Source organism: Pelobates fuscus, chromosome 2 (genome assembly GCF_036172605.1).
Source record: "Pelobates fuscus isolate aPelFus1 chromosome 2, aPelFus1.pri, whole genome shotgun sequence".
Classification (NCBI taxonomy): domain Eukaryota; kingdom Metazoa; phylum Chordata; class Amphibia; order Anura; family Pelobatidae; genus Pelobates; species Pelobates fuscus.
The window spans coordinates 4,216,533-4,353,050 of record NC_086318.1 but is presented as its reverse complement, the minus strand read 5'-3'; the positions used below and the strand labels follow the sequence as shown (position 1 = coordinate 4,353,050).

Genomic DNA, 136,518 nt, shown 5'->3' with positions numbered 1-136,518 from the left:
TTTTTGTAGATAAGAAGGACGGCACACTACGGCCTTGCATTGATTATCGGGGCTTGAATAAGATAACGATCAGAAATGCTTATCCTATTCCCCTGATTACTGAGCTATTTGATCGCCTGAAAGGCTCCAAGATTTTTACCAAGTTAGATCTGAGGGGAGCTTATAACTTGGTGAGAATTCAGCAGGGTGATGAATGGAAAATGTCAATACCCGATATGGCCACTATGAGTATACGGTAATGCCCTTCGGACTTTGCAATGCTCCTGCTGTATTCCAGGACTTAATTAATGAGGTTCTTAGGGAATTTCAACATGAATGTGTTATAGTTTATTTGGATGATATACTAATACACTCTAGAGAGCCTGAGATTCACCACAAACAAGTCAGAAGGGTATTGCATAAGCTTCTACAACATGGTTTGTACTGCAAATTGGAGAAGTGTAGCTTTGACCAATCTCAGATAAATTTTCTTGGTTACGTTATTTCTGGAGAGGGGTTTAAGATGGACCCGGTTAAACTCCAATCAATCTTAGATTGGCCATTGCCCAAGGGACTCAAGGCCATTCAGAGGTTTATCGGATTCTCAAATTACTATAGGCGCTTCATTAAGGGGTACTCGTCTATTATTGCTCCTATTACCAACATGACTAGACAGGGTGCTGATACTAAGACCTGGTCTCCGGAGGCGCTTGTTGCTTTCAGTACTCTCAAGGAACAGTTTGCCTCAGCACCGATATTAGTTCATCCTGACACATCTTTGCCGTTTTTACTCGAGGTAGACGCCTCAGAGACAGGTGTAGCGCTATCCTGTCCCAAAGGCTAGGTTTGAATAAACCGCTGCACCCATGTGGTTTCTTTTCCAGGAAATTGTCTGGGCCTGAGAGCAGATATGATATTGGTGACAGGGAACTATTAGCGGTCATTATGGCTTTAAAGGAGTGGAGACATTTGTTGGAAGGGACTTTACACCCGGTTACTATTTTGACGGATCACAAGAATTTGTCATATATAGGGGAAGCCAAACGCTTATCCGCCAGGCAGGCTCGTTGGTCTTTGTTCCTTACTCATTTCAACTACGTGCTCACTTATAGACCTGGTTCTAAGAACTCTAAGGCCGATGCATTGTCCCGCCAACATGAACCTTCTACTATGTCTGATATGGTTTTTTCTTCTATAGTTCCCAAGTGTAATATTATTGCCAGCACTAGCATCAAGATTCACTCTCCGTTGCTGGATGAGATCAAGAAGTTACAGCATCTGGCACCCGGACTTATTCCTGGGGATCGGTACTTCGTTCCTCCTAAACTCCAACTGGAACTAATGCAGTGTTTTCATAACAGTAAATTTGCCGGACACCCTGGCATACGCAAGTCATGTTCTCTGATTTCTAAAGATTTCTGGTGGCCTTCGTTACGTAAGGATGTAAAAGACTTCGTTGGGGCATGTGATGTCTGTATGAGGACTAAACAACCTCATACGCTTCCATGTGGGCTTTTGCACCCCCTAGAAATTCCCGAGAAACCATGGTCTTGTTTGGCTATGGACTTCATTGTTGATTTGCCTGTTTCTAAGAAACATACTGTTATCCTCACAGTGATTGACAGGTTTACTAAAATGGCTCATTTTGTACCTCTGCCTAAATTGCCCTCTTCTCCCGAATTGGCTGAGATTTTCGCGAGGGAGATTTTTCGTTTACATGGTATTCCTTCTGAAATTGTTTCTGATAGAGGGTTTGTTTCCCGGTTTAGGAGGTCCTTCTGTTCTCAACTTGGCATCAAATTAAATTTTTCCTCTGCCTATCATCCTCAGTCCAACGGAGCTGCCGAACGCACCAACCAAAAGGTTGAACAGTTTTTGCGCTGTTTTGTTTCTGAACACCAGGACGATTGGGTCGGTCTGATTCCTTGGGCGGAGTTTGCGCACAACAACCTTGTTTGCGATTCTACTCGTTCTAGCCCCTTTTTCATGAATTATGTCTTCCATCTTTCCGTTCTTCCGTCGGTCTCCCCCTCCCAAGGGATACCGTCGGTTGATGTTCATGTTGCCAATCTGAGAAAGTTGTGGGATCAGACTCGACGAATTCTTCTTCATAATTCCACGGTGTCCAAACGACACGCTGAAAAAAGCAGACGGGTGGCTCCAGTGTTCTCCCCGGGTGATAGGGTATGGTTGAGTACCAGAAACATCCGCTTGAAGGTTCCTTCCATGAAATTTGCTCCTCGTTACATAGGCCCTTACAGGGTTCTGTCTCGTATAAACCCGGTTGCGTATCGTCTGGCTCTTCCGCCTGCCCTGCGCATCCCGAACTCCTTTCATGTTTCCTTATTGAAACCTTTGGTGTGTAACAGATTTTCCTCCGCTGTGTCCTCCCCTCGTTCTGTCCAGGTTGAGGGTCAGGAGGAGTATGAGATCAAGTCCATTCTCGATTCTCGAATTTCTCGGGGGAGGGTGCAATATCTTGTTGACTGGAAAGGTTATGGTTCTGAGGAAAGGTCTTGGGTGGTCCAGGAAGATGTGCATGCTCCTCGCCTCCTCAGGGCTTTTCATGCTCGTTTTCCGTCTCGCCCCGGTTCCTTCCGCCCGGTGGGCGTTTCTGAGAGGGGGGGTACTGTCAGGGTACCTGAAGTCTCTACCTCGGAGGAGGTTTGACTTTCCAGCGGCCGTCCTCTCAGGGGGGCTGATTCACCCAATCCTCACAGCTCTCATAGCCGTTCACACGCCGGCCGCGATAGCCCCGCTTCCTTTTATGACGCGGCGCTCAGGAGCCGACGTCATGACGGCAATCACATCCCGACCTGTCAATCTAGTTCTGAACAACGAATCAGGGCTCAGCAAGGGCGGAGTCATCAATTAAAGAACCAAGGTATAAAAGAGGGATGTGTGTAATGGTTCATTGCCCTGTCGTGGTTCTAGCTTGTCTGGTCCCTCAGTGCTCTTATTACTATTGTCTATTTGGTTTTGACTCGGCTTGTACTTTCGTTCCTGTTTATCTCTCGTGTCCTTTGACCTCGGTTCGTCTCTCGCTTACCTGTTCTCTCGTTCCCTCGACCTCGGCTTGTCTCTGACCATTCTTTGCTTTCTCCTTACGTTAGTCCGGCCATTCTAAGGTCCGGTATACGTACCTATCTCCTGTTTGTATTCTGCGTGTTGGATCCCTGTCCCGATCCTGACAGGAGGAAGGACGACACCTTTAGCTCCCTGTAACACACACTGCCGCTGGGGAGGAAGGACTGCACCTTCGGCTCGGAAAGCCAGTACCTGGGTCTTGGTGTGGGGCGTGGGCCAGTTGGCCACGGCCTCGACATTGGCTGGTTACGGTCGCTGTTTCCCACACCCTACCCGGTGTCCCAAATACTGGACTTCGGCCATGCCAAAGTGGCACTTTTCTGGTTTCAGAGTTAGGCCTGCGGCCCTAATCTGGTCCAGTACGGCATGTTGCAAATTGTGACAAACTGCCATTTGCCACTGGGCATTGGAGAGGACTTATCGCTAGCCTCCTGCCCTGCGACTATGGCCCTGGAATGTATTGCCCTGTAAGAATTACATTTGGGCATGATGGATTTTTGAATGCGGTTCCTGGCCCTTTAAATGCTTTGGAGCAGGGTTACACTTTTAAACTGACACTTCGAATGCAGTCGAAGTGGTGAAGTCGTCGAAGTGGCCACCATTCGACAAAGGAACACATGGCGGCGGCCATTTTAACTTGTTCGAACACGGTCAGAGGTGTGTGCAGCCAAATCTATGGAACTGTTTGCGGCTACCCAATTGCACGAACACCACTGACCGTACCTTCTTCAACACCGTCGCTGGAGACTAAGTCCCGTTCGAAGATTCGAACGCTCGTTCGAATGGGACTTAGTCATTTTCTCGGTGTAAAATAGACCGACCGCACAGCCCAAATCCATGGAACTGTTTTGGGCATGAAAATGTGCTTGCGGTCGGTCATAAAGGACTTATACCTATCTCCCGAACGGCTGAACGGATTCGAATGATTTTTGGGTATGTTTGTATTTGGAATGTGCTGGTTAATAATATGTAACTGTTATTAATATTGGATGCATGGTTTTAGAGTTATGAAAGTTGGGTAAAAAGTATGTTTAAACTGTACGGATAATTGGGTTACCTCTCAGGCTAAGGGGAGGGAATCTGTGGGATGTAACCATTGTGTGATTGGGTAATGTATAATTGTATGTGGGCGTCTCCCTTGCAGGGGAGAATTGCATAAAAGCAGAGTGTGTGTAATTAAACCAGAGTTCTTCTTGACCCTCAACACGTAGTCTTGTCTCGTGATTGGAGGGGACAGCTATATTCATACTGGGGAATGGGGATTGCTATGCGCTGCATATTCCCTTGAGCTTTAATCACTTAGCTCTTTTGAGAGCTTGATCCTGTTATGCTCTCCTTGGAGGAGAGGTCTTTCCCACACGGTCCTGAATGCTGGAGGTTCATACAGGGTGGAAGGAAGACGGCGCGGCTCCAGTTAAGCTACGGCGGTTGTGGAGTCTGCGGTGGTTGTGGTGTCGTCTGCAGTGCTTGGAGTCCTCAGGAAGCGCTAGGAGCATCCGTCAACGGAAGGTGTCCATTACACAAATGTTCCCCCCCAGGTCTCGCTATAGATCGCAATGTCATCCAGGTACGCACATGCAAAGTCCTGGAAGCCTATCCACCAAGCGTTGGAAGGTGGCGGGGGCATTCTTCATCCCGAATGGCATGACCTTGAATTGGTACAGGCCAAACGGGGTGACGAATGCCGACTTGGGGATGGCCTCCTTGGCCAGGGGGATCTGCCAGTATCCCTTGCACAAATCAATAGCAGTCAGATATCGTCCCCTGGCAATGCAATCTAATAGTTTGTCCACTCGGGGCATTGGGTAAACATCCATCACTGTCCGGTCATTGAGTCGTCTATAGTCCACACAGAACCGGGTGGTTCTGTCCTTTTTGGGAACTAAAACGACTGTCGAGGCCCAGGGACTGTCTGATGGTTCTATGACTCCTAGCCTAAGCATCTCCTGTATTTCTTTTCTCATTTCCTCCTTAACTGCCTCAGGGATTCTGCCCATGCAAGGGAGACACCCACATAATTAACACAACAACCAATAAAACATAAGGTACATCCCACACATCTCCTCCCCTCAGATAAGCGTGTAACCCAATTAACAGAAACACATTTTTCCCTAAGTTTTGGATGTACCCCAAATTCCTGGGGTACATGCATAAATCCGGTGTCCCCAGATAGCCCTATTCTGGGGGGGGGGGGGCAACATATAAAAAAAATCAGCTCATTCGGTTCAGTGGTTCGGGAGATATGGGACTTTAAAGTTTTGACCGACCGCACAGGCAAAGTAGCCGAAAATAGTTCCATGAATTTTGGCCTTGCGGTCGGTCTTTGTTCGTGTGTTAAAAGTCACAAAAAGGCTTGCCATCCGTGCGTAACTCGACGTTCGCTAGAATCCCCATAGTCTATTAAGTCTTTCTACCGAACGGCAGGGTGTTCAGTAGTTTTGGCACAAAGTTCCGGTGTTATGGAGGTCTCAGCGGTGTTTGCCTAGTCGAGTGTCCAATTTTAGTTCCAGACACTCGACGGCAAAACACCGCTGTTCGGGAGTTAAGATGGCCGCGAACACGTGTAAAAGTCCCGAAATGGCGGCCACCCAGGAACTGAAACAACGCGTTCGTGTGTTTCCCATTGAAGCTGAATGTGCCGATCAGTGAGGTAAATAACCACTTAATTAAACAGCAGGGTGGTCCGGCGTTCGGTAGTTTATATTCGTATAGGGAATACGTTAAAAGTCCCGAACTGCTGTATAGCAATATCCACACGAAAACAGGTAAGGATCTTCAATTTGTTACACTGTGTATTTTCCTACCTGTGATAATTATATTGACCCCTTGTGTAAGGTAATTGTATCACAGGCAGTGGGAAGGATTTTGTGTGGGAGTGTCTGAGTGTATTGTACGTGTTTATTGGTTGTTCTTCAAAACCCTGTGGGCAGTACTATGTTTGTAGAATGTGAATAATGGGCCACTACACCCTCAATTTGGAGTGCCGTCTCTTTATGGGGGAATCTGCTACAAGGGATTGCTATGCTTGTCATACTCCCTTGCTAAATCACTACTAAGCTCTTGTAAGAGCTTGTTCCTACGGTGGTTATGGTGTCGGCTGGAGTGCTTGGAGCCCTCAGGAAGCGCTAGGAGCATCCTTCAACGGAGGTACCCAGTCGGGGTGCCCGTCGATCCGTTACAGGCACTTTGGCAACTTTGGCACTTTGGGACTTCTCTTGCAACCGCTTGGTAGATAACTCCCTAATTCCCACGGTATTAGGGAGTTATCTACCAAAAGGCTGAAAGACCTAAATTGGTCTTTCAGCCAAATTTACTAATACTAAGTAAAAATAATTTACTAATACTAATTTTAATACTAATTTTGCCCCTACTCGCTATACCGTGAGTAGGGGCATGTCTATTAAACAGTGAGCAGCCGTTGGGTCCCCCCCTCCTTTTAAACTAAGGGGGGACCTATTGCCCCCACCCCTGAGCGGCGGGTGTGGCAAAAGCAGCCACTTTAAACTGTATTTTCTTAAATGTGTGTATACCGTTTTAAGAACCAAGTGTATGTATGTATAATGTATTTCATGCGAACAATAGCGTTCGTATGCTGGCAGCATGAAAGCCACCAGCATTCATACAATAGTTTCACGAACAGTGAATTTCAACACTGTTCGTGAAACGAACAAACTACCGAAGGGAGACCACCACAGGAGGTCGTGTGGCTCCCATTAAGGATTGCAACATTCAGGGTGGCCGCCGTTCGGCAACCGACCACGCGGCAGTCAGCCATCTTGGATCATTTGTTAGCCCAGCGGTATTTGGTCGTCGAGCGCCTGGAACTAAAATCGGCTACTCGACGGCACGAATACCGATGGACTTCCAAGCCATTTGGGAGCCCCGGTCCTTCGGTAAAGTGGTTCCCTAAAGTCAATCGGTAGTTTGAAGGTAACTTAAACGTACTGTGTGTTTCGTGCGGCGTTCGGTTATTTATGCTGGGATCTGAGCGGTACTTTCACGAAATGTGCGCTCAGACCCCTACTATCTACCGAACGTCCATTCGTTTAAATATAACGAATATTGCACAAGTTATGTGTTTTAATGTAAAATGTCATTTCTGCTGCACGGAGGGATAATTAACTGTATATTCTAGTGGGAGTATCCCTCTCGTACAGCAGTGCATCATAGGAGAAATTTCCAGGTTGTTAAGTTCCCCATGTAGTCCCCTACTGTACGACCCCTGTAATGTCAGTAGGGAAACCCCTTGCATGGGGAATCCCATAAATACTGTGGCCTGTGATTAAAAGCTCAGTTGACTCCCAGCCTATGTGTCGACTAGTTCTTGGGAAGGAAGGATTCTTACAACGCTACCGGGATTATTGTATGCTATACTTATTTGCCTGGATTATTTTATGCTGTTCCTGTTACCCAGCGGAGATACTGTGGATTATACTACCTCTCCGCTACAGCGGGTGGGGACCCTTAAGTAAAAAAAAGGGGGGAGGACCTATTGTCCTCCCCACCGGCCCCCACCCCTGAGCGGCGGGTGGGAGCCCTAAACTAGAATAAGGGGGGGGACCTAATGTCCCACCCCTTGGCCCCCACCCCTGAGCGGTGGGTGGGGGCCCTAAATAAAAATTGTGGGGGGGCACCTAATGTCCTCCCCCCTGGCCCCCACCCCTGAGCGGCGGGTGGGGGCCCTAAATACAAATTGGGGATGGGGGGGGACCTATTGTCCCACTCTGCGTAATTTGACTTATAACACTCTGATTGGTGGATTAAGTAACCAATCAGAGTGTTATGAGTCAAATTACACAGCGTGGGAAAATTCCAAATAACTTTTCCACGCTGTGTAAAATGACACAGAGCACTCTGATTGGTGGATTTCAAACCAACCAGAGTGCTGTGACAGGTAAATGTAGAAACTTACCTGTCAGTCTCTTCATTTACCTGTCAGAGCACTCTGATTGGATGGCTTAAACCCACCAATCAGAGTGCTTTGAGCCTAATTGCAGGGAGGGTCAAGGCTTTATAAGCCTTCCCCCGCCCTGCAGAGCTCAGTCTGCGCCAGTTGATTATTGCCAGTTGATAAAGCCCTGTGTGGCGAAACGTGTTTTGGCATATTTTATATATATATTTTATTTGTACTAATAAAGGAATATTGGCTTTTTCACCATACATTTGCCATATACCTTTTATTCTATTTTTTACCTTTAATTTAAAAAACATTTTTTTTTTTAAATTATACGTTATACGTCAACCTGGTTATACGTCATTTTGGAGCCGACAATTGTTCAAAGAATCCTAGGTGGGGATCAAACCACCCACGCCATCAAAGTGAGCAGTATATCTTGCTCATTTAAATGTGAGTACGTCCTTTACTTTTAAGTTTTATTTTTATTCTATATACAGTGAGCACTATATTTTATCTCTCTTTTACATCGAGGAACTACCTACATCTATGTCCCGCCAGTGGGGGGTAAAATGCCACTGAATGCTGATTACACTTGAGCAAGTATATGCTCTTGCATAGGTGAGTAATATACCTCCCCTACATCTACTTTATTTTATATATTTTTTTATACAGTGAGCAATATATTTTATCTCTCTTTTACTTCGAGGAACTACTTACATCTATGTCCCGCCAGTGGGGGGTAAAACGCCACTGAACGCTGATTACACTCGAGCTAGTATATGCTCCTGCATAGGTGAGTGAAATACCTCCCCCTACATCCACTCTATTTTATCTACGTCTATACAGCCTGCACTATTGGAGTCTATTTGTCTTTTTATTTACATGATCATCATTGAGTCAAGACTACCTACACCATAGAAGACTCAGCCTTCCATCTACTACAGTATCAAGTCTCCATCAGCCTATTGGAATCCACTATATATTGGGACTATTACGCACACATTTATATTTATTTTATTCTATGTGTATATATATGAGAGTAAACTACATATTTATTTCTCTTTTTATTGGATTATTTTAGTATAGCGCGACCTATTATTCTGTTTTTGCCACATTCTTCCTTGAGGACATTAGAGGGAACCTCATACCCATAGGTTGCAGCTTTCTTTCTGTTTCTTTTCCTTTAGACCACCCAGCGCTGATCCTTGAAACCCTTTTTCTGCGCAGAGCCCTCGCCTGGTGAAGATGGAGTTTTTGTTTTTTTGTGCTCTGGGGTTTTTTTTTTATTGCGTCGGTTATTATGGATTTTTATTTGCCCTTTTTTGGGGCTGAAAAAAGATTTTAGAAGAAAGAGAACCACAAATGGTAAGTTTATTTTTATTTTTACAGGTACTTAGTTAAAGGTCCCCCCTCATTATTTTTAGGGTGAGGGGGGTATGTAGGGGTTCATTTCTTTGGGGGAAGGAGTGACTAGGGGTTTGGGGACCACTAGTCACCTGGGGGGAGTAAATTTGTATTTAGGGCCCCCACCCACCACTCAGGGGTGGGAGCCAGGGGGGCCTTATTCTAGTTTAGAGCCCCCACCCACCGCGCAGGGGTGGGGGCCAAGGGGGAGAACATTAGGTCCACCCCTTATTCTAGTTTAGGTCCCCCCTTATTCTAGTTTAGTGCCCCCACCCACCGCGCAGGGGTGGGGGCAAGGGGGAGGACATTAGGCCCCACCCCACAATTTTTATTTAGTGCCCCCACCCGCCGCTTGGGGATGGGGGCCGGTGGGGAGGACAATAGGTCCTCCCCCCTTTGTTTACTTTAGGGCCCCCACCCGCCGCTCAGGGGTGGGGGCCGGGGCGGCAATAGGTCCCCCCCCTTTAGTTTAAAAGCCCCCACTTGCACGTCACCACAGGCTGCTCACTGTTTAATAGACATGCCCCTACTCACTGTATAGCGAGTAGGGGCATAATTTACCAATACTAAGTAATCTTAACTTAGTATTAGTAAATTTGGCTGAAAGACCAATTTAGGTCTTTCAACCTTTTAGTAGATAGCTCCCTAATACTGTGGGAATTAGGGAGTTATCTACTTATTCATTCCTGTCATTAAACTGACTGGCCAAGTAACTTACATTTTATATGAATGTATGTTACTTGATTGTTGTAAGTGTTGCAAACGCTTACAGCTGAATCCTGGCTGTTTGTATACTTTTTATTTAAAAAATTGTGTACAGTGTAACATTCTTCTTCTTTCACTGGGTAAGTATATTAGTACTTAGGCAATACTGTGCTTCGGAACTTCGGCACTTTGACACTTCGGCAACTTCAGCAATTCGGCACTTCGGACATTCAGAAGCACCCGAATGTCCGAATTACCCGAAATTCGACCAAATTTTTATTCGGACCGAAACGAATTGCACATGTCTACAAACCAATAATAACACATTTACAATGTAAGGCACTCCCTCACACAATCCCTCCCCTCTGCTTGGGAGATGATTGGATCAGTAACTGTAGAAAACGGTGTTTTTTTTTGTTCTGTGCTTGAAGATAACTGAAATAGAATTAGTACAAAGTCCCAAAAGTACCCCAAAACACATGATATCCCCACAAATGTCACATCCCCTGATAGCCCTGATGTGGGCAACCAACATATCCAAAAATCACCCAGATCAGTTCAGGGTTTCAGAAATTATATGGCAGTCATTTATTTGACCGACCGCAGGCATGGTCCCATGCCCAAAACAGTTCCAGAGAATCCGGGCTTGTGGTCGGTCTAGTTTGGTAGTATGAAAACGAACAAACTACAGAACAGAGTTAACAGTCTTACCCTGGAGCTTGTTCCCTTTGAATGATCTCACCGAACAGTGTCCTTCTAAGTTGAATAGAATCGAATGCCGGTCGATGATGTAAGTCCAGCTGTGTTCGGAAGTTTCTGTATCCGATTTTAGTTCCATGAGATTCATGCCCAAATACCGCTGCCTGTGTTTATGCGAACAAGATGGCCGCTACCTTGTGGTTGTCAATAGGAATTGCTGCCACCCAAACTAACAATTAAAACACTGTGGTGAGAAACAATCCAAGTTGTTAATAGGTGTTAACAAGCTCCAGGGTCTCTGGTTCGTTCGGTAATTAGAAATGCTGCTTCGAAAGTTCGAAGTGTGGCCATATAAGTCCAAACAGGCACACACAGAGACTTTAACATTATATTTCACCAGGTCCATAGTCTGTGGGCAGGAGGCTGGCAAGCAGGCTCCTCCAGGAGCTTGTGGCAAACTCCTGTAAAAAAGGGGAGTTTGTCACAGAGCCATTTCCTCTGCAGAGTCATCTCCCCTATCAGAGCCATCTCCCCCCATCCCCCTCAGATCCATTTCTCCCCTTAAGAGCCATTTCCTGCTCAGAGCCATCCCTCCCCCATCAGAGCCCATTCGAAGACATTCTTTGGGCGCCAGCGACGGAGGCTCTTGGTTACCTCCCTTTGTTGACACAATGTGGGAAATTAATAAAATTATAAAGCTAACAGAAAATATGGAAGAATGCTGAGAGCTGAATAATCACTATGGAAACCAAAAGAATGTCCCTGATAATTCCAGTGGTCTCCATGGTGATTACTCCGTTAGTGTCCCCTAATAGTTTAATGTGGTGTTTGCAAATCGTAGCTCGATGACTGATGTTATTCCTTCATTATACACTCACTGAGGGATCATTTTCTGTGAAGTAACCGTCTGTGACATGTTTATTTTTATAATTGGTTTAATAAACCTTTAAAACTTGTTATGGAGGTGCAGAGCGTGTTATGAAGGACACTCCACCCCGGTGATTACACAGAGCATCTCATTACCTGCTCGCTCACAAAGCTGGAATGCTGTGAATAAGATGTTCACTCACTCTCTGTAAATCGGAGTGACAATGATGGGAGTATATAAACCTAGCAGCATAGCCCAGCACAGAACATTACTAACCCATCTACGTACAGCGAGGGCCGCAGCGGACAGAACACCAACAACCGTCTACGTACAGCGAGGGCCGCAGCGGACAGAACACCAACAACCGTCTACGTACAGCGAGGGCCGCAGCAGACAGAGCACGAACAACCATCTACGTACAGCGAGGGTCTCAGCGGACAGAGCACGAACAACCATCTACGTACAGCGAGGGCCGCAGCAGACAGAGCACGAACAACCATCTACGTACAGCGAGGGCTGCAGCGGACAGAACACTAACAACCGTCTACAGTCAGACCATGAATACTGCAAACAGCAAGACTAGCTCCAACCTGTGGCTCCTGGCTGCATGTTTGATCCTGAGCCTGCAGGGGGCAGGTGAGAGAGGGGCATGCCATGTGCTGGGCCCTGCAGAGATGAGAGTGATAGGATTGGGTCACACAAATAATGGGGTATGCAGGAAGGGGAGGTAAGAGAGGGTTAATGGAAGAGGAGGGGTAGATACCGGTTAGAGGGGTAATAAGGGAATATTAGAGGGGGCAGATACAGGTAGAGATGGGGGAGGGGGTAGGTACAGGTTAGAGAGGTAATAAGGGAATATTAAACTTGGGACAAGGGGTTGAATCAGGTTGCATGATTTACAAGCTGACGTTTCGGGTAATTTTGGCAGGCCTTCCATGGTTCTGTATAATAAAATCTGAAATAGTATCAGATCGATCAAAGACCCCTCAACACACAATGTAGATCTGGGGGTTCAGATAAGAATCCAGGAAGTGTAGGCAATTATCCTTCAAATAATGGCTTCTGGGGGTCTCTAATAATGCAAACCTGTTTATAACCATTTATTACATACGGTAATAGAAAAGCTTTTCTTTATTTATTTTGTATATTTGCTATAAGTGTTGGCATGCTGGTTTAAAAAAAAAAACTGTAAAGTGATGAATGTCCCTTTAACTAATTCTAAGATGTTATTGTGTATGAAATAACTTGGTATTAAATGGAATCAGGTGAGTGCCTGGCCATATCTGTTAGTAACTATCATGCTTAAACACAGTAAAGGAGTTTAAGCATGCGTGGGATAGGCATAAGGCTATCCTAACTATAAGATAATGCCAGGGACTAATGAAAGTATTTAGAAAACTGGGCAGACTAGATGGGCCGAATGGTTCTTATCTGCCGTCACATTCTATGTTTCTATGTTTCTATTTTAAATACACTCTCTCTCTCTCTCTCTTTGTGTGCGGAGATTCAGGGAATTAATTAGCGCTAGCATGTGTTTCTAATTAATAGTCATATAAGATAAAGCTAAAAGCGTTTCCTTATTAACTTCTAGACCGCAGGGGTAGGCAACCTTTGGCACTCCAGATGTTGTGGACTACATCCCCCATAATGCTCTTACACCCATAATGCTGACAAAGCATCATGGGAGGTGTAGTCCAAAACATCTGGAGTGCCAAAGGTTGCCTATGCCTGTGAGAGCATCAATAGTTACGTTAATCAATTTTAAATTCTAAAAGGGACACTATAGTCACCAAAACAATTTTATCTTAATGAAGCAGATTTGGTGTATAGATCAATGAAGGGGATTTGGTGAATAGATCAATGAAGCAGATTTGGTGTATAGATCAATGAAGGGGATTTGGTGTATAGATCAATGAAGGAGATTTGATGTATAGATCAATGAAGGGGATTTGATGTATAGATCAATGAAGGAGATTTGGTGTATAGATCAATGAAGGGGATTTGGTGTATAGATCAATGAAGGAGATTTGATGTATAGATCAATGAAGGGGATTTGATGTATAGATCAATGAAGGAGATTTGGTGTATAGATCAATGAAGGAGATTTGGTGTATAGATCAATGAAGGGGATTTGGTGTATAGATCAATGAAGGAGATTTGGTGTATAGATCAATGAAGGGGATTTGGTGTATAGATCAATGAAGGAGATTTGGTGTATAGATCAATGAAGCAGATTTGGTGTATAGATCAATGAAGGAGATTTGGTGTATAGATCAATGAAGGGGATTTGGTGTATAGATCAATGAAGGAGATTTGGTGTATAGATCAATGAAGGGGATTTGGTGTATAGATCAATGAAGGGGATTTGGTGTATAGATCAATGAAGGGGATTTGGTGTATAGATCAATGAAGGGGATTTGGTGTATAGATCAATGAAGGGGATTTGGTGTATAGATCAATGAAGGGGATTTGGTGTATAGATCAATGAAGGGGATTTGGTGTATAGATCAATGAAGGGGATTTGGTGTATAGATCCATGAAGGAGATTTGGTGTATAGATCAATGAAGGGGATTTGGTGTATAGATCAATGAAGGGGATTTGGTGTATAGATCAATGAAGGAGATTTGGTGTATAGATCAATGAAGGGGATTTGGTGTATAGATCAATGAAGGAGATTTGGTGTATAGATCAATGAAGGAGATTTGGTGTATAGATCAATGAAGGGGATTTGGTGTATAGATCAATGAAGGGGATTTGGTGTATAGATCAATGAAGGAGATTTGATGTATAGATCAATGAAGGAGATTTGGTGTATAGATCAATGAAGGGGATTTGGTGTATAGATCAATGAAGGAGATTTGGTGTATAGATCAATGAAGGAGATTTGGTGTATAGATCAATGAAGGGGATTTGGTGTATAGATCAATGAAGGGGATTTGGTGTATAGATCAATGAAGGAGATTTGATGTATAGATCAATGAAGGGGATTTGGTGTATAGATCAATGAAGGGGATTTGGTGTATAGATCAATGAAGGGGATTTGGTGTATAGATCAATGAAGGGGATTTGGTGTATAGATCAATGAAGGAGATTTGGTGTATAGATCAATGAAGGGGATTTGGTGTATAGATCAATGAAGGGGATTTGGTGTATAGATCAATGAAGGGGATTTGATGTATAGATCAATGAAGGGGATTTGGTGTATAGATCAATGAAGGGGATTTGATGTATAGATCAATGAAGGAGATTTGGTGTATAGATCAATGAAGGGGATTTGGTGTATAGATCAATGAAGGAGATTTGGTGTATAGATCAATGAAGGAGATTTGGTGTATAGATCATTCCCCTGCAATTTCACTGCTCAATTCACTGTCATTTAGGAGTTAAATCACTTTGTTTCTGTTTATGCAGCCCTAGCCACACCTCCCCTGGCTATGATTGACAGAGCCTGCATGAAAAAAACAAAACTGGTTTCACTTTCAAACAGATGTAACTTACTTTAAAAGTGTTCATCTCCTGCTCTGAACATTTAACTTTAATTACATACAGGAGGTTCCTGCAACATACAGCAGGGTCTGGCAAGCTATTAACAGAGCAGGCGATAAGACATTCTAAATCAAACAGAATTTGTGATAAAGAAAGTGTAAACATTAAATGTCTCTTTACAGGAAGTGTTTATGGAAGGCTGTGCAAGTCACATGCAGGGAGGTGTGACTAGGGTTCATAAACAAAGGGATTTAACTCCTAAATGGCAGAGGATTGAGCAGTGAGGCTTTGGGGGCATGATCTATACACCAAAACTGCTTCATTAAGATAAAGTTGTTCAGGTGACTATAGTGTCCCTTTAATTATGTTCTCCTTGATCACACATTATTTAAAGGATCACTATAGTGTCAGGAAAACAAACTCGTTTTCCTGACAATATATAACCCTTAGGTCCCCCCCAACCTCAGGGTCCCCCTCCCGCTGGGCTGAAGGGGTTAAACCCGTCGAACCACTTACCTTAATCCAGCGCCGGGCTCCCTCGGCACTGGTGACCTCTCCTCCCCCGCCGACATCAGCTCCCGAGTGGTGCGGCAAGAGCCGGGCGCGCATTCAAGCAGTCCATAGGAAAGAGTTTCTCAATGCTTTCCTATGGACGTTCTGCACACTGGATGAAAATTTCGCATCCAGCGTCGCAAAAGCTCCTCGAGCGGCTGTCAGGAAGACCGCCACTAAAGATTGGATTAACCCGGCTATGTAAACATTGCAGTTATTCTGAAACTGAAGGGTTAAAACCTGAGGGACCTGGCACCCAGACCACTTCATTGAGCTAACTTTAGTGTCCCTTTAATTTAATATTGCAGACTGTCCTAAAACCTGATCAGCAAATTAACTTTAATTTCATCAGGTCTCACTGTGAATGTCACATGATAATTAAACCATTGCGCCTACTCTAGGGGCTGGGACATCATATTCCAACATTGAGAGTGTCTGCAGTTTCCTCACAGTCTAGAGAATCATCAAAACATCAAGCGCTAAATGTATCGGGTATGATTTACAGTCGCTCTTCCTTATTGTCTTAACGAATATCTATATCAGTCATACATACGTCCCAAGTGTCCCTATTTAGGAAGGACAGTCCCTATTTTGGTCCCAATTCCCTCTGTCCCTCTTTTCTAGGAGCTCCATATTATTGGTGTATCTGAGTGTATAACAGAGCTCCACAGTAATAATACTCCCAGTATTGTGTATGACAGAGCTCCCCAGCAATAATACTCCCAGTAATGTGTCTGAGTGTATAGCAGAGCTCCACAGTAATAATACTCCCAGTAATGTGTGAGTGTATAACAGAGCTCCACAGCAATAATACTCCCAGTAATGTGTCTGAGTGTATAACAGAGCTCCACAGCAATAATACTCCCAGTAATGTGTCTGAGTGTATAACAGAGCTCCACAGCAATAATACTCCCAGTAATGTGTCTGAGTGTATAACAGAGCTCCACAGCAATAACACTCCCAGTAATGTGTCTGAGTGTATAACAGAGCTCCACAGCAATAATACTCCCAGTAATGTGTCTGAGTGTATAACAGAGCTCCACAGCAATAATACTCCCAGTAATGTGTCTGAGTGTATAACAGAGCTCCACAGCAATAACACTCCCAGTAATGTGTCTGAGTGTATAACAGAGCTCCACAGCAATAATACTCCCAGTAATGTGTCTGAGTGTATAACAGAGCTCCACAGTAATAATACTCCCAGTAATGTGTCTGAGTGTATAACAGAGCTCCACAGCAATAATACTCCCAGTAATGTGTCTGAGTGTATAACAGAGCTCCAAAGCAATAATACTCCCAGTAATGTGTCTGAGTGTATAACAGAGCTCCACAGTAATAATACTCCCAGTAATGTGTCTGAGTGTATAACAGAGCTCCACAGCAATAATACTCCCAGTAATGTGACTGAGGGTATAACAGAGCTCCACAGTAATAATACTCCCAGTAATGTGTCTGGGTGTATAACAGAGCTCCACAGCAATAATACTCCCAGTAATCTGTCTGAGTGTATAACAGAGCTCCACAGCAATAATGCTCCCAGTAATGTGTCTGAGTGTGTAACAGAGCTCCACGGCAATAATACTCCCAGTAATGTGTCTGAGTGTATAACAGAGCTCCACAGTAATAATACTCCCAGTAATGTGTCTGAGTGTATAACAAAGCTCCACAGTAATAATACTCCCAGTAATGTGTCTGAGTGTATAACAAAGCTCCACAGTAATAATACTCCCAGTAATGTGTCTGAGTGTATAACAGAGCTCCACAGCAATAATGCTCCCAGTAATGTGTCAGAGTGTGTAACAGAGCTCCACAGTAATAATACTCCCAGTAATGTGTCTGAGTGTATAACAGAGCTCCCCAGCAATAATACTCCCAGTAATGTGTCTGAGTGTATAACAGAGCTCCACAGTAATAATACTCCCAGTAATGTGTCTGAGTGTATAACAGAGCTCCACAGCAATAATACTCCCAGTAATGTGTCTGAGTGTATAACAGAGCTCCACAGTAATAATACTCCCAGTAATGTGTCTGAGTGTATAACAGAGCTCCACAGCAATAATACTCCCAGTAATGTGTCTGAGTGTATAACAGAGCTCCACAGCAATAATACTCCCAGTAATGTGTCTGAGTGTATAACAGAGCTCCACAGCAATAATACTCCCAGTAATGTGTCTGAGTGTATAACAGAGCTCCACAGCAATAACACTCCCAGTAATGTGTCTGAGTGTATAACAGAGCTCCACAGCAATAATACTCCCAGTAATGTGTCTGTGTGTATAACATAGCCCCACAGCAATAATACTCCCAGTAATGTGTCTGAGTGTATAACAGAGCCCCACAGCAATAATACTCCCAGTAATGTGTCTGAGTGTATAACAGAGCCCCACAGCAATAATACTCCCAGTAATGTGTCTGAGTGTATAACAGAGCTCCACAGCAATAATACTGCCAGTAATGTGTCTGAGTGTATAACAGAGCCCCACAGCAATAATACTCCCAGTAATGTGTCTGAGTGTATAACAGAGCTCCACAGCAATAACACTCCCAGTAATGTGTCTGAGTGTATAACAGAGCTCCACAGCAATAATACTCCCAGTAATGTGTCTGTGTGTATAACATAGCCCCACAGCAATAATACTCCCAGTAATGTGTCTGAGTGTATAACAGAGCCCCACAGCAATAATACTCCCAGTAATGTGTCTGAGTGTATAACAGAGCTCCACAGCAATAATACTGCCAGTAATGTGTCTGAGTGTATAACAGAGCTCCCCAGCAATAATACTCCCAGTAATGTGTCTGAGTGTATAACAGAGCTCCACAGCAATAATACTCCCAGTAATGTGTCTGAGTGTATAACAGAGCTCCACAGTAATAATACTCCCAGTAATGTGTCTGAGTGTATAACAGAGCTCCACAGCAGTAATACTCCCAGTAATGTGTCTGAGTGTATAACAGAGCTCCACAGTAATAATACTCCCAGTAATGTGTCTGAGTGTATAACAGAGCTCCACAGCAATACTACTCCCAGTAATGTGTCTGTGTGTATAACATAGCCCCACAGCAATAATACTCCCAGTAATGTGTCTGAGTGTATAACAGAGCCCCACCGCAATAATACTCCCAGTAATGTGTCTGAGTGTATAACAGAGCCCCACCGCAATAATACTCCCAGTAATGTGTCTGAGTGTATAACAGAGCCCCACAGCAATAATACTCCCAGTAATGTGTCTGAGTGTATAACAGAGCTCCACAGTAATAATACTCCCAGTAATGTGTCTGAGTGTATAACAGAGCTCCACAGTAATAATACTCCCAGTAATGTGTGTGAGTGTATAACAGAGCTCCACAGTAATAATACTCCCAGTAATGTATCTGAGTGTATAACAGAGCTCCACAGCAATAATACTCCCAGTAATGTGTCTGAGTGTATAACAGAGCTCCACAGTAATAATACTCCCAGTAATGTGTCTGAGTGTATAACAGAGCTCCACAGCAGTAATACTCCCAGTAATGTGTCTGAGTGTATAACAGAGCTCCACAGCAGTAATACTCCCAGTAATGTGTCTGAGTGTATAACAGAGCTCCACAGTAATAATACTCCCAGTAATGTGTCTGAGTGTATAACAGAGCTCCACAGTAATAATACTCCCAGTAATGTGTCTGAGTGTATAACATAGCTCCACAGCAATAATACTCCCAGTAATGTGTCTGAGTGTATAACAGAGCTCCACAGCAGTAATACTCCCAGTAATGTGTCTGAGTGTATAACAGAGCTCCACAGTAATAATACTCCCAGTAATGTGTCTGAGTGTATAACAGAGCTCCACAGTAATAATACTCCCAGTAATGTGTCTGTGTATCACAGAGCTCCGCAGTAATAATACTCCCAGTAATGTGTCTGAGTGTATAACAGAGCTCCACAGCAATAATACTCCCAGTAATGTGTCTGAGTGTATAACAGAGCTCCACAGTAATAATACTCCCAGTAATGTGTCTGAGTGTATAACAGAGCTCCACAGCAGTAATACGCCCTCAATCCCTCTGTTACTGTGTCACTATACCCCACTCCCTCTAACATGTAACCTCACTGAGCAGGGCCCCCAATCCCTCTGTTACTGTGTCACTATACCCCACTCCCTCTAACATGTAAACTCACTGAGCAGGGCCTTCAATCCCTCTGTTACTGTGTCACTATACCCCACTCCCTCTAACATGTAAACTCACTGAGCAGGGCCCTCAATCCCTCTGTTACTGTGTCACTATACCCCACTCCCTCTAACATGTAAACTCACTGAGCAGGGCCCTCAATCCCTCTGTTACTGTGTCACTATACCCCACTCCCTCTAACATGTAACCTCACTGAGCAGGCCCTCAATCCCTCTGTTACTGTCACTATACCCCACTCCCTCTAGCATGTAAACTCACTGAGCAGGGCCCTCAATCCCTCTGTTACTGTGTCACTATACCCCACTCCCTCTAACATGTAAACTCACTGAGCAGGACCCTCAATCCCTCTGTTACTGTGTCACTATACCCCACTCCCTCTAACATATAAACTCACTGAGCAAGGCCCTCAATCCCTCTGTTACTGTCACTATACCCCACTCCCTCCAACATGTAAACTCACTGAGCAGGGCCCTCAATCCCTCTGTTACTGTGTCACTATACCCCACTCCCTCTAACGTGTAAACTCACTGAGCAGGCCCTCAATCCCTCTGTTACTGTCACTATACCCCACTCCCTCTAGCATGTAAACTCACTGAGCAGGGCCCTCAATCCCTCTGTTACTGTGTCACTATACCCCACTCCCTCTAACATGTAAACTCACTGAGCAGGCCCTCAATCCCTCTGTTACTGTCACTATACCCCACTCCCTCTAGCATGTAAACTCACTGAGCAGGGCCCTCAATCCCTCTGTTACTGTGTCACTATACCCCACTCCTTCTAGCATGTAAACTCACTGAGCAGGCCCTCAATCCCTCTGTTACTGTCACTATACCCCACTCCCTCTAGCATGTAAACTCACTGAGCAGGGCCCTCAATCCCTCTGTTACTGTGTCACTATACCCCACTCCTTCTAGCATGTAAACTCACTGAGCAGGCCCTCAATCCCTCTGTTACTGTCACTATACCCCACTCCCTCTAGCATGTAAACTCACTGAGCAGGGCCCTCAATCCCTCTGTTACTGTGTCACTATACCCCACTCCCTCTAACATGTAAACTCACTAAACAAGGGCCTCAATCCCTCTGTTACTGTGCCACTATACCCCACTCCCTCAAACATGTAAACTCACTGAGCAGGTCCTCAATCCCTCTGTTACTGTGTCACTATACCCCACTCCCTCTAACATGTAAACTCACTGAGCAGGCCCTCAATCCCTCTGTTACTGTGTCACTATACCCCACTCCCTCTAACATGTAAACTCACTGAGCAGGGCCCTCAATCTCTCTGTTACTGTCACTATACCCCACTCCCTCAAACATGTAAACCCACTGAGCAGGTCCTCAATCCCTCTGTTACTGTGTCACTATACCCCACTCCCTCTAACATTTAAACTCACTGAGCAGGGCCTCAATCCCTCTGTTACTGTGTCACTATACCCCACTCCCTCTAACATGTAAACTCACTGAGCAGGGCCCTCAATCTCTCTGTTACTGTCACTATACCCCACACCCTCTAACATGTGACCTCACTGAGCAGGCCCTCAAGCCCTCTGTTACTGTCACTATACCCCACTCCCTCTAACATGTAAACTCACTGAGCAGGGCCCTCAATCCATCTGTTACTGTGTCACTATACCCCACTCCTTCTAACATGTAAACTCAATGAGCAGGCCCTCAATCCCTCTGTTACTGTGTCACTATACCCCACTCCCTCTAACATGTAAACTCACTGAGCAGGCCCTCAATCCATCTGTTCCTGTGTCATTATACGCCACTCCCTCTAACATGTAAACTCACTGAGCAGGGCCCTCAATCCCTCTGTTACTGTGTCACTATACCCCACTCCCTCTAATATGTAAACTCACTGAGCAGGCCCTCAAGCCCTCTGTTACTGTCACTATACCCCACTCCCTCTAACATGCAAACTCACTGAGCAGGTCCTCAATCCCTCTGTTACTGTGCCACCATACCCCACTCCCACTAACATGTAAACTCACTGAGCAGGGCCTCAATCCCTCTGTTACTGTGTCACTATATCCCACTCCCTCTAACATGTAACCTCACTGAGCAGGGCCCTCAATCCCTCTGTTACTGTCACTATACCCCACTCCCTCTAACATGTAAACTCACTGAGCAGGCCCTCAATCCCTCTCTTACTGTGTCACTATACCCCACTCCCTCTAACATGTAAACTCACTGAGCAGGCCCTTAATCCCTCTGTTACTGTGTCACTATACCCCACTCCCTCTAGCATGTAAACTCACTGAGCAGGCCCTCAATCCCTCTGTTACTGTGTCACTATACCCCACTATGATGTAAATGTGGACATGACTGGTGTAGAGGATATAAAATTAAATTAACATTTTTTTTGAAACACCAAGATAGAAATATTGTGAGACTTTTTCCATCAACAAAACCAAAATACAAAAATCAATACCTGGTTCATTTTAAGGAATATTTTAACCCCTTAACGCCGTTACGACAGGCTATGCCGTCACGCTTTAAGTGGGCTTTAAAGCCGTTGTGACGGCATAGCACGCCGTAACGGCTTTGAGCCCTGGAGCGCCCGGTATACTTACCTTACCGGCGCTCCGCTTCGGGAGGACTGCCTCACAGCCCAGGCAGCCCTCCCCGGCAAGTGAGGCCCCCGGGTGCCATGTGATCGCTCTCAAAGAGCGATCACATGGCCCCCTATAGCTGGCAGTGGATCTGCCAGCAGGGGGACTGTCTAAAATATCAGACAGTCCCCCTGCTGGTAGGTAGTGTAAAAAAAAAAATATTAGACAGGTTATAAAATAAATTAAATGTATATATATATATATATATATATATATATATATATCATATATGTATATATATTATATATATGTATATTATATATATTTAACGTCATACATAGTGTATTTTAATACTATTAGTATATATATTAGTATTAAAATACACTTAGAATGACGTTACATATATAAATACAATAAAATAATAAAATTAATAAATAAAATATTTTAACAAAATTTAATATAAATTATATATACATATGTAATTTCATTCTAACTGTATTTTGTTATTAATATATATATATATATATATATATATATATATATATATATATATTGGTAACAAAATACACTTAGAATGACAATCTATATATAAAATGCAAATAACCGCAAATATATATATAAATACATATAATTACATAAAAGATTACATTAGTATACACGTAGAATTTAAATACCTATAAATGCATATATATTAAAATTCTACGTGTATATTTAAGTAATCTTTTAACATAATTAGGTGATTTGATTAATTAAAATTTGATTGACATACCTGACAACACAGGGAGAAAGTGCTGAGAATTTAATTCGCAAGCACTATATTTGACCCTGTAACTCTCCAAGACAACATAAAACCTGTACATGGGGGGTACTGTTTTACTCGGGAGACTTCGCTGAACTCAAATATTAGTGTTTCAAATTGGTAAATTGTATTACAACGATGATATTTTAAGTAAAAGTGACGTTTTTTTGCAATTTTTACAAACAAACTGCACTTTTATGGACTATATTATTGTTGTAATATGTTTTACTGTTTTAAAACACTAATATTTGTGTTTAGTGAAGTCTCCCGAGAATAACAGTACCCCCCGTGTACAGGTTTCATGGTGTTTTGCAAAGTTAGAGAGTCACATATAAGGCTTGCATTTCATTTTTTTGACATTGAAATTTGCTAGATTGGTTATGTTGCCTTTGAGAGTGTATGGTAGCCCAGGAATGAGAATTACCCCCATGATGGCATACCATTTGCAAAAGTAAACAACCCAAGGTATTGCAAATGGGGTATGTCCAGTCTTTCTTAGTAGCCACTTAGTCACAAACACTGGCCAAATATTCGTTTTTTGCTTTTTTAACACAAAAACAAATATGAACGCTAACTTTGGCCAGTGTTTGTGAAGTGGCTACTAAAAAAGACTAAACATACCCCACTTTCAATACCTTTGGTTGTCTACTTTTTCAAATGGTATGCCATTATGGGGGTAATTATCATTCCTGGGCTACCACACCGTCTCAAAGGTAACATTACTAATCTGGCAAATTTCAATTTGAAAATGGAACGTTCTATATTTGACCCTGTAACTTTCCAAAACACCATAAAACCTGTTAATGGGGGGTACTGTTGTACTCGTGAGACATCGCTGATTACAAATATGTGCATTTTTGTGCAGTAAAAACAGTATTATGACATTCACAGCTAAAATGTCAGAGGGAAATACAAATTAAAAAAAAAATAAAAATCTTATTTTCTCATTTTTTTTACTTTTATTCATAATAAATGATGTTCCATATATGAATAGTTAATGATAGATTAAAGCCCTGTTTCTCCTGAACAAAATGATATATAATAAGTGTGGGTGCATTTAATATGAAAGAGGTGAACTACGGGTGAACAGACATATAGCGCAAATTCCAGTTTTTGTTTAGTTTTGATCAGAACGTGCACTATTGACTCCGTCCTGAAGGGGTTAAATAATACACCTGATTGCATGTCTGCACCCCTGGCCAAGTCACACCTCGTGGAAGCAGCGTTTGCATTTATTACAGCAGTCTTTATGGAAGTCGATTCTCTTGGAGAGGGTCTCCCGTGTCTCCCGCTCATTCCGCAGGTTTTCCATGGGTTTCCGGGCTGGGTACTGACTGGGCTGCACCAAGACCTTGACATGACTGAGTGCTTTGGGTCATTGTCACGTCGATGTGAAATTCATTATAATTTGCTGCAGTTCATTGACATTTGCAGTTTGTTTTGTATTCCTAGTTACATATTTTTGCACACAAGGGGTTAACTATTACAAGTCTGTTAAAATTAATATGATTTTAAGGACTACTGCATAAAAATCACGTTTTAAATCAAACAAGACCAAGAAAAAGCAGAGCATCGCTCAGCAGATAAAGGGTGAAAGGATTGTTTCCTGAAATTCCCTTCGTTTTGTCTGCTATTGACTTTTTCAGTCCTTCGTCCATAATCTAACCTGTTATTGTTTAATCTGTTTCAGATGCCCAAACCAATTCAACCATTGGTAAGTTAAATGGCACCCCCGCTGCGGTGAGAATCAGATTCCTCTCCCTACACTGCACTAGCCGTTACTGGAAGGAGACTCCACGTTCCCACCATACTTCCAGTGTACAATCCACATCTGTCAGAATTCCCACAGTTAATGTTTGGGGGGTACACCGTGGAGTTTAAGGCTAAAATAGCCACAGTGGAGAAATTAAATTAAATCTTAAGTTTACTTTGACTTCCACTTTAGTGAAGAGCCTGAGGGATTAAATTTGGCCTCGTAGAGGGGAACCCGTTATTCTTTATGTTAAAGACGTTCAGTCTGATACGATTTAGTCATATTCTCCCTTCCAGCTGTAAATATTATGGAGTAAAGGCAGGTTTTGGTCATTTTCAGAAATGCTGAGAATTTTAAATTCAGTTTCCCAGGATTATTCACGAACGTTTGAATTCAAAGTGAATTTCAAATCCAAGTTGAAATAGCCGGCCTGGAACAATTCTCCAAGTCATCTCGGCTCCCAGTTCCGTTAGCTTGGCTTTCAGTTTGAATTTAACCTGAGACTGTGATGACCTGGTCACATGATGGACGCGGATCACATTACTCCTTCTCTGATTACAGGTGTCCCAGGATGGGGAGTGGCGCTCCTCGTTATGACTTCGCTCATCCTGTCCTACCTCCTAATGTGCATGTTCTGCCTGGTAAGCCTCACCCAAGCATCCCGCACACTACACCTTCCCTCTGTTTGCAGACACCATATATTATTACTGTGAGATGATACAGTTACATGCTGCAGGAAGGGGAGATTCAATATTAAAGCCCACAGGCCATCCCCTGTGACGCAGTTATAGGGTATAGATCACGACCCTGCAGTCTCACTGCTCAATACTCTGCCATCTAGGAGTTAAATCACTTTGTTTATACAGCCCTGGTCACTCCTACTGCATGTGACTTACGCAGCCTTCCTAAACACTTCCTGTAAAGAGTCATCTAATGTTTACACTTCCTTTATTGCAAATTCTGTTTAATTTAGAATTTCCCATCGCCTGCTAGACCATGCATGAATCTCCAGTATATAATTAAAGTTCACTTGATCGAGCAGGAAATAGAATATTTTAAAGTAAATTACATCTGACTAAAATTGAAACCATTTTTACACGTAGAGTATGTCAGTCACAGCCAGGGGAGGTGTGCATAAACCGAAATAAAAGTGATTTAACTCCTAAATGGTTGAGAATTGAGCAGTCAGACAGCAGAGGCCTGATTGAGACACCAAAACTACTTCATTAAGCTAAAGTTGTTTTGGTGACAATATCCCTTTAAAATTTGCAAAATGCTTTTACTAATTCATGAAAACCGCAGTGGAAAGCAGTGAACTAAACTCTGCAGGTGCTTTATCCAAATACTATCAAAATAAACTCCACCGAAAATAAATAAAATGCAGCAGAAAAGGCAATAGCTTGCGCTTCCTAGGAATGCAGTCTCATTTGTTTAAACGTCACGATGATATTTTTAATGTGTCTCGTTCCAGCCCATGCTAAGCAAGCACCACGGAGGCGGACAGTCTGGACATTGCAGCTAATCAGATCCTGCTGGAGCACAGCGGTAACAAGGCAGTGGAGTGTGTTAAAAGCGGTTTAATAAAATGCATTTATTCACACAGTTTGCGAGTTTGTTTTTATATAATGCAGAATATGGTAAGCAGGCACCGGTGCCAGCCAAATTGTGGGTCTCACTGATTTTCAGAAACAGGTTTTAGAATGACCTACCAATTGCAGAGGCAGGATTTAATGTGGAAGGTGGTAGGCACCAAAGATGCTCGTCCAGTGATAACCGGTGGAAGGGTGTGAGATGTAAAGGGTGATATCTGAACGGTAGGTATTTCCCTCCCATTATCTCCAGTGATAACCGGTGGAAGGGTGTGAGATGTAAAGGGTGATATCTGAACGGTAGATATTTCCCTCCCATTATCTCCAGTGATAACCGGTGGAAGGGTGTGAGATGTAAAGGGTGATATCTGAACGGTAGGTATTTCCCTCCCATTATCTCCAGTGATAACCGGTGGAAGGGTGTGAGATGTAAAGGGTGATATCTGAACGGTAGGTATTTCCCTCCCATTATCTCCAGTGATAACCGGTGGAAGGGTGTGAGATGTAAAGGGTGATATCTGAACGGTAGATATTTCCCTCCCATTATCTCCAGTGATAACCGGTGGAAGGGTGTGAGATGTAAAGGGTGATATCTGAACGGTAGATATTTCCCTCCCATTATCTCCAGTGATAACCGGTGGAAGGGTGTGAGATGTAAAGGGTGATATCTGAACGGTAGGTATTTCCCTCCCATTATCTCCAGTGATAACCGGTGGAAGGGTGTGAGATGTAAAGGGTGATATCTGAACGGTAGATACTTCCCTCCCATTATCTCCAGTGATACAGACTTCCTAAAGCCAAGAATTCATTCTGACCACATGGAAGGATCTGGGGATCATTGGATATAACAGGGCAGCACTTGGACTCACTGATAATATCTAGATAAAAGGAATGGCTGCTCTCAGTGGTCTAGCTTTGCATTTTTGTCCAGTTAACCAAAAGGCCAGCATATCACAGCAAGACCAGAGTCCAGCAATATCACATGGAGATTCAGACAGGTTTTATGGGGTGCATTTCATTTATTTAGAAAAATTTCACATAAGCATGACCTACACATTGACATCAAAAACCCAGCAGCATTTCTTTCTTCTCAGTCCTTCGTTCCTCTACCAGCATCTAATTAAATAAAGCAGCAAGAAGCAAGGCATGATCCAATATAAACCAGAAAGAAACTGAGCCCACCAATTACTAAGGGACTCCTCATCCCTATCTGGTTAAACTAAGCCTTCTCAACTGTGACTCCACCCACAAGGAATGTAAAGACCAATCACACTTATTGAATGAGAGTGAAAATGCTGAACTGTGACTCCACCCCTGAAGACCCCTATCGGATTACAGTGAGAGGACCAAGTTGTGACCCAACCCATGAGGACTGTAAAGACCCTTCCATTATTTGATAGTAGTGAGATGACTGACCTTACCAATAGAGACTGAAATTCAATTCAGACCTATGTAGTTACAAGTGAGAACCGAGCAGATTGTGACCCTGCCAACAAATAGTGCAAAGACTTATCTGGTTGGCTTTGATGCCAAGCGCAAAGCCTATAAATAGGCTACCCCTATGCAATTATACAGCTTCAAACCTAAAATACCCTCCTCCTACCAGGGTACAGGGAATGCTCTGCACCACTAGGAGGTGGTGTATTTGCAGTCCTCATTGGTTTAGAAACAAGCTGGTTACAGGAAAACCTTGCGATGACTGCAGCTTCACCAGCAGATATTAACTCATGAAGGAAAATCCCATCAGATCCACTAACCGGGGTCACAGATGGCTCCAAACTTGCTCTTAGAAAACTTATTTTAGAAAAGGATTATATGAACGATCAGCATTTGTGACAGTTTTAAACTTCCAGATGATAGTTTAAGGTGAAGTTAAAATGATTTTGTAAATAACCATAGAAACGGGGTAATATTCATAGAAAAGTGTCTTCAGCGCTTGGCCCACTGGTGATCTCCTCCTCTGGTTAATCTCACCACCAAACCAGTGCAGCTCAATGTAGAGTCTCTGCAAGCCACCCACACCTGGTTAAGAAATCTCCTCTGAATCCAACATGCAGGAAGTGTATTGCTGTCAACAATGAACCTTCAGAATGGAAAGGAGGTGGGCCCCTAACCTAGGTAACAATAAGAGTGAATCCCCAATAACAGTCATGTGAAACATCCAATTTATAGGGAGAATAGTCAGGGCGGATGGTAATCGTACAGTTAGGATGGATCGGGCTGTTGAATACATTAGCCATTGCTTTTGTTCAGGGTAAAATAACAGATGGAGATAGTACAGTCAGGATGGGCAGAGAGTAGCTGGGACACTCCTTGGTGATATAACAAGGATCCTTTTTCGTGCACAGTACTACTCGGTTAGCAAAGAGGGGAGGATTCCAAAAAAGAATGATTGAGCGATTTATCTCTTAATTTGCAGCTCTAACCCCTACTAGTGCATGGAGTGGTTTGGTCCAGTTCATGGATTGCTTGAGATGTCCATACTCAGTATTTGCCAAGCACTGTGGCCAAGAGAGCCATTCGGACGAACATGCCATTTTCAGCTTGGCGAAAGTATGCGGCACGGGGGTCTGAATCTACTTCCAAACTGAGGAAAGAGAAATGCATGATTAACACGCTCCTACTCACCACCCTATATAATGTCAATTCCCACACTCAAGACACATTTTCCATCCACCCCAGCCTGTCCCCTTAACCCAGTCTAGCATTTCTTCACCTGTGCCGCCGATTCTAAACCTACTCATGCTGCATCCTCCCCCATGACACATTTTCCATATCTCCCATGTCGTCGCGATCTTTTTACCAATCTGCCATCTCCACCTCGTCCTATTCTTTACCTTTTCTCAACATTCATCCCTTTCGAAGTTCTCCCTTTTTGTCTCCTTACCTGATCTCATTGACACGTGGCATTGGATGCATGACCACCATCTTCTTCTTAGCCCTGGTCATAATATGCGGTGTGAGGATAAACTGCCCAAAACACTGAGAAGGGAACATAGGATAATTACAGATGGGAAGATCGACGAACTACAAAACAACTTCTATTTTATCAAGAAAACTTTCTAAATGAGTTTTCAACAACATGTGCTATAAACAACTAACAAAACGACAAACTACTTAAAGCAGGCTTGGCCAACCTGCGGCCCCACTGATGTTGCAGAACTACAACTCTCATGATTCTTTCAATGAAACAGATAGCCAGGGAATCATGGGAGATGAAATTCAGCAACATCTGGGGGGCCGCAGCTTGGGCAGCCCTGACTTAAAGGAACATCCAAAATGTAGTAAAATCTTACCTTTATTCCAGTCTGCAGCTGCTGGTTCTGCCCCTAATATGTCTGCTTGGCTGACATCAGAAGTGTTCTGAGCCATTCACAATGTTTTCACATAGGAAAGCATTGGATTGGCCAAGACTGTCAAGGAGGCAGAGCCAGCACAAACCAAACAGTCCTGGCCTATCAGCATCTCCTCATAGAGATACATTGACTCAATGGCAGTCACACTGTGCAGCACTGCCCCAGGAAGCACCTCTAGCAGCCATCTGAGTGGTGGCCAGTGGAGGTATCCCTAGACTGTAATGTAAACACAGCATTTTCTCTGCAAAAAGCCTGAAAGGAAGGATTATACTCAGAACAAACAAAGTAAGCTGCAGTTCTGATGACTATAGCGTCCCTTTAAGCTCACTTTGCAGCCTGCAAGGTGACTACTCCAGCTCCCCACACCTCCAATAATACACACTACCTGAGTAGCATGCTCACTGCAGCTCGCCACACCTCCTATAACCCACACTACCTGAGCAGCACGCTCACTGCAGCTCCTCACACCTCCTATAACCCACACTACCTGAGCAGCAGGATCACTGCAGCTCCCCACACCTCCAATAACCCACACTACCTGAGCAGCATGCTGACTGCAGCTCCCCACACCTCCTATAACACACACTACCTGAGCAGCACACTCACTGCAGCTCCCCACACCTCCTATAACACACACTACCTGAGCAGCACGCTCACTGCAGCTCCCCACACCTCCTATAGCACACACTACCTGAGCAGCACACTCACTGCAGCTCCCCACACCTCCTATAACACACACTACCTGAGCAGCACTCACTGCAGCTCCCCACACCTGCTATAACACACACTACCTGAGCAGCATGCTGACTGCAGCTCCCACACCTCCTATAGCACACACTACCTGAGCAGCACACTCACTGCAGCTCCCCACACCTCCTATAACACACACTACCTGAGCAGCACTCACTGCAGCTCCCCACACCTCCTATAACATACACTACCTGAGGAGCACACTCACTGCAGCTCCCCACACCTCCTGTAATCCACACTACCTGAGCAGCACACTCACTGCAGCTCCCCACACCTCCTATAACACACACTACCTGAGCAGCACACTCCCACAGGGGATCTCAATATATTCCTCCTGTGAATAAACAGGAAATACTTCCTTATGTTACCCCAGAGATGGTGAGACCAATAAAATCTCTAAAATATGCGATTAAATATATAAAGAGATCCACTGTGGCAAACGTAGCCAGTTCTGGTGAATATTTCGTTAACTGTTGCTATGCTTGTTTTATATGCAGTGTGTAGCAGTCGTCTGAATATTATATCAGTTATGTATTTTTATGTAAAACTGTATGTTTTGCTGTACGGAGAGGTAATGTGATTGACAGTACATTCTTGCACAATTATCTCTCCTGTACAGCAAGGCATGCTGGGAAACAGCCTTGCGGGCTAAGTTCCCCACACAGTCCTCTGTAGTAAAACCCCTGCAATGTCATTCAGGAAACCCCTTGCATGGGGTCTTGCATAAATACGGTGACCGTGGAATAAAATGACAGTTGGCTCCCAGACTGTGTGTCGTCTAGTCTTCGGGGAAGGGGGATTATTATTACGCTGCCTGCGTTTTACCTGCTTTATCCTGACTACCAGCGGAGATACCGTGATTATACTGCTACATCCGCTAAATACATATTAAAACACAACTAAACAGAGCGATAATGCGACTGTCACTATGTGGATCCATCGTAATACAAGCCCCCTGTGGATATTTACGTTTTCATACTCCTCCTGGGACTCGAAGCGCTCCTTCTGTATCCGAGTCATATACACCACATCAGTATCGGGCAGGGCCTCCTCAATGCTGTCAAACTCTTCCTGTATGAGTGAGAAAGACACGTTAGAGCCCCAGCAGCGGGGGAGACACGTTAGAGCCCCAGCAGCGGGGGAGACACGTTAGAGCCCCAGCAGCGGGGGAGACACGTTAGAGCCCCAGCAGCGGGGGAGACACGTTAGAGCCCCAGCAGCGGGGGAGACACGTTAGAGCCCCAGCAGCGGGGGAGACACGTTAGAGCCCCAGCAGCGGGGGAGACACGTTAGAGCCCCAGCAGCGGGGGAGACACGTTAGAGCCCCAGCAGCGGGGGAGACACGTTAGAGCCCCAGCAGCGGGGGAGACACGTTAGAGCCCCAGCAGCGGGGGAGACACGTTAGAGCCCCAGCAGCGGGGGAGACACGTTAGAGCCCCAGCAGCGGGGGAGACACGTTAGAGCCCCAGCAGCGGGGGAGACACGTTAGAGCCCCAGCAGCGGGGGAGACACGTTAGAGCCCCAGCAGCGGGGGAGACACGTTAGAGCCCCAGCAGCGGGGGAGACACGTTAGAGCCCCAGCAGCGGGGGAGACACGTTAGAGCCCCAGCAGCGGGGGAGACACGTTAGAGCCCCAGCAGCGGGGGAGACACGTTAGAGCCCCAGCAGCGGGGGAGACACGTTAGAGCCCCAGCAGCGGGGGAGACACGTTAGAGCCCCAGCAGCGGGGGAGACACGTTAGAGCCCCAGCAGCGGGGGAGACACGTTAGAGCCCCAGCAGCGGGGGAGACACGTTAGAGCCCCAGCAGCGGGGGAGACACGTTAGAGCCCCAGCAGCGGGGGAGACACGTTAGAGCCCCAGCAGCGGGGGAGACACGTTAGAGCCCCAGCAGCGGGGGAGACACGTTAGAGCCCCAGCAGCGGGGGAGACACGTTAGAGCCCCAGCAGCGGGGGAGACACGTTAGAGCCCCAGCAGCGGGGGAGACACGTTAGAGCCCCAGCAGCGGGGGAGACACGTTAGAGCCCCAGCAGCGGGGGAGACACGTTAGAGCCCCAGCAGCGGGGGAGACACGTTAGAGCCCCAGCAGCGGGGGAGACACGTTAGAGCCCCAGCAGCGGGGGAGACACGTTAGAGCCCCAGCAGCGGGGGAGACACGTTAGAGCCCCAGCAGCGGGGGAGACACGTTAGAGCCCCAGCAGCGGGGGAGACACGTTAGAGCCCCAGCAGCGGGGGAGACACGTTAGAGCCCCAGCAGCGGGGGAGACACGTTAGAGCCCCAGCAGCGGGGGAGACACGTTAGAGCCCCAGCAGCGGGGGAGACACGTTAGAGCCCCAGCAGCGGGGGAGACACGTTAGAGCCCCAGCAGCGGGGGAGACACGTTAGAGCCCCAGCAGCGGGGGAGACACGTTAGAGCCCCAGCAGCGGGGGAGACACGTTAGAGCCCCAGCAGCGGGGGAGACACGTTAGAGCCCCAGCAGCGGGGGAGACACGTTAGAGCCCCAGCAGCGGGGGAGACACGTTAGAGCCCCAGCAGCGGGGGAGACACGTTAGAGCCCCAGCAGCGGGGGAGACACGTTAGAGCCCCAGCAGCGGGGGAGACACGTTAGAGCCCCAGCAGCGGGGGAGACACGTTAGAGCCCCAGCAGCGGGGGAGACACGTTAGAGCCCCAGCAGCGGGGGAGACACGTTAGAGCCCCAGCAGCGGGGGAGACAAGGCGCGCACGTTACACGACGTGGCAGTGGAAGGGGTTTCTTACCTGTTTAATTCCTTTAGAAGCCACAAAGTGTATGATCTTTGAGGGCATCCGCAGGCTGCGCGGGGTAACATATCGCAGGTTGACACGGTACTGAGTCAAAAGGCAGGCAAGGGAGTGAACTGTGCGGCCGTGTTTTAAATCCCCAACCATCGTTATCTGGATAAAGAAGATTAAAGTTAATCTCCCCTGTAGAATTTATTGCCCTACTCACTCCCCATAACATGGCTTCCCAGTCTATCCCAGAGACCACCAGCCGTGGAACTAATGTTGGGAGAAATTAGAGAGACCTCCAGGCTGCAGTCAGCAGAAACTACCTTCTGCTTAACAAGTTCACTTACCGTCATTCCATTGACTGTTCCCAACTCTTCTCTGATGGTGAAGATATCGAGCAAAGCCTGTGTGGGGTGCTCACCAACACCATCCCCAGCATTAATCACCGGTTTCCGGCAATGTTTGGCTGCCAGCTGATAAGTCAAACACAACAAGTTACAGTTTAATGACGATGGGCACGATTTACTAAGGAGACTAGACTGAAAGGACAAGTAGATTCATTCCGTCACAGAGTTAGAAAGGCCTGGTAACATCCGTCCTGGATTACACAAACTCCATCCCCGAGGGAACGTGGCTGGAGAGAGTGACAGTCTGATCATCGGCACTTTCTGTCAAACATTTTATTACACAAGAGCTTAGAACGAGTCAGGCCAATAACAGTCATACCTCCACAGCACCAGGTTGTGGGTGCCTCAGTACCAGCACATCGGCGTAGCAGCTCATGGTCTGCACCGAGTCCGTCAGGGATTCTCCTTTCTGAGAAGACGATGTGGACTCTGAAAAAGAGATGACCGAACCCCCAAGGCGTTGCATGGCCGCTGCAAAGGAACTGCTGGTCCGTGTGCTGGCCTCAAAGAACATAGAGGCCATTACCTTCCCCTAAGGGCAGAAAACAGGATCAGAACCAGCGTATTAGAGAGAGAGAGAGAGAGAGAGAGAGAGAGAAAATGGGGGTCAGGGTTAATAGAACAGCTACCTATTATGGGAAGGTAGGTTAATAGAACAGTTTTATTATGGGAAGTTAACAATGCAGGGGCATTATGGGTAAATCAAAGCATAGCAGGCACATTGTGAGTGCAAGGTTAGTACTACACACCTGTTTCCACCACTCACTCACCTTTAAGATCTCCAGACTCCTCTCCTTCTGCACCAACATACGGAGTGTGTGAGCCACGTTAAACAGGTGAGACATCTGGAACAGAAGAAGAATGAATTATCCAATTACTGAGCCGAGTTCAATCCGCCCCAGGGACTTGCCCACCATGCCAATCTGTACCCCCGGTCAGGAGACTCACCTGATCTTTGCTGAACTGTTTTACACTTAAAATATGTTGCCCAATTAGCGGGTGCAGGAGAGGTGATGTCTGCACATGTGGAACACTTTGCATGGACATGTTCTGTGGGGACAACCTCGGAATGGGGGGAGGGTAAGGGAATCCATCCTGGTTTATTACAGTTTCTGAAACAAAACAGCCATTTAATAGACCAATGAGAGAACTCAACAGCTAATAACCCAGAGACTACAAGAAACAATGTGATGGACATCCCACCAGATAAACATCAATATTCACCACACATCCTATGTAATAAAGTCTCCAAACGGCACCATGTGACCCATACATTCACGATACCTCATTATTCCAGGAAACCCTTAACCATATGACATACCTCACACTAACCCTCACACCTCCACTAAACCTCAACATACACACTAACCCGCACCACTCAAACAAACCAAACAGTGTGCCAGACATGCACAATAGCCCTCATCCATGCATCTAACCAAGCATTGTGTGCCAAACCAAAATCACTAACCCTCACCCCCTCCATCAAACCTCCACACACACTAACCCTCACGCCTGCACCAAACCAAGCACCGTGTGCCAGATCTCAACCCCATACATACTCTCACCCCTGCACCAAACACTGTGTGCATATCATACACACTAACCCTCACCGCTCCACTAAACCTCAACATACACACTAACCCTAATTCTTCCACTAAACCTCACCATACACACTAACCCTAATTCTTCCACTAAACCTCACCATACACACTAACCCTAATTCTTCCACCAAACCTCAACACGCACACAAACCCTCACCCCTGCACCAAACCAAGCACCGTGTGCAATACCTCGTCATACACACTAACCCTCACTGTGTGCCAGATCTCTACCCCATACACACTAACCCTCACCCCTGCAAACCAAGCACAGTGTGCAAGACCTCGTCATACACACTAACACTCACCGTTTCACTAAACCTCAACATACACACTAACCCTAACACACACACACACACACACACACTAACCCTCACCCCTCCACTAAACATCAGCATACACACTAACCCTCACCCCTGCACCAAACCAAGCCAAACACTCCAACCCTCACCCCTGTACCAAACCGCAACCTACACACAAGCCCTCAACCCTCCAAACTAAGCATCATGTGCCAAAGCAACATAGATATTAACCCACGCCCCTCCACCAAACAAAGCACTGTGTGCCAAACGTCACCAAAATTAAACCCCCTCTCATCCACAAGTAACCATGGCACCACTGCAGGCTTTCTCAATACTTTACTCTCCATGGTAACCTCAAAGCAATTGACAGCCCTTGCCAAACCACAGCCTCTGCCATTAAAGTTAAATCTCCAGGGCCATCAGATCATCGCTAAACGATTGTGAACTCAAGCTACCAAGTCAGATTTTTCATGCAGACATTCAGTGACAGCATACTATTAGAGACCAATATAACGGGGTCCACAAGCACCTGCAGCAGCTCAGCCGGTAAAGAACACATGGGAAGGATGGAGAGGCTGAGAGAGGCGTGCAGAGAATTTGGCTTTCAAGCAAGCACACAGTTGTGGAAAGGTGAAGGAGCCGAAGGACATAGTCAGGTCACTCAAACACTGAGTGCCAACTCAGGCTGCAAAAATGAGGAGTTTATAATAACCTGATTCCGAGGGTTTCTTGGGAAGCTTCTCTTTCTGGTCCTCAGCTGCTGCCACAGAGACAAAGCATGCAGACCGGTCAGTGGACATGCGTGGACCCAGCCCACGCACACATCGTTTCAGTCCATATAAAACACAGACAGCCCACATAAACACACAGCAGCCACACGCTCATAAACCCAGTCCATAGAAACAGCCCACGCGCACATAGACCCAAGCCCACACACCCATCGATCTAGTCCATATAAAACCACACAGCCCACGTGCTCATAAACAAAGTCCATGTAAACACACACAGCCCAGGCGCACATAGACCAGTCCATGTAAACACAAACAGCCCAGGCGCACATAGACCAGTCCATGTAAACACAAACAGCCCAGGCGCACATAGACCAGTCCATGTAAACACACACAGCCCAGGCGCACATAGACCAGTCCATGTAAACACAAACAGCCCAGGCGCACATAGACCAGTCCATGTAAACACTCACAGCCCAGGCCATGTAAACACTCACAGCCCAGGCCATATAAACACTCACAGCCCAGGCCATATAAACACTCACAGCCCAGGCCATATAAACACTCACAGCCCAGGCCATATAAACACTCACAGCCCAGGCCATATAAACACTCACAGCCCAGGCCATATAAACACTCACAGCCCAGGCCATATAAACACTCACAGCCCAGGCCATATAAACACTCACAGCCCAGGCCATATAAACACTCACAGCCCAGGCCATATAAACACTCACAGCCCAGGCCATGTAAACACTCACAGCCCAGGCCATGTAAACACTCACAGCCCAGGCCATGTAAACACTCACAGCCCAGGCCATGTAAACACTCACAGCCCAGGCCATGTAAACACTCACAGCCCAGGCCATGTAAACACTCACAGCCCAGGCCATGTAAACACTCACAGCCCAGGCCATGTAAACACTCACAGCCCAGGCCATGTAAACACTCACAGCCCAGGCCATGTAAACACTCACAGCCCAGGCCATGTAAACACTCACAGCCCAGGCCATGTAAACACTCACAGCCCAGGCCATGTAAACACTCACAGCCCAGGCCATGTAAACACTCACAGCCCAGGCCATGTAAACACTCACAGCCCAGGCCATGTAAACACTCACAGCCCAGGCCATGTAAACACTCACAGCCCAGGCCATGTAAACACTCACAGCCCAGGCCATGTAAACACTCACAGCCCAGGCCATGTAAACACTCACAGCCCAGGCCATGTAAACACTCACAGCCCAGGCCATGTAAACACTCACAGCCCAGGCCATGTAAACACTCACAGCCCAGGCCATATAAACACTCACAGCCCAGGCCATATAAACACTCACAGCCCAGGCCATATAAACACTCACAGCCCAGGCCATATAAACACTCACAGCCCAGGCCATATAAACACTCACAGCCCAGGCCATATAAACACTCACAGCCCAGGCCATATAAACACTCACAGCCCAGGCCATATAAACACTCACAGCCCAGGCCATATAAACACTCACAGCCCAGGCGCACATAGACCAAATCCATATAAACACACACAGCCCACGCACGCATAGACCAATACATATAAACACACAGCCCAGGCGCACATAGACCAGTCCATACAAAACACACACAGCCCACACGCTCATAAACCCAGTCCTTATAAACACACACAGCCCACGCGCACATAGACCCAGTCCATATAAACACACACAGCCAACACACACCCAATCCATATAAACACACACAGCCCACGCACACATAGACCAATACATATAAACACACAGCCCAGTCCATACAAAACACACACAGCCCAGGCGCACATAGACCAATCCATATAAAACACACACAGCCCAGGCGCACATAGACCAATCCATATAAACACACACAGCCCAGGCGCACATAGACCAATCCATATAAACACACACAGCCCACACGCTCATAAACCCAGTCCTTATAAACACACACAGCCCAGGCGCACAGACCCAGTCCATATAAACACACACAGCCAACGCGCACAGACAGTCCATATAAACACACACAGCCAACGCGCACAGACAGTCCATATAAACACACACAGCCAACGCGCGCAGACACAGTCCATATAAACACACACACAGCCAACGCGCACAGACACAGTCCATATAAACACACACAGCCAACGCGCACATAGACCAGTCCATATAAACACACACAGCCAACGCGCACAGACCCAGTCCATATAAAACACACACAGCCAACGCGCACAGACACAGTCCATATAAAAACACACAGATTACACAAGCAGACCCTGCTGAAACCCACACAGGCCTTACATGCATAGATCCAGTCCATATAAACACACTGACCACAGCGGTGTGCCCCCAATTCCTACAAAAACATCTCCAACTCGTACAAAGCCAATTCAGTCCATACATACAAACAACATGCATGTACTTCCAGCCCACACATGTATGGAGACATGGCCCAGAAATATTAAGATAATATCACCGCAGGTCTCGTCACAGGGAAAACAGCCCAGCCATGAAGCTACCACTAGGGAAATAAGCACAGCAGGACTTGCAGTAATTTTATAAATACAGCCACACCAGCACGTCTAGGTACCCATGGCAAGCTGGGCTTCCCAGCCAGACTCGCTCACACGTAACAAGAAGCAGCCAAGCTTTGCCTACATACCCTATAGGAGAGAAGAAAGTACAAGCGGGTGGCAGTGAGATGTTACCCTCGCCACATTATGTACAAAGCGACTGGCTACCGATCCACATGCTTGAAATAACCAGCCCATGAGCTAGCTGGTTAATGTTGAAAAGGCGTAACCATCCCTGGCTGCTCATTGAAGGGTTTTCCTTAATTAACTACAAGGAGGCGGAGGCTGCACACAGGAGGTATAAGGCACCAGAGGCAAATTATCGCCCAGAAATGGTTATTACAGGACTGTACCTGAGCCCAGGATTAGCTCCGGACACTCCAACAGAGCAGATTCTGAACAGAAAAAGTCAGCAAAAGTCAGACTTACTGATTGGTCCACGTCTAAAGACATAATTAGGATGAAGGCAACCAATGAATGTGTAATATGGTCTGTCCACAGAGACTATCAAAATACAAAGCCCTAAGAGACCCAGTCACATTCCGACAGCGACATTTGGCCAAATACAATCTAAATACAAACCTGGCAAGCCGCACATACACCATGCACCACGCTCTAACAGCCAGCACGCTCGGCGTAAGGTTGCCAGAAGACATTTATTTCAGCTTAAGGTTGACTTTCTTCCATGGAACGATGGAATCATAATGGGCGACTACTGGCTCCTACCACACATTCTCTCATCATCCACTGGTCACTAAGCGCTGATCCAACAACTTATCCAATCAAATAAATATTAACTGATCGGGATTAAATACAATACAAAGTACGAGTATTACAAATGAATTCAAATTGTGCGGTAATGAGTATTAAACATCAGAGTAGGGTCAGAAATCCGGATGAAATCAAAGCTAAACAGGAACCGTGACGGCACAGTTACAATCAAACAGTTGACTTTCTCAGCTACTTCCAGGCCGAGCACCAGTTCATTTTTTTGACAAGATTGACAAACATCCTTGTAGCAGGCTGTTCGTCACTAGCAGTTACTGGTTGCAATAGCTAGCCCCTCCCAGAAGGCTGATGTCTTGGGAAACCATGATTGGAATGATCATGAAATGGGGAGAAATTCCAACCACCATAAGGTAGGTGAACTCCTTAACCACTAAATCAATGGAAAATCAAATTGCATCACATCGTGCACCCCTGATTAGTGAGCAGCCCATAGAGGTTACCGATCTTTGTGGCTGTCCCACGACACTGCGATACCGTCAGTTTCCTCGGAGCTGTGGACCAGGACACAACATTAGGTGGAAGGTTCAAATAAATCTTGGACGCCCTTTAACATCAACTATGGAGTTCAATTATTAAGAGACTCAAATCAGTTCACCAAGCTACAGGTTTTAAGTTTGCCAGAAGTTTATACTTTGACATAGAAATTGAGAGAAAAATAATTGAGTCCAGCCTTTTCATTAAGGACATAATTAGGCTTTAGCACCCTAAGTTATCTTCAAAATAAACAGAATTAAACAGACATGCCATTTACTAGTAATAATTACTGTATTTCCTGCACTATTTACACCATCTCTTCCATACCGAGCATACTGCCCACAATCGGAATGTTTAGTAGGGCACTCCATCTCAACTAACTCTGTGAGAACGCTCACCTGGCAATCCTGGGTCAGAAGCGCGGTGAATTCTAGGTGGCAGGTGGAAGCGTCCATCACCAGTTGGACCTGCTCGACGTGGGCTGGGCGCTCGACTGCGCACAGTCTCACTTAGTACTGTCACATGACGATGTTCTGGGGTCTGAGGGAACAAGGATATCCATGACCAAGGAAGGGTGGAGATCTCGGTTAGATTATGGATTGCTATTTAATTTGGCTCCTCATATAATGAGAATTTAGATCTCGGTTTAAGTCTACAAACTATGAAATTCATTCACATGCCTCAAATCTCATGGTTTAATGCCGGAAATCCCAACTTTACCACCAGACGCCACAGTAATGATGGAACACAATAGTGGTGGAGCCAGGAAGAGGGGCCGCAGGAGTAGAATGTGAATTTCCTGAAGACATGCTTTGATTGGGGTCTAGAGACATTGGATTATTTAGCACTTTGGTTTCTCTGATAATGAAAATAGCGTGCGGGAAATGTGTGTCACAATGCAGAACAATGTAGAAAGTAATCATTTTATATGTGCTTTAGTAGCTTGACAAAGACCCTATGGGGTTGAAACGTTGCTGTGTAGTTCCTGGTTCTAATAAAATTGCCTATTTATTTGGAATTCGTTGGAGTGCCTGGATTACTTTGGATTATATTTATATTTCATATTTGGTCCCTCTGGTACTGGGACTTTTCCTTTGGAGCACCCTGGATTCCAAGACAGATGGGTTGAGTGCACTTCCATCTTCTACAATGCTAAACAAGACCTGATGCCAGAGGCTATTGATCAAGTGCTTTAATGCCTGAACTATGTGAGGAGAATTATCAGCAATAAGTTTTAAATAAATAATCATTTATTAATCTAGCTAAAGGGTTAAAGAGGCGGTCACATGCTTTCGGTTCTCCACTCTTGTTAGTCCGCCATTCAGCTTCCTAATCCGCTAGGTAGCACAAAGTGAGAGCAACGTACCTTCAGAAGTTCTTTGCTGGGCACTGGCTGAGTCTGGGGAGCAACGGTTGGTGACCATTTCCTCACATCCTGCCCGTAACCCATGGGAACGAGAACCTGCAGGCACCAGAGGGGGTCAAATCAGAGGAATGAGCAAAATGAGTGCATTACTAGAAGGGCAGGTGCACAGACAAGGTAAGGTAAATCACACAGAGGTTAGAGATGGTTTTGTGATAAAGAAATAATCCATCACATCACTATAATGAGATGTGCTCAGTGTTTCCAAGGATTGTACCAGGATTGCAGAAGCTGCAAATCCTACGAATTTCCAGCATATGCAAAATCTACAGAGCCTGGAATGTGAGCTCTACATTGTATTTACCTGTACAGCAACTCTTGGTCTGGAGGTTAAGCAGCAATCCAGGATTCAAGTTCTTCTGGCAAATAACCGTCTCACCCACTAAACATAGAGACTTAAAGGGATTTCATAGTGCCAGTAAAACAAACTAGTTTTCCTGTACTATAGGGTTATTAGGTCCCCCCCTCTCCCGCTGGGCTGAAGGAGTTAAAACCACTTCGGCCACGTTCCTTAATCCAGCGCCGGGCTCCCTCGGCACTGGTGACCTCTCCTCCCCCTGCCGACGTCAGCTCCCAAGTGGAGACGAATGCGCATTCAAACCCACCCATAGGAAAGCATTACTCAATTTGCAGCAGGGATAAAACTAGGGGGACCTGACACCCAGAACACTTCATTGAGATGAAGTGGTCTGGGTGCCTATAGTGGTTTAACGGACTGAGTGAGAATCAAAGAAAAATTGTACCTGGCCATCAATGTACGCCACTTCTCCACGCAACACCACTCTGCGCACTGCACCCTTCACCTTCATCCCATAAAACGGGGTCCAGTGGGACTTTGTGAACTGCATGCTTGGGGGTATAACCCACTCATGCTCCAGATCAACCTGTCAAACGAGATCACAACAGAAAGGGTTTCAAAAAAAGAAAATCCTGGAATGGAAAAAGATCCAGAGGAAATGACCGCAAAGGAGGAGGGAGGGAGGGGCGAGTGAGGAGGGAGGGGCAGTAGAAAGTAAATGAAATAAGTAATAAAAAAATAAAAAAAAAAAATTAAAAAAAGGACAATTTGAGCAGCTTTGTTCAGACTCACTTCAATGTACGTGTTCTCCTGAGTGGGCAGAGAGAAGATCTTCCGAGGGTTCTCATACAGACGCTTGATAAGGTCATCCATGGTAAGACGTCCATCGCTAACCGCAGTCAGGAGAAGGGGCAGCATGGTCTCAAGACCGGGGTACCCAGGAGGAGAATTTGGGCCGTCTTTCTCCTCCACAGAATGAGGAGCTGTGGAAAAAGAACTTTAGAAGCATATTCAAATCCATCTTAGTACATAAGAGTTTAGAAACCTGGTTTCATTAACACACACGGCTCCCTCTGGTTAAGGAAGATAAGATGGCAATTCCAATGATCTGAAATGCATCCTTTGAATTCAATAGATCGTCTCATCCAGACAATAAAATCCATCCCTGTTCTCATACGAGCAGCATCTTGCAGACATATCTTCATTGTGGGTATAGGGCATAATGTCCAAATAAGACTCTGAGCTGGAGAATTCTCACAGTTCGGTTATTTTAACCTTTTTGATTTCACTTTCAATTCTCACTTTAGTAAATAACCCTATTAAATAAGAATCAGCATTGGAGGACACCAAGCCCGCTCGGATTTTGGGAAGGCGGTGGTGGATGGTAGAATACAGGAATACAGACGGCTCTGGGCATTATTGCAAGATTTGGTTTATTCTGCTCTGTGCAATGAAAACGATCTGGTTATGGTTCAGTAACAGGAAAACTTCCATCTACTCCAGCTCAGGATGAAACGGATAAAACCTCGATCGGAATAATGCAAGAGCCAACATTCTCTCGCACTGCCTGCACCAGGCCACCATAAATCCAGTGTGCAGCTTCCTTCATGCGTGGTTTTAAGTTACCAGAGACCGGCTGCATTGAGATTCTGTCTGTTCATACAGAGCCACTCCACAGATAATTACATGAATAATCGGACAGCTCTATCTACCATTCTAGCACTTACCGTGATCTGTGGCAAAGCAGTCTATAATATCCAAGTTTTCCCACAATGCTTCTAAATCCTCCCGTGTCCCTAACATGGGGCGCACTTGTCCCCGTGTCTGGCCGATTCGGTCCAGGTCATCGAGGCAGAGAAAGAGGTGGTGAGGGGCCACCTCACACGTCACTTGGATGCCCTTCTGCTTGGCAGCCTTAATGATGAGAATCTGTTGGGGAATAACAAACACTTAGTACGCAGCTGATGCCCCGTAGAAGCTTTACTACAAAGTATCCTTTGAGAAAAAACATTTTGTGAAAAAATATCTCCAATTTCAGAAAGAGTCATCGTAGTCATCGTATTCAAAACACCAGAATAAAGACTTCATTTCCACAAACTCACCAGACCACATGCATTCCTAAACGTACCTCTTCCTTCTTTGCCACGTGGCATATGTGCACAGATCGCTGGTAAAGCTGTGCCACCATCAGGATTGCAGCCACAGTCTGACCTTCTGCATGGGCCACAATGGGCAGGTGTGACGGCCATTTTTCAAAGTGCTGCAGGGAGAGGAAAAAGCGATGGTCAATAACGGTGAGGGCCAGAGAAAAACTGGTCTTAGAATTAACACTAGCCAGGTCAAGCAATGAACTCTTATAACTAGCCCCTCTACATCCCACTCAGTCCGTGGCTTTAACAATGGTCCCTCTTCAGACCATGGATTTAACTAGCCCCTCTACATCCCACTCAGACCGTGGCTCTAACTAGCCCCTCCACGTCCCACTCAGACCGTGGCTCTAGGAGGGAGGGAGGGAGGGGCCTAATCAGACCGTGGCTCTAACTAGTCCCTCTACATCCCAATCAGACCGTGGCTCTAGGAGGGAGGGAGGGGCCTAATCAGACTGTGGCTCTAACTAGTCCCTCTACATCCCACTCAGACCGTGGCTCTAACTAGTCCCTCTACATCCCAGTCAGACCGTGGCTCTAACTAGTCCCTCTACATCCCACTCAGACCGTGGCTCTAACTAGTCCCTCTACATCCCACTCAGACCGTGGCTCTAACTAGTCCCTCTACATCCCACTCAGACCTTGGCTCTAACTAGTCCCTCTACATCCCAGTCAGACCGTGGCTCTAACTAGTCCCTCTACATCCCACTCAGACCGTGGCTCTAACTAGTCCCTCTACATCCCAGTCAGACCGTGGCTCTAACTAGTCCCTCTACATCCCAGTCAGACCGTGGCTCTAACTAGTCCCTCTACATCCCACTCAGACCGTGGCTCTAACTAGTCCCTCTACATCCCACTCAGACCGTGGCTCTAACTAGTCCCTCTACATCCCAGTCAGACCGTGGCTCTAACTAGTCCCTCTACATCCCACTCAGACCGTGGCTCTAACTAGTCCCTCTACATCCCACTCAGACCGTGGCTCTAACTAGTCCCTCTACATCCCACTCAGACCGTGGCTCTAACTAGTCCCTCTACATCCCAGTCAGACCGTGGCTCTAACTAGTCCCTCTACATCCCAGTCAGACCGTGGCTCTAACTAGTCCCTCTACATCCCACTCAGACCGTGGCTCTAACTAGTCCCTCTACATCCCACTCAGACCGTGGCTCTAACTAGTCCCTCTACATCCCACTCAGACCGTGGCTCTAACTAGCCCCTCTACATCCCAGTCAGACCGTGGCTCTAACTACCCCTCTACATCCCACTCAGACTGTGGCTCTAACTAGCCCCTCTACATCCCAGTCAGACCGTGGCTCTAACTAGTCCCTCTACATCCCAGTCAGACCGTGGCTCTAACTAGCCCCTCTACATCCCACTCAGACCGTGGCTCTAACTAGTCCCTCTACATCCCACTCAGACCGTGGCTCTAACTAGTCCCTCTACATCCCAGTCAGACCGTGGCTCTAACTAGTCCCTCTACATCCCACTCAGACCGTGGCTCTAACTAGCCCCTCTACATCCCACTCAGACCACAGCTCCAGTAATTCCCTCTAATAGTCCCACTCAGACTGTGGCACTAACAATATAAATGGAGGAATCCCTTCAAACAAGGGGGTCCTAAGGTGAAGCTCTAGTAACAGATACCCCTATCTAGGAAATTGCTAGAGTGGGTATAGTCAGTACCAGGTATATGGGGAAAAGAGGGGGTATGGGCACGGACAAGGTATAATAGAAGAAGCCAATCACCAATAAGACTATATCCCCCACACCAAAACCTCTAAGAGATACAGAGAGAATCCCCTCCCCAAAACGAGTCTCCCCCCCCAGGATAAGTTCGTCCAAAATATAGGGGTACCGATAAGTACCAGAGCATAATCTGAGGGTTAGAAAAACTAGCCCTAATGGTACCTTGGAACTCCACTAAATCCTACTAAGACCACAACTCCCCTGCCGGGCAAACATTTACTGAAAAGTAAAATAAACTTAATAAAGCATAGGAGGACCTAGAGCTAGTGAAAAAATAAATAAAGATGAAAAAAGGGCTCTAACAAATCTCTAAGTCCTACTCGGACCGTGGCTCTAACAAGTGTGAGTGTCTGAGAGGGGTCTGTGCAGGAGAGCGGGGGTTGTGCCACGTTGTTACCATATTAGGTGTTAATGATGTCCCTATAAGAACAGAGAGCGGGCGACCCACAGGTAGATCCCTGGTGTCCTGTGTCGCTTTAGTCACTGCCGACCTATAAAAGGTTTGCTTCTGAATACGAAGCTATTATGTTGGTTAAGCATGTTTTAAACACGCTATGTGCAAGGGACCATATACTGACACGATCACTTGGGAAATCTCAAACTGGAAGATATTACCAACAGAAGACAATTTACAAATGGAGATTTGGACCAAAATGCATGATTTATGTGCTGACTGCCATGCGCAGCATAACACTGACCTCCATCCATACAGATACGTTGTCCATCTTGAGTTGTGAGTAAGTATCGTTCAAATACATCTTGAGGCCCGCAGCTGCACTAGCGAGAGGAGCGAGGGACCCAGCATTCTCTGAGGAAGCGCCCAAGAAAATGGCAAAGTCACAGCGAGCGCCGGCTTCAGCCAACTGAAAGGAAAAAAACAAAATTAAGAAGCAAGGGTCAACAAGGCTTTAAACTTTTAGGCCCGAAATTCTGCTCCTTTTTACAGTTACAACAGATTTTCATTGAAGTGGAAATGTTGTAGTGATCTAGATGGTTCACATGCTAGTGAAATACACAAGTCCTTAGCCGTGTTCATTTTGTCGACTAACAATTTTAGTCAAATTTTTGTCGACTAAAAATAAAACAATTCAGATGGCTAAAATACAACTAAAACGGCTTTTTATTCAAAAGACTAGGACTAAAAATAAATTGAAATTGGAAACCAAATGAACACTGGTCCCTGGCACATTGCACGTGCAATACTTTGACTACTTACCTTCTGTGCCAGAGAGAAGGAGCTGCTGTCTGTGATGGCAGGGTTTGTGTTGGGCATGGCACAAACCATGGTTACGCCCCCAGCCAGGGCTGCAGCGGTGCCCGAAGAGAAGTCCTCTTTGTGAGTAGCTCCAGGTTCTCGTAGGTGCACATGGACATCTATCAAACCTAAACATCAACCAAAAGAAAAGGGGATTATATTCTTTTCTGACACAATGACGTTGTATAATAATGTGTATAGCAAATCGACAAAAATAATCTCAACAGAAACCGATCAAGAGAAGCTCCTTTACAGTAATTAAACCTTTATTTAAAAAAATAATAAAAAAAAACTCAAACACCATGAAGATGGCCACATGCTCTTCCACAAAGCAGGGTGACCTGGGAGTGCATGTAGGAACTTTGCAGCACACGCACTTCCCCAGCAATAGAACCAGCCACTAACCTCGACAAAGGGCTGGTGTGTTTGGAGACTACTAAATAAGGACATGTGCACACCACGCAGCAGCCTCACGACCACCCCCCAGAATAGTCTACCTCCCTTAAAACATCTTCCAAAGGTCATTACCCCCTGTGGATCCCCAGGAATTCTGGCAACATAGAAGATATATTAGTATTTAGATGAAAGCCATTTCTGTAAAATTGAAACAGCTTGATGTAATCTAGGAATGTGCTATGGCTTGCTGTGGAGAGTAATGTTTGGCCCTGGAGGGCGTGCTATGGCTTGCTGTGGAGAGTAATGTTTGGCCCTGGAGGGCGTGCTATGGCTTGCTGTGGAGAGTAATGTTTGGCCCTGGAGGGCGTGCTATGGCTTGCTGTGGAGAGTAATGTTTGGCCCTGAAGGGCGTGCTATGGCTTGCTGTGGAGAGTAATGTTTGGCCCTGGAGGGCGTGCTATGGCTTGCTGTGGAGAGTAATGTTTGGCCCTGGAGGGCATGCTATGGCTTGCTGTGGAGAGTAATGTTTGGCCCTGGAGGGCGTGCTATGGCTTGCTGTGGAGAGTAATGTTTGGCCCTGGAGGGCATGCTATGGCTTGCTGTGGAGAGTAATGTTTGGCCCTGGAGGGCATGCTATGGCTTGCTGTGGAGAGTAATGTTTGGCCCTGGAGGGCATGCTATGGCTTGCTGTGGAGAGTAATGTTTGGCCCTGGAGGGCATGCTATGGCTTGCTGTGGAGACTAATGTTTGGCCCTGGAGGGCATGCTATGGCTTGCTGTGGAGAGTAATGTTTGGCCCTGGAGGGCGTGCTATGGCTTGCTGTGGAGAGTAATGTTTGGCCCTGGAGGGCGTGCTATGGCTTGCTGTGGAGAGTAATGTTTGGCCCTGGAGGGCATGCTATGGCTTGCTGTGGAGACTAATGTTTGGCCCTGGAGGGCATGCTATGGCTTGCTGTGGAGACTAATGTTTGGCCCTGGAGGGCATGCTATGGCTTGCTGTGGAGAGTAATGTTTGGCCCTGGAGGGCGTGCTATGGCTTGCTGTGGAGAGTAATGTTTGGCCCTGGAGGGCATGCTATGGCTTGCTGTGGAGAGTAATGTTTGGCCCTGGAGGGCATGCTATGGCTTGCTGTGGAGACTAATGTTTGGCCCTGGAGGGCATGCTATGGCTTGCTGTGGAGACTAATGTTTGGCCCTGGAGGGCATGCTATGGCTTGCTGTGGAGAGTAATGTTTGGCCCTGGAGGGCGTGCTATGGCTTGCTGTGGAGAGTAATGTTTGGCCCTGGAGGGCGTGCTATGGCTTGCTGTGGAGACTAATGTTTGGCCCTGGAGGGCGTGCTATGGCTTGCTGTGGAGAGTAATGTTTGGCCCTGGAGGGCGTGCTATGGCTTGCTGTGGAGAGTAATGTTTGGCCCTGGAGGGCATGCTATGGCTTGCTGTGGAGACTAATGTTTGGCCCTGGAGGGCATGCTATGGCTTGCTGTGGAGAGTAATGTTTGGCCCTGGAGGGCGTGCTATGGCTTGCTGTGGAGAGTAATGTTTGGCCCTGGAGGGCATGCTATGGCTTGCTGTGGAGAGTAATGTTTGGCCCTGGAGGGCGTGCTATGGCTTGCTGTGGAGAGTAATGTTTGGCCCTGGAGGGCATGCTATGGCTTGCTGTGGAGAGTAATGTTTGGCCCTGGAGGGCGTGCTATGGCTTGCTGTGGAGAGTAATGTTTGGCCCTGGAGGGCGTGCTATGGCTTGCTGTGGAGAGTAATGTTTGGCCCTGGAGGGCGTGCTATGGCTTGCTGTGGAGAGTAATGTTTGGCCCTGGAGGGCATGCTATGGCTTGCTGTGGAGAGTAATGTTTGGCCCTGGAGGGCGTGCTATGGCTTGCTGTGGAGAGTAATGTTTGGCCCTGGAGGGCGTGCTATGGCTTGCTGTGGAGAGTAATGTTTGGCCCTGGAGGGCATGCTATGGCTTGCTGTGGAGAGTAATGTTTGGCCCTGGAGGGCGTGCTATGGCTTGCTGTGGAGAGTAATGTTTGGCCCTGGAGGGCATGCTATGGCTTGCTGTGGAGAGTAATGTTTGGCCCTGGAGGGCGTGCTATGGCTTGCTGTGGAGAGTAATGTTTGGCCCTGGAGGGCATGCTATGGCTTGCTGTGGAGAGTAATGTTTGGCCCTGGAGGGCGTGCTATGGCTTGCTGTGGAGAGTAATGTTTGGCCCTGGAGGGCGTGCTATGGCTTGCTGTGGAGAGTAATGTTTGGCCCTGGAGGGCGTGCTATGGCTTGCTGTGGAGAGTAATGTTTGGCCCTGGAGGGCATGCTATGGCTTGCTGTGGAGAGTAATGTTTGGCCCTGGAGGGCGTGCTATGGCTTGCTGTGGAGAGTAATGTTTGGCCCTGGAGGGCGTGCTATGGCTTGCTGTGGAGAGTAATGTTTGGCCCTGGAGGGCGTGCTATGGCTTGCTGTGGAGAGTAATGTTTGGCCCTGGAGGGCGTGCTATGGCTTGCTGTGGAGAGTAATGTTTGGCCCTGGAGGGCGTGCTATGGCTTGCTGTGGAGACTAATGTTTGGCCCTGGAGGGCATGCTATGGCTTGCTGTGGAGAGTAATGTTTGGCCCTGGAGGGCGTGCTATGGCTTGCTGTGGAGAGTAATGTTTGGCCCTGGAGGGCATGCTATGGCTTGCTGTGGAGAGTAATGTTTGGCCCTGGAGGGCGTGCTATGGCTTGCTGTGGAGAGTAATGTTTGGCCCTGGAGGGCGTGCTATGGCTTGCTGTGGAGAGTAATGTTTGGCCCTGGAGGGCGTGCTATGGCTTGCTGTGGAGACTAATGTTTGGCCCTGGAAGGCATGCTATGGCTTGCTGTGGAGAGTAATGTTTGGCCCTGGAGGGCGTGCTATGGCTTGCTGTGGAGAGTAATGTTTGGCCCTGGAGGGCATGCTATGGCTTGCTGTGGAGAGTAATGTTTGGCCCTGGAGGGCGTGCTATGGCTTGCTGTGGAGAGTAATGTTTGGCCCTGGAGGGCGTGCTATGGCTTGCTGTGGAGAGTAATGTTTGGCCCTGGAGGGCGTGCTATGGCTTGCTGTGGAGAGTAATGTTTGGCCCTGGAGGGCGTGCTATGGCTTGCTGTGGAGAGTAATGTTTGGCCCTGGAGGGCGTGCTATGGCTTGCTGTGGAGACTAATGTTTGGCCCTGGAAGGCATGCTATGGCTTGCTGTGGAGAGTAATGTTTGGCCCTGGAGGGCGTGCTATGGCTTGCTGTGGAGAGTAATGTTTGGCCCTGGAGGGCGTGCTATGGCTTGCTGTGGAGAGTAATGTTTGGCCCTGGAGGGCGTGCTATGGCTTGCTGTGGAGAGTAATGTTTGGCCCTGGAGGGCGTGCTATGGCTTGCTGTGGAGAGTAATGTTTGGCCCTGGAGGGCATGCTATGGCTTGCTGTGGAGAGTAATGTTTGGCCCTGGAGGGCGTGCTATGGCTTGCTGTGGAGAGTAATGTTTGGCCCTGGAGGGCGTGCTATGGCTTGCTGTGGAGAGTAATGTTTGGCCCTGGAGGGCGTGCTATGGCTTGCTGTGGAGAGTAATGTTTGGCCCTGGAGGGCGTGCTATGGCTTGCTGTGGAGAGTAATGTTTGGCCCTGGAGGGCATGCTATGGCTTGCTGTGGAGAGTAATGTTTGGCCCTGGAGGGCGTGCTATGGCTTGCTGTGGAGAGTAATGTTTGGCCCTGGAGGGCGTGCTATGGCTTGCTGTGGAGAGTAATGTTTGGCCCTGGAGGGCGTGCTATGGCTTGCTGTGGAGAGTAATGTTTGGCCCTGGAGGGCGTGCTATGGCTTGCTGTGGAGACTAATGTTTGGCCCTGGAGGGCGTGCTATGGCTTGCTGTGGAGAGTAATGTTTGGCCCTGGAGGGCGTGCTATGGCTTGCTGTGGAGAGTAATGTTTGGCCCTGGAGGGCGTGCTATGGCTTGCTGTGGAGACTAATGTTTGGCCCTGGAAGGCATGCTATGGCTTGCTGTGGAGAGTAATGTTTGGCCCTGGAGGGCGTGCTATGGCTTGCTGTGGAGAGTAATGTTTGGCCCTGGAGGGCATGCTATGGCTTGCTGTGGAGAGTAATGTTTGGCCCTGGAGGGCGTGCTATGGCTTGCTGTGGAGAGTAATGTTTGGCCCTGGAGGGCGTGCTATGGCTTGCTGTGGAGAGTAATGTTTGGCCCTGGAGGGCGTGCTATGGCTTGCTGTGGAGACTAATGTTTGGCCCTGGAAGGCATGCTATGGCTTGCTGTGGAGAGTAATGTTTGGCCCTGGAGGGCGTGCTATGGCTTGCTGTGGAGAGTAATGTTTGGCCCTGGAGGGCGTGCTATGGCTTGCTGTGGAGAGTAATGTTTGGCCCTGGAGGGCGTGCTATGGCTTGCTGTGGAGAGTAATGTTTGGCCCTGGAGGGCATGCTATGGCTTGCTGTGGAGACTAATGTTTGGCCCTGGAGGGCATGCTATGGCTTGCTGTGGAGACTAATGTTTGGCCCTGGAGGGCGTGCTATGGCTTGCTGTGGAGAGTAATGTTTGGCCCTGGAGGGCGTGCTATGGCTTGCTGTGGAGACTAATGTTTGGCCCTGGAAGGCATGCTATGGCTTGCTGTGGAGAGTAATGTTTGGCCCTGGAGGGCGTGCTATGGCTTGCTGTGGAGAGTAATGTTTGGCCCTGGAGGGCGTGCTATGGCTTGCTGTGGAGAGTAATGTTTGGCCCTGGAGGGCGTGCTATGGCTTGCTGTGGAGAGTAATGTTTGGCCCTGGAGGGCGTGCTATGGCTTGCTGTGGAGAGTAATGTTTGGCCCTGGAGGGCATGCTATGGCTTGCTGTGGAAAGTAATGTTTGGCCCTGGAGGGCATGCTATAGCTTGCTGTGGAGAGTAATGTTTGGCCCTGGAGGGCATGCTATGGCTTGCTGTGGAGAGTAATGTTTGGCCCTGGAGGGCATGCTATGGCTTGCTGTGGAAAGTAATGTTTGGCCCTGGAGGGCATGCTATAGCTTGCTGTGGAGAGTAATGTTTGGCCCTGGAGGGCATGCTATGGCTTGCTGTGGAGAGTAATGTTTGGCCCTGGAGGGCATGCTATGGCTTGCTGTGGAGAGTAATGTTTGGCCCTGGAGGGCGTGCTATGGCTTGCTGTGGAGAGTAATGTTTAAGGCCTGGCTAATGAGGTAATTAATTGATGACAAGGAGCAGGCACCCCATGTCATACCATCACACAGAAACTGACCAGAGAGGAGATAAAAATGGCCGCTGCCATAAAGTTGAGGTTGACGATGATATGCACAGAAAGTCAATTTCATGCATAGATTACAAAACACGCAGAGCAGAAAATACTTGAAAAAGGGTTTAGAAATTACCCAAACTGTGTACATTACACCCCCCCCCCCAGCACCCCCATTCTATGCAGCCAGCGACCTGGAGCTTTATTCAGGTGACCCATCATGTCCAACACACTCACCTGGCAGCCGAATTAGTTTCTGGGAGGTCATGCAGTCTACGTGAGTCTTCACAGGAGGAAAAGATCCAATCTGACGCAGAGCCTAGCAAGAAAAAATAAAAAAAACACAACTCAGGAAAACCACAGGATAACCCAAAAGCAGAACATAACACAAGGGAAGAATTAAACATAGGTTTTGTTAAAAGAAGAAGGAAAGTAATTTTTGTCAATAGTAACTGCACACAACACACACCATACACTACATACACACAACACACGCCATACACTACATACATGTGTCTCCCTAAGGTAGGAGAGATATAAACACTCCTATTATTACAAGTTCAGTAACAGACACTCTTACAGGCGATTTCCTCTAACACTGACCTCTACAAAGAGCTTTGTGCACTTGATATCGATGATGAGGGGCACAGAGTAATCCACAGCCAGCCTGCGGGCACGGTATCCACGGGTAACAAAAGAAGACAGTCTGCGCCCACCAGAGTTGCGCATGGACAGATTAATGACCAAATCAAAGTGGTTCTCACAGAGATGATCCATAATACTCCTCTGCTTCTCCTTCAGAGGACCATCACTCTCTGTCTCCTCAAAGGGCCAGTCCATGGCCTTCACCTACAATGAGAGCAAGACAAAGGAAGAGAAGACATGGAAACTTGTTCGGTGGAGAGGCGGAGTTCTTTAGCCAAGGAGGAAGATAAGGGTTGGGGGCCTCTATAGCCAATAATGGAGGTGGCCTATTTGCTTACCTTTATGCCATGCTCCGTGTAGAAGTCTGCGGTACCCAGGCTGGCACACAGACTGTACCCCATGCTTTCCAAGGCGCGTACTGTTGGCAGGAGCTCACTCTTATTCTGTAGAGACAGCATCAATAAACTGGGTGAGAAATGCCTTTTAAATAATAATAATAACAACAACAACAAAGTATTTAACCAGGAAAGGTACATTCAGATTACTCTGGTTTCCAAGTACGTCCTGGGGATGTTACCTTAGCCCAACATCCAGGGGTTGTTACTATCACCCAATTTAATGGTACTTATTTTATCTACCTCGGAAGGATGAAGGGCTGAGTCAACCCTGCCGGGATTTGAACCTGCGACCCAAGGGTTAGAACAGATTCTGCTGATGCATTAGCCCACTGAGCTATTTATGCCTAAATTTATGTAAACATATAAAGATTGGAAACCATCTCATGAAAAACAATACTAATCGGGCCCACAAATATGCATGCCAAAAGTCATATTGAATTTAAAGATGAATTTCAGTTTAGCGGAGACAGACATTTCTTTCCAATATGTAGCCAGTGGCTAGGACTTCTTAAAGAACTGGTCAGTGTGCTGGCACAGACTGAAAAAGCAGAGGGCTAGCAACATAAACCAGATTTGCAGCTTTGTAAGCCATTTTTATATAGCCCTGAAGGAAACTCACAACACAATAACCAACTAATGGCGTGATCCTTTATATATATCAATGTATGGAAATATATTAAAACCCTGAAATATGAGCGAATGGCAATAAACTTCCCCAGAACCCAGCACACTCAGAGACTCACCTTGTAACTCCCAATAGTCAGCAGGATATTCTTTTGGGGGATTTTGAAACCTGTGCTCAGCATTGCCTTCAGATAAGCCTCGTATCTGTTCTCGCCAAAGCAGGCGACCTCTCCCGTACTGGTCATCTCAACACCAAGCACGACATCTGCTCCAGCCAGGCGAGAGAAGGAGAACTGTGGAACCTACACACAAGGGGCACCAAACGGATAAATGTGAGGGACAATACAGGATTGGTGGAAGACACGGTACACATCGGGGAAAATCGGATTATATGGTGCAAAGAGAGGGATAGACAGGGAGCGGAGACCAACTAGTGAAGAAACAGCACATTTCTTCCTTACCTTGACGCCTACTATTCCTGTCCCAGTCATAAGTCCAATTGGTTCCACCTCCTCACCCATTATGACCTGCGTGGCCAAAGCCACCATATCCACCCCCAGGGTTTTAGAAACAAAGGGGAACGAACGTGACACTCTCACATTGCATTCAATCACCTTGAGCTGGTCATCCTGTGGAGAGAAGGGTCAGAATAATAAAGGCAGACATGGACCATTTCAGAGACTCCTCCAGGACACTGGTGGACTGATAACTGCTATACCCGACAGTGTTCACTAAAACTCATGGGACATATTTTGTATTAGTGCCTGTGGTCTGTATTTCCCAGTACACCTTGCTCAGGTACCTTTGCTATAAGTTGCAGGTTAAAGGGACCGGTGACCTGGAGCTCCAATCCAATCGCATGGACAATGGCTTTGATCCGCTCCAAAGTTTTAGGTGTGATGTCCTGAGGAGGGGTCACGAGTGTAGCATCTCCAGAGTGCACCCCAGCATTTTCTACATGTTCACATATTGCCATAGCAACCACCACGCCATCACAAGCCACAGCATCCACATCTATCTCCTGGCGAGGAACAAATGACAAATAATGAAATAACCATTAAATAACAATGAAATGGCCAATTTGCTTCCAGTTATGGGATTACTACAGACCTTGGCTTCCTGGATGAATTTGGAGATAACAACAGGGTGCTCCTTGGAAACAGCCACAGCGTTGCTCAGAACCTTCTCCAGGTCTACATCGCAATGAGCTACGTTCATAGCGGCCCCACTGAGGACGTAGGATGGACGCACCACGCATGGGTAGCCCACGCTGCTACAGAAGTGGAAGGCTGACTAAAGGGGACAAGAACAGATTATTAAACCAATAAGTGCTAGACCAGTTCAGCAGCTTATAGGGTCCCTGGTTACCTCCAGATCAGACAGCTCCTTCCACTGGGGTTGGCTTATTCCAATGGTGTCCAGCAGACGAGAGAACTTGAAGCGGTTTTCTGCAGAGTCAATAGCTTCAGGAGATGTTCCCAGCACGCGGCATTGCTGACGGTGAAGTGACATGGCGATATTATTGGGCAGCTGACCTCCCATTGAAAGAATGATTCCCTCTGGGTTTTCCAGCTCATAGATATCCATCACCACCTAAAGAAGAAACTAGAATGAGGAGAGCGCCATAAAGTCTGCCTTTCAAAAAGATGAAGGGCCACCGTGAGTTTATTCTATTCTGCATATTGCCCTGCCCAAAGAACGCCCAGGCAATCCATAGACTGCCACAGACATTAAAAGTGCATGCTGATTAGGAAATGCAGAACACAAGGATCGTACTGCCTCTATTTGTCCATACATAAAAAAGGTCCGTGTTCAGAGATACTCTAGATAACGCAGGAAGGTATATATGCTGCAAAACAATCCCACACATATTGAAGCATCGGACACCCACCTCAAAGGACATTTCATCAAAGTACAGACGGTCACACATGTCGTAATCTGTGCTCACTGTCTCTGGGTTGTAATTGACCATGATTGTCTTAAAGCCCATCTGCACAGAGGAGAAGGAAGAAGAGAGGAGAGCATGAGGCTGGATAACAGCGGACATCACGACAGTGATCCAGCTTATCTGTGGCCACGTACCTTGCGCAATTCCTGGATACAGCCTACTGCGCACCAGTCAAACTCCACACTGCTCCCAATGCGGTAAACGCCAGATCCAATCACCATGACATGTGGCTCCTGGAAATCCAAGTCATGCTCGGTACCATTATACGTCAGGTACAGGTAGTTTGTCTGGGCCGGCCACTCTGCAGCAACTGTATCAATCTGCTTTACCACCGGAAGGATATTCCATTCCTTGCGCATCTTGCGGACAGCTAACTCTGTGCTAAACAGGAAATAAGGACACAGGATCGCTCTAATTCCGAGCACTGCTTGGAAAATTATATTTCTGGGAGATTGTTACATGCGTCTAGGAAGAGCAAATTAAATGCCTCCTTTAAATGAGATCAAATTAAGCCAAAAAAAATACAATGAAAAGTGAAGGCGTGAAAAAAAAAAACAAAAAACAATCTGCTGATTTACAACTGGTCAATAAAGTCCAAAGTTCTACAGCATAACGAAAGGTAATAAAATGCTGGATTCTTATTCTGTAGAGACGGCATCAATAAACCGGGTGAGAAATGCCTTTTACATGGATGGGCATATAACACGTAACAGATATATGGAAATATAGAAAGATTGCAGGGTGCAATGGGACACCTCCCTACATGAACCGTTATTTATCAATTCTCTCTATCCTGCCCAGCTCAAAGCCGGTGAGAATGATCCAACCAAACGTTTCTCTATGGGTCACGGAGAGGGACGCAGAGATTTTAGATGGGGAGCTTCTACCGGCATTGGATTGTAGGCAAGGTAACACTTATTTTGCAGGTTTATAAGGGAGGGGGACCCAAGTGCTAATGCCCAATAGACCATTCTAAATTAAAATAAAGTTTTTTTAAAAAGGTTCGGACTAACCTTTAGATTTCCCCCATGTCAGGAGTTCTGTTTATAATACACTGCCTCCAACCTGGACAGGATGACTAACTTTGCCAAATGAACACAGGCCTTCAAAGTATACGTGCCATGTTGGCAGCCCTTAAATGTTACTTAAATTACAGAATATCTCAATATCGACTGATTAGTGCAGCAGTAATGCCAATGCCTTAGAAACGAGAACCACCTTATCAGTAAGTCATGCCGGCTCGGACGTCGCCCAGACTAAAAGTCTGCGTCGGAGGCTAGAGAACCAGGGCTACTGGAACAAACCTTTCCAAGACACGAAGTGAGAACCAAGACATGTTTGACTGCTACTACACCAGCAGACCCAATGAGAGGTATGAAACTTATGTGGGAACCGCAGAGGAATAACAGACCTTACTCTACACAAACGCCAACATTTACTCCCTGATAAGGAGCTTCAGAGAGTAAGGAGAAGGCGGCTGGGGATGAAGGATCTCTCACCTCTGCACAGCCTGAGCAATCTGCTTATCAGAGAACCCCAGCTGCTTAGCTCGAAGAAGCACATCGCGAGGCATGTCCTTCTCGTCATCCTGGTAAACCTCCAGGGTGGACAAATGATCTGTTATATTCTTCATTTTATGCAAGAACCAGCGGTCAATCTTTGTTAGCTCATACAGCCGATCAATGGTGTACCCAGCACGTAGGGCAGCGGCCAGCACGAAGATTCTCTTATCCGTGGGAGTCTCCAGCTCCTAATTGACAGAGCACCTTGTTATTTCACACCTCAGGGGAGTTTACTGAACACGTTTGACTAAACAAGTCTGCATACTCACCTCATCTGATTCAGACTTTATAGTGTGATCAAACCCCACGCAGTTCTCATCCACCATTCGGAGGGCCTTCTGAAAGGCTTCTTCAAAGTTTCTTCCAACAGACATCACCTCACCTAAAAAAAAAAAAACGGGTTAAATAGGAGAAGACAGATAAGCCGCTTCCGAAACTAGGGAGACCACAAGGACAGATATTAGTAAATAGCAAGTCAGGCTGATTCTGGAAATAGACCTTTTCTAGAACAGTGCAACTACAAAACACAAGCGCTGAGAGTCCAGCTGTCCTACTGCAAGACACCTATGGACACACTCCAGGAGAATAGAACTATGAAACCCCAGCTCTCCGAGCCACCTTTACCAACACAGTGACCCCAGCTCTCCGAGCCACCTTTACCAACGCAGTGACCCCAGCTCTCCGAGCCACCTTTACCAACGCAGTGACCCTAGCTCTCCAAAGCACCTTTACCAACGCAGTGACCCCAGCTCTCCAAAGCACCTTTACCAACGCAGGGACCCCAGCTCTCCGAGCCACCTCTACCAACGCAGTGACCCCAGCTCTCCGAGCGACCTCTACCAACGCAGTGACCCCAGCTCTCCGAGCGACCTCTACCAACGCAGTGACCCCAGCTCTCCGAGCGACCTCTACCAACGCAGTGACCCCAGCTCTCCGAGCGACCTCTACCAACGCAGTGACCCCAGCTCTCCGAGCGACCTCTACCAACGCAGTGACCCCAGCTCTCCGAGCGACCTCTACCAACGCAGTGACCCCAGCTCTCCGAGCGACCTCTACCAACGCAGTGACCCCAGCTCTCCGAGCGACCTCTACCAACGCAGTGACCCCAGCTCTCCGAGCGACCTCTACCAACGCAGTGACCCCAGCTCTCCGAGCGACCTCTACCAACGCAGTGACCCCAGCTCTCCGAGCGACCTCTACCAACGCAGTGACCCCAGCTCTCCGAGCGACCTCTACCAACGCAGTGACCCCAGCTCTCCGAGCGACCTCTACCAACGCAGTGACCCCAGCTCTCCGAGCGACCTCTACCAACGCAGTGACCCCAGCTCTCCGAGCGACCTCTACCAACGCAGTGACCCCAGCTCTCCGAGCGACCTCTACCAACGCAGTGACCCCAGCTCTCCGAGCGACCTCAACCAACGCAGTGACCCCAGCTCTCCGAGCGACCTCTACCAACGCAGTGACCCCAGCTCTCCGAGCGACCTCTACCAACGCAGTGACCCCAGCTCTCCGAGCGACCTCTACCAACGCAGTGACCCCAGCTCTCCGAGCGACCTCTACCAACGCAGTGACCCCAGCTCTCCGAGCGACCTCTACCAACGCAGTGACCCCAGCTCTCCGAGCGACCTCTACCAACGCAGTGACCCCAGCTCTCCGAGCGACCTCTACCAACGCAGTGACCCCAGCTCTCCGAGCGACCTCTACCAACGCAGTGACCCCAGCTCTCCGAGCGACCTCTACCAACGCAGTGACCCCAGCTCTCCGAGCGACCTCTACCAACGCAGTGACCCCAGCTCTCCGAGCGACCTCTACCAACGCAGTGACCCCAGCTCTCCGAGCGACCTCTACCAACGCAGTGACCCCAGCTCTCCGAGCGACCTCTACCAACGCAGTGACCCCAGCTCTCCGAGCGACCTCTACCAACGCAGTGACCCCAGCTCTCCGAGCGACCTCTACCAACGCAGTGACCCCAGCTCTCCGAGCGACCTCTACCAACGCAGTGACCCCAGCTCTCCGAGCGACCTCTACCAACGCAGTGACCCCACCTCTCCGAGCGACCTCTACCAACGCAGTGACCCCACCTCTCCGAGCGACCTCTACCAACGCAGTGACCCCACCTCTCCGAGCGACCTCTACCAACGCAGTGACCCCACCTCTCCGAGCGACCTCTACCAACGCAGTGACCCCAGCTCTCCGAGCGACCTCTACCAACGCAGTGACCCCAGCTCTCCGAGCGACCTCTACCAACGCAGTGACCCCAGCTCTCCGAGCGACCTCTACCAACGCAGTGACCCCAGCTCTCCGAGCGACCTCTACCAACGCAGTGACCCCAGCTCTCCGAGCGACCTCTACCAACGCAGTGACCCCAGCTCTCCGAGCGACCTCTACCAACGCAGTGACCCCAGCTCTCCGAGCGACCTCTACCAACGCAGTGACCCCAGCTCTCCGAGCGACCTCTACCAACGCAGTGACCCCAGCTCTCCGAGCGACCTCTACCAACGCAGTGACCCCAGCTCTCCGAGCGACCTCTACCAACGCAGTGACCCCAGCTCTCCGAGCGACCTCTACCAACGCAGTGACCCCAGCTCTCCGAGCGACCTCTACCAACGCAGTGACCCCAGCTCTCCGAGCGACCTCTACCAACGCAGTGACCCCAGCTCTCCGAGCGACCTCTACCAACGCAGTGACCCCAGCTCTCCGAGCGACCTCTACCAACGCAGTGACCCCAGCTCTCCGAGCGACCTCTACCAACGCAGTGACCCCAGCTCTCCGAGCGACCTCTACCAACGCAGTGACCCCAGCTCTCCGAGCGACCTCTACCAACGCAGTGACCCCAGCTCTCCGAGCGACCTCTACCAACGCAGTGACCCCAGCTCTCCGAGCGACCTCTACCAACGCAGTGACCCCAGCTCTCCGAGCGACCTCTACCAACGCAGTGACCCCAGCTCTCCGAGCGACCTCTACCAACGCAGTGACCCCAGCTCTCCGAGCGACCTCTACCAACGCAGTGACCCCAGCTCTCCGAGCGACCTCTACCAACGCAGTGACCCCAGCTCTCCGAGCGACCTCTACCAACGCAGTGACCCCAGCTCTCCGAGCGACCTCTACCAACGCAGTGACCCCAGCTCTCCGAGCGACCTCTACCAACGCAGTGACCCCAGCTCTCCGAGCGACCTCTACCAACGCAGTGACCCCAGCTCTCCGAGCGACCTCTACCAACGCAGTGACCCCAGCTCTCCGAGCGACCTCTACCAACGCAGTGACCCCAGCTCTCCGAGCGACCTCTACCAACGCAGTGACCCCAGCTCTCCGAGCGACCTCTACCAACGCAGTGACCCCAGCTCTCCGAGCGACCTCTACCAACGCAGTGACCCCAGCTCTCCGAGCGACCTCTACCAACGCAGTGACCCCAGCTCTCCGAGCGACCTCTACCAACGCAGTGACCCCAGCTCTCCGAGCGACCTCTACCAACGCAGTGACCCCACCTCTCCGAGCGACCTCTACCAACGCAGTGACCCCACCTCTCCGAGCGACCTCTACCAACGCAGTGACCCCACCTCTCCGAGCGACCTCTACCAACGCAGTGACCCCACCTCTCCGAGCGACCTCTACCAACGCAGTGACCCCACCTCTCCGAGCGACCTCTACCAACGCAGTGACCCCACCTCTCCGAGCGACCTTTACCAACGCAGTGACCCCAGCTCTGTGAGCGACCTTTACCAACGCAGTGACCCCAGCTCTGTGAGCGACCTTTACCAACGCAGTGACCCCAGCTCTGTGAGCGACCTTTACCAACGCAGTGACCCCAGCTCTGTGAGCGACCTTTACCAACGCAGTGACCCCAGCTCTGTGAGCGACCTTTACCAACGCAGTGACCCCAGCTCTGTGAGCCACCATTACCAACGCGGTGACTATGAATCAATCCATCCCTTGGAGTTCAATGAAACAGAACCTGCGTTTTGATCCCCTCCACATGTCAGTCACTCACCAACACTTTTCATGGAGCTCCCAATCTTGGTGCTGACTCGGAGGAATTTACTAAGATCCCAGCGGGGAATCTTCACCACACAATAGTCCAGACTAGGCTCAAAGTTGGCTGTGGTGGAATTAGTGACCGAATTCCTGCAGAGAATGAAAGAAAAATCTCAATTTCAGCTACTTTGAAATGTGGTTAATTGGGTTATATGTGCCCGAAGGTAGCAGTGGCTGGTGCAGTACCTGAGAACGGGCAGGGGTATTCCCAGCGCCAGCTTGGCGGCCACATATGCAAGAGGGTATCCAGTGGCTTTACTTGCAAGAGCAGAACTGCGTGACAGTCGGGCATTCACTTCAATTATGTAATACTGCGCAAGGAAAGAAGCAAAAATCAGACAACAAAATTCATTAACAATTAGTGGCTCTAAATATACTTTAGACAGGATTGAACGTGGAAGGGAAGAGACAAGTTGCTGTTACAGAGAGTACGAAATTATGATGTACTGGCCAGCCCCCGGCTTAGACAGTGTGTGTGTGTGTGTGTGTGTGTGGTTACGTACTGCCCCCGGCTCAGTGTGTGTGTGTGTGTGTGTGTGGTTACGTACTGCCCCCGGCTCAGTGTGTGTGTGTGTGTGTGTGTGTGTGTGTGTGTGTGTGTGTGTGTGGTTACGTACTGCCCCCGGCTCAGTGTGTGTGTGTTTGTGTGTGTGTGTGTGTGGTTACGTACTGCCCCCGGCTCAGTGTGTGTGTGTGGTTACGTACTGCCCCCGGCTCAGTGTGTGTGTGGTTACGTACTGTCCCCGGCTCAGACAGTGTGTGTGTGTGTGTGTGTGTGGTTACGTACAGTCCCCGGCTCAGACAGTGTGTGTGTGTGTGTGGTTACGTACAGTCCCCGGCTCAGACAGTGTGTGTGTGTGTGTGTGTGTGTGTGTGTGTGTGTGTGTGGTTACGTACAGTCCCCGGCTCAGACAGTGTGTGTGTGTGTGTGTGTGTGTGTGGTTACGTACAGTCCCCGGCTCAGACAGTGTGTGTGTGTGTGTGTGTGTGTGTGGTTACGTACAGTCCCCGGCTCAGACAGTGTGTGTGTGTGTGTGTGTGTGTGGTTACGTACAGTCCCCGGCTCAGACAGTGTGTGTGTGTGTGTGTGTGTGTGGTTACGTACAGTCCCCGGCTCAGACAGTGTGTGTGTGTGTGTGTGTGGTTACGTACAGTCCCCGGCTCAGACAGTGTGTGTGTGTGTGTGTGTGGTTACGTACAGTCCCCGGCTCAGACAGTGTGTGTGTGTGTGTGTGTGTGTGGTTACTTACAGTCCCCGGCTCAGACAGTGTGTGTGGTTACGTACAGTCCCCGGCTCAGACAGTGTGTGTGTGTGTGTGTGTGTGTGTGTGTGTGGTTACGTACAGCCCCCGGCTCAGACAGTGTATGTGTGTGTGGTTAGGTACAGCCCCCGGCTCAGACAGTGTATGTGTGTGTGGTTAGGTACAGCCCCCGGCTCAGACAGTGTGTGGTTAGGTACAGCCCCCGGCTCAGACAGTGTGTGGTTAGGTACAGCCCCCGGCTCAGACAGTGTGTGGTTAGGTACAGCCCCCGGCTCAGACAGTGTGTGGTTATGTACAGCCCCCGGCTCAGACAGTGTGTGGTTAGGTACAGCCCCCGGCTCAGACAGTGTGTGGTTAGGTACAGCCCCCGGCTCAGACAGTGTGTGGTTAGGTACAGCCCCCGGCTCAGACAGTGTGTGGGTGTGTGTGTGTGTGTGTGTGTGTGTGTGGTTAGGTACAGCCCCCGGCTCAGACAGTGTGTGTGTGTGTGTGTGTGTGGTTACGTACAGTCCCCGGCTCAGACAGTGTGTGTGTGTGTGTGTGTGTGGTTACGTACAGTCCCCGGCTCAGACAGTGTGTGTGTGTGGTTACGTACAGTCCCCGGCTCAGACAGTGTGTGTGTGTGTGTGTGTGTGGTTACGTACAGTCCCCGGCTCAGACAGTGTGTGTGTGTGTGTGTGTGTGTGTGTGTGGTTACGTACAGTCCCCGGCTCAGACAGTGTGTGTGTGTGTGTGTGTGTGGTTACGTACAGTCCCCGGCTCAGACAGTGTGTGTGTGTGTGTGGTTACGTACAGTCCCCGGCTCAGACAGTGTGTGTGTGTGTGTGGTTACGTACAGTCCCCGGCTCAGACAGTGTGTGTGTGTGTGTGTGTGTGTGTGTGTGGTTACGTACAGTCCCCGGCTCAGACAGTGTGTGTGTGTGTGTGTGTGTGTGTGTGTGTGTGGTTACGTACAGTCCCCGGCTCAGACAGTGTGTGTGTGTGTGTGTGTGGTTACGTACAGTCCCCGGCTCAGACAGTGTGTGTGTGTGTGTGTGTGTGTGTGTGTGGTTACGTACAGTCCCCGGCTCAGACAGTGTGTGTGTGTGTGTGTGTGGTTACGTACAGTCCCCGGCTCAGACAGTGTGTGTGTGTGTGTGTGTGGTTACGTACAGTCCCCGGCTCAGACAGTGTGTGTGTGTGTGTGTGTGTGGTTACGTACAGTCCCCGGCTCAGACAGTGTGTGTGTGTGTGTGTGTGTGTTTAGGTACAGCCCCCGGCTCAGACAGTGTATGTGTGTGTGGTTAGGTACAGCCCCCGGCTCAGACAGTGTATGTGTGTGTGGTTAGGTACAGCCCCCGGCTCAGACAGTGTGTGTGTGTGTGTGTGTGTGTGTGGTTACGTACAGTCCCCGGCTCAGACAGTGTGTGTGTGTGTGTGTGTGTGTGTGTGTTTACGTACAGTCCCCGGCTCAGACAGTGTGTGTGTGTGTGTGTGTGGTTACGTACAGTCCCCGGCTCAGACAGTGTGTGTGTGTGTGTGTGTGTGTGTGTGTGGTTACGTACAGTCCCCGGCTCAGACAGTGTGTGTGTGTGTGTGTGTGTGGTTACGTACAGTCCCCGGCTCAGACAGTGTGTGTGTGTGTGTGTGTGTGTGGTTACGTACAGTCCCCGGCTCAGACAGTGTGTGTGTGTGTGTGTGGTTACGTACAGTCCCCGGCTCAGACAGTGTGTGTGTGTGTGTGTGTGGTTACGTACAGTCCCCGGCTCAGACAGTGTGTGTGTGTGTGTGTGTGGTTACGTACAGTCCCCGGCTCAGACAGTGTGTGTGTGTGTGTGTGTGGTTACGTACAGTCCCCGGCTCAGACAGTGTGTGTGTGTGTGTGTGTGGTTACGTACAGTCCCCGGCTCAGACAGTGTGTGTGTGTGTGTGTGTGTGTGTGTGTGTGTGTGTGTGTTTAGGTACAGCCCCCGGCTCAGACAGTTTATGTGTGTGTGGTTAGGTACAGTCCCCGGCTCAGACAGTGTATGTGTGTGTGGTTAGGTACAGCCCCCGGCTCAGACAGTGTGTGTGTGTGTGTGTGTGTGTGTGGTTACGTACAGTCCCCGGCTCAGACAGTGTGTGTGTGTGTGTGTGTGTTTACGTACAGTCCCCGGCTCAGACAGTGTGTGTGTGTGTGTGTGTGTGTGGTTACGTACAGTCCCCGGCTCAGACAGTGTGTGTGTGTGTGTGTGTGTGTGTGGTTACGTACAGTCCCCGGCTCAGACAGTGTGTGTGTGTGTGTGTGTGTGTGTGTGTGGTTACGTACAGTCCCCGGCTCAGACAGTGTGTGTGTGTGTGTGTGTGTGGTTACGTACAGTCCCCGGCTCAGACAGTGTGTGTGTGTGTGTGTGTGTGGTTACGTACAGTCCCCGGCTCAGACAGTGTGTGTGTGTGTGTGTGTGTGTGGTTACGTACAGTCCCCGGCTCAGACAGTGTGTGTGTGTGTGTGTGTGTGGTTACGTACAGTCCCCGGCTCAGACAGTGTGTGTGTGTGTGTGTGTGTGTGTGTGTGTGTGGTTACGTACAGCCCCCGGCTCAGACAGTGTGTGTGTGTGTGTGTGTGGTTAGGTACAGCCCCCGGCTCAGACAGTGTATGTGTGTGTGGTTAGGTACAGCCCCCGGCTCAGACAGTGTATGTGTGTGTGGTTAGGTACAGCCCCCGGCTCAGACAGTGTATGTGTGTGTGGTTAGGTACAGCCCCCGGCTCAGACAGTGTATGTGTGTGTGGTTAGGTACAGCCCCCGGCTCAGACAGTGTATGTGTGTGTGGTTAGGTACAGCCCCCGGCTCAGACAGTGTATGTGTGTGTGGTTAGGTACAGCCCCCGGCTCAGACAGTGTATGTGTGTGTGGTTAGGTACAGCCCCCGGCTCAGACAGTGTATGTGTGTGTGGTTAGGTACAGCCCCCGGCTCAGACAGTGTATGTGTGTGTGGTTAGGTACAGCCCCCGGCTCAGACAGTGTATGTGTGTGTGGTTAGGTACAGCCCCCGGCTCAGACAGTGTATGTGTGTGTGGTTAGGTACAGCCCCCGGCTCAGACAGTGTATGTGTGTGTGGTTAGGTACAGCCCCCGGCTCAGACAGTGTATGTGTGTGTGGTTAGGTACAGCCCCCGGCTCAGACAGTGTATGTGTGTGTGGTTAGGTACAGCCCCCGGCTCAGACAGTGTGTGGTTAGGTACAGCCCCCGGCTCAGACAGTGTGTGGTTAGGTACAGCCCCCGGCTCAGACAGTGTGTGGTTAGGTACAGCCCCCGGCTCAGACAGTGTGTGGTTAGGTACAGCCCCCGGCTCAGACAGTGTGTGGTTAGGTACAGCCCCCGGCTCAGACAGTGTGTGGTTAGGTACAGCCCCCGGCTCAGACAGTGTGTGGTTAGGTACAGCCCCCGGCTCAGACAGTGTGTGGTTAGGTACAGCCCCCGGCTCAGACAGTGTGTGTGTGTGTGTGTGTGTGTGGTTAGGTACAGCCCCCGGCTCAGACAGTGTGTGTGTGTGTGTGTGTGTGGTTACGTACAGTCCCCGGCTCAGACAGTGTGTGTGTGTGTGTGTGTGTGGTTACGTACAGTCCCCGGCTCAGACAGTGTGTGTGTGTGTGTGTGTGTGTGTGTGGTTACGTACAGTCCCCGGCTCAGACAGTGTGTGTGTGTGGTTACGTACAGTCCCCGGCTCAGACAGTGTGTGTGTGTGTGTGTGTGTGTGTGTGTGTGTGGTTACGTACAGTCCCCGGCTCAGACAGTGTGTGTGTGTGTGTGGTTACGTACAGTCCCCGGCTCAGACAGTGTGTATGTGTGTGTGTGTGTGTGTGTGTGGTTAGGTACAGCCCCCGGCTCAGACAGTGTATGTGTGTGTGTGTGGTTAGGTACAGCCCCCGGCTCAGACAGTGTATGTGTGTGTGTGTGGTTAGGTACAGCCCCCGGCTCAGACAGTGTATGTGTGTGTGTGTGTGTGTGTGTGTGTGTGTGTGTGTGTGTGTGTGTGTGTGTGGTTAGGTACAGCCCCCGGCTCAGACAGTGTGTGTGTGTGTGTGTGGTTACGTACAGTCCCCGGCTCAGACAGTGTGTGTGTGTGTGTGGTTACGTACAGTCCCCGGCTCAGACAGTGTGTGTGTGTGTGGTTACGTACAGTCCCCGGCTCAGACAGTGTGTGTGTGGTTACGTACAGTCCCCGGCTCAGACAGTGTGTGTGTGTGTGTGTGTGTGTGTGTGTGGTTACGTACAGTCCCCGGCTCAGACAGTGTATGTGTGTGTGGTTAGGTACAGCCCCCGGCTCAGACAGTGTATGTGTGTGTGGTTAGGTACAGCCCCCGGCTCAGACAGTGTATGTGTGTGTGGTTAGGTACAGCCCCCGGCTCAGACAGTGTGTGGTTAGGTACAGCCCCCGGCTCAGACAGTGTGTGGTTAGGTACAGCCCCCGGCTCAGACAGTGTGTGGTTAGGTACAGCCCCCGGCTCAGACAGTGTGTGGTTAGGTACAGCCCCCGGCTCAGACAGTGTGTGGTTAGGTACAGCCCCCGGCTCAGACAGTGTGTGGTTAGGTACAGCCCCCGGCTCAGACAGTGTGTGGTTAGGTACAGCCCCCGGCTCAGACAGTGTGTGGTTAGGTACAGCCCCCGGCTCAGACAGTGTGTGGTTAGGTACAGCCCCCGGCTCAGACAGTGTGTGGTTAGGTACAGCCCCCGGCTCAGACAGTGTGTGGTTAGGTACAGCCCCCGGCTCAGACAGTGTGTGGTTAGGTACAGCCCCCGGCTCAGACAGTGTGTGGTTAGGTACAGCCCCCGGCTCAGACAGTGTGTGGTTAGGTACAGCCCCCGGCTCAGACAGTGTGTGGTTAGGTACAGCCCCCGGCTCAGACAGTGTGTGGTTAGGTACAGCCCCCGGCTCAGACAGTGTGTGGTTAGGTACAGCCCCCGGCTCAGACAGTGTGTGGTTAGGTACAGCCCCCGGCTCAGACAGTGTGTGGTTAGGTACAGCCCCCGGCTCAGACAGTGTGTGGTTAGGTACAGCCCCCGGCTCAGACAGTGTGTGGTTAGGTACAGCCCCCGGCTCAGACAGTGTGTGGTTACGTACAGCCCCCGGCTCAGACAGTGTGTGGTTACGTACAGCCCCCGGCTCAGACAGTGTGTGGTTACGTACAGCCCCCGGCTCAGACAGTGTGTGGTTACGTACAGCCCCCGGCTCAGACAGTGTGTGGTTACGTACAGCCCCCGGCTCAGACAGTGTGTGGTTACGTACAGCCCCCGGCTCAGACAGTGTGTGGTTACGTACAGCCCCCGGCTCAGACAGTGTGTGGTTACGTACAGCCCCCGGCTCAGACAGTGTGTGGTTACGTACAGCCCCCGGCTCAGACAGTGTGTGGTTACGTACAGCCCCCGGCTCAGACAGTGTGTGGTTACGTACAGCCCCCGGCTCAGACAGTGTGTGGTTACGTACAGCCCCCGGCTCAGACAGTGTGTGTGTGGTTATGTACTGCCCCCGGCTCAGACAGTGTGTGGTTATGTACTGCCCCCGGCTCAGACAGTGTGTGTGTGGTTATGTACTGCCCCCGGCTCAGACAGTGTGTGTGTGGTTATGTACTGCCCCCGGCTCAGACAGTGTGTGTGTGGTTATGTACTGCCCCCGGCTCAGACAGTGTGTGTGTGGTTATGTACTGCCCCCGGCTCAGACAGTGTGTGTGTGGTTATGTACTGCCCCCGGCTCAGACAGTGTGTGTGTGGTTATGTACTGCCCCCGGCTCAGACAGTGTGTGTGTGGTTATGTACTGCCCCCGGCTCAGACAGTGTGTGTGTGGTTATGTACTGCCCCCGGCTCAGACAGTGTGTGTGTGTGGTTATGTACTGCCCCCAGCTCAGACAGTGTGTGGTTATGTACAGCCCCCGGCTCAGACAGTGTGTGGTTAGGTACAGCCCCCGGCTCAGACAGTGTGTGGTTATGTACAGCCCCCGGCTCAGACAGTGTGTGGTTAGGTACAGCCCCCGGCTCAGACAGTGTGTGGTTACGTACAGCCCCCGGCTCAGACAGTGTGTGGTTACGTACAGCCCCCGGCTCAGACAGTGTGTGGTTACGTACAGCCCCCGGCTCAGACAGTGTGTGGTTACGTACAGCCCCCGGCTCAGACAGTGTGTGGTTAGGTACAGCCCCCGGCTCAGACAGTGTGTGGTTACGTACAGCCCCCGGCTCAGACAGTGTGTGGTTACGTACAGCCCCCGGCTCAGACAGTGTGTGGTTAGGTACAGCCCCCGGCTCAGACAGTGTGTGGTTATGTACTGCCCCCGGCTTAGACAGTGTGTGGTTATGTACTGCCCCCGCTAGTTACCTGTTCAGATTCCGGATTCAGAGCGTACTGAATGTTGCATTCGCCTACGATGCCCAGGTGCTGGATGACTTTAATGGCTGTGTCACGCAACATGTTATATTCATGATCATTCAGAGTCTGACTCGGAGCCACCACAATGGACTCCCCAGTGTGAATACCAAGGGGGTCCACATTCTCCATGTTACACACCTGTAAAAAGATGGGAATAAAAAAATAAAAATAACCATTAAAATGTAAAAACCTGCCACCTTTTCATTCTCGGTGTACCTACCTGAGCTAAGCTGCTTGGACTAGTAAGGTGAGCACTGTGGCTACATGTCTGTCTGGATAAAAGACTTTTCTATTTTAACATGTCTCTGGGTAAACTTCCAGTTCACGTCTTAGTAAGTGCATTGCAAACCCCACATTCAGCCTTCACCGACCCCATCCTATCCCTGGTGCATTCGATTCCAGAGCTTTCTATTGCTTTATAATGGCAATCGTTAGAGAGATCTCTGGCAAGGAAACATGTGATTTTGTTTGATTCGGATATAAAGGTCACAATCAATGCACGCCATCAGTGGATCGTATGTCAATTAAAATGATTAAAAAATAATACATTTACTTTGAATACCGGAGTGTTTGGGTGTATTTAGAAGAACCGGGAGGGGAACCAAGGGGGGGGGGGGGGGAGGGGGAAGGGGGGGGGTAGGGGAATCACCGCAGTGCACCAACTGAATGCTTCTCGTAAAGCATTTAATCCCTCACAGAAAGCATCCTCTCTTTCGTGTTTTTTTTTAAAGAAGAGCAGGCAGAACGAAGGGCTTTTATATAAATGTTAATATCGCTTGAAGAAAAATGAGAAGAAACACCACAAAGCAATTTAAATGTTTAGCTAGGTTATGGAGTGTTCTTTTAAGATTTACAATTATAATGGGGTGATGCAATGATTGTTTTCTTTTGCCGCACCGTAACTTGACATTCTCTTCGCAAGTTTATTCTTTATTAGAACACACAATGGCTCGGTACCCTCTCTCCCAGGACCCAATCAAGCGCCACGTGGCTGCTCACCGTCACACAGTTGTTATAAGCGTCTCTCACAACCTCATACTCAATTTCCTTCCAGCCCTTCAGAGATTTGTCCACCAGAACTTGAGTGGTGTGGGCAAAAGCCTGGCAAACCAAAGCCGTCAGCTCTTCTTTCGTGTTGGCAAACCCAGAGCCCAATCCCCCCAATGCATAGGCGGAACGAACCAGAACCGGATACCCAAGACGATCGGCAGCAGCCTGAGCCTAAAAGGGAGAGAGAGAGAGCGCAATGAGAAATGTGCACCATGCAATGACAGCACCCCAATAACCACTCAGGGATCAGAAATCTGCTGTGATTTGCCAAAGGTGACAACGCCGAGCCCATGTTCTCTTACCTGCTCCAAGGAGAAAGCAGCCTCACTAGGGGCCACATGTTCCCCAATCTCCTCCATTTTCTCTACAAAAATCTTCCGGTCTTCTGTCATTTCTATAGATGACACTGGAGTGCCAAGGACCCGCACATTGTACTTTTCCAGAATACCACGCTTTGTCAGTTCCACACCACAGTTCAGCGCCGTTTGACCACCGAACGTTAGCAGAATACCATCTGGACGTTCGTTCTTTATCACCTGAAGGAAGCGGGATCAGTTATGACATTGCAGAACAGCGTACGTAGCCATCCAGCCTCTCTAGGACGGGAGACACTGACCTGAGTTACGTAGTCGTGGGTCAGTGGCAGGAAATACACTTTGTCTGCCAGGCCTTTCGATGTCTGCACTGTGGCAATGTTGGGATTAATGAGCACAGTCTGTATGTTCTCCTCCTTCAGAGCTTTAATGGCCTGAAAGAGAGGGATACCACTAAAAGTAAATCAAATTCCAAGGTGGATAAACCCCACAATACCAGCCACTCGCTGACAAACAGAAGGAAGTTATGGGACATGCAAAATTTGTTACAGAAATAAAAATCATGTTTTGCCATTACTAAAGAGAGTATTAAATTGTACCTGGGATCCAGAATAATCAAACTCCCCAGCCTGACCAATCGACAGGCCCCCAGAGCCGAGGATCAGCACCTTGCGAGGGCGAGTCTTTTCTAGGTCAGAAACATTCGGGTTGTCTTTGTACGTGAGAAGATCTCTCACACGCTGCTTCACTGGTGGAAAATGAAAAGTCATAACTTTAGTAACTCAGAGCAGGACAATCAGATTCTTGAGATAAACCGTGGCTGTTACCAACCTGTTCTGCCTTCCACTGCCCCAGCCTTCACATCCCGTACGGTATCCAAGAACACATCAAACAGGGACACCAGATCCATGGGCCCTGCACAATGCTCTGGGTGGAATTGAACACTACAAAAACATTAACGGTTAGAATGCAAGACACCCAACCAGTGTCAAAACAGAACCTTCAAACACTATTACAGTTACTTATATAGTGCCAACACTCACTGCAGCGCTGTACAATTATATATATTATTGTAAAACAAGAGACAAGTCTAACAAAATGTGTGTGTGTATATATATTACAGATTAAGTTAAGCACACAAAAATACATTTCAAGTTTTACAAGGCTACTCATCCACCCTTCCTCTGCCGTCTCCCCAATTCCCCTTCATTGAATTCCCTCCTTTCCATCTGTGTACGTGTCTAACCTCCTTTTAGATTGTAAGCTCATTTGGTCAGGTCCCTCTTTGCCAACTGTTCCCATATGTCAAACGTGTTTTGTTAGTAAAGACCAAAAGGGAGTTTGGGGCACAGCCGGAACGAGCATTCTGCAGGACTGGTGCTGCCGTAGTGACCAAAATGTATACAGAATACAGAGTTTAAAAGTACAGCTTTACATTTTACAGGGTTACCTCAAATCTCGTATCTCCGCAAACAAATCTGGAGGCCAGCGGTGTGCGCAGGTCTAACACGCGGCTAAGCCTGCCGGGGGGCGCGCAGGTCTAATACAGGGCTAAGCCTGCCGGGGGGCGCGCAGGTCTAATACAGGGCTAAGCCTGCCGGGGGGCGCGCAGGTCTAATACAGGGCTAAGCCTGCCGGGGGGCGCGCAGGTCTAACACGCGGCTAAGCCTGCCGGGGGGCGCGCAGGTCTAATACAAGGCTAAGCCTGCCGGGGGGCGCGCAGGTCTAATACAGGGCTAAGCCTGCCGGGGGGCGCGCAGGTCTAATACAGGGCTAAGCCTGCCGGGGGGCGCGCAGGTCTAATACAAGGCTAAGCCTGCCGGGGGGCGCGCAGGTCTAATACAGGGCTAAGCCTGCCGGGGGGCGCGCAGGTCTAATACGCGGCTAAGCCTGCCGGGGGGCGCGCAGGTCTAATACGCGGCTAAGCCTGCCGGGGGGCGCGCAGGTCTAACACGCGGCTAAGCCTGCCGGGGGGCGCGCAGGTCTAATACAGGGCTAAGCCTGCCGGGGGGCGCGCAGGTCTAATACAGGGCTAAGCCTGCCGGGGGGCGCGCAGGTCTAATACAGGGCTAAGCCTGCCGGGGGGCGCGCAGGTCTAACACGCGGCTAAGCCTGCCGGGGGGCGCGCAGGTCTAATACAGGGCTAAGCCTGCCGGGGGGCGCGCAGGTCTAATACAGGGCTAAGCCTGCCGGGGGGCGCGCAGGTCTAATACAGGGCTAAGCCTGCCGGGGGGCGCGCAGGTCTAATACAGGGCTAAGCCTGCCGGGGGGCGCGCAGGTCTAATACAGGGCTAAGCCTGCCGGGGGGCGCGCAGGTCTAATACAGGGCTAAGCCTGCCGGGGGGCGCGCAGGTCTAATACAGGGCTAAGCCTGCCGGGGGGCGCGCAGGTCTAATACGCGGCTAAGCCTGCCGGGGGGCGCGCAGGTCTAATACGCGGCTAAGCCTGCCGGGGGGCGCGCAGGTCTAATACAGGGCTAAGCCTGCCGGGGGGCGCGCAGGTCTAATACAGGGCTAAGCCTGCCGGGGGGCGCGCAGGTCTAATACAGGGCTAAGCCTGCCGGGGGGCGCGCAGGTCTAATACAGGGCTAAGCCTGCCGGGGGGCGCGCAGGTCTAATACAGGGCTAAGCCTGCCGGGGGGCGCGCAGGTCTAATACAAGGCTAAGCCTGCCGGGGGGCGCGCAGGTCTAATACAGGGCTAAGCCTGCCGGGGGGCGCGCAGGTCTAATACAAGGCTAAGCCTGCCGGGGGGCGCGCAGGTCTAATACAAGGCTAAGCCTGCCGGGGGGCGCGCAGGTCTAATACAGGGCTAAGCCTGCCGGGGGGCGCGCAGGTCTAATACAGGGCTAAGCCTGCCGGGGGGCGCGCAGGTCTAATACAGGGCTAAGCCTGCCGGGGGGCGCGCAGGTCTAATACAAGGCTAAGCCTGCCGGGGGGCGCGCAGGTCTAATACAGGGCTAAGCCTGCCGGGGGGCGCGCAGGTCTAATACAGGGCTAAGCCTGCCGGGGGGCGCGCAGGTCTAATACAGGGCTAAGCCTGCCGGGGGGCGCGCAGGTCTAACACGCGGCTAAGCCTGCCGGGGGGCGCGCAGGTCTAATACAGGGCTAAGCCTGCCGGGGGGCGCGCAGGTCTAATACAGGGCTAAGCCTGCCGGGGGGCGCGCAGGTCTAATACAGGGCTAAGCCTGCCGGGGGGCGCGCAGGTCTAATACAGGGCTAAGCCTGCCGGGGGGCGCGCAGGTCTAATACAGGGCTAAGCCTGCCGGGGGGCGCGCAGGTCTAATACAGGGCTAAGCCTGCCGGGGGGCGCGCAGGTCTAATACAAGGCTAAGCCTGCCGGGGGGCGCGCAGGTCTAATACAGGGCTAAGCCTGCCGGGGGGCGCGCAGGCCTAATACAAGGCTAAGCCTGCCGGGGGGCGCGCAGGTCTAATACAGGGCTAAGCCTGCCGGGGGGCGCGCAGGTCTAATACAGGGCTAAGCCTGCCGGGGGGCGCGCAGGTCTAATACAGGGCTAAGCCTGCCGGGGGGCGCGCAGGTCTAATACAGGGCTAAGCCTGCCGGGGGGCGCGCAGGTCTAATACAGGGCTAAGCCTGCCGGGGGGCGCGCAGGTCTAATACAGGGCTAAGCCTGCCGGGGGGCGCGCAGGTCTAATACAGGGCTAAGCCTGCCGGGGGGCGCGCAGGTCTAATACAGGGCTAAGCCTGCCGGGGGGCGCGCAGGTCTAACACGCGGCTAAGCCTGCCGGGGGCGCGCAGGTCTAACACGCGGCTAAGCCTGCCGGGGGGCGCGCAGGTCTAATACAGGGCTAAGCCTGCCGGGGGCGCGCAGGTCTAATACAGGGCTAAGCCTGCCGGGGGGTGCGCAGGTCTAATACAGGGCTAAGCCTGCCGGGGGGCGCGCAGGTCTAATACAGGGCTAAGCCTGCCGGGGGGCGCGCAAGTCTAATACAGGGCTAAGCCTGCCGGGGGGCGCGCAAGTCTAACACGGGACTTTTATAGCTAAAGCTGAATTGACTTTTTATTTGCATTACTAACCTGAATATAGGCTTGCTGTCGTGGACTATACCCTCATTAGTCTTGTCATTCGCATTGGTGAACAAAGCGGACCAGCCGTCTGGCAACGTGCTCGGGTCCACAGCATAGCCGTGATTCTGGGAGGTAATGAAACAGCGCTGGGAACCCTCGTGGATACAAGGCTGATTGTGACCTCGGTTTCCATATCTAAGAAAAAGACATCACATCACCAGTAAGTAAAACACATTCACAAGAGTCTATTTAGGAGGGACAATGCCTATTTTGGGTCCCTCTGTTCTAGGAGTTGCTCATTGTTGGTGTATCCGAGTGTATAACAGAGCTCCACAGCAATAATACTCCCAGTAATGTGTCTGTATGTATAACAGAGCTCCACAGCAATAATACTCCCAGTAATCTGTCTGTGTATAACAGAGCTCCACAGTAATAATACTCCCAGTAATGTGTCTGGGTGTATAACAGAGCTCCACAGCAATAATACTCCCAGTAATGTGTGAGTGTATAACAGAACTCCACAGCAATAATACTCCCAGTAATGTGTCTGAATGTATAACAGAGCTCCACAGCAATAATACTCCCAGTAATGTGTCTGAATGTATCACAGAGCCCCACAGCAATAATACTCCCAGTAATGTGTCTTAGTGTATAACAGAGCTCCACAGTAATAATACTCCCAGTAATGTGTCTGTGTGTAACAGAGCTCCACAGTAATAATACTCCCAGTAATGTGTCTGAGTGTATAACAGAGCTCCACAGTAATAATACTCCCAGTAATGTGTGTGAGTGTATAACAGAGCTCCACATTAATAATACTGTCAGTAATGTGTCTGGGTGTATAACAGAGCTCCACAGCAATAATACTCCCAGTAATGTGTCTGAGTGTATAACAGAGCTCCACAGTAATAATACTCCCAGTAATGTGTCTGTGTATAACAGAGCTCCACAGCAATAATACTCCCAGTAATGTGTCTGAGTGTATAACAGAGCTCCACAGCAATAATACTCCCAGTAATGTGTCTGTGTATAACAGAGCTCCACAACAATAATACTCCCAGTAATGTGTCTGGGTGTATAACAGAGCTCCACAGCAATAATACTCCCAGTAATGTGTCTGTGTGTATAACAGAGCCCCACAGCAATAATACTCCCAGTAATGTGTCTGAGTGTATAACAGAGCTCCACAGCAATAATACTCCCAGTAATGTGTCTGAGTGTATAACAGAGCTCCACAGCAATAATACTCCCAGTAATGTGTCTGAGTGTATAACAGAGCCCCACAGCAATAATACTCCCAGTAATGTGTCTGAGTGTATAACAGAGCTCCACAGCAATAATACTCCCAGTAATGTGTCTGAGTGTATAACAGAGCTCCACAGCAATAATACTCCCAGTAATGTGTCTGAGTGTATAACAGAGCTCCACAGCAATAATACTCCCAGTAATGTGTCTTTAAACTACAATATGATTAGAAATCAGTCTCTGTAAGTAAGATACATTGTTGTTCTTCTAACTTAGATTTTAGTTCTATAAATTGTTATTAGTAAGTCAGAACAGTCTGCCCATGGCCACCCCCCACTCACAACAATTCCACTCCCAGATCTCACACACCTCACCACTCCTCTAAACTTAAAGTGTCCCTCTTTGTACATGTGAAAAATTGGGAGGAAGAGATTTGTACACCTGAGTATATTACCAGAAGAGAGTATATCCTGCACAGAGTATATTACCCACAGCCCAGGAGAGAGGGGTCTGTATTCCACAGAGTATATTACCCACAGCCCAGGAGAGAGGGGTCTGTATTCCACAGAGTATATTACACACAGCCCAGGAGAGAGGGGTCTGTATTCAACAGAGTATATTACACACAGCCCAGGAGAGAGGGGTCTGTATTCCACAGAGTATATTACCCACAGCCCAGGAGAGAGGGATCTGTATTCCACAGAGTATATTACCCACAGCCCAGGAGAGAGGGGTCTGTATTCCACAGAGTATATTACCCACAGCCCAGGAGAGAGGGGTCTGTATTCCACAGAGTATATTACACACAGCCCAGGAGAGAGGGGTCTGTATTCCACCGAGTATATTACCTACAGCCCAGGAGAGAGGGGTCTGTATTCCACAGTATATTACCCACAGCCCAGGAGAGAGGGGTCTGTATTCCACAGAGTATATTACACACAGCCCAGGAGAGAGGGGTCTGTATTCCACCGAGTATATTACCTACAGCCCAGGAGAGAGGGGTCTGTATTCCACAGTATATTACCCACAGCCCAGGAGAGAGGGGTCTGTATTCCACAGAGTATATTACCCACAGCCCAGGAGAGAGGGGTCTGTATTCCACAGAGTATATTACACACAGCCCAGGAGAGAGGGGTCTGTATTCCACCGAGTATATTACCTACAGCCCAGGAGAGAGGGGTCTGTATTCCACAGTATATTACCCACAGCCCAGGAGAGAGGGGTCTGTATTTCACAGAGTATATTACCCACAGCCCAGGAGAGAGGGGTCTGTATTCCATCGAATATATTAACTGCAGCCCCGGAGAGAGGGATCGGTCCCCACAGAGTATATTACGCACAGCCAATGAGAGAAGGGTCAGGGCTGTTGTACAAATTTAAGGGGAAACTACAAATGGTCCATATAAAGTCTCATTAGTGGTAGCATATTAACTAAAACCTACAGCGAGCAGTAGTGGTTATGGTGTTGGTATTTGGGTGTTAATTTGTAAGAACAATGTGCCCTGGTGGCGGGTACAGTTCGTATATCCAGAGGCTGCATTTTTGGATGGTAAATCAGGTGGTTCGACCCGTGCATATTAACCCCTAGACTACTTTAACACTTACACCAGCTCTATCCTAAACCCATCACGCAATATAAAAGATGTAGAAGAGGCCTCTGATTTAGCAAGCATGGTTCGCATATTACAGATTGGACAGAGATTAAATGATCACATTGCGAAACGCACTCCCGCTAACGTTTAGTGACGCCACAAGGAGAGTTTGCCAACAAATCTTGTAAACTAAGGAGAGTTAATATCAGTAAACCGTGCCAAGGTCATAATCCAAGCACACACGTCAGAACTATTTCAGCCGGAGTAACTCACCGATGTGAGAATAGACTGCAGTCAAGGTTTTGAAGGACACAGAAAACCAAGACAGCCATGACACGTTTATATAACGAATATACAATAGAAGTATTTGGAGATCACCATTTCATTACAAGATTATCAGCTTGTTTTTGAACTTTACTCATATACACACATGATATCACTAGACTGACCAGGATACTCCTGAATAGTGACATTTTCTGGGGATACAACGTGGATCCCGAATTTCAGGACAAACAGTCGAATGGGATGCACCTTGGATTTATGGATTTTCTTGTATGACTATATGGGCCTTAAATTTGAAACTCACTTTTTATGCTCACCTCAAACCTGTGACTCTTGCATGAATTGTGTCTAAACATGTTTAGATAAATGAAAACACTTTTTCTGATAGAGATTTGTGACTTACTTCATCTTGAAAGTCTTCGCCCCAATAACCAGGGAGAGGATCTGATGCCCCAAGCAGATTCCAAACAGGGGTTTAGGACTGTCTCCGGCTAGGAATTGTTTAATGTTGCGTATGGTCTGTTGGCAAAATACAGGGTCCCCAGGTCCGTTACTGATAAACAGCCCATCGAATCCTGACAAAACAAAGTAAGAGGTTACAGACGGCACATGAGAAAATATGAACAACAGTGCGTTCATGTCAAGGTACACAGGTTTAAATAAAACCAGAAATAGATCAAAATTAAGACTTTTGTCATCAGTCAATAAGTTAAAGGAACATTATATATTTATAGAAGTAAAGTTTTTACTATCCAAAAGCCAGCTTCAGTGGTTATGATGCCAGGAGTGTCTTAGAACCTTCCTGCTTTAAGTGGTCAAACTGTTTGAAAACGTACCTCCTGAGAGAAGCTTCTGTTAGCGTCACTAACCCTGCTGTATAGTGCTGGAGTCAGGTAGGTGCTCTCAGCCATTGCTAGCCTCCCTGTAACGCCAGATTTAGCTCAATGCGGGAGAATTCTGGGCTGCAGAAGAGGAGGAGACCTGCACCTGGTGAACCCCAGGTACCTTGTCAAACCATTCTTAGATGGCCTGACTACTTTTACCGGGTGCCAGGGAACTGGTGCTTGGTGTGTTTAACATTTAGAGTCAGGACCCCATTTGGAAATTAAGACTCCCTTTTTATCCAATAGCATCTGTCTCATGGCAGACGCACCACCCAATGTGAGATCAACATTCTGATATGAGGCCAGTGCAATGCTTCTCTTAGAATCATTGGGCACTGTAACGGAACCTTTTGTTAATGGACGCTTCCTAGCTTGCGCCGAGGACCACAACCACCGCACCGGACACCACAACCACCGTAGCTTGACTGGAGTCTCGCCTTCTTCCTTCCACCCTGGATCAGCATCTGTCCTCCAGGACCGTGTGGGAAAGACCTCTTCCTTCCACCCTGTATGAACCTCCAGCATCCAGGACTGTGTGGGGAAGACCTCTCCTCCAAGGAGAGCGTAACAGGAGCAAGCTCTTAAAAGAGCTAAGTGATTCAAGCTCAGGGGAATATGCAGAGCATAGCAATCCCCAGTGTGATTATAACAGCTCCTTCCAATAACGAGACAAGGCTACGTATTGAGGGTGAAGAAGAACTCTGTTTTAAAGGCACACACTCAGCTTTTATGCAATTCTCCCCTGCAAGGGAGACGCCCACAGACAATTATGCATTACCCAATCACACAACGGTTACATCCTACAGATTCCCTCCCCTTAGCCTGAGAGGTAACCCAATTATCCGTACAGTTTAAAACATACTTTTTACCCAACTTTCATAACTCTAAAACTATACATCCAATATTAATAAAAGTCACATATTATTAATCAGCACATTCCAAATACAAACATACCCAAAAATCATTTGAATCCATTCAGGAGATAGACACAATCTACTTTTGACCGACCGCAAGCACATTTTCATGCCCAAAACAGTTCCATGGATTTGGGCTGTGCGGTCGGTCTATTTTACACCGAGAAAATTACTAAGTCCCATTCGAACGAGCGTTCGAATCTTCGAACAGGACTTAGTCTCCAGCCGCGGTGTCGAAGTAACGTAGAAGGTACGGGCCAGCGGTGTTCGTGCAATTGGTAGCCGCAAACAGTTCCATAGATTTGGCTGCACACACCGCTGACCGCGTTCGAATAAGTTAAAATGGCCACCGCCACGTGTTCGTTTGTCGAATGGCGGCCACTTCGACGACTTCGACTGCATTCGAAGTGCCAGTTTAAAAGTTGTAACACTGCGCCAAAGTAATTAAAGGGCCAGGAACAGCATTATAAAAATCCATTATGCCCAAATACAGTTCTTAAAGGGCAATACATCCCAGGGCCATAGTCGCAGGGCAGGAGGCTAGCAATCAGTCCTCTCCAATGCCCAGTGGCAAATGGCAGTTTGTCACAGGCACTTACTGTACATGTGCTGCAAAGGCTGCGCTCTGCCAATCGGAAGCACTATCCCAATGCTTCCCTAAGGGCAGAACTTTCAATATCCAGCGACATCACCATGGGCTTGTTTCCAGAACGTCTTCTTTAGGAATTGGCGTTTCTTATAAACAGCAATGTTTACATTTGTCAGGCTGCAGGACATTGTTTTTGCACCAAGTCAACAACATTCAGATGTAGTAGTTTTGGTGCTTAGCGTGTGCCTCTAATGCGACACAACAAGCAAGAATAAGCTCATTAAAGACCAGCCTTTTGAGATTTGACGTTTACACAGGACATGCGTTGGCTTCCATTGGAAGTTTAGGGAGTTCCTCACATCGATTCTCTGTGCTCTGTGGATAGAATGCAGTAAAACCTACAGATATGGGGGTATATTTATAGAGACCTGCAGGGTCCACAGCATGGTCCCAGGGAAGCACTGTCACCTCAGCCCCCCTCTGACACAAGCAGCGAATCTGGTTGTACTTCAGACCACAGTCCAAAACCGCAATCTTTACGGAAGCTCCAGCATTGAACACACGGGGCTCCTGTAAATACACAAATATGACAATATAGGAATAAAGTGTCCATCAGGCAAAGCGCATTAACAAGCCAACATGTGAGAAACGTATTACAAGGTTCTATATCTAGAGTAATACAAGCAGCTCCTGCGGTTTAAGGACATTAAATCTATTCCCTACACAGATCAATAAGCCACCCATTATTCCTACTTTATGACAACCACCATGCCAAGCGTGCCACCACAAGCCAGGCAGGCCATCTGTGCATAACCATACACTGCCTGAGCCGACATAACCTGTTCATACGACATTCACGCACCTTCACGGACACTTCCTGCACCAGATTCTGCTTCCCAGGATCCACATACGGGATCTGACTTTCTTCCATACCCTCCGGAATGAGCTTCCCAAGCATGGTGCCCTTCTCTCGGATCTTCTTTGTGAGAGCACGGGTGTCCACACCTAGAAAAGATTCACATTATAAACACAACATCGTACAGCACATGGACAAACCCGAATGGGTACATGCGAACCAAATATCTACAGGCTCACTCCAACCACTACATCGTACAGCACATGGACAAACCCGAATGGGTACATGCGAACCAAATATCTACAGGCTCACTCCAACCACTACATCGTACAGCACATGGACAAACCCGAATGGGTACATGTGAACCAAATAGGCTCCCTTCAATCACTACATACAGTGTGTGGGTACATTCAACCAAGCTCCCTTCAATCACTACATACAGTGTGTGGGTACATTCAACCAAGCTCCCTCCAATCACTATATACAGTGTGTGGGTAAGTTCTACCAGGTTCCCTCCAATCACTACATACAGTGTGTGGGTATGTTAAACGAGGCTCTCTCCAGTCACTATATACAGCGTGTGGGTACTACATACAATCACTACATACAGCGTGTGGGTACTACCAGGCTCCCTCCAATCACTTCATACAGCGTGTGGGTACTACCAGGCTCCCTCCAAATCACTACATACAGTGTGTGGGTACTACCAGGCTCCCTCCAATCACTACATACAGCGTGTGGGTACTACCAGGCTCCCTCCAATCACTACATACAGTGTGTGGGTACTACCAGGCTCCCTCCAATCACTACATACAGCGTGTGGGTACTACCAGGCTCCCTCCAATCACTACATACAGCGTGTGGGTACTACCAGGCTCACTGTTTACTGTGTGTGATCCCTAACTAGGACACTGATACAATATTTTTCCCTTTACTCGCAAGCATAAATGAGCCCCAGTCCCACCAACACCTCCCCCAATCAATGCAAGCCCCCTGAATACCCCTTCCCCCACTACATTCGTTACCTTCCAAAGCAGGGATGTTCTGCTCCTTCAGCCATTGGTCTAATGTCAGTGACCTGCTCCAGTGACTGGGGTTCTGGGAACACTCGCCCACAATTAAGGCAGACACGTGGATCCGGTTCGATTCAAACCACTGGAAGAAGAGGTCAGTTAGTGACAGTGGAGCCCACCATCGGGGATAACCACCACCACGTACATTAATAGTTAATAGGAGACGTAGTTAGTGACACCCAGAGCCCACCATCGGGGTTAACCACCACCACGTACATTAATAGTTAATAGGAGACGTAGTTAGTGACACCCAGAGCCCACCATCGGGGTTAACCACCACCACGTACATTAATAGTTAATAGGAGACGTAGTTAGTGACACCCAGAGCCCACCATCGGGGTTGCCCACCATCGGGGTTAAACACCACCACGTACATTAATAGTTAATAGGAGACGCAGTAAGTGACACCTCGGAGACCACCATCGGGGTTAAACACCACCAGGTACATTAATAGTTAATAGGAGACGCAGTTAGTGACACCCCGGAGCCCACCATCGGGGTTAAACACCACCAGGTACATTAATAGTTAATAGGAGACGCAGTTAGTGACACCCAGAGCCCACCATCGGGGTTGCCCACCATCGGGGTTAACCACCACTACGTACATTAATAGTTAATAGGAGACGCAGTTAGTGAAACCCCGGAGCCCACCATCGGGGTTAAACACCACCAGGTACATTAATAGTTAATAGGAGACGCAGTTAGTGACACCCAGAGCCCACCATCGGGGTTAAACACCACCAGGTACATTAATAGTTAATAGGAGACGCAGTTAGTGACACCCAGAGCCCACCATCGGGGTTGCCCACCATCGGGGTTAACCACCACTACGTACATTAATAGTTAATAGGAGACGCAGTTAGTGACACCTCGGAGCCCACCATCGGGGTTAAACACCACCAGGTACATTAATAGTTAATAGGAGACGCAGTTAGTGACACCCAGAGCCCACCATCGGGGTTAACCACCACCACGTACATTAATAGTTAATAGGAGACGCAGTTAGTGACACCCAGAGCCCACCATCGGGGTTGCCCACCATCGGGGTTAACCACCACTACGTACATTAATAGTTAATAGGAGACGCAGTTAGTGACACCTCGGAGCCCACCATCGGGGTTAAACACCACCAGGTACATTAATAGTTAATAGGAGACGCAGTTAGTGACACCCCAGAGCCCACCATCGGGGTTAACCACCACCACGTACATTAATAGTTAATAGGAGACGCAGTTAGTGACACCTCGGAGCCCACCATCGGGGTTAACCACCACCACGTACATTAATAGTTAATAGGAGACGCAGTTAGTGACACCCCGGAGCCCACCATCGGGGTTAAACACCCCCAGGTACATTAATAGTTAATAGGAGACGCAGTTAGTGACACCCCAGAGCCCACCATCGGGGTTAAACACCACCAGGTACATTAATAGTTAATAGGAGACGCAGTTAGTGACACCCCGGAGCCCACCATCGGGGTTAACCACCACCACGTACATTAATAGTTAATAGGAGACGCAGTTAGTGACACCCAGAGCCCACCATCGGGGTTAAACACCACCAGGTACATTAATAGTTAATAGGAGACGCAGTTAGTGACACCCCGGAGCCCACCATCGGGGTTGCCCACCATCGGGGTTAACCACCACTACGTACATTAATAGTTAATAGGAGACGCAGTTAGTGACACCTCGGAGCCCACCATCGGGGTTAAACACCACCAGGTACATTAATAGTTAATAGGAGACGCAGTTAGTGACACCCCGGAGCCCACCATCGGGGTTAACCACCACCACGTACATTAATAGTTAATAGGAGACGCAGTTAGTGACACCCCGGAGCCCACCATCGGGGTTAAACACCACCAGGTACATTAATAGTTAATAGGAGACGCAGTTAGTGACACCCCGGAGCCCACCATCGGGGTTAAACACCACCAGGTACATTAATAGTTAATAGGAGACGCAGTTAGTGACACCCAGAGCCCACCATCGGGGTTAAACACCACCAGGTACATTAATAGTTAATAGGAGACGCAGTATTCCCAGGCACTAAAAAGCTGTAGGAGAGGAGCTGTAGATCGTCAAGGACACAGCCAGGAATGTAAACTAAAAGTTACATGTGCGAGGAAACCGCTCGAAACACTAATCCCGTCACTAATAGCAGTATATGGGTACCAAGGGGCATTGAAATGGGCAAGCAGAAGGCACAGCAATTTGTTAACTAAGGTGTGGGCACCAAACAATCTATTGTTCAGCGTTAGTGATGAGGACCTGGCTGGCACTGAAACTGGTGACTGATGGCTACAGAATGAGGAGAAGGCAAAGCCAGAATGACTTGGGTGGGCAGATAATTCCACTTCCTGATAGTCACACTTTTTATATGCGCTTACCCCTGTGTGGCCTAATTACCAGCCTCCCCCCCCAGTAAAAGCAGAAACGTACCCGGCTCAGTCCAAACTCATCCACTTCATCCTGAGGTATCCCATAGTTTCCAATCAGTGGGTATGTGAGGACAAGGATTTGAGACTTATAGGAGGGGTCTGTGAGTGCTTCAGGGTACCCAACCATGCCAGTCTGGAAAACTGAAAGGAAAGAATAGGTGTTAAACCATTGAACTGCAAGAAAACTTCTTGTGGACCCTACATGGTCAGTGAACCCCCTGACCTGTATCTTTCGTTACAAGCACATTAACCCACCACGTATTTTCCCTTCTCTCCCTGGGTTGGCTCCCCCACACTCACTCTCCCCCCCTCCCCCCCCAGTCTCAGTCTCTCTCTCCCCCCCCCAGTCTCACTCTCTCTCCCCCCCCAGTCTCAGTCTCTCTCTCCCCCCCCCAGTCTCAGTCTCTCTCTCCCCCCCCCAGTCTCAGTCTCTCTCTCCCCCCCCCAGTCTCAGTCTCTCTCTCCCCCCCCCAGTCTCAGTCTCTCTCTCCCCCCCCCAGTCTCAGTCTCTCTCTCTCCCCCCCCAGTCTCAGTCTCTCTCTCTCCCCCCCCAGTCTCAGTCTCTCTCCCCCCCCCAGTCTCAGTCTCTCTCCCCCCCCCAGTCTCAGTCTCTCTCCCCCCCCCCAGTCTCAGTCTCTCTCTCCCCCCCCAGTCTCAGTCTCTCTCTCCCCCCCCAGTCTCAGTCTCTCTCCCCCCCCCAGTCTCAGTCTCTCTCTCCCCCCCCCGTCTCAGTCTCTCTCTCCCCCCCCCGTCTCAGTCTCTCTCCCCCCCCCGTCTCAGTCTCTCTCCCCCCCCCCATCTCAGTCTCTCTCCCCCCCCCGTCTCAGTCTCTCCCCCCCCGTCTCAGTCTCTCCCCCCCCCGTCTCAGTCTCTCCCCCCCCCGTCTCAGTCTCTCTCCCCCCCCCCAGTCTCAGTCTCTCTCCCCCCCCCCAGTCTCAGTCTCTCTCCCCCCCCCCCAGTCTCAGTCTCTCTCCCCCCCCCCCAGTCTCAGTCTCTCTCTCCCCCCCCCCCCAGTCTCAGTCTCTCTCTCCCCCCCCCCCCAGTCTCAGTCTCTCTCTCCCCCCCCCCCCAGTCTCAGTCTCTCTCCCCCCCCCCCAGTCTCAGTCTCTCTCCCCCCCCCCCCAGTCTCAGTCTCTCTCCCCCCCCCAGTCTCAGTCTCTCTCCCCCCCGTCTCAGTCTCTCTCCCCCCCGTCTCAGTCTCTCTCCCCCCCGTCTCAGTCTCTCTCCCCCCCGTCTCAGTCTCTCTCCCCCCCCCCATCTCAGTCTCTCTCCCCCCCCCGTCTCAGTCTCTCCCCCCCCCCAGTCTCAGTCTCTCCCCCCCCCCAGTCTCAGTCTCTCTCCCCCCCCCCCCAGTCTCAGTCTCTCTCCCCCCCCCCCAGTCTCAGTCTCTCTCCCCCCCCCCCAGTCTCAGTCTCTCTCCCCCCCCCCCAGTCTCAGTCTCTCTCCCCCCCCCCCCAGTCTCAGTCTCTCTCCCCCCCCCAGTCTCAGTCTCTCTCCCCCCCCCAGTCTCAGTCTCTCTCCCCCCCGTCTCAGTCTCTCTCCCCCCCGTCTCAGTCTCTCTCCCCCCCCCCCCTCAGTCTCTCTCCCCCCCCCCCATCTCAGTCTCTCTCCCCCCCCCGTCTCAGTCTCTCCCCCCCCCCGTCTCAGTCTCTCTCTCCCCCCCCCCCAGTCTCAGTCTCTCTCCCCCCCCCAGTCTCAGTCTCTCTCCCCCCCCAGTCTCAGTCTCTCTCCCCCCCCCCCCCAGTCTCAGTCTCTCTCCCCCCCCAGTCTCAGTCTCTCCCCCCCCCGTCTCAGTCTCAGTCTCTCTCCCCCCCCCGTCTCAGTCTCTCTCCCCCCCCCAGTCTCAGTCTCTCTCTCCCCCCCCAGTCTCAGTCTCTCTCCCCCCCCGTCTCAGTCTCTCTCCCCCCCCCAGTCTCAGTCTCTCTCCCCCCCCCAGTCTCAGTCTCTCTCCCCCCCCCAGTCTCAGTCTCTCTCCCCCCCCCGTCTCAGTCTCTCTCCCCCCCCCCGTCTCAGTCTCTCTCCCCCCCCCGTCTCAGTCTCTCTCCCCCCCCCGTCTCAGTCTCTCTCCCCCCCCCCGTCTCAGTCTCTCTCCCCCCCCGTCTCAGTCTCTCTCCCCCCCCCGTCTCAGTCTCTCTCCCCCCCCCCCAGTCTCAGTCTCTCTCCCCCCCCCCCAGTCTCAGTCTCTCTCCCCCCCCCCCAGTCTCAGTCTCTCTCCCCCCCCCCCGTCTCAGTCTCTCCCCCCCCCGTCTCAGTCTCTCCCCCCCCCCGTCTCAGTCTCAGTCTCTCTCCCCCCCCCCAGTCTCAGTCTCTCCCCCCAGTCTCAGTCTCTCTCCCCCCCCCCCAGTCTCAGTCTCTCTCCCCCCCCCCCAGTCTCAGTCTCTCTCCCCCCCCCCCAGTCTCAGTCTCTCTCCCCCCCCCCCAGTCTCAGTCTCTCTCCCCCCCCCCCAGTCTCAGTCTCTCTCCCCCCCCCCCAGTCTCAGTCTCTCTCCCCCCCCCCCAGTCTCAGTCTCTCTCCCCCCCCCCCAGTCTCAGTCTCTCTCCCCCCCCCCCAGTCTCAGTCTCTCTCCCCCCCCCAGTCTCAGTCTCTCTCCCCCCCCCCCAGTCTCAGTCTCTCTCCCCCCCCCCAGTCTCAGTCTCTCTCCCCCCCCCCCAGTCTCAGTCTCTCTCCCCCCCCAGTCTCAGTCTCTCTCCCCCCCCCCAGTCTCACTCCCCCCCCCCAGTCTCAGTCTCTCTCCCCCCCCCCAGTCTCAGTCTCTCTCCCCCCCCCAGTCTCAGTCTCTCTCCCCCCCCCCAGTCTCAGTCTCTCTCTCCCCCCCCCCCAGTCTCAGTCTCTCTCCCCCCCCGTCTCAGTCTCTCCCCCCCCCCCGTCTCAGTCTCTCCCCCCCCCCCGTCTCAGTCTCAGTCTCTCTCCCCCCCCCCAGTCTCAGTCTCTCTCCCCCCCCCAGTCTCAGTCTCTCTCCCCCCCCCAGTCTCAGTCTCTCTCCCCCCAGTCTCAGTCTCTCTCCCCCCAGTCTCAGTCTCTCTCCCCCCCCCCCAGTCTCAGTCTCTCTCTCCCCCCCCCCCCAGTCTCAGTCTCTCTCCCCCCCCCCGTCTCAGTCTCTCCCCCCCCCCCCGTCTCAGTCTCTCCCCCCCCCCCCAGTCTCAGTCTCTCCCCCCCCCCCAGTCTCAGTCTCTCCCCCCCCCCCAGTCTCAGTCTCTCCCCCCCCCCCCAGTCTCAGTCTCTCCCCCCCCCCCCAGTCTCAGTCTCTCTCCCCCCCCCCGTCTCAGTCTCTCCCCCCCCCCAGTCTCAGTCTCTCTCCCCCCCCCCCAGTCTCAGTCTCTCTCCCCCCCCCCCCAGTCTCAGTCTCTCTCCCCCCCCCCCAGTCTCAGTCTCTCTCCCCCCCCCCCAGTCTCAGTCTCTCTCCCCCCCCCCGTCTCAGTCTCTCTCCCCCCCCCCCAGTCTCAGTCTCTCCCCCCCCCCCGTCTCAGTCTCAGTCTCTCCCCCCCCCCCCGTCTCAGTCTCTCTCCCCCCCCCCCCAGTCTCAGTCTCTCTCCCCCCCCCCCCAGTCTCAGTCTCTCTCCCCCCCCCCAGTCTCAGTCTCTCTCCCCCCCCCCAGTCTCAGTCTCTCTCCCCCCCCCCCAGTCTCAGTCTCTCTCCCCCCAGTCTCAGTCTCTCTCCCCCCCCCCAGTCTCAGTCTCTCTCCCCCCCCCCCAGTCTCAGTCTCTCTCCCCCCCCCCCAGTCTCAGTCTCTCTCCCCCCCCCCCAGTCTCAGTCTCTCTCCCCCCCCCCAGTCTCAGTCTCTCTCCCCCCCCCCCCAGTCTCAGTCTCTCTCCCCCCCCCCCAGTCTCAGTCTCTCTCCCCCCCCCCCCAGTCTCAGTCTCTCTCCCCCCCCCCCCAGTCTCAGTCTCTCTCCCCCCCCCCCCAGTCTCAGTCTCTCTCCCCCCCCCCCCAGTCTCAGTCTCTCTCCCCCCCCCCCAGTCTCAGTCTCTCTCCCCCCCCCCCAGTCTCAGTCTCTCTCCCCCCCCCCCCCCCCAGTCTCAGTCTCTCTCCCCCCCCCCCCCCCCCCAGTCTCAGTCTCTCTCCCCCCCCCCCAGTCTCAGTCTCTCTCTCCCCCCCGGTTCTCACCGATCTCCCCGGAGGCCGGCCCGGGGGCCCCGCACATGCGGCCGGTGATGCGGGTTCCATCCTCCAGGCAGAGCACAGCGAGCAGCGCCATGTGGGAGACAGCGGGGACCACGTGGGACAGCGGGGGGCGGGACTATGGCGACTGGGACAGCGGGGGGCGGGGTTACGGCGGCAGGGACCACGTGACAGGACCGCAGCCGTCAGAGGGCGGAGACTGAGAGTATGAATAAGAAGGTAAAGCAATGGGCGGGGCCAGAGAGGAGCCATGTGACAGGCCAGGGGAGGAGCTTGCTACAGGCTGCCTCAGGAATACAGTGTCATACAGCGAGGGGCGGGGCCAGAGTTTAACTGAGGACACATAGCTCCGCCTCCAATGTGAGGAACTCCTTCATAATGCCCCGCCCCCAATAACAGCCACTCCTTCCTAATGCCAAAATAACAAAATAATTAAATAAAATAAAATAACAAAATAAAATAAAATAACAAAATAACAAAATAAAATAACAAAATAATTAAATAAAATAAAATAACAAAATAAAATAAAATAACAAAATGACAAAATAACAAAATGACAAACTAAAATAAAATGACAAAATAACAAAATAACAAAATAACATAAAATAAAATAACAAAATAATAAAATAAAATAAAATAACAAAATAATAAAATAAAATAAAATAACAAAATAATAAAATAAAATAACAAAATAATAAAATAAAATAAAATAACAAAATAATAAAATAAAATAAAATAACAAAATAATAAAATAAAATAACAAAATAATAAAATAAAATAAAATAACAAAATAACAAAATGACAAAATAACAAAATAACAAAATAAAATAAAATAACAAAATAACAAAATAAAATAAAATAACAAAATAACAAAATAAAATAAAATAACAAAATAAAATAAAATAACAAAATAACAAAATAAAATAACAAAATGACAAACAAAACAGAAACCAATAAGAAAACAATATAACGAAAACATAAATACCAAAAATGAAACACTGGAAGGGGCACCTGTAGGGGGGAGTGAGCCCCATACCAACATGAAGTGGGTGGAGGAAGAGACCTTCAATGACATCAGTGAGGACAAGGAACGGGACATGGCCAGCTTGGTATCCAACCTTGTGCAAATGGGGAGTTTGCGGTTGTTTGCGGTGCGTTAAACGGGGAGTTTGGTCTGTCACTGTGAAGCAGGCGTAACCCTTACACTACCTGATCGATACAACATCATGAGCGGTGGGTGGCCCCCACCCACCGCTCACGGGTGGGGGCGGGCGGGAGGACAGTAGGTCCCCCCCATTGGGATTTATGGCCCCCACCCACCGCGCAGGGGTGGGGGCTGGGGGGAGGACAGTAGGTCCCACCCCCCCTTATCCTTATTTACTGAATATTCCTCTGTATAACAAAGTTTGGCATTTAGTGAATATTCCCTATTCTGCTCTGTGTCAGTGTGTATCAGGGTCTCTGAAGACAGGTGTCAATCCATATCTGCCAATTGACCCTATGTAGGGGAACAGTCCCTATTCTGCTCTGTGTCAGTGTGTATCATGGTCTCTAAGGACAGGTGTCAATCCATATCTGCCAAGTGACCCTATGTAGGGGGAACAGTCCCTATTCTGCTCTGTGTCAGTGTGTATCAGGTCTCTGAGGACAGGTGTCAATCCATATCTGCCAAGTGACCCTATGTAGGGGGAACAGTCCCTATTCTGCTCTGTGTCAGTGGGTATCAGGGATCCTTAGGATAGGTGTCAATCCATATCTGCCAAGTGACCCTATGTAGGGTGAACAGTCCCTATTCTGCTCTATGTCAGTGTGTATCAGGGATCATTAGGATAGGTGTCAATCCATATCTGCCAAGTGACCCTATGTAGGGTGAACAGTCCCTATTCTGCTCTGTGTCAGTGTGTATCAGGGATCCTTAGGATAGGTGTCAATCCATTTCTGCCAAGTGACCCTATGTAGGGGGAACAGTCCCTATTCTTCTCTGTGTCAGTATGTATCAGGGATCCTTAGGATAGATGTCAATCCATATCTGCCAAGTGACCCTATGTAGGGTGAACAGTCCCTATTCTGCTCTATGTCAGTGTGTATCAGGGATCATTAGGATAGGTGTCAATCCATATCTGCCAAGTGACCCTATGTAGGGTGAACAGTCCCTATTCTGCTCTGTGTCAGTGTGTATCAGGGATCCTTAGGATAGGTGTCAATCCATTTCTGCCAAGTGACCCTATGTAGGGGGAACAGTCCCTATTCTTCTCTGTGTCAGTATGTATCAGGGATCCTTAGGATAGATGTCAATCCATATCTACCAAGTGACCCTATGTAGGGGGAACAGTCCCTATTCTGCTCTGTGTCAGTGTGTATCAGGGTCTCCGAGGACAGGTGTTAATCCATATCTGCCAAGTGACCCTATGTAGGGGGAACAGTCCCTATTCTGCTCTGTGTCAGTGGGTATCAGGGATCCTTAGGATAGGTGTCAATCCATATCTGCCAAGTGACCCTATGTAGGGTGAACAGTCCCTATTCTGCTCTGTGTCAGTGTGTATCAGGGATCCTTAGCATAGGTGTCAATCCATTTCTGCCAAGTGACCCTATGTAGGGGGAACAGTCCATATTCTTCTCTGTGTCAGTGTGTATCAGGGTCTCTGAGGACAGGTGTCAATCCATATCTGCCAAGTGACCCTATGTAGGGGGAACAGTCCCTATTCTGCTCTGTGTCAGTGTGTATCAGGGTCTCCGAGGACAGGTGTCAATCCATATCTGCCAAGTGACCCTATGTAGGGGGAACAGTCCCTATTCTGCTCTGTGTCAGTGTGTATCAGGGATCCTTAGGATAGGTGTCAATCCATTTCTGCCAAGTGACCCTATGTAGGGGGAACAGTCCCTATTCTTCTCTGTGTCAGTAAGTATCAGGGATCCTTAGGATAGGTGTCAATCCATATCTGCCAAGTGACCCTATGTAGGGGGAACAGTCCCTATTCTGCTCTTTGTCAGTGTGTATCAGGGTCCCTGAGGACAGGTGTCAATCCATATCTGACAAGTGACCCTATGTAGGGGGAACAGTCCCTATTCTGCTCTGTGTCAGTGTGTATCAGGGTCTCCGAGGACAGGTGTCAATCCATATCTGCCAAGTGACCCTATGTAGGGGGAACAGTCCCTATTCTGCTCTGTGTCAGTGTTTATCAGGGATCCTTAGGATAGGTGTCAATCCATTTCTGCCAAGTGACCCTATGCAGGGGGAACAGTCCCTATTCTTCTCTGTGTCAGTATGTATCAGGGATCCTTAGGATAGGTGTCAATCCATATCTGCCAAGTGACCCTATGTAGGGGGAACAGTCCCTATTCTGCTCTGTGTCAGTGTGTATCAGGGTCTCTGAGGACAGGTGTCAATCCATATCTGCCAAGTGACCCTATGTAGGGGGAACAGTCCCTATTCTGCTCTGTGTCAGTGTGTATCAGGGTCTCCGAGGACAGGTGTCAATCCATATCTGCCAAGTGACCCTATGTAGGGGGAACAGTCCCTATTCTGCTCTGTGTCAGTGTGTATCAGGGTCTCCGAGGACAGGTGTCAATCCATATCTGCCAAGTGACCCTATGTAGGGGGAACAGTCCCTATTCTGCTCTGTGTCAGTGTTTATCAGGGATCCTTAGGATAGGTGTCAATCCATTTCTGCCAAGTGACCCTATGTAGGGGGAACAGTCCCTATTCTTCTCTGTGTCAGTATGTATCAGGGATCCTTAGGATAGGTGTCAATCCATATCTGCCAAGTGACCCTATGTAGGGGGAACAGTCCCTATTCTGCTCTGTGTCAGTGTGTATCAGGGTCTCTGAGGACAGGTGTCAATCCATATCTGCCAAGTGACCCTATGTAGGGGGAACAGTCCCTATTCTGCTCTGTGTCAGTGTGTATCAGGGTCTCCGAGGACAGGTGTCAATCCATATCTGCCAAGTGACCCTATGTAGGGGGAACAGTCCCTATTCTGCTCTGTGTCAGTGTGTATCAGGGATCCTTAGGATAGGTGTCAATCCATTTCTGCCAAGTGACCCTATGTAGGGGGAACAGTCCCTATTCTTCTCTGTGTCAGTATGTATCAGGGATCCTTAGGATAGGTGTCAATCCATATCTGCCAAGTGACCCTATGTAGGGGGAACAGTCCCTATTCTGCTCTTTGTCAGTGTGTATCAGGGTCCCTGAGGACAGGTGTCAATCCATATCTGCCAAGTGACCCTATGTAGGGGGAACAGTCCCTATTCTGCTCTTTGTCAGTGTGTATCAGGGTCCCTGAGGACAGGTGTCAATCCATATCTGCCAAGTGACCCTATGTTGGGGTAACAGTCCCTATTCTGCTCTGTGTCAGTGTGTATCGTGGTGTCTGAGGACAGGTGTCAATCCATATCTGCCAAGTGACCCTATGTAGGGGGAACAGTCCCTATTCTGCTCTGTGTCAGTGTGTATCAGGGTCTCTGAGGACAGGTGTCAATCCATATCTGCCAAGTGACCCTATGTAGGGGGAACAGTCCCTATTCTGCTCTGTGTCAGTGGGTATCAGGGATCCTTAGGATAGGTGTCAATCCATATCTGCCAAGTGACCCTATGTAGGGGGAACAGTCCCTATTCTGCTCTGTGTCAGTGTGTATCAGGGTCTCTGAGGACAGGTGTCAATCCATATCTGCCAAGTGACCCTATGTAGGGGGAACAGTCCCTATTCTGCTCTGTGTCAGTGTCTATCAGGGATCCTTAGGATAGGTGTCAATCCATTTCTGCCAAGTGACCCTATGTAGGGGGAACAGTCCCTATTCTTCTCTGTGTCAGTATGTATCAGGGATCCTTAGGATAGGTGTCAATCCATATCTGCCAAGTGACCCTATGTAGGGGGAACAGTCCCTATTCTGCTCTGTGTCAGTGTGTATCAGGGTCTCCGAGGACAGGTGTCAATCCATATCTGCCAAGTGACCCTATGTAGGGGGAACAGTCCCTATTCTGCTCTGTGTCAGTGGGTATCAGGGATCCTTAGGATAGGTGTCAATCCAAATCTGCCAAGTGACCCTATGTAGGGTGAACAGTCCCTATTCTGCTCTGTGTCAGTGTGTATCAGGGATCCTTAGGATAGGTGTCAATCCATTTCTGCCAAGTGACCCTATGTAGGGGGAACAGTCCCTATTCTTCTCTGTGTCAGTATGTATCAGGGATCCTTAGGATAGGTGTCAATCCATATCTGCCAAGTGACCCTATGTAGGGGGAACAGTCCCTATTCTGCTCTGTGTCAGTGTATATCAGGGTCTCTGAGGACAGGTGTCAATCCATATCTGCCAAGTGACCCTATGTAGGGGGAACAGTCCCTATTCTGCTCTGTGTCAGTGGGTATCAGGGATCCTTAGGATAGGTGTCAATCCTTATCTGCCAAGTGACCCTATGTAGGGGGAACAGTCCCTATTCTTCTCTGTGTCAGTATGTATCAGGGATCCTTAGGATAGGTGTCAATCCATATCTGCCAAGTGACCCTATGTAGGGGGAACAGTCCCTATTCTGCTCTGTGTCAGTGTGTATCAGGGTCTCAGAGGACAGGTGTTAATCCATATCTGCCTAGTGACCCTATGTAGGGGGAACAGTCCCTATTCTGCTCTGTGTCAGTGGGTATCAGGGATCCTTAGGATAGGTGTCAATCCTTATCTGCCAAGTGACCCTATGTAGGGTGAACAGTCCCTATTCTGCTCTGTGTCAGTGTGTATCAGGGATCCTTAGGATAGGTGTCAATCCATTTCTGCCAAGTGACCCTATGTAGGGGGAACAGTCCCTATTCTTCTCTGTGTCAGTATGTATCAGGGATCCTTAGGATAGGTGTCAATCCATATCTGCCAAGTGACCCTATGTAGGGGGAACAGTCTCTATTCTGCTCTGTGTCAGTGTGTATCAGGGATCATTAGGACAGGTGTCAATCCATATCTGCCAAGTGACCCTATGTAGGGGGAACAGTCCCTATTCTGCTCTGTGTCAGTGTGTATCAGGGTCTCTGAGGACAGGTGTCAATCCATATCTGCCAAGTGACCCTATGTAGGGGGAACAGTCTCTATTCTGCTCTGTGTCAGTGTGTATCAGGGATCATTAGGACAGGTGTCAATCCATATCTGCCAAGTGACCCTATGTAAGAGGAATGTGGCGAAACCAGCTTCGCCACTGTGAACTGGAGAGGCCTGGCTGCTAGCCTCCTGCCCTGCGACTACGGCCCATGGACATATTGCTCTATAAACACTATATTTGGGCATGTAATAATTTATATTGCTGCTACTGGCCCTTTAAAATCATCTATGAACAGATTGGGACTTTTGGGACTACTGTCCCTTTAAGACTGTGAAGCATATTCTAGTGTACTGCCTGTAATATTGTATATGTATTCATGTGTTAAGTTTAACCTGGGTGATATGTATGCAGCATGTTACAATGTTGCAAATGGGTAATTGGCAATCCATGTAATGTATTCTTTGTCCTCTGGGTGGCCGCCATTCGGTAAACAAACACGTGGCGGCTGCCATCCTAAACTACCGAACAGCGGTGTTTTGCCGTCGAGTGTCTGGAACTAAAATCGGACACTTGACTAGGCAAACAACGCTGAGACCTCCATACTTCCAGAAATTCGTATGGAAACTACCGAATGACCCGCCGTTCGGTAGAAAGAACCCCACAAACAAGGGAATTCATTCAAACCCTCTCCAGGCTCTATAACACAGGCAATTCGTCTGTTTCATTCACTTGTTTGTGACCGACCGCAGGGCCAAAATGCATGGAACTGTTTTCGGATACTTTACCCATGCGGTCGGTCAATACTTTAAAGTCCCATAACTCCCGAACCGTTTATCCGAATGGGCTGATTCTTGCATATGTTGTCCCCCTGAATAAGGGCTATCAGGGGATACCTGTTTTGGAGGTATAGCCTATGTATTTGGGGTACATCCAGGAATTGGGGAAAAAGGTGTACGGTATAATTGTGTTAAGTGTTAATCTAAGGGGAGGAAATGTGTGGGAGGTACATCCATGTGATTGGTTAATTTCATCCTCCCCCTGGGAGTGTCCTGTATGTACTTGTTTGTAATAAAAGCCAGACTGGGTGTCCCAGTCTTGAGTTCTTGCTTAACCCTCAAAGCGATGTGTCGTCTCGGTCTTTGGGGGAATGGGATTGTATGCTGACTGCCAAGAGTGTAAGCCGATGTCTGCTTTTCTTGTTCAGCTGTTCCAGTGTTCGTGTGGTTCCAGTCGGGAGAATGGTGTTTGCAGTAGCTGCCTGTGCATCTGGAAAGGGGATTGTCGCCTAAACTGGGTTTTATCCTCTTGTAAGTGAAACGGTCCGTTACAATTGGTGGCAAGCGGCGGGATCGTTCCTACAACCAGAGGGACAGCTACAGACAACACCATTTCTGGATTACAAATTGAGGGCAACGCTAGTATCCGTACAGCGACCCTATCTACAAAGGAAATCAGGAAAATGGAAGGAGACAGAGTCGCAGCTGCTGCAGCACCTCCGAGGGAGAAGGAGGAATCCGAGTTTGCCAGGGAATATAGGAGCAGGATGGCTCTATTCTCACCAGCCCGAGCGGAGCGGATGGCAGACCGGGTCTACAACGATGTACAGGCGTACCTCATGCTGCGAACGACGCAGAGGAACCAACAAGCTGCGGGATTGTTCCCACAGCCAGAAGGACAGCTACAGAACACCAATTCCTTGGAGTTACAAATTGAGGGCAACGTTAGCATTCGTGCAGCGCCCCTGGCAGCAGAGGTATCCAGCGACTTGGAGCAGACAAGTATGGAAGGCTCTGACGCTGAAGATGATTTTATGGCCAAGGTGAGGCAGCAAGTGGCCCAGTATGGGGGTTATATATCCATGGACACATTCCAGGGGATCTGGAACCAGGTCATGGCTGAGCAAAACTCAAAGATGGACGAAGAGTATGATGAGCAGGAAGAGTGGTACAGCAGCAGAGTAGAGGCTGCATCCGAGGAGGTTAGCCGCCCCCCCCCGAGGCGGCAGGAAGAACCCGAAGTAGGGGTCCTCATAGATTGGTCCTGTGAGGAACCACAACAGGCAGGTGGAGATGGGACCGAGGTCTCTCTACCGGCCCTACAGGGATGCTGGGCAGTCGGCCCAGATCCCCAGCGGCAGTGTGTAACCCAGGGAGCTGATGGTGTCGTCCATCCTCCCCAGCGGCAGAGTAAGTCCCAGGGAGCTAAAGGTGTCGTCCTTCCTCCCCAGCGGCAGATTGTATCTCAGGGAGCTGAAGGTGCCGTCCTTCCTCCCCAGCGGCAGTGTGTGTCCCAGGGAGATGAAGGTGTCGTCCTTCCTCCCCAGCGGCAGGCTGAGTTACAGGGGGCAGAGGTTGTTGTTCCTGCCCCCCAGCAGAAAAGTGATGTGCCAGGAAGGCAGTGTGAAGTAAAGGGAGAGGAGAGCAGCGTCCTCCCTCCCCAGCGGCAGTGTGTGTCTCCGGGAGCTGATGGTGTCGTCCATCCTCCCCAGCGGCAGGCTGAGTTACAGGGGGCAGAGGTTGTTGTTCCTGCCCCCCAGCAGCAAAGTGATATGCCAAGAAGGCAGTGTGAAGGGAAGGGAGAGGAGAGCAGTGTCCTCCCTCCCCAGCGGCAGTGTGTGCCCCAGGGAGCAGAAGGTGCAGTCCTTCCTCCCCAGCGGCAGTGTGTGTCTCCGGGAGCTGATGGTGTTGTCCATCCTCCCCAGCGGCAGGCTGAGTTACAGGGGGCAGAGGTTGTTGTTCCTGCCCCCCAGCAACAAAGTGATGTGCCAGGAAGGCAGTGTGAGGTGAAGGGAGAGGAGAGCAGCGTCCTCCCTCCCCAGCGGCAGTGTGTACCTCAGGGAGCAGAAGGTGCAATCCTTCCTCCCCAGCGGCAGTGTGTACCCCAGGGAGCAGAAGGTGCCATCCTTTCTCCCCAGCGGCAGTTTGCCATCCAGAGAGAGGAACTTGTTACACCCTCTCTCCCACGGCAACCTAACCCACCAAGGGGAGATGTTAAGCCCCACAACTGTGCAGATGGGACCGTAGTCTCTGCACTTACAGCACAAGGGATAGGGACGGTCGGTCCTGTTCCCCAGCCTCAGTGTGATGGATCCAAAGGGGAGACAGTCGGTCTCCCCCTCCGGCAGTCGAGCGGTGCACCTAAAGGGGAGACAGCCAGTCTCCAGCAACCAGGCGCCCACCAGACTACTCCCGTGGTAGTGCTGGCAACAGGACAGAGTACCGCTGGTCTCTGCCCCCTCAGCAACCCACCAAGGCAACCTACCCGTCTCCCACCCAGCAGTGGTGAAACACCAGAACTTGGACAAAATCCTTTCTCACCCAGATGTAGTAACCGGTTAGTGTGGGTGGGCTGCTCTGTTATTTCTGTTTCGTGGGTGGGTTGCTGGACTAACCAGGGCACTGACCGGCAGAAAGTCAGGTACCCTGTTAGTCTAATTGGCAAAGGGGAGAAATGTGGCGAAACCAGCTTCGCCACTGTGAACTGGAGAGGCCTGGCTGCTAGCCTCCTGCCCTGCGACTACGGCCCATGGACATATTGCTCTATAAACACTATATTTGGGCATGTAATAATTTATATTGCTGCTACTGGCCCTTTAAAATCATCTATGAACAGATTGGGACTTTTGGGACTACTGTCCCTTTAAGACTGTGAAGCATATTCTAGTGTACTGCCTGTAATATTGTATATGTATTCATGTGTTAAGTTTAACCTGGGTGATATGTATGCAGCATGTTACAATGTTGCAAATGGGTAATTGGCAATCCATGTAATGTATTCTTTGTCCTCTGGGTGGCCGCCATTCGGGAAACAAACACGTGGCGGCGGCCATCCTAAACTACCGAACAGCGGTGTTTTGCCGTCGAGTGTCTGGAACTAAAATCGGACACTTGACTAGGCAAACAACGCTGAGACCTCCATACTTCCAGAAATTCGTATGGAAACTACCGAATGACCCGCCGTTCGGTAGAAAGAACCCCACAAACAAGGGAATTCATTCAAACCCTCTCCAGGCTCTATAACACAGGCAATTCGTCTGTTTCATTCACTTGTTTGTGACCGACCGCAGGGCCAAAATGCATGGAACTGTTTTCGGATACTTTACCCATGCGGTCGGTCAATACTTTAAAGTCCCATAACTCCCGAACCGTTTATCCGAATGGGCTGATTCTTGCATATGTTGTCCCCCTGAATAAGGGCTATCAGGGGATACCTGTTTTGGAGGTGTAGCATAGGTATTTGGGGTACATCCAGGAATTGGGGAAAAAGGTGTACGGTATAATTGTGTTAAGTGTTAATCTAAGGGGAGGAAATGTGTGGGAGGTACATCCATGTGATTGGTTAATTTCATCCTCCCCCTGGGAGTGTCCTGTATGTACTTGTTTGTAATAAAAGCCAGACTGGGTGTCCCAGTCTTGAGTTCTTGCTTAACCCTCAAAGCGATGTGTCGTCTCGGTCTTTGGGGGAATGGGATTGTATGCTGACTGCCAAGAGTGTAAGCCGATGTCTGCTTTTCTTGTTCAGCTGTTCCAGTGTTCGTGTGGTTCCAGTCGGGAGAATGGTGTTTGCAGTAGCTGCCTGTGCATCTGGAAAGGGGATTATCGCCTAAACTGGGTTTTATCCTCTTGTAAGTGAAACGGTCCGTTACAAGGAACAGTCCCTATTCTGCTCTGTGTCAGTGTGTATCAGGGTTTCTGAGGACAGGTGTCAATCCATATCTGCCAAGTGACCCTATGTAGGGGGAACAGTCCCTATTCTGCTCTGTGTCAGTGTGTATCATGGTCTCTGTGGACAGGGAACAGTCCCTATTCTGCTCTGTGTCAGTGTGTATCAGGGTCTCTGAGGACAGGTGTCAATCCATATCTGCCAAGTGACCCTATGTAGGGGGAACAGTCCCTATTCTGCTCTGTGTCAGTGTGTATCAGGGTCTCCGAGGACAGGTGTCAATCCATATCTGCCAAGTGACCCTATGTAGGGGGAACAGTCCCTATTCTGCTCTGTGTCAGTGTGTATCAGGGATCTTTAGGATAGGTGTTAATCCATATCTGCCAAGTGACCCTATGTAGGGGGAACAGTCCCTATTCTGCTCTGTGTCAGTATGTATCAGGGATCCTTAGGATAGGTGTCAATCCATATCTGCCAAGTGACCCTATGTAGGGGGAACAGTCCTTATTCTGCTCTGTGTCAGTGTGTATCAGGGATCATTAGGATAGGTGTCAATCCATATCTGCCAAGTGACCCTATGTAGGGGGAACAGTCCCTATTCTGCTCTGTGTCAGTATGTATCAGGGATCCTTAGGATAGGTGTCAATCCTTATCTGCCAAGTGACCCTATGTAGGGTGAACAGTCCCTATTCTGCTCTGTGTCAGTGTGTATCAGGGATCCTTAGGATAGGTGTCAATCCATATCTGCCAAGTGACCCTATGTAGGGGGAACAGTCCCTATTCTTCTCTGTGTCAGTATGTATCAGGGATCCTTAGGATAGGTGTCAATCCATATCTGCCAAGTGACCCTATGTAGGGGGAACAGTCCCTATTCTGCTCTGTGTCAGTGTGTATCAGGGTCTCTGAGGACAGGTGTCAATCCATTTCTGCCAAGTGACCCTATGTAGGGGGAACAGTCCCTATTCTTCTCTGTGTCAGTATGTATCAGGGATCCTTAGGATAGGTGTCAATCCATATCTGCCAAGTGACCCTATGTAGGGGGAACAGTCCCTATTCTGCTCTGTGTCAGTGTGTATCAGGGTCTCTGAGGACAGGTGTCAATCCATATCTGCCAAGTGACCCTATGTAGGGGGAACAGTCCCTATTCTTCTCTGTGTCAGTATGTATCAGGGATCCTTAGGATAGGTGTCAATCCATATCTGCCAAGTGACCCTATGTAGGGGGAACAGTCCCTATTCTGCTCTGTGTCAGTGTGTATCAGGGTCTCTGAGGACAGGTGTCAATCCATATGTCAAGGTGTCAATATGTCAGGTGTCAATCCATATCCATTGTGATTTAGGAATGTTAGGTGATTTATGCCCTTTATGGATTAAAACCAGACTCTGCATCAACTGTGTAATTTTCGGGGGCGGAGCCTGGCACTGAACCGGACCGGACGCCATTTCTCCCAGCTCCGCAAATCTAACTCGCAATCCCGACAATATCTCGGTAACAAGCAGCCATCCGACACTGCAAACGCCCTAAACAGCCCGGGGACACCCTGCTGAATCCACAGATGCCCTTCCAGTACTCCCCGAAGCATCTGAAGGCAAAACGCAAAACCGGGGCCTACCACAAGCCTTCATACCGCGACCTCGAGTATCTCTGGGGCGGGGATCCTGACGAAAACGCAGCGGTGCTGTGGTCACCCCAAACAACGACTGCCAATACATCCATGGGGCGCAGAACTCAGAAATCCACCCACGGTAACGTACCCGAACAGAGGGACATAGGTGTCATGCTCCAACGACACACATCAGCCACTATGGCGGCCCCCGACCACCCACCCTCACCAGGGCCTCCCCACACAATTGCCCCTGCAGCACCCCAGCTGCAAAGCCCAAAAGAAGACGCACAGCCAAAATCCACAGCCTCTGTTAACAACACTGAGCCTGCAACTAAACAGGACCTTCAAATCCTATCTACCATGCTACAGGACATTCAAGGCCTACTTGCTGCTGACCTGCCTATCCTGAAATCTTCCATGCAGCAGCTCACAGGCAGACTGGCAGCTACAGAAGCAGAGGTCAAAGAGCTCCGTCAAGACACCTCCAATATACAGACCTCTATAGCCCAACTACAGGCAGCTCAACAGGCTCTATCAATACAAGTGGCAACACAGGAGGACAGGTACTGCCGCAACCATATTAAAATCAGGGGCATACCAGCCACCATACCTCTGGAGGAACTACCACACTATGTAAGACGGTTACTAGCCACAGTGCTGCCACCCGCCACCGCCAAAAAAGTAAACATCGCTGGGATGTACCGCCTACCGACGTCCAATGCTACCAACACTACAACACCGGGCGATGTTATTCTCCGCTGCGCACAACCTCACGACAAGGGGCAAATAATGACAGCGGTAAGAAACAAGACCCCAATTACATTTGAGGACTCACAATTGTCCTTTTACCAGGACTTATCCAAAGCCACCCTGCAGTGGCGAAAATCCTTGACCCACGTCACGGCCCAACTACGGGCGGCAGGAGTGCCCTACAGGTGGGGACCCCCACGATCACTTCTTATTACACATAAAGGGACTACCCGTAAAATAACCACAGGGACTGATATTCCTGCGTTCCTTGCAGCTCTGGATATCCAGGAGGAGACGGCGGCCCCGACGGGCCTAAACCGCACCCACGGATGGGACCCATCCAATGTGACACCATTTGTGCCGAGATCAGCAAGCGATAACCAGCTGGACACCTGACTGGCAGAGACATTCCTAGACCGACCTATACCCACTGAGGGGCCTTACTCGACCAGCAGCTCCAAGTCGCACAGTTGCGAAGTTGCAAAAAATGTATCGCTATGATTTTATTTGATTTTATTTGCTTACTTTCACCAAATGTTGTTATACATATGTTTTTCCTTTTCTTTTGTTTACCACTGCAGAATCTCCCACACGAGGACAAGATCCTCGGCTTGTACCACCCAGGGGTAGGGAGATTAGGCATTCTACCACAACACCAGGCACCCATAAAGAGATGCCTCCTATGAACCTAGTCCGGTTCCTCTTAGCCACACATGCGCAACCTCTGAATCATTTATACCCCCCGCTACCCCCTTGGTTAGGGGCAATACCTCCACTGAGAGGTCGGCCTTCCACGAAGGCACGCAGCACCCCCTCCCTGAAAAGACGAGGGCACCACCCACACTACGAACACCCTAACGCGGAAACCGTTACATGTACATTTAGACCTACACCCAGCCCTGAGTTAATATTAAGTAAAATCAGGTCTCATTACGGTGATACCACCTTTTAATATCCCCTACAGCCTGGTTCTCCGCACTGTTCAACATACTCAATTACAGCTCCCAGCTTCTATACCTGCCTTTAATAACGCACATCTACAGACTGCACGCATGTTTATCTAAAGGTCTGATCTCCTACTCACCAGTAAGCTGTAATAGACTCATCACCTTACCTTTACATCTATATACCTCATAATCATAGTCAGTGCGTAGCCTAGGAGAATATTCTCTTCACTCATTTACACCCAACACACTGAACGCCACTATTCCTCAATGTTTTTCTCTTCTTTAAAAAAAAAATGTGCAGCACTCTCAACATGTATAATTTTATTGCCTGATACAAGATGTAAAGCTCTTATTTGACATGTTTATGTTTCATAAGTACTCAACAATGCACAACCAAAATAAAGAATTAAAAAAAAACAAAAAAAAACTGTGTAATTTTCCATGGGAGTTTTGCCATGGATCCCCCTCCGGCATGCCACAGTCCAGGTGTTAGTCCCCTTGAAACAACTTTTCCATCACTTTTGTGGCCAGAAAGAGTCCCTGTGGGTTTTAAAATTCGCCTGCCCATTGAAGTCAATGGCGGTTCGCCCGGTTCGCCGGTTCGCGAACGTTTGCGGAAGTTCCCGTTTGCCGTTCGCGAACCGAAAATGTTGTGTTCATGACATCACTATTCCTGCTTCGTTCTGAAGGAAGAGAGGTTCGTCCTGCGGTGGTTGTGGTGTCGGCTAGAGTGCTTGGAATCCTCAAGAAGCGCTAGGAGCATCCATCAACGGAGGTACCCAGTCGGGGTGCCAGGTGATCTGTTACATTGCTGGCAGCGGTGGGATGGCTTCGTAGCCTTGGGAAAACCAGCACTACTTCAGAGATGGAAGGCCATGCAGTATCTCCCTTTGACGCCAGGCTCCAGCAGCGACTACAGGATGTGATGCGCAGTATTCTATCCCAGAGAAAAGAGAGACAGAGTGGAGGGTGGCGCTTCGTACCGATCTCTGGAAGGAGGACATCGACGAAATTAGACCCTTCCGGTGCGAGGAAATCCTGACCACTAACCAGTGCCAAGCAGAACAACTAGAGCTGCGGATGCCATTCTTGGGAAACCAGCCCTCAGAGGAATGGGTAAGCGAACTGGAGATGCTAGTTGAGACTGAGGTGTAGCTGGATGATTCCTATCGGGCCCTGCGGTGGCATGCTTACCACCTCTACCCATTGCTGATCGAGTACAAGTGTATTGAGGGGAAAGACTTCGATGGCCCTCGTTTGTTGTGGGATACTATTGAAACTAGTCTCTGGTTCGGAGACACCGACATTGCTCGCTTTTGGCCCATCCGAGCTGAGCGGGTAGACAACTGGGACCGTACGGAGATCGATGCCATTCAGCCAGATCTATCTTTTCTTGCCAACCGGGAGTGGGAACTAGAACAGGATTATGTTTGCCTATTCCAACGTATAACGCCGCCTGTCTATGACATGATGGGGCTTATTGACTGTATAGCACCGGAAGCATTGAGCTTAGTTCCTCCTCCCCAGCAACCAAGCCTGTTATCAGGGAACCTTGGTACTGTACAACATATGTCCCAACCAGCCCCAGAGATGGAAGCCCTTATTGACTTGTCCTGGGAAGACACCCAGCTGTCAGGTGGAGATGGGACCTCTCTACCGGCCCTACAGGGATGCTGGGTAGTCGTCCCAGATCCCCAGCGGCAGTATGTATCCCAGGGAGCTGAAGGCAGTGTGTGTCCTCAGGAGAGGAGACAGTTGGTCCCTCTCCCCAGCAGTCCAGGGAGCCAAAGGTGGAGTCCTTCCTCCCCAGCGGCAGTGTGTGTGTCTTTAGGAGAGGAGACAGTTGGTCCCTCTCCCCAGCAGCTGAAAGTATGTATGGAAGAGGAGCTTGTTACCCCCTCTCCCCAGCGGCAGCTTAGCCCACCAAGGGGAGACAGTAAGCTCCACAACAGTGCAGATGGGACCGTGGTCTCTGCACATGCACCACCGGGGGTAGGGACAGTCGGTCCTGTCCACCAGCAGCAGGGCTATTTAGCCAAAGGGGAGACAGTCGGTATCCCCCTCCAGCAGCGTGGCTGTGTGTCCAAAGGGGAGACAGTCAGACTCCCCCTGGAGCAGCAGGACTATGTAACCAAAGGGGAGACAGCAGCCCCAGATCCCGAGAGAGGAGCCTACCAACTCTTATTTTCAGCATGGCTCCAACCAGGCTACTCCTGTGGTAGCGCTGGCACCAGGGCAGAGTACCGCGGGTCTCTGCCCACTCAGCAACCCACCAAGGCAGCCTATCAGTACCCCACACAGCCGTGGTGAGGCACCTGGACATAGACGAGCTAATCTTTTACCCAGGTGTAGTAACCATGTATTGTGGGTGGGCTGTATTACTGTTTGTGCTTCGTGGGTGGGTTGCTGGACTAACCAGGGCACTGACCGGCAGGAGGTCAGATACCCTGTTAGTCTGTTTGGAAAAGGGGAGAAATGTGGTGGAACCAGCCTCGCCACTGGGCATTGGAGAAGACTGATTGCCAGCCACCCATTTATAGATATATAATTATGCTATAATAAGTCACTGTATGTTGCCTGCTATGATTTTACTGTTTGTAATTTTATTGAGCTTTCACAGCAATGTTAATGTAATGACCATATGGGCTAGTCCCAAGTAAATTAAAGTTTTAGTCAGTTGTACTTCACTCTCAATTTGGAGTCCTGTCTCTTATTGGGGGAATCTGCTACAAGGGATTACTATGCTCTGCATATTCCCTTGCTATAATCACTCCTAAGCTATTTTAAGAGCTCATTCCTGCTTCGCTCTGAAGGAGGAGAAGTTCGTCCTGCGGTGGTTGTGGTGTCGGCTAGAGTGTTTGGAATCCTCAAGAAGCGCTAGGAGCATCCATCAACGGAGGTACCCAGTCGGGGTGCCAGGTGATCCGTTACAGCAAGTATGCAAGTGTGTTATCTATGTGGGCTTGGGTGGCTACTTTCGTGGCCTGGTTTAGGGTGTGTGGCAAATCCAGCCACTTTAAACTGTATTGTACTGTATTGTATTACAAATGTGTCTGTATGCCTTTAAGAACCAAGTGTATGTAGTGTGGTTCTTGCGAACAATGGCGTTCGTATGCTGGCGGCATGAAAGCCGCCAGCCTTCCTGCAAATCGTTTCACGAACAGTGAATTTCAACACTGTTCGTGAAACAACCAAACTACCGAATGGAGACCACACACAGGAGGTCGTGTGGCTCCCATTAAGGATTGCAACATTGTTGCAATCGGTAATTAAGAGGATTCAGGGTGGCCGCCGTTCGGCTACCGACCACGCGGCGGTCGGCCATCTTGGATCCTTTGTTAGTCCAGCGGTATTTGGTCGTCGAGCGCCTGGAACTAAAATCGGCTACTCGACGGCACGAATACCGCTGGACTTCCAAGCCGTTCGCGAGTCCCGGTCCTTCGGTATTGTGTTCCCTTATGTTAAATCGGTAGTTTGAAGTGAACTTAAATGTAATGTCTATTTCATGCGGCGTTCGGTTATTTAAGCTGGGATCTGAGTGGTACTTTCACGAAATGTGCGCTCAGACCCCAGCTATCTACTGAACGTCCGTTCGTTTAAATATAAAAAATTATGTAAAAGTTAGGGGTTTTAATGTAAATTGTCAGTTCTGCTGCACGGAGGGATAATCCACTTAACTGTATATTCTAGTGGGAGTATCCCTCTCGTGCAGCAGTGCATGATGGGAGAAATGCCCAGGTTACTCAGTTCCCCATGTAGTCCCCTACTGTACAACCCCTGAAATGTCAGTAGGGAAACCCCTTGCATGGGGAATCCCATAAATACGGTGACCTGTGATTAAAAGCTCAGTTGACTCCCAGCCTATGTGTCGTCTAGTTCTTGGGAGGGAAGGATTCTTATAACGCTACCTGGATTATTGTATGCTGTATCTGCCTACTTGGATTATTACCTGCTTTTCCTGTCTACCAGCGGAGACCCTGTGGATTATACTAACTCTCCGCTACAGGGGGAGAGGGTGAGGGGGGTTTTGGTGTGGTGGTGGGAGTGGGTTGGGGTGGGGGAGATAGGGTTGTATTCAGGGGGGTCCGCTGCATTCCAGGGATTGAGCTCGGTGAGGAAGTGATCCTTGGCAGAGGTACCCAACCGGGGTACAGAGAGCTCTGGTACTTCCTAACAAGGACTTTTCTCCACTGGATCAGTGGTAACTGGAACTCTGGAACAAGGCGCTGTGAAGTGAATATCTCTATCCCTCCCCAGTAACTGGACGACACACAGTTCTAGGAGAACAACTGCGGTTTATTGTGTCACTCGGCTTTATAAGCACCGGCCCCCAACAGGAGTTTGCCACAAGCTGCTTGCCAGCCTCCTGCCCACAGACTATGGACCCTGTGAACAAATAATGTAAAAGTCTCTGTTCGTGCAATTGGGATTATATCGTTCGTTTACTGAACAACCACACGAACAGAGACCATCCTGGAGTTTGTTAACACCAATTAACAACTTGGAACGTTTCTCACCACAGTGTTCTAATTGTTCGTCTGGGTGGCTGCAATTCCTATAAGCAACCACGAGGTGGCTGCCATCTTGTTCGCATGAACGCAGACAGCAGTGTTTGGGCATGGATCTCCTGGAACTGAAATTGGCTACAGAAACTCCCGAACACCGCTGCATTTCCAGCATCGCCTACATTCGGTTTTATACAAGTTAGAAGAGCACTGTTCGGTGGGATCATCGTCTGGATGAGGGGAACAAGCTCCAGGGTGAGACTATTAACTCTGTTCGGTAGTTTGTTTTCAAACAACCAAACTAGACCAACTGCAAGCCCTGATTTTCTGGAACTGTTTTGGGCATGGGGCCATGCTTGCGGTCGGTCAAATAAATAACTTCCAGGAAATTCCTGAACCCCTGAACCGATCTGGGTGATTTATGGATTTGTTTTTCACCCAGATCGGGGCTATCAGAGGATGTAACTTTTATGAGGTTTTATGTGTTTTTAAGGTACGTTTTGGGGTTTCATAAAATTTGATGTTTACTGTGCTTGGAGATAATTGGGTTAGATTAGTAGAAACATAGAATGTAACGGCAGATAAGAACCATTCGGCCCATCTAGTCCGCCCAATTTTTTAAATACTTTCATTAGTCCCTGGCCTTACTGTAACGGATCCCTTATACTCTTGCTGAGTATATCCGTGCAGAATCTCCCGAAATCCAAGTGTAGCAGAAGGTGTAGTGAATTTTAGCTCCCAATCCCCCAAACATGAGCCAAGACTTCATGAAGGGGTAAAACGATCTGTTCAATGGTGGCCACAGCTTGACCTTTTATGCAGGTCCTCCAGCAAGGAATAATCCTATATGGACCTTGTGGAGGACTGTGACACAATTTACAGTAGCCAATTAACATACAGTTACAATGTAAAACACTCCCCCCATAAACAGTGAAATTCCTCCTCTCTATCCTGGAGATAATTGGGTTATCTTCAGGTAGAGAAAATATTTCCAAGTTATTACTGTAACAAAACACATTAAAATACATCACTGAACCCCCATATTCGACATATCCCCAGATAGCTTGGATGTGATCACTCAATATATCCGAAAAGCACTCAAATCCCATGAACACAGCTGAACCACCATGGATTTAGAGGGTTGGCATAAATCTGTTCAGAATGAGTTCCATGGCTTTTAGCTATCAGGGTCGGTCTAGTTTGTGAGTTTTTAATGTACCGAACGACGCTGCGTTCGTATGAACAGAAACAAAGTGCTGGAAGTTTGGAAGTCCCAGCGGTGTTCTTGTGAAACAGTGACCGAAAACAGTTCCATGCGTTCAATAACAAAACACTGCTGGGCGTTGGACAGTTTAAGATGGCCACCGCCACATGTTCGTCTATACAAACGGCAACCACCCAGCTGTTTGTCAATTAAGCTGCGTTTAACCACAGCTTCTGGGAGGTTAACTGGCTGCACACTCCACTTGCGCGTGGTCCGGCTGTTAGTCAGTTTGTTCGGTAAACAAAATAAAAGGGAATAAACAGGGCTAAATACACACGGCATACGAAAAGGGCACTGGTATCCATAAAACAGGGGTTTTGTCACACTTATCTTATAGTTAGGATAGCCTTATGCCTATCCCACGCATGCTTAAACTCCATCACTGTGTTAGCCTCTACCACTTCAGCTGGAAGGCTATTCCATGCATCCACTACCCTCTCAGTAAAGTAATACTTCCTGATATTATTTTTAAACCTTTGTCCCTCTAATTTAAGACTATGTCCTCTTGTTGTGGTAGTTTTTCTTCTTTTAAATATAGTCTCCTCCTTTACTGTGTTGATTCCCTTTATGTATTTAAATGTTTCTATCATATCCCCCCTGTCTCGTCTTTCCTCCAAGCTATACATGTTAAGATCCTTTATCCTTTCCTGGTAAGTTTTATCCTGCAATCCATGAACCAGTTTAGTAGTCCTTCTCTGAACTCTCTCTAAGGTATCAATATCCTTCTGCAGATACGGTCTCCAGTACTGCGTACAATACTCCAAGTGAGGTCTCACCAGGGCTGCCATCAGAAATTTTGGGGCCCCTGACAAAGCACAAGGTCTGGGCCCGTCCCCCCCGCCCTCCCGGGCCCGCCCACGCCCTACCTAGTCCGTTGACAATGATGCAGGACTGAATGTGGTGTGTATGGTGGAAGTAAATTAGAATGTGTGTAATGGATGTAGTGTTTGTGTGTATTAGATACTGTTTGTGCAGTGAATGCAGAGTGTGTGTTTGTGTAGCGGATGCAGTGTGTATAGTGAACGCAGAGTGTGTTTGAGTAGTGGATGTAGTGTGTGTACAGTGATGTAGTGTGTGTTTGTGTAGTGGATGTAGTGTTTGTATGTACTAGATGAAATGTGTTTAGTGGATGCAGTGTCTGTAGTGGATGTAGTGTGTGTATTAGACGCAATGTCTGTGTATAGTGAATGCAGAGTGTTTCAATTTGTGTTGAATGTAGTGTGTGTACTGTGAATAAAGGATGTTTGTGTAGTGGATGCTGTGTGTACAGTTAATGCAGAGTGTATGTTAGTGTAGTGAATGCAGAGTGTGTGTCAGTATAGTGAATCCAGAGTGTGTGCATAGTTTAGTGAATGCAGAGTGTGTGTTAGTGTGTAATAAATGCAGAGTGTGTGTTAGTGTGTAATAAATGCAGAGTGTGTGTTAGGGTGTAGTGAATGCAGAGTGTGTCAGTGTAATGAATGTAGTGTGTGTAAATTTGTAGTGAATGCAGAGTGTGTGTTAATGTGCAGCGGATGCAGAGTGTGTGTTAGTGTAGTGAATGCAAAGTGTTAATGTGTAGTGAATGCAGAGAGTGTGTTAGTGTGTAGCGGATGCAGAGTGTGTGTTTGTGTAGTGAATGCAGAGTGTGTGTCAGTATAGTGGATGCAGTGAGTGTGTTAGTGTGTAGTGTATGCAGAGTGCATGTTGTATTAGTGAATGCAGTGTGTGTATTGTATTAGTGTATTAGTGAATGCAGTGTGTGTTGTGTCAGTGTATGCAGTGTGTGTGTTGTGTCAGTGTATGCAGAGTGTGTGTTGTGTCAGTGTATGCAGAGTGTGTGTGTTGTGTCAGTGAATGCAGTGTGTGTGTGTTGTGTCAGTGTATGCAGTGTGTGTGTGCGCAGGGCCGTCTTTAATAATGATTGGACCCTGGGCAAGCGTTTGCTTGGGCCCCCTGGGCCCTGCCGCCGTCGCCCCTCACTCCCTGGTATGCAATCACGGCATCCGTCCCAATGCAGTCGCGGCACTAAAATAGAATGAATTTTATTGGGACCCCCAATTGCAAGATTGGACTAAAGGTAGAAGCCCATCTGTCGCGCAACTCCAACAATGCTTTGACAGGTGGGGCTCTACCAATTTCCCATGCTTGCAGGGTTGTATTTAGCACTGTTTTGTGTGTTTGAATGTAAGCATGTGTTTGTATGAAGTATGTTTGTGTTAATGTGTTTGTATGTGGTACTGGAGTTTGAATGCAAGTGTGCATTTATGTGTAGTGTTTGTTTTTGAATGTAGGAGTGTGCTTGTATGTAGTGTTGAAGGTGGATGGAGGGGTGTATTTGTATTTAAAGTTGCGGCTCAGATGCACAGGTACATACTCTGACACACAAGCAGATACACAGATACATACACTGACTACATACAGATAAGCAGGCACATACACTGACAAACATACTGACACACAGGTACATATACTGACACACACAGACACATACACTGGTAGACGCACTGACAGACACACACAGGCTCATATACAGACATACTGACACACAGGCACATATACAGACATCCTGACACACACACTGATCAACATACTGACACACATACACTGACAGAAATACTGACACCCACACACAGGCACATACACTGACCGAGATACTGACACACACACACACACACACACACTGACAGACACACTGACACCCATATACACTGAGAAATACTGACACACATACAGGCACATATACTGAACCACACAGACTGATATACTGACAGACACACAGACACATACAGAGACTGACACATGCATGCACATGCACTGACAGACATACTGACACACACACAAATATATTGACACACAGACAGACCTACTGACACACACAGATATATTGACACACAGACACACAGACAAACAGACATACTGACACACAGACAAACAGACATACTGACACACAGACAAACAGACATATACAGACACACAGACAGATATATTGACACACAGACATACTGACACACAGACAGATATATTGACACACAGACAAACAGACATACTGACACAGACAAACAGACATACTGACACACACACAGACATACGGACACACATGTAAAATGTACATTTGTAAACCCACCCTCCAGTTTCCTACCTTTTGCTGGAGGGTGGATTCCCTGGGGTCCAGTGTGGTGCCTGAGGATGATGGGAGTGAGGATCCACCATCCTCACTGCAGCCTCGTCCTCTCTCCCTCGCGACTCCTCCTGCCACCTTCCATGCAGCTCCTCTCTTTATGGGAGGAAGTGACTTGCGGCTGTCACTTCCTCCCAGTCGGCTGCCGGAAAGCAAGGGGTCGCGGTGTTAAAGGGAAAGAGCGCCCGACCGGGCCCCTGCTGATACAAGCCCTCCGGGTGGCCCTAAGTGCATGGGCCACCCGGTGGGACTCAGAGGACGGGGGGAAAATTTTTACATCATTTTTTAATTTTTTTATTTAATTACATGTTTCTCCCCCCTCCCTGCTTACCTTTGTCCAGGGAGGGGGGAGATTCCATCCCTGGTGGTCCGGTGGGGGCCCCCCCGGCTCCCTGTTACCGCAGAGGGGGCCCAGGCAGCACACAGCCTCTACTCTTCTCTCCTCTCTTCCAATAATTCTCGCGAGACCCGCGGAGCGTTGCCATGGCAACCGGGTCTCGTGAGAGTTATTACAAGTGAGAAGAGAGTAGAAGCTGTGTGCTGTCTGGGCCCCCTCTGCGGTAACAGGGAGCCGGGGGCCTGCGGCTGCACACATAGATAGCGATATTCGCTATCTATGTGTGCAGAGAAAGAAAGTGGGGCCCAGGACTGCCAGAGCAGTCCGGGCCCCCCAGTCCGGGCCCCCCGTTATGGTTGTCACCCCCTGATGGCGGCCCTGGGTCTCACCAATGTTCTGTACAATGGCATGAGCACTTCCCTCTTTCTACTGCTTTACACAAGATGCATTATCTTGCACTTATCCACATTAAATGTCAGCTGCCACAACTCTGACCATTTTTCCAGTTTACCTAAATCATTTGCCATTTGGCTTATCCCTCCTGGAACATCAACCCTGTTACATATCGTACAGTACAGTTCCTGATTCAGTTATCTCCCATGCACAGAGGAGGGATTCTATTGTTTGTGTATGGGAGTGTCTCACTGTATGACTCTGTTTTTATTGGTTTGTTCACTTTGTGTCCCTGTGCCCAACAAGGTCCACCTGGATGTCACCCTTGTTGGGAAACTTGCATAAAAGGCCAGTGTGCCGCCATTAAAATCTATTCCAGCTTACACTCCAACACTGTGTGTCATCCTGTTATTGGAGGGAAAGAAGATTTACTCCTGTGTCGGCTGTTCCAACTTGCAGGGGATTCAACGGGGAAAGTCCTTGTAAGGACTAGAGCTAATTCCCCATTCGGCTCCAGGTCCCCAGTCAAGCCACGGCGACTGTGGGCAGAAGTGCTGCAGTTTGTCCCCTGTTTTAGCTAGGAAGCGGTCCTTTGGCGGAGGTACCCAGCCAGGGGTACAGGGAGCTCCGTTATAATACACAAGCACTTCCCAGGCATCCCCGTGTCTGGGAAATAATTGAGTCAAAGACCGGTAACTTAATTATCTCTGTTACAGGGAACCATACATAAAATATACAATACACCCCAAAACTACATTCAAACTACACAGGAGCCCCACAAGTCTTTTTACCCCTAAAGATCTGAATGCCCAGGTTGTGCAAATAGCACTCAGATCCATTTGGTGGAACAAAATCGCCATTCGGGTAAAGTTATGACTGGTCAGCCACAAGGTGGTAGACCAAAACAGTTCCAGAGAAAAAGAGCCAATGGCCAGTCAACTTTCAGGAGTTCCTGTGCAAACACCAATGAATGCTCCCACTGGCTCTTAGGAAGTGAATGCTCCCCCCAGTCGGTAGTATCTTTCTCCTGAACAGTGCTCTCCTAATTCGTTTGTGAGCGGAACAGATAGTGGTACAGTTTTCATTGGGGATCGCGTATCCGAAAAGAGTTCCAGACATTCAACGACCATGTGTTGGTTTTCCACTATATATAGTGGACCACCATATAAATTTTGACCCTTTAATATATATATTGGTTACCATAGCTGTCTAAGGTATGATTGATGTACCGACAAACATCTTTTCTCTGGTCATTCTAGCTTATCGTGATTATACAGCAGTAGGAGAATTAATATTTCCTTTGCAAGATATCTTAAACATCTGTTTTAAATAAACGATTCTAGTGGACAACCTGACTATCATTAAAATAACCCAGTATCTGAAGACCCAAAAGGCACTGGATGAATATTGTCGCTGGAATCCTGACGCACTCTTTATCTTTCCAGTCTTGTGTTTAAGAGCTTTTCTGGGAAGCTCCCACCCTACCTGAGCAGAATGCTCTCCTCGGCTGTTCCCACCTCCTATAACCTCCGATCCAGTACCAGCACCTACTTAATCTACCTCAATACAAAAAGAAAGCGGCCCGATCCTCCTTCTCCTACAGAGCACCACAATTGTGGAACGACCTCCCACACAATTTAAAATCTTCCTCAAGCCTAGAGTCCTTTTAAGAGATCCCTCTCTACATACCTCAAAACAGAATGCACGTGTCATGGTTGATGATATATTTCCTACCTGTTCTATGTTAAATTTTGCATATATTGTGTATTAATATTGTTTTTGTATTTTATTGTACCCTATTAAATACATAGCTTTATAAATTACAATTAAATTATCTTACCAACGGAAATGAGGTGCAGACAGCATGATATGTGATGGATGATTGAATGAATGACGGAGAATGATTGAATGAATGACGGAGGAATGATGGAGAGTGAATGACGGAGAATGATTGAATGAATGACGGAGGAATGATGGAGAATGAATGACGGAGAATGATTGAATGAATGATGGAGAATGATTGAATGAATGACGGAGAATAGTTGAATGAATGACGGAGCATGATTGAATGAGTGATGGAGGAATGATGGAGAATTATTGAATGAATGACGGAGAATGATTGAATGAATGACGGAGGAATGATGGAGAATGATTGAATGAATGACAGAAAATTATTGAATGAATGACGGAGGAATGATGGAGAATGATTGAATGAATGACGGAGGAATGACTGAGAATGATTGAATGAATGATGGAGGAATGATGGAGAATGATTGAATGAATGATTGAATGAATGATGGAGGAATGACGGAGAATGATTGAATGAATGACGGAGGAATGATGGAGAATGATTGAATGAATGACGGAGGAATGATGGAGAATGATTGAATGAATGACGGAGGAATGATGGAGAATGATTGAATGAATGACGGAGAATGATTGAATGACAGAGGAATGATGGAGAATGATTGAATGACAGAGGAATGATGGAGAATGATTGAATGACGGAGGAATTATGGAGAATGATTGAATGATGGAGAATGATTGAATGAATGACAGAGGAATGATGGAGAATGATTGAATGAATGATTGAATGAATGATGGAGGAATGACGGAGAATGATTGAATGAATGACGGAGGAATGATGGAGAATGATTGAATGAATGACGGAGGAATGATGGAGAATGATTGAATGAATGACGGAGGAATGATGGAGAATGATTAAATGAATGACGGAGAATGATTGAATGACAGAGGAATGATGGAGAATGATTGAATGACAGAGGAATGATGGAGAATGATTGAATGACGGAGGAATTATGGAGAATGATTGAATGATGGAGAATGATTGAATGAATGACAGAGGAATGATGGAGAATGATTGAATGAATGACGGAGAATGATTGAATGAATGACGGAGGAATGATGGAGAATGATTGGATGACACATTCTAACTGTCTTAAAAGGTGAGTGCCGAACTTTCGATATATCATACAGCTAAATGCATATCCATATTAAATATATATACTCCATACTATACAATATATACCAAATGTATACAATGTAGATTAAATAATGATCCATAAGCCACACCAAGTACCGCTGCCTGCGTTCGGGAGACAAAATGGCCGCCATTCACTAGAGCATGTGTGTTCGGTTATACGAATGGCGCCACCCAGGGAAAGCACTTAAACTAATTACTCCTTTGAAGTTAGCAAGCTAGGGGTGTGGTAGGTGTTTGGAGGGTATAAAAAGGGGAACACTCGTCTTTATTCGGGAAACAAACAAGGGGGGTACAGACAACCGAACAGAGAGGGGAACAAGTCTGCTACACTGTTGTCCCTTCCTTGAGTGCACCAGTGTCGTATTCTCCCCTGGATGACAGGTTCACCTCCCGGTGCTGATCCTTTCCACTGGGTGCTGTTCTCCCTTCCCGGAATGGGGCTCTCGTTTTCCTAGATTCTGTTCTTTGTATTCTGTCCTCCTTTCCTCCGGGTGCTGTAATTTTCTTATTTTTTTCAGGTTCTGTTCTCCTTTTCTCATGGGTTCTTGTCTCCTTTTTTTCTCCCCGGATTCTGATCTCCTTTTTCTCCTCCCAAGGTTCTGATTCCCTTTTCCATTCTGTGTTCTGTCCTCTCTTTTCTTCCACGGGTTCTGATCTTCTTGTTCCTCCTCAGGTTCTGATCTCCTTTTTCTTCCACTGGTTCTGATCTCTTTTTTCCTCCTCTGGTTCTGATTTCCTTTTTCCTCCCTGGGTTCAGATCTCCTTTTTCCTCCCCTGGTTCTGATCTCCTTTTCCCTCCCCAGGTTCTGATCTCCTTTTTCCCTCCCCGGGTTCTGATCTCCTTTTTCCTCCCCCGGTTCTGATCTCCTTTTTCCTCCCCGGGTTCTGATCTCTTTTTTTCTTCCATGGGTTCTGATCTCCTTTTTTCCTCCACAGGTTCTGATTCCCTTTTCCATTCTGGGTTCTGTCCTCTTTTTTTCTTCCCCGGGTTCTGATCTCTTTTTTTCTTCCCCGGTTCTGATCACTTTTTCCTCCCCGGGTTCTGATCACTTTTTCCTCCCCGGGTTCTGATCTCTTTTTTCTTCCTTGGGTTCTGATCTCCTTTTTTCCTCCACAGGTTCTGATTCCCTTTTCCATTCTGGGTTCTGTCCTCTTTTTCTTCCCTGGGTTCTGATCTCTTTTTTTCTTTCCCGGGTTCTGATGTCTTTTTCCTCCCCGGGTTCTGATCTCCTTTTTCCTCCTCGGGTTCTGATCTCCTTTTTCCTCACCGGGTTATTATTATTATTATTGCAATTTATATAGCGCCAACAGATTCCGTAGCGCTTTACAATATTATGAGAAGGGATTTAACTATAAATAGGACAATTACAAATAAACTTACAGGAACAATAGGTTGAAGAGGACCCTGCTCAATCGAGCTTACATTCTATAGGAGGTGGGGTGTAAAACACATTAGGACAGGAATTTGCAATCAAATAAGGTGGACTGCCCTTTAGGAGAGGGCAAGAGACAGGTATGTGAGGTAAGGGTTAGTCTTGGAGGCCATACGCTTTCCTAAAGAGATGGGTTTTAAGGCACTTCTTAAAAGATGCAAGACTAGGGGAGAGTCTGATGGCGGTAGGCAGGCTATTCCATAGGAAGGGAGCCGCCCGCGAGAAGTCCTGCAAGCGCGAGTTGGCCGTACGAGTGCGGACAACGGACAGGAGGTGGTCACGGGCAGAGCGGAGAGACCGAGAAGGGACATATCTATGGATCGGTGAGGAGATATAAGAGGGGCTAGAGTTGTTCAGTGCTTTATAGGTGTGAGTTAGTACTTTGAATTGACTTCTATAGCATACAGGAAGCCAATGTAAGGACTGGCAGAGGGGTGAGGTGTGAGAGAAACGACTAGAGAGGAAAATCAGTCTAGCAGCAGCGTTCATTACGGACTGTAGGGGTGCAGTACGGCTTTTGGGAAGACCAATCAGGAGAGGGTTACAGTAATCCATGCGGGAAATTACTAGAGCATGGACAAGCTCCTTGGTAGTATCTGGTGCAAGAAAGGGGCGGATGCGGGCTATGTTTTTAAGATGGAATCTACAGGATTTGGCAACATGCTGGTTGTGAGGCTCAAAGGTGAGACCAGACTCAAGTATGACGCCAAGACGTGCTTGCAAGGATGGACTGATGTTGGTACCACAAACTTGAAGGGAGAGCGAAAGAGGAGGATCAGTATTAGGAGGAGGAAAGACAAGGAGCTCAGTTTTTGAGAGATTGAGTTTCAGAAAGCGGGAGGACATCCAGTCAGAGATGGAAGAAAGGCAAGCAGTGACACGTTGCAGGACGGCAGGGGAGAGGTCCGGGAAGGAGAGATATAGCTGGGTGTCATCAGAGTACAGGTGGTAGTGGAATCCAAAAGAGGTAATAAGTTTGCCAAGAGAGGCAGTATAAAGAGAAAATAGAAGGGGACCAAGGACGGAGCCTTGGGGGACTCCAACCGAGACAGGGCGAGGGGAGGAGGTATCATTAGAAAAGGAGACACTGAATGAGCGTTGGGAGAGATAAGAGGAAAACCACGAGAGGACAGAGTCACAGAGACCAAGCGATTGAAGAGTTTGAAGAAGGAGAGCATGATCAACGGTGTCAAAGGCCGCTGAGAGGTCAAGAAGAATTAGTATGGAGTAGTGGCCTTTGGATTTAGTGGTTCTGATCTCTTTTTTCTTCCCCGGGTTCTGATCTCCTTTTTCCTCCCCGGGTTCTGATCTCTTTTTTCCTCCCCGGTTCTGATTTCCTTTTTCCTCCCTGGGTTCTGATCTCCTTTTTTCTTGCATGGGTTCTGATCTCCTTTTTTCCTCCACAGGTTCTGATTCCCTTTTCCATTCTGGGTTCCGTCCTCTTTTTTCTTCCCCGGGTTCTGATCTCTTTTTTTCTTCCCCGGGATCTTATCACTTTTTCCTCCCCGGGTTCTGATCACTTTTTCCTCCCCGGGTTCTGATCTCTTTTTTCTTCCTTGGGTTCTGTTTTCTTTTTTCCCTCCACAGGTTCTGATTCCCTTTTCCATTCTGGGTTCTGTCCTCTCTTTTCTTCCCTGGGTTCTGATCTCTTTTTTTCTTTCCCGGGTTCTGATGTCTTTTTCCTGCCCGGGTTCTGATCTCCTTTTTCCTCCTCGGGTTCTGATCTCCTTTTTCCTCCCCGGGTTCTGATCTCTTTTTTCTTCCCCGGGTTCTGATCTCCTGTTTCCTCCCCGGGTTCTGATCTCTTTTTTCCTCCCCGGTTCTGATTTCCTTTTTCCTCCCTGGGTTCTGATCTCCTTTTTCCTCCCCGGGTTCTGATCTCCTTTTTCCTCCCCAGTTCTGATCTTCTTTTCCCTCCCCGGGTTCTGATCTCCTTTTCCCTCCCCGGGTTCTGATCTCCTTTTTCCTCCTCGGGTTCTGATTTCATTTTCCTCCGCCGGTTCTGATGTCTTTTCCTCCCCCGGTTCTGATCTCTTTTTCCTCCATGGGTTCTGATCTCTTTTTCCTCCCCAGGTTCTGATCTCTTTTTCCTCCATGGGTTCTGATCTCCTTTTTCTTCCCTGGGTTCGGATCTCCTTTTTCCTCCCCAGGTTCTGATCTCCTTTTTCCTCCCCCGGTTCTGATCTCCTTTTTCCTCCCGGGTTCTGATCTCTTTTTTTTCCCATGGGTTCTGATCTCCTTTTTTCCTCCACAGGTTATGATTCCCTTTTCCATTCTGGGTTCTGTCCTCTTTTTTCTTCCCCGGGTTCTGATCTCTTTTTTCTTCCCCGGGTTCTGATCACTTTTTCCTCCCCGGGGTCTGATCTCTTTTTCCTCCCCAGGTTCTGATCTCTTTTTTCTTCCTTGGGTTCTGATCTACTTTTTCCTCCACAGGTTCTGATTCCCTTTTCCATTCTGGGTTCTGTCCTCTCTTTTCTTCCCCGGGTTCTGATCTCTTTTTTTCTTCCCCGGGTTCTGATGTCTTTTTCCTCCCCGGGTTCTGATCTCCTTTTTCCTCCTCGGGTTCTGATCTCCTTTTTCCTCCCCGGGTTCTGATCTCCTTTTTCCTCCCCGGGTTCTGATCTCTTTTTCCTCCCCAGGTTCTGATCTCTTTTTTCTTCCCCGGGTTCTGATGTCTTTTTCCTCCCCGGGTTCTGATCTCCTTTTTCCTCCCCGGGTTCTGATCTCTTTTTTCTTCCCCAGGTTCTGATTTCCTTTTTCCTCCCCGGGTTCTGATTTCCTTTTTCCTCCCTGGGTTCTGATCTCCTTTTTCCTCCCCGGGTTCTGATCTCCTTTTTCCTCCCCGGTTCTGATCTCATTTTCCCTCCCCGGGTTCTAATCTCATTTTCCCTCCCCGGGTTCTGATCTCCTTTTTCCTCCTCGGGTTCTGATTTCCTTTTTCCTCCCCGGGTTTTGATCTCCCTTTTCCTCCCTGAGTTCTGATTTCCTTTTTCTTCCCCGGGTTCTGATTTTATTTTCCTCCGCCGGTTCTGATCTCCTTTTTCCTCCTCGGGTTCTGATTTCCTTTTTCCTCACCGGGTTTTGATCTCCTTTTTCCTCCCCGGGTTCTGATTTCCTTTTTCTTCCCCAGGTTCTGATTTAATTTTCCTCCGCCGGTTCTGATCTCCTTTTTCCTCCCCTGGTTCTGATCTCCTTTTTCCTCCCCGGGTTCTGATCTCTTTTTTCTTCCCCGGGTTCTGATGTCTTTTTCCTCCCCCGGTTCTGATCTCTTTTTCCTCCATGAGTTCTAATCTTTTTTTCCTCCCCAGGTTCTGATCTCTTTTTCCTCCATGGGTTCTGATCTCCTTTTTCTTCCCCGGGTTCTGATCTCCTTTTCCCTCCACGGGTTCTGATCTCCTTTTTCTTCCCCGGGTTCTGATCTCCCTTTTCCTCCCCGGGTTCTGATCTCCTTATTCCTCCACAGGTTTTGATTCCCTTTTCCCTCCCCGGGTTCTGTCCTCTTTTTTCTTCCCCAGGTTCTGATCTCCTTTTTCCTCCCCTGGTTCTGATCACTTTTTCCTCCCCGGGTTCTGATCACTTTTTCCTCCCCAGGTTCTGATTTCCTTTTTCCTCCCCGGGTTCTGATCTCCTTTTTCCTCCCCGGGTTCTGATCTCCTTTTTCTTCCCCGGGTTCTGATCTCCTTTTTCTTCCCTGGGTTCTGATCTCCTTTTTCCTCCCCAGGTTCTGATCTCCTTTTTCCTCCCCGGGTTCTGATCTCTTTTTTCTTCCATGGGTTCTGATCTCCTTTGTTCCTCCACAGGTTCTGATTCCCTTTTCCATTCTGGGTTCCGTCCTCTTTTTTCTTCCCTGGGTTCTGATCTCTTTTTTTCTTTCCCGGGTTCTGATGTCTTTTTCCTCCCCGGGTTCTGATCTCCTTTTTCCTCCCCGGGTTCTGATCTCTTTTTTCTTCCCCGGGTTCTGATCTCCTTTTTCCTCCCCGGGTTCTGATCTCTTTTTTTCTTCCCCGGGTTCTGATCACTTTTTCCTCCCCGACTTCTGATCACTTTTTCCTCCGCGGGTTCTGATCTCTTTTTTCTTCCTTGGGTTCTGTTTTCTTTTTTTCCTCCACAGGTTCTGATTCCCTTTTCCATTCTGGGTTCTGTCCTCTGTTTTCTTCCCTGGGTTCTGATCTCTTTTTTTCTTTCCCGGGTTCTGATGTCTTTTTCCTCCCCGGGTTCTGATCTCCTTTTTCCTCCTCGGGTTCTGATCTCCTTTTTCCTCCCCGGGTTCTGATCTCTTTTTTCTTCCCCGGGTTCTGATCTCCTTTTTCCTCCCCGGGTTCTGATCTCTTTTTTCCTCCCCGGTTCTGATTTCCTTTTTCCTCCCTGGGTTCTGATCTCTTTTTTCCTCCCCGGGTTCTGATCTCCTTTTTCCTCCCCAGTTCTGATCTTCTTTTCCCTTCCCGGGTTCTGATCTCCATTTCCCTCCCCGGGTTCTGATCTCCTTTTTCCTCCTCGGGTTCTGATTTCCTTTTTCCACCCCGGGTTTTGATCTCCTTTTTCCTCCTCGGGTTCTGATTTCATTTTCCTCCGCCGGTTCTGATCACCTTTTTCCTCCCCCGGTTCTGATATCCTTTTTCCTCCCCGGGTTCTGATCTCTTTTTTCTTCCCCGGGTTCTGATGTCTCTTTCCTCCCCCGGTTCTGATCTCTTTTTCCTCCATGGGTTCTGATCTCTTTTCCTCCCCAGGTTCTGATCTCTTTTTCCTCCTCGGGTTCTGATTTCCTTTTTCCTCCCTGGGTTCTGATCTCCTTTTTCCTCCCTGGGTTCTGATCTCCTTTTTCCTCCCCGGGTTCTGATCTCCTTTTTCCTCCCCGGTTCTGATCTCATTTTCCCTCCCCGGGTTCTGATCTCCTTTTCCCTCCCCGGGTTCTGATCTCCTTTTTCCTCCTCGGGTTCTGATTTCCTTTTTCCTCCTCGGGTTCTGATTTCCTTTTTCCTCCCCGGGTTTTGATCTCCTTTTTCCTCCTCGGGTTCTGATTTAATTTTCCTCCGCCGGTTCTGATCACCTTTTTCCTCCCCCGGTTCTGATATCCTTTTTCCTCCCCCGGTTCTGATCTCCTTTTTCCTCCCCGGGTTCTGATCTCCTTTTTCCTCCCCGGGTTCTGATCTCTTTTTTTTCCATGGGTTCTGATCTCCTTTTTTCCTCCACAGGTTCTGATTCCCTTTTCCATTCTGGGTTCTGTCCTCTTTTTTCTTCCCCGGGTTCTGATCTCTTTTTTCTTCCCCGGGTTCTGATCACTTTTTCCTCCCCGGGTTCTGATCTCTTTTTCCTCCCCAGGTTCTGATCTCTTTTTTCTTCCCCGGGTTCTGATCTCCTTTTCCCTCCCCGGGTTCTGATCTCCTTTTTCCTCCTCGGGTTCTGATTTCCTTTTTCCTCCCCGGGTTTTGATCTCCCTTTTCCTCCCTGAGTTCTGATTTCCTTTTTCTTCCCCGGGTTCTGATTTCATTTTCCTCCGTCGGTTCTGATCTCGTTTTTCCTCCGCCGTTCTGATCTCTTTTTCCTCCCCAGGTTCTGATCTATTTTTCCTCCATGGGTTCTGATCTCCTTTTTCTTCCCCGGGTTCTGATCTCCTTTTTCCTCCCCAGGTTCTGATCTCCTTTTTCCTCCCCCGGTTCTGATCTCCTTTTTCCTCCCCGGGTTCTGATCTCATTTTTTTTCCATGGGTTCTGATCTCCTTTTTTCCTCCACAGGTTCTGATTCCCTTTTCCATTCTGGGTTCTGTCCTCTTTTTCCTTCCCCAGGTTCTGATCTCTTTTTTCTTCCCCGGGTTCTGATCACTTCTTCCTCCCCGGGTTCTGATCTCTTTTTCCTCCCCAGGTTCTGATCTCTTTTTTCTTCCTTGGGTTCTGATCTACTTTTTTCCTCCACAGGTTCTGATTCCCTTTTCCATTCTGGGTTCTGTCCTCTCTTTTCTTCCCGGGGTTCTGATCTCTTTTTTTCTTCCCCGGGTTCTGATGTCTTTTTCCTCCCCGGGTTCTGATCTCCTTTTTCCTCCTCGGGTTCTGATCTCCTTTTTCCTCCCCGGGTTCTGATCTCCTTTTTCCTCCCCGGGTTCTGATCTCTTTTTCCTCCCCAGGTTCTGATCTCTTTTTTCTTCCCCGGGTTCTGATCTCCTTTTCCCTCCCCGGGTTCTGATCTCCTTTTTCCTCCTCGGGTTCTGATTTCCTTTTTCCTCCCCGGGTTTTGATCTCCCTTTTCCTCCCTGAGTTCTGATTTCCATTTTCCTCCGTCGGTTCTGATCTCCTTTTTCCTCCGCCGGTTCTGATCTCTTTTTCCTCCCCAGGTTCTGATCTATTTTTCCTCCATGGGTTCTGATCTCCTTTTTCTTCCCCGGGTTCTGATCTCCTTTTTCCTCCCCAGGTTCTGATCTCCTTTTTCCTCCCCCGGTTCTGATCTCTTTTTCCTCCCCAGGTTCTGATCTCTTTTTTCTTCCCCGGGTTCTGATCTCCTTTTCCCTCCCCGGGTTCTGATCTCCTTTTTCCTCCTCGGGTTCTGATTTCCTTTTTCCTCCCCGGGTTTTGATCTCCCTTTTCCTCCCTGAGTTCTGATTTACTTTTTCTTCCCCGGGTTCTGATTTCATTTTCCTCCGTCGGTTCTGATCTCCTTTTTCCTCCGCCGGTTCTGATCTCTTTTTCCTCCCCAGGTTCTGATCTATTTTTCCTCCATGGGTTCTGATCTCCTTTTTCTTCCCCGGGTTCTGATCTCCTTTTTCCTCCCCAGGTTCTGATCTCCTTTTTCCTCCCCCGGTTCTGATCTCCTTTTTCCTCCCCGGGTTCTGATCTCTTTTTTCTTCCCCGGGTTCTGATCACTTCTTCCTCCCCGGGTTCTGATCTCTTTTTCCTCCCCAGGTTCTGATCTCTTTTTTCTTCCTTGGGTTCTGATCTACTTTTTTCCTCCACAGGTTCTGATTCCCTTTTCCATTCTGGGTTCTGTCCTCTCTTTTCTTCCCGGGGTTCTGATCTCTTTTTTTCTTCCCCGGGTTCTGATGTCTTTTTCCTCCCCGGGTTCTGATCTCCTTTTTCCTCCTCGGGTTCTGATCTCCTTTTTCCTCCCCGGGTTCTGATCTCCTTTTTCCTCCCCGGGTTCTGATCTCTTTTTCCTCCCCAGGTTCTGATCTCTTTTTTCTTCCCCGGGTTCTGATCTCCTTTTCCCTCCCCGGGTTCTGATCTCCTTTTTCCTCCTCGGGTTCTGATTTCCTTTTTCCTCCCCGGGTTTTGATCTCCCTTTTCCTCCCTGAGTTCTGATTTCCTTTTTCTTCCCCGGGTTCTGATTTCATTTTCCTCCGTCGGTTCTGATCTCCTTTTTCCTCCGCCGGTTCTGATCTCTTTTTCCTCCCCAGGTTCTGATCTATTTTTCCTCCATGGGTTCTGATCTCCTTTTTCTTCCCCGGGTTCTGATCTCCTTTTTCCTCCCCAGGTTCTGATCTCCTTTTTCCTCCCCCGGTTCTGATCTCTTTTTCCTCCCCAGGTTCTGATCTCCTTTTTCCTCCCCAGGTTCTGATCTCCTTTTTCCTCCCCCGGTTCTGATCTCTTTTTCCTCCCCAGGTTCTGATTTCCTTTTTCCTCCCCGGGTTTTGATCTCCCTTTTCCTCCCTGAGTTCTGATTTCCTTTTTCTTCCCCGGGTTCTGATTTCATTTTCCTCCGTCGGTTCTGATCTCCTTTTTCCTCCGCCGGTTCTGATCTCTTTTTCCTCCCCAGGTTCTGATCTATTTTTCCTCCATGGGTTCTGATCTCCTTTTTCTTCCCCGGGTTCTGATCTCCTTTTTCCTCCCCAGGTTCTGATCTCCTTTTTCCTCCCCCGGTTCTGATCTCCTTTTTCCTCCCCGGGTTCTGATCTCTTTTTTTTTCCATGGGTTCTGATCTCCTTTTTTCCTCCACAGGTTCTGATTCCCTTTTCCATTCTGGGTTCTGTCCTCTTTTTTCTTCCCCGGGTTCTGATCTCTTTTTTCTTCCCCGGGTTCTGATCACTTCTTCCTCCCCGGGTTCTGATCTCTTTTTCCTCCCCAGGTTCTGATCTCTTTTTTCTTCCTTGGGTTCTGATCTACTTTTTTCCTCCACAGGTTCTGATTCCCTTTTCCATTCTGGGTTCTGTCCTCTCTTTTCTTCCCCGGGTTCTGATCTCTTTTTTTCTTCCCCGGGTTCTGATGTCTTTTTCCTCCCCGGGTTCTGATCTCCTTTTTCCTCCTCGGGTTCTGATCTCCTTTTTCCTCCCCGGGTTCTGATCTCCTTTTTCCTCCCCGGCATCTGATCTCTTTTTTCTTCCCCGGGTTCTGATCTCCTTTTTCCTCCCCCGGTTCTGATCTCCTTTTTCCTCCCCGGGTTCTGATCTTTTTTTTTTCCATGGGTTCTGATCTCCTTTTTTCCTCCACAGGTTCTGATTCCCTTTTCCATTCTGGGTTCTGTCCTCTTTTTTCTTCCCCGGGTTCTGATCTCTTTTTTCTTCCCCGGTTTCTGATCTCCTTTTTCCTCCCCCGGTTCTGATCTCCTTTTTCCTCCCCGGGTTCTGATCTCTTTTTTCTTCCTTGGGTTCTGATCTCCTTTTTTCCTCCACAGGTTCTGATTCCCTTTTCCATTCTGGGTTCTGTCCTCTCTTTTCTTCCTCGGGTTCTTATCTCTTTTTTTCTTCCCCGGGTTCTGATCACTTCTTCCTCCCCGGGTTCTGATCTCTTTTTCCTCCCCAGGTTCTGATCTCTTTTTTCTTCCTTGGGTTCTGATCTACTTTTTTCCTCCACAGGTTCTGATTCCCTTTTCCATTCTGGGTTCTGTCCTCTCTTTTCTTCCCCGGGTTCTGATCTCTTTTTTTCTTCCCCGGGTTCTGATGTCTTTTTCCTCCCCGGGTTCTGATCTCCTTTTTCCTCCTGGGGTTCTGATCTCCTTTTTCCTCCCCGGGTTCTGATCTCCTTTTTCCTCCCCGGGTTCTGATCTCTTTTTTCTTCCCCGGGTTCTGATCTCCTTTTTCCTCCCCCGGTTCTGATCTCCTTTTTCCTCCCCGGGTTCTGATCTTTTTTTTTCCATGGGTTCTGATCTCCTTTTTTCCTCCACAGGTTCTGATTCCCTTTTCCATTCTGGGTTCTGTCCTCTTTTTTCTTCCCCGGGTTCTGATCTCTTTTTTCTTCCCCGGGTTCTGATCTCCTTTTTCCTCCCCCGGTTCTGATCTCCTTTTTCCTCCGCGGGTTCTGATCTTTTTTTTTTCCATGGGTTCTGATCTCCTTTTTTCCTCCACAGGTTCTGATTCCCTTTTCCATTCTGGGTTCTGTCCTCTCTTTTCTTCCCCGGGTTCTGATCTCTTTTTTTCTTCCCCGGGTTCTGATGTCTTTTTCCTCCCCGGGTTCTGATCTCCTTTTTCCTCCTCGGGTTCTGATCTCCTTTTTCCTCCCCGGGTTCTGATCTCCTTTTTCCTCCCCGGGTTCTGATCTCTTTTTTCTTCCCCGGGTTCTGATCTCCTTTTTCCTCCCCCGGTTCTGATCTCCTTTTTCCTCCCCGGGTTCTGATCTCTTTTTTTTTCCATGGGTTCTGATCTCCTTTTTTCCTCCACAGGTTCTGATTCCCTTTTCCATTCTGGGTTCTGTCCTCTTTTTTCTTCCCCGGGTTCTGATCTCTTTTTTCTTCCCCGGGTTCTGATCACTTTTTCCTCCCCGGGTTCTGATCTCTTTTTCCTCCCCAGGTTCTGATCTCTTTTTTCTTCCTTGGGTTCTGATCTACTTTTTTCCTCCACAGGTTCTGATTCCCTTTTCCATTCTGGGTTCTGTCCTCTCTTTTCTTCCCCGGGTTCTGATCTCTTTTTTTCTTCCCCGGGTTCTGATGTCTTTTTCCTCCCCGGATTCTGATCTCCTTTTTCCTCCTCGGGTTCTGATCTCCTTTTTCCTCCCCGGGTTCTGATCTCTTTTTTCTTCCCCGGGTTCTGATCTCCTTTTTCCTCCTCGGGTTCTGATTTCCTTTTTCCTCCCTGGGTTCTGATCTCCTTTTTCCTCCCCGGGTTCTGATCTCCTTTTTCCTCCCCGGTTCTGATCTCATTTTACCTCCACCCGGTTTCCGATCTCCTTTTCCCTCCCCGGGTTCTGATCTCCTTTTTCCTCCTCGGGTTCTGATTTCCTTTTTCCTCCTCGGGTTCTGATTTCCTTTTTCCTCCCCGGGTTTTGATCTCCTTTTTCCTCCTCGGGTTCTGATTTAATTTTCCTCCGCCGGTTCTGATCACCTTTTTCCTCCCCCGGTTCTGATATCCTTTTTCCTCCCCGGGTTCTGATCTCTTTTTTCTTCCCCGGGTTCTGATGTCTTTTTCCTCCCCCGGTTCTGATCTCTTTTTCCTCCATGGGTTCTGATCTCTTTTTCCTCCCCAGGTTCTGATTTCCTTTTTCCTCCCCAGGTTCTGATCTCCTTTTTCCTCCCCCGGTTCTGATCTCCTTTTTCCTCCCCGGGTTCTGATCTCCTTTTTCCTCCCCGGGTTCTGATCTCTTTTTTCTTCCTTGGGTTCTGATCTCCTTTTTGCCTCCACAGGTTCTGATTCCCTTTTCCATTCTGGGTTCTGTCCTCTTTTTTCTTCCCCGGGTTCTGATCTCTTTTTTCTTCCCCGGGTTCTGATGTCTTTTTCCTCCCCGGGTTCTGATCTCCTTTTTCCTCCTCGGGTTCTGATCTCCTTTTTCCTCCCCGGGTTCTGATCTCCTTTTTCCTCCCCGGGTTCTGATCTCTTTTTTCTTCCCCGGGTTCTGATCTCCTTTTTCCTCCCCCGGTTCTGATCTCCTTTTTCCTCCCCGGGTTCTGATCTTTTTTTTCCTCCACAGGTTCTGATTCCCTTTTCCATTCTGGGTTCTGTCCTCTTTTTTCTTCCCCGGGTTCTGATCTCTTTTTTCTTCCCCGGTTTCTGATCTCCTTTTTCCTCCCCCGGTTCTGATCTCCTTTTTCCTCCCCGGGTTCTGATCTCTTTTTTCTTCCTTGGGTTCTGATCTCCTTTTTTCCTCCACAGGTTCTGATTCCCTTTTCCATTCTGGGTTCTGTCCTCTCTTTTCTTCCCCGGGTTCTTATCTCTTTTTTTCTTCCCCGGGTTCTGATCACTTCTTCCTCCCCGGGTTCTGATCTCTTTTTCCTCCCCAGGTTCTGATCTCTTTTTTCTTCCTTGGGTTCTGATCTACTTTTTTCCTCCACAGGTTCTGATTCCCTTTTCCATTCTGGGTTCTGTCCTCTCTTTTCTTCCCCGGGTTCTGATCTCTTTTTTTCTTCCCCGGGTTCTGATGTCTTTTTCCTCCCCGGGTTCTGATCTCCTTTTTCCTCCTCGGGTTCTGATCTCCTTTTTCCTCCCCGGGTTCTGATCTCCTTTTTCCTCCCCGGGTTCTGATCTCTTTTTTCTTCCCCGGGTTCTGATCTCCTTTTTCCTCCCCCGGTTCTGATCTCCTTTTTCCTCCCCGGGTTCTGATCTTTTTTTTTCCATGGGTTCTGATCTCCTTTTTTCCTCCACAGGTTCTGATTCCCTTTTCCATTCTGGGTTCTGTCCTCTTTTTTCTTCCCCGGGTTCTGATCTCTTTTTTCTTCCCCGGGTTCTGATCTCCTTTTTCCTCCCCCGGTTCTGATCTCCTTTTTCCTCCGCGGGTTCTGATCTTTTTTTTTTCCATGGGTTCTGATCTCCTTTTTTCCTCCACAGGTTCTGATTCCCTTTTCCATTCTGGGTTCTGTCCTCTTTTTTCTTCCCCGGGTTCTGATCTCTTTTTTCTTCCCCGGGTTCTGATCACTTTTTCCTCCCCGGGTTCTGATCTCTTTTTCCTCCCCAGGTTCTGATCTCTTTTTTCTTCCTTGGGTTCTGATCTACTTTTTTCCTCCACAGGTTCTGATTCCCTTTTCCATTCTGGGTTCTGTCCTCTCTTTTCTTCCCGGGGTTCTGATCTCTTTTTTTCTTCCCCGGGTTCTGATGTCTTTTTCCTCCCCGGGTTCTGATCTCCTTTTTCCTCCACGGGTTCTGATCTCCTTTTTCCTCCCCGGGTTCTGATCTCCTTTTTCCTCCCCGGGTTCTGATCTCTTTTTCCTCCCCAGGTTCTGATCTCTTTTTTCTTCCCCGGGTTCTGATCTCCTTTTCCCTCCCCGGGTTCTGATCTCCTTTTTCCTCCTCGGGTTCTGATTTCCTTTTTCCTCCCCGGGTTTTGATCTCCCTTTTCCTCCCTGAGTTCTGATTTCCTTTTTCTTCCCCGGGTTCTGATTTCATTTTCCTCCGTCGGTTCTGATCTCCTTTTTCCTCCGCCGGTTCTGATCTCTTTTTCCTCCCCAGGTTCTGATCTATTTTTCCTCCATGGGTTCTGATCTCCTTTTTCTTCCCCGGGTTCTGATCTCCTTTTTCCTCCCCAGGTTCTGATCTCCTTTTTCCTCCCCCGGTTCTGATCTCTTTTTCCTCCCCAGGTTCTGATCTCTTTTTTCTTCCCCGGGTTCTGATCTCCTTTTCCCTCCCCGGGTTCTGATCTCCTTTTTCCTCCTCGGGTTCTGATTTCCTTTTTCCTCCCCGGGTTTTGATCTCCCTTTTCCTCCCTGAGTTCTGATTTCCTTTTTCTTCCCCGGGTTCTGATTTCATTTTCCTCCGTCGGTTCTGATCTCCTTTTTCCTCCGCCGGTTCTGATCTCTTTTTCCTCCCCAGGTTCTGATCTATTTTTCCTCCATGGGTTCTGATCTCCTTTTTCTTCCCCGGGTTCTGATCTCCTTTTTCCTCCCCAGGTTCTGATCTCCTTTTTCCTCCCCCGGTTCTGATCTCCTTTTTCCTCCCCGGGTTCTGATCTCTTTTTTCTTCCCCGGGTTCTGATCACTTCTTCCTCCCCGGGTTCTGATCTCTTTTTCCTCCCCAGGTTCTGATCTCTTTTTTCTTCCTTGGGTTCTGATCTACTTTTTTCCTCCACAGGTTCTGATTCCCTTTTCCATTCTGGGTTCTGTCCTCTCTTTTCTTCCCGGGGTTCTGATCTCTTTTTTTCTTCCCCGGGTTCTGATGTCTTTTTCCTCCCCGGGTTCTGATCTCCTTTTTCCTCCTCGGGTTCTGATCTCCTTTTTCCTCCCCGGGTTCTGATCTCCTTTTTCCTCCCCGGGTTCTGATCTCTTTTTCCTCCCCAGGTTCTGATCTCTTTTTTCTTCCCCGGGTTCTGATCTCCTTTTCCCTCCCCGGGTTCTGATCTCCTTTTTCCTCCTCGGGTTCTGATTTCCTTTTTCCTCCCCGGGTTTTGATCTCCCTTTTCCTCCCTGAGTTCTGATTTCCTTTTTCTTCCCCGGGTTCTGATTTCATTTTCCTCCGTCGGTTCTGATCTCCTTTTTCCTCCGCCGGTTCTGATCTCTTTTTCCTCCCCAGGTTCTGATCTATTTTTCCTCCATGGGTTCTGATCTCCTTTTTCTTCCCCGGGTTCTGATCTCCTTTTTCCTCCCCAGGTTCTGATCTCCTTTTTCCTCCCCCGGTTCTGATCTCTTTTTCCTCCCCAGGTTCTGATCTCCTTTTTCCTCCCCAGGTTCTGATCTCCTTTTTCCTCCCCCGGTTCTGATCTCTTTTTCCTCCCCAGGTTCTGATTTCCTTTTTCCTCCCCGGGTTTTGATCTCCCTTTTCCTCCCTGAGTTCTGATTTCCTTTTTCTTCCCCGGGTTCTGATTTCATTTTCCTCCGTCGGTTCTGATCTCCTTTTTCCTCCGCCGGTTCTGATCTCTTTTTCCTCCCCAGGTTCTGATCTATTTTTCCTCCATGGGTTCTGATCTCCTTTTTCTTCCCCGGGTTCTGATCTCCTTTTTCCTCCCCAGGTTCTGATCTCCTTTTTCCTCCCCCGGTTCTGATCTCCTTTTTCCTCCCCGGGTTCTGATCTCTTTTTTTTTCCATGGGTTCTGATCTCCTTTTTTCCTCCACAGGTTCTGATTCCCTTTTCCATTCTGGGTTCTGTCCTCTTTTTTCTTCCCCGGGTTCTGATCTCTTTTTTCTTCCCCGGGTTCTGATCACTTCTTCCTCCCCGGGTTCTGATCTCTTTTTCCTCCCCAGGTTCTGATCTCTTTTTTCTTCCTTGGGTTCTGATCTACTTTTTTCCTCCACAGGTTCTGATTCCCTTTTCCATTCTGGGTTCTGTCCTCTCTTTTCTTCCCCGGGTTCTGATCTCTTTTTTTCTTCCCCGGGTTCTGATGTCTTTTTCCTCCCCGGGTTCTGATCTCCTTTTTCCTCCTCGGGTTCTGATCTCCTTTTTCCTCCCCGGGTTCTGATCTCCTTTTTCCTCCCCGGCATCTGATCTCTTTTTTCTTCCCCGGGTTCTGATCTCCTTTTTCCTCCCCCGGTTCTGATCTCCTTTTTCCTCCCCGGGTTCTGATCTTTTTTTTTTCCATGGGTTCTGATCTCCTTTTTTCCTCCACAGGTTCTGATTCCCTTTTCCATTCTGGGTTCTGTCCTCTTTTTTCTTCCCCGGGTTCTGATCTCTTTTTTCTTCCCCGGTTTCTGATCTCCTTTTTCCTCCCCCGGTTCTGATCTCCTTTTTCCTCCCCGGGTTCTGATCTCTTTTTTCTTCCTTGGGTTCTGATCTCCTTTTTTCCTCCACAGGTTCTGATTCCCTTTTCCATTCTGGGTTCTGTCCTCTCTTTTCTTCCCCGGGTTCTTATCTCTTTTTTTCTTCCCCGGGTTCTGATCACTTCTTCCTCCCCGGGTTCTGATCTCTTTTTCCTCCCCAGGTTCTGATCTCTTTTTTCTTCCTTGGGTTCTGATCTACTTTTTTCCTCCACAGGTTCTGATTCCCTTTTCCATTCTGGGTTCTGTCCTCTCTTTTCTTCCCCGGGTTCTGATCTCTTTTTTTCTTCCCCGGGTTCTGATGTCTTTTTCCTCCCCGGGTTCTGATCTCCTTTTTCCTCCTCGGGTTCTGATCTCCTTTTTCCTCCCCGGGTTCTGATCTCCTTTTTCCTCCCCGGGTTCTGATCTCTTTTTTCTTCCCCGGGTTCTGATCTCCTTTTTCTCCCCCGGTTCTGATCTCCTTTTTCCTCCCCGGGTTCTGATCTTTTTTTTTCCATGGGTTCTGATCTCCTTTTTTCCTCCACAGGTTCTGATTCCCTTTTCCATTCTGGGTTCTGTCCTCTTTTTTCTTCCCCGGGTTCTGATCTCTTTTTTCTTCCCCGGGTTCTGATCTCCTTTTTCCTCCCCCGGTTCTGATCTCCTTTTTCCTCCGCGGGTTCTGATCTTTTTTTTTTCCATGGGTTCTGATCTCCTTTTTTCCTCCACAGGTTCTGATTCCCTTTTCCATTCTGGGTTCTGTCCTCTCTTTTCTTCCCCGGGTTCTGATCTCTTTTTTTCTTCCCCGGGTTCTGATGTCTTTTTCCTCCCCGGGTTCTGATCTCCTTTTTCCTCCTCGGGTTCTGATCTCCTTTTTCCTCCCCGGGTTCTGATCTCCTTTTTCCTCCCCGGGTTCTGATCTCTTTTTTCTTCCCCGGGTTCTGATCTCCTTTTTCCTCCCCCGGTTCTGATCTCCTTTTTCCTCCCCGGGTTCTGATCTCTTTTTTTTTCCATGGGTTCTGATCTCCTTTTTTCCTCCACAGGTTCTGATTCCCTTTTCCATTCTGGGTTCTGTCCTCTTTTTTCTTCCCCGGGTTCTGATCTCTTTTTTCTTCCCCGGGTTCTGATCACTTTTTCCTCCCCGGGTTCTGATCTCTTTTTCCTCCCCAGGTTCTGATCTCTTTTTTCTTCCTTGGGTTCTGATCTACTTTTTTCCTCCACAGGTTCTGATTCCCTTTTCCATTCTGGGTTCTGTCCTCTCTTTTCTTCCCCGGGTTCTGATCTCTTTTTTTCTTCCCCGGGTTCTGATGTCTTTTTCCTCCCCGGATTCTGATCTCCTTTTTCCTCCTCGGGTTCTGATCTCCTTTTTCCTCCCCGGGTTCTGATCTCTTTTTTCTTCCCCGGGTTCTGATCTCCTTTTTCCTCCTCGGGTTCTGATTTCCTTTTTCCTCCCTGGGTTCTGATCTCCTTTTTCCTCCCCGGGTTCTGATCTCCTTTTTCCTCCCCGGTTCTGATCTCATTTTACCTCCACCCGGTTTCCGATCTCCTTTTCCCTCCCCGGGTTCTGATCTCCTTTTTCCTCCTCGGGTTCTGATTTCCTTTTTCCTCCTCGGGTTCTGATTTCCTTTTTCCTCCCCGGGTTTTGATCTCCTTTTTCCTCCTCGGGTTCTGATTTAATTTTCCTCCGCCGGTTCTGATCACCTTTTTCCTCCCCCGGTTCTGATATCCTTTTTCCTCCCCGGGTTCTGATCTCTTTTTTCTTCCCCGGGTTCTGATGTCTTTTTCCTCCCCCGGTTCTGATCTCTTTTTCCTCCATGGGTTCTGATCTCTTTTTCCTCCCCAGGTTCTGATTTCCTTTTTCCTCCCCAGGTTCTGATCTCCTTTTTCCTCCCCCGGTTCTGATCTCCTTTTTCCTCCCCGGGTTCTGATCTCCTTTTTCCTCCCCGGGTTCTGATCTCTTTTTTCTTCCTTGGGTTCTGATCTCCTTTTTGCCTCCACAGGTTCTGATTCCCTTTTGCATTCTGGGTTCTGTCCTCTTTTTTCTTCCCCGGGTTCTGATCTCTTTTTTCTTCCCCGGGTTCTGATGTCTTTTTCCTCCCCGGGTTCTGATCTCCTTTTTCCTCCTCGGGTTCTGATCTCCTTTTTCCTCCCCGGGTTCTGATCTCCTTTTTCCTCCCCGGGTTCTGATCTCTTTTTTCTTCCCCGGGTTCTGATCTCCTTTTTCCTCCCCCGGTTCTGATCTCCTTTTTCCTCCCCGGGTTCTGATCTTTTTTTTCCTCCACAGGTTCTGATTCCCTTTTCCATTCTGGGTTCTGTCCTCTTTTTTCTTCCCCGGGTTCTGATCTCTTTTTTCTTCCCCGGTTTCTGATCTCCTTTTTCCTCCCCCGGTTCTGATCTCCTTTTTCCTCCCCGGGTTCTGATCTCTTTTTTCTTCCTTGGGTTCTGATCTCCTTTTTTCCTCCACAGGTTCTGATTCCCTTTTCCATTCTGGGTTCTGTCCTCTCTTTTCTTCCCCGGGTTCTTATCTCTTTTTTTCTTCCCCAGGTTCTGATCACTTCTTCCTCCCCGGGTTCTGATCTCTTTTTCCTCCCCAGGTTCTGATCTCTTTTTTCTTCCTTGGGTTCTGATCTACTTTTTTCCTCCACAGGTTCTGATTCCCTTTTCCATTCTGGGTTCTGTCCTCTCTTTTCTTCCCCGGGTTCTGATCTCTTTTTTTCTTCCCCGGGTTCTGATGTCTTTTTCCTCCCCGGGTTCTGATCTCCTTTTTCCTCCTCGGGTTCTGATCTCCTTTTTCCTCCCCGGGTTCTGATCTCCTTTTTCCTCCCCGGGTTCTGATCTCTTTTTTCTTCCCCGGGTTCTGATCTCCTTTTTCCTCCCCCGGTTCTGATCTCCTTTTTCCTCCCCGGGTTCTGATCTTTTTTTTTCCATGGGTTCTGATCTCCTTTTTTCCTCCACAGGTTCTGATTCCCTTTTCCATTCTGGGTTCTGTCCTCTTTTTTCTTCCCCGGGTTCTGATCTCTTTTTTCTTCCCCGGGTTCTGATCTCCTTTTTCCTCCCCCGGTTCTGATCTCCTTTTTCCTCCGCGGGTTCTGATCTTTTTTTTTTCCATGGGTTCTGATCTCCTTTTTTCCTCCACAGGTTCTGATTCCCTTTTCCATTCTGGGTTCTGTCCTCTCTTTTCTTCCCCGGGTTCTGATCTCTTTTTTTCTTCCCCGGGTTCTGATGTCTTTTTCCTCCCCGGGTTCTGATCTCCTTTTTCCTCCTCGGGTTCTGATCTCCTTTTTCCTCCCCGGGTTCTGATCTCCTTTTTCCTCCCCGGGTTCTGATCTCTTTTTTCTTCCCCGGGTTCTGATCTCCTTTTTCCTCCCCCGGTTCTGATCTCCTTTTTCCTCCCCGGGTTCTGATCTCTTTTTTTTTCCATGGGTTCTGATCTCCTTTTTTCCTCCACAGGTTCTGATTCCCTTTTCCATTCTGGGTTCTGTCCTCTTTTTTCTTCCCCGGGTTCTGATCTCTTTTTTCTTCCCCGGGTTCTGATCACTTTTTCCTCCCCGGGTTCTGATCTCTTTTTCCTCCCCAGGTTCTGATCTCTTTTTTCTTCCTTGGGTTCTGATCTACTTTTTTCCTCCACAGGTTCTGATTCCCTTTTCCATTCTGGGTTCTGTCCTCTCTTTTCTTCCCCGGGTTCTGATCTCTTTTTTTCTTCCCCGGGTTCTGATGTCTTTTTCCTCCCCGGATTCTGATCTCCTTTTTCCTCCTCGGGTTCTGATCTCCTTTTTCCTCCCCGGGTTCTGATCTCTTTTTTCTTCCCCGGGTTCTGATCTCCTTTTTCCTCCTCGGGTTCTGATTTCCTTTTTCCTCCCTGGGTTCTGATCTCCTTTTTCCTCCCCGGGTTCTGATCTCCTTTTTCCTCCCCGGTTCTGATCTCATTTTACCTCCACCCGGTTTCCGATCTCCTTTTCCCTCCCCGGGTTCTGATCTCCTTTTTCCTCCTCGGGTTCTGATTTCCTTTTTCCTCCTCGGGTTCTGATTTCCTTTTTCCTCCCCGGGTTTTGATCTCCTTTTTCCTCCTCGGGTTCTGATTTAATTTTCCTCCGCCGGTTCTGATCACCTTTTTCCTCCCCCGGTTCTGATATCCTTTTTCCTCCCCGGGTTCTGATCTCTTTTTTCTTCCCCGGGTTCTGATGTCTTTTTCCTCCCCCGGTTCTGATCTCTTTTTCCTCCATGGGTTCTGATCTCTTTTTCCTCCCCAGGTTCTGATTTCCTTTTTCCTCCCCAGGTTCTGATCTCCTTTTTCCTCCCCCGGTTCTGATCTCCTTTTTCCTCCCCGGGTTCTGATCTCCTTTTTCCTCCCCGGGTTCTGATCTCTTTTTTCTTCCTTGGGTTCTGATCTCCTTTTTGCCTCCACAGGTTCTGATTCCCTTTTCCATTCTGGGTTCTGTCCTCTTTTTTCTTCCCCGGGTTCTGATCTCTTTTTTCTTCCCCGGGTTCTGATGTCTTTTTCCTCCCCGGGTTCTGATCTCCTTTTTCCTCCTCGGGTTCTGATCTCCTTTTTCCTCCCCGGGTTCTGATCTCCTTTTTCCTCCCCGGGTTCTGATCTCTTTTTTCTTCCCCGGGTTCTGATCTCCTTTTTCCTCCCCCGGTTCTGATCTCCTTTTTCCTCCCCGGGTTCTGATCTTTTTTTTCCTCCACAGGTTCTGATTCCCTTTTCCATTCTGGGTTCTGTCCTCTTTTTTCTTCCCCGGGTTCTGATCTCTTTTTTCTTCCCCGGTTTCTGATCTCCTTTTTCCTCCCCCGGTTCTGATCTCCTTTTTCCTCCCCGGGTTCTGATCTCTTTTTTCTTCCTTGGGTTCTGATCTCCTTTTTTCCTCCACAGGTTCTGATTCCCTTTTCCATTCTGGGTTCTGTCCTCTCTTTTCTTCCCCGGGTTCTTATCTCTTTTTTTCTTC

The 136,518-nt window shown here is 48.8% G+C and overlaps 1 protein-coding gene across 6 annotated transcripts; it reads right to left on the bottom strand.

The window, feature by feature from the left end:
- Positions 1 to 27,541: 27,541 nt before the first annotated feature.
- On the bottom strand, positions 27,542 to 89,117 carry CAD (carbamoyl-phosphate synthetase 2, aspartate transcarbamylase, and dihydroorotase). 6 transcript variants are annotated; one of them, XM_063441862.1, is made up of 46 exons: positions 88,978 to 89,117; positions 84,874 to 85,013; positions 82,382 to 82,511; positions 81,363 to 81,505; positions 80,929 to 81,070; positions 78,517 to 78,688; positions 75,004 to 75,189; positions 71,799 to 71,911; positions 71,567 to 71,715; positions 71,270 to 71,401; positions 70,956 to 71,189; positions 70,603 to 70,824; positions 69,553 to 69,741; positions 62,149 to 62,273; positions 61,919 to 62,052; positions 58,200 to 58,312; positions 57,868 to 58,118; positions 56,503 to 56,749; positions 56,312 to 56,410; positions 55,789 to 56,013; positions 55,531 to 55,713; positions 55,223 to 55,441; positions 54,882 to 55,049; positions 54,540 to 54,722; positions 53,737 to 53,841; positions 53,357 to 53,602; positions 52,991 to 53,072; positions 47,100 to 47,266; positions 46,582 to 46,746; positions 44,121 to 44,252; positions 43,720 to 43,921; positions 42,785 to 42,975; positions 42,438 to 42,578; positions 41,638 to 41,733; positions 40,670 to 40,811; positions 40,238 to 40,288; positions 39,362 to 39,403; positions 36,418 to 36,462; positions 34,754 to 34,917; positions 34,576 to 34,650; positions 34,125 to 34,337; positions 33,746 to 33,871; positions 33,408 to 33,563; positions 31,618 to 31,719; positions 29,430 to 29,524; positions 27,542 to 29,129 (listed from the first exon to the last, which is right to left on the bottom strand). In XM_063441862.1, the coding sequence occupies exons 1-46, from the start codon at positions 89,066 to 89,068 to the stop codon at positions 29,027 to 29,029; spliced, it is 6,831 nt and encodes a 2,276-aa protein (XP_063297932.1). In that variant the 5' UTR covers positions 89,069 to 89,117; the 3' UTR covers positions 27,542 to 29,026. The 6 variants fall into 6 exon arrangements, with proteins under 6 accessions (XP_063297932.1, XP_063297933.1, XP_063297934.1 ...); XM_063441863.1 differs by lacking the exon at positions 39,362 to 39,403; XM_063441864.1 differs by lacking the exon at positions 40,238 to 40,288.
- Between the last annotated feature and the right edge of the window lie 47,401 nt (positions 89,118 to 136,518).

What these genes read in the sequence shown, in the direction of transcription:
- CAD (XM_063441862.1), bottom strand. Translation starts at nt 89,068, where the DNA reads ATGGCGCTGCTCGCTGTGCTCTGCCTGGAGGATGGAACCCGCATCACC. An exon ending in AACAGTTCAGCAAAGATCAG is followed by an intron (nt 34,651 to 34,753) that starts GTGAGTCTCCTG and finishes CTTCTGTTCCAG; the next exon opens with ATGTCTCACCTGTTTAACGT. An exon ending in CCCAGGAGGAGTATGAAAAC is followed by an intron (nt 29,525 to 31,617) that starts GTAAATATCCAC and finishes TTCCCTTCTCAG; the next exon opens with TGTTTTGGGCAGTTTATCCT.